General features: G+C 44.1%; 2 protein-coding genes and 1 long non-coding RNA gene across 8 annotated transcripts; all 3 read left to right on the top strand.

Moving 5' to 3' along the window:
• Window positions 1-45,271: 45,271 nt before the first annotated feature.
• PHC2 (polyhomeotic homolog 2) lies at window positions 45,272-103,271 on the top strand. Of its 4 annotated transcripts, none has more exons than XM_049878681.1 (14): window positions 45,272-45,473; window positions 48,222-48,380; window positions 49,565-49,642; window positions 50,063-50,227; window positions 52,067-52,219; window positions 53,416-53,728; window positions 73,166-73,581; window positions 73,854-74,019; window positions 93,732-93,934; window positions 95,646-95,775; window positions 96,661-96,775; window positions 98,366-98,507; window positions 99,460-99,736; window positions 101,841-103,271. In XM_049878681.1, the coding sequence occupies exons 1-14, from the start codon at window positions 45,300-45,302 to the stop codon at window positions 101,993-101,995; spliced, it is 2,646 nt and encodes an 881-aa protein (XP_049734638.1). In that variant the 5' UTR covers window positions 45,272-45,299; the 3' UTR covers window positions 101,996-103,271. The 4 variants fall into 4 exon arrangements, with proteins under 4 accessions (XP_049734638.1, XP_049734639.1, XP_049734640.1 ...); XM_049878682.1 differs by having other exon boundaries at window positions 45,274-45,473; window positions 52,133-52,219; XM_049878683.1 differs by lacking the exon at window positions 52,067-52,219 and having other exon boundaries at window positions 45,278-45,473.
• Window positions 103,272-105,826: 2,555 nt separating this feature from the next.
• Window positions 105,827-119,785, top strand: A3GALT2 (alpha 1,3-galactosyltransferase 2). Of its 3 annotated transcripts, XM_049875919.1 has the most exons (5): window positions 105,827-105,960; window positions 115,261-115,344; window positions 115,554-115,643; window positions 115,945-116,082; window positions 118,361-119,785. In XM_049875919.1, exons 1-5 carry the CDS (start codon window positions 105,938-105,940, stop codon window positions 119,046-119,048), a joined length of 1,023 nt encoding a protein of 340 aa, XP_049731876.1. In that variant the 5' UTR covers window positions 105,827-105,937; the 3' UTR covers window positions 119,049-119,785. The 3 variants fall into 3 exon arrangements, with proteins under 3 accessions (XP_049731876.1, XP_049731877.1, XP_049731878.1); XM_049875920.1 differs by lacking the exon at window positions 115,261-115,344; XM_049875921.1 differs by lacking the exon at window positions 115,945-116,082.
• A 93-nt stretch (window positions 119,786-119,878) lies between these two features.
• On the top strand, window positions 119,879-137,343 carry LOC126071693 (uncharacterized). Its single transcript, XR_007516369.1, has 3 exons — window positions 119,879-120,097; window positions 121,390-121,445; window positions 137,223-137,343. It is a non-coding gene; the product is annotated as an uncharacterized LOC126071693 (long non-coding RNA).
• The last annotated feature ends 6,836 nt before the right edge of the window (window positions 137,344-144,179 follow it).

The following is a 144,179-nucleotide window of genomic DNA, read 5'->3' as shown; positions in this document are numbered from 1 at the left end:
TATAGAAAGAAAAACAAAAAGCTATTTCCTTTCATGGAGTAATATTTTCAAGGGAAACTGGTAGTACCATTTGCTGAGAATTTTGAAAGACCCGTTTTAGTGGGAAATCATCAGTTTCATTTTTAACAGGTTAAGATTTAGATGTTTTTGGAACACCCAAGTAAAGATATTGACTAGATAGTGGGATGTATCAGCCTGGAGCTCAGAGGAAAGGTATGAGCTGGAAATCTAAACATTTGATGTATGGGTGATAGTTGAATCTATGGTCATAGATGTGAATGTCTAGAAAGAGAGAATAGAGTATAAAAATGAGGTTCCAGGGCTAAACCTTGCGGAACTCCAATATTTAATGGTTAGGTGGTAGGAGACAATCTTATTAAAGAAGATTGGGAGAAAGTGGCCAGGAAAGTACGGCTTCATGAAAGCCAAGGTAAGACACTGTTTCAAGGAGAGAGAATGGTCAGAAGTGTGGTATGCTGCTGAGATGTCAAGGAAAGTGAGGATCGAAAATGTTTATTAACCAGAAGAGAAACTAGATAACTGGGAGCTCCTAAAATTCAAACACTTATGCTCATCCAAAGACTTCACCAAAAGAGTAAAAAGACAACCTACAGACTGGGAAAAAATCTTTGGCTACAACAAATCTGAATAGCGTCTAATCTCTAAAATCTACAAGATACTGCAAAACCTCAACAACAAAGAGACAAATAACCCAATTAAAAAATGGGCAAAGGATATGAACAGGCACTTTACCAAAGAAGACATTCAGGTGGCTAACAGATATATGAGGAAATGCTCACGATCATTAGCCGTTAGCGAAATGCAAATCGAAACTACAGTGAGATATCATCTCACCCCAACAAGGCTGGCATTAAACCAAAAAATACAAAATAATAAATGTTGGAGAGGCTGTGGAGAGACTGGAACAGTTATACACTGCTGCTGGAAATGGAAAATGGTACAACCACTTTGGAAATCAATTTGGTGCTTCCTTAAAAAGCTAGAAATAGAAGTACCATATGATCCAGCAATCCCACTCCTTGGAACATATCCTAGAGAAATAAGAGCCCTCACTTGAATAGATATATGCACACCCATGTTCATTGTAGCACTGTTTACAATAGCAAAAAGATGGAAACAACCAAGGTGCCCATCAATAGATGAATGGATGAGCAAATTATGGTATATTCACACAATGGAATACTACACGATGATAAAGAACAATGATGAGTCCATGAAACATCTCATAACATGGAAGAATCTGGAAGGCATTATGCTGAGTGAAATTAGTCTTAAAAGGACGAATATTGTATGAGACTGCTTTTAAAAGAACTCAAGAAAAGGTTTAAACACAGAAGAAATCATTCTTAGGTGGTTACGAGGGTGGGGAGGGAGGGAGAGGGATATTCGCTAATCAGATAGTAGATACGAATTATTTTAGGTGAAGGGAAGGACAACACAGTACAGGAGAAGTCAGCACAACAGGACTAAACCAAAAACTAAGAAGCTTCCTGAATACAACCAAACACTTCGAGGGACAGAGTAGCAGGGCAGGGATCTAGGAACCATGGTTTCAGGGAACGTCTAGGTCAACTGGCATAACAAAGTATGCTAAGAAAACATTGTGCATCCCACTTTGTGAGTGACATCCGGGATCTTAAAAGCTAGCAAGCCACCATCTAAGATGCATCAATTGGTCTCAAACCATCTGGAGCAAAGGAAAATGAAGAACACCAAAGACACAAGGAAAATATGAGCCCAAGAGACAGAAAGGGCCACATAAACCAGAAACTCTGTCAGCTTGAGACCAGGAAAACTAGATGGTGCCCAGCTACCACCAATGACTGCCCTGACAGGGAATACAACAGCAAATCCCTGATGAAGCAGGCGAAATTCTAGTAAAAATACCAGACTTAATGGTCTGACTGAGACCGGTGGGTCCCCAGAGGTCATGGCCCCCGGACTCTCTGTTAGCGCAAAACTAAAACCATTCCCGAAGCCAACTCTTCAGACAAAGATTAGACTGGACTATAAGACATGATCGCCACATGTCTGTCAGTTTGTCGTACTGTGGGGGCTTACGTGTAGCTGTGATGCTGGAAGCTATGCCACCGGTGTTCAGATACCAGCAGGGTCACCCATGGAGGACAGGTTTCAGCCAAGCTTCCGGACTAGGAAGAAGGACCCAGCAGTCTACTTTTGAAAAGCATTAGCCAGTGAAAACCTTATGAATAGCTGCAGAACATTGTCTGATATAGTGCTGGAAGATGAGCCCCCCAGGTTGGAAGGCACTCAAAAGATGATTGGGGACGAGCTGCCACCTCAAAGTAGAGTCAAATGATAGAATTTTGCAAGACCAACAACTTCTTTATTGCAAATACCTTCTTTCACCAACATAAACCGCGACTATACACATGGACCTCGCCAAATGGAATACACAGAAATCAAATTGACTACATCTGTGGAAAGAGATGATGGAAAAGCTCAATATCATCAGTCAGAACAAGGCCAGGGGCCAGCTGTGGAACAGACAATCAATTGCTCATACGCAAGTTCAAGTTGAAACTGAAGAAAATCAGAGCAAGTCCACAAAAGCCAAAATATGACCTTGAGTATATCCCACCTGAATTTAGAGACCATCTGAAGAATAGTTTTGATGCATTGAACACTAGTGACCGAAGACCAGACGAGTTGTGGAATGACATCAAGAACATCATCCATGAAGAAAGCAAGAGGTCATTGAAAAGACAGGAAAGAAAGAAAAGACCAAGATGGAGGTCAGAGGAGTCTCTGAAACTTGTTCTTGAACATTGAGCAGCTAAAGCAAAAGGAAGAATTGATGAAGTAAAAGAACTGAACGGAAGATTTCAAAGGGTGTCTCAAGAAGACAAAGCGAAGTATTATAATGACACGTGCAAAGAGCTGGAGATGGAAAACCAAAAGCAAAGAACACGCTCGGCATTTCTCAAGCTGAAAGAACTGAAGAAAAAATTCAAGCCTCGAGTTGCAATAGTGAAGGATTCTATGGGGAAAATATTAAACGGCGCAGGAAGGATCAAAAAAAAAAAAAAATGGAAAGAATACACAGAGTCATTATACCAAAAAGGATTAGTTGATGTTCAGCCGTTTCAAGAGGTGGCATATGATCAGGAACCGAAGGTACTGAAGGAAGAAGTCCAAGCTGCTCTGAAGGCATTGAACAAACAGATGCAGTGCTGGAGGTGCTCAGTCGTCTATGCCAAGAAATATGGAAGACAGCTTCCTGACCAACTGACTGGAAGAGATCCATATTTATGCCTATTCCCAAGAAAGGTGATCCAACTCAATGTGGAAATTATAGAACAATATCATTAATATCACACGCAAGCAAAATTTTGCTGAAGATCATTCAAAAACGGCTGCAGCAGTATATCGACAGGAAGCTGCCAGAAATTCAGGCTGGTTTCAGAAGAGGACGTGGAACCAGGGATATCATTGCTGATGTCGGATGGATCCTGGCTGAAAGCAGAGAATACCAGAAGGATGTTTACCTGTGTTTTACTGACTATGCAAAGGCATTCGATTGTGTGGATCATAACAAATTATGGATAACATTGTGAAGAATGGGAATTCCAGAACACTTAATTGTGCTCATGAGGAACCTTTACATAGATCAAGAGGCAGTTGTTCAGACAGAACAAGGGGATACTGATTGGTTTAAAGCCAGGAAAGGTGTGCATCAGGGTTGTATTCTTTCACCATACCTATTCAGTCTGTATGCTGAGCAAATCAAGAAGCTGGACTATATGAAGAAGAATGGGGCATCAGGATTGGAGGAAGACTCATTAACAACCTGCATTACACAGATGACACAGCCTTGCTTGCTGAAAGTGAAGAGGACTTGAAGCACTTACTACTGAAGATCAAAGACCACAACCTTCAGTATGGATTGCACCTCAACATAAAGAAAGCAAAAATCCTCACAACTGGACCAATGAGCAACATCATGATAAACGGAGAAAAGATTGAAGTTGTCAAGGATTTCATTTTACTTGGATCCTCAACCAACAGCCAGGGAAGCAGCAGTAAGAAATCAAGACGCATTGCATTGGGTAAATCTGCTGCAAAGGACCTCTTTAAAGTGTTGAAGAGCAAAGATGTCACCCTGAATACTAAGGTGCCCCTGACCCAAGCCATGGTATTTTCAATCACATCATATGCATGTGGAAGCTGGACGATGCATAAGGAAGACCGAAGAAGAATTGACGCCTTTGAATTGTGGTGTTGGCAAAGAATATTGAATATACCATGGACTGCCAAAAGAACGGAACAAATCTGTCTTAGAAGAACTACAGCCAGAATGCTCCTTAGAAGCAAGGATGGCGAGACTGTGTCTTACATACTTTGGATGTGTTGTCAGGGGGGATCAGTCCCTGGAGAAGGACATCATGCTTGGCAGAGTACAGGGTCAGCAGAAAAAAGGAAGACCCTCAATGAGGTAGACTGACACAGTGGCTGCAACAATGAGCTCAAGCATAACAACGATTGTAACGATGGCTCAGGACCGGGCAGCGTTTCGTTCTGTTGTGCATAGGGTCGCTATGAGTTGGAACTGGCTCGACCGCACCTAACAACAACAACATAAGACATAAAATGGTACTGGTGAGGAGTGTGTGTCTTAGCTCAAGTAGACACATGAGACTATGGGCAGCTCCTGTTTGGAGGCAAGGAGGTGAGATGAGAAGGCAAGGGGGGACAGGAGCTGATGAGATGGAAACAGGAAATACAGGGTAGAGAGAGGGAATGTGTTGTCACATTGGAGGGAGAGCAGCTAGGACCACATAACAATGTGTGTATAAGTTTTTGTATGAGAAACTGACTTGAGTTGTAAACTTGCATTTAAAGCACAGTTAAAAAAAAGTTTTCTTAAAAAAATGTTTATTAGATTTAGTGACATTAAAGTATTTGGTGACCTCAGTGAAAGTAATTTCAGCAGATTAGAGGTGGGATCTGAGTCAGTCTTATCTTTGCATTGCACAGTGCCTTGGAATAGGACAGACACTTGACCTATTTTTTTATTTGATTTACTGTGGAATGTTTATGCAGAAGAATGTATTATATGTTTTTATATGTATATATACACACATATATATGTATATATATATAATTTTAATGTGATTAACATCTACCCATCACCCATATATATACACACATATATATGTATATATATATAATTTTAATGTGATTAACATCTACCCATCACCCAAGTTAAGAAATAGAACCTTTGAAGACCCATGTATGCCCTTCCCTGATTGGATCTACCTTTTTCCTCTGCCTAGAGATACCATTTTAGTGACCGTTGTGATAAGTGTTCCCTTGCTTTTCTTTATCATTTTACCACATGGGAATGATTCCCTAAACAATATATGGTGTTTTTCCCAATATACTTTTTAGTTTTTACTTTTTTTTTTTTTTTTTTGAGTTCTTTATAAATGGAATCACACTACATGCATTCTTCTGGGTCTTGCTTTTGAGATTTGTCTGTTGTTCATGTTCACTGCTGTATAGTATTCCATTAACTTTATATACTACAGTTTGCTTTTCCATTATGCTTTTGATGGACATTTGAGTCATTTCTAGTTTCTTATTGTAAAAAATAACACTTCCATGAACATCATTATGAACAGGTGCAAGAGCACTTCTAGTGTATACATAGGAATAGAGCTGCTGGGTTATAGGGTATGGGTATGTTTAACTTTTTTGTGAAACATTGAACTGTTTTCTAAAGTGGTTTATCAATTTATACTCCTACCTGCTCTGTATGAGAGTTACAGTTGCCCATATTCTCCCCAGTGTTTAATATTGAAATCAGACTCTAAAATTTTTGCCAACCTGATGTGTGTGAAATTATATCTCACTATGGCTTTTTTTTTATGGTTTTAATTTGCATTTTCCTGATTATTAATAAGGTGAACATTTTTGTATGCTTATTGTCCATGTAGTATTGACAAAAGAGAAGACCTGATTCAAGTCTGCAGTCTATTTTTTCTATTGCATCTTTTTTTTATTGATTCATAGATATTTACATATTTTGGATACAAATTTGATTTGGGCTATGTGCTGCAAATATTTTTTTTAGCATAAGGTTTGAATTTTCACTTTTTTAATGGTAACTTTCAATGCATAAAAGTTTTTAATCTTAATTAGACAAACTTTCTTGTTTAATAAAACCCTTTCCTACTCTGAAGTTATTATGAGTTTCCTCTACATTTTCTTCTAAAAATAATATTTTTGTCATTTCCATTTAAATATTTAATCTACCTAAAATTAATTTTGGGGTTTAGTATGAGTCAAGAGCTTGATAAGGCAGTTCTCCCCACATTGTTCTTTTCTCCTTCGAGTGACTTGCTTATTCTTTATCTTTTCCATATAAATTTAGAATCAGATGTCAAGCTTCCTAAAAATTTTGTTGAGATTTTATCTGTAGATTGGTTTGGGAAAAAAATGACGTCTTCATAATATGGAGTTTTTTCAAACCATGAACGTAGTATTTTTCCCCCATTTATTTAGGTCTTTTAAAATGTATTTCACTAAATTTTTATGATTTTTTTCCGTAAGTACCTGTATATCTTTTGTTCATTCTATTTCTGGATACTTTATATTTTTGTGGCTATTTTAAATAGTACATAGAAAATATAGTTGGCTTTTATTGATTTTGTAGCCAGAAATTTATAAAGCTCTTATTAATTCTAGTCATTTAGAGATTCAATTTTCTATGTACATAATCATGTAATCTGCAACTAATGGCAATTTTGTTTCTTCCTTCCCTTTGATTTTACTTTATTACATTTGAATTCTTTTTTTGCCCTACTGCGGTGGCTAAGACCGCCAGTACAATAACGATAGAAGTGGTGATAGCAGCACCCTATCAGTCTTCACAATAAAGTGTGACATTTAATACATACTTGTACAGTGAAAAGCAAGAGCAAAAGTAAAAACGAGCTTTGTGTATTGGTGGTGGAGTATGAAGGCTAAGTGATTACAGTTCCTTTTGATGAAATCAGCAAATCATCTCAGCTCAACTTTCAAAATATATCCAGAATCCAACCATTTCTTACTACCTTTACCATAAGCACCCTAGTCCAAACTACCATTACCTCTCACCCAGATCATCACAAAAGCTGCCTAATAGGTCTCAGTGCTTCACCTTATCCACCTACAATTTATTCTCCATTCAGCAACCAGAGTGATCCTTTAAAAATGTAAGTTAGATCATATCATCCCTTTACTCACAACCCTTTAATGGTTTCCCATCTTACTTAGAGTAGAAGCCAGAGTCCATGCAATAGCCTACAAGGCCATCCATCAGGGTTTCTCAACCTGAAAACTAATGATATTTTAGGCTAAATAATTCTTTGTTGTCGGGGTAGGGATACTGTACTGTGCATTGTAGGATATTTAGCAACATCCTAGGTTTCTACCCACTGGATGCCAATAGCATCTCCCATCCCGCATCTCAGTTGTGACAACCAAAAGTGTCTCCAGACATTGAAAAGTGGTCCCTGGAGGGTGAAATTACCCTCAGTTGAGAACTACTGATCCACTTGATATTATCTACACTTACCCTACTCAATCTTTCTCACCCCAGCTTGGCATCACTGAGTCTTTACTATTTTTTTTAACTCAAGAAGCATGCTCCAACCTCAGGGCATTTGCATCTGTCCTTCCCTTTGTCTGTAATGTTCTTCCCCCAGACAGATACGTGGCTTACTCCCTCATTTCTTTCAGGCCTCTGTTCAAATGTCCTTTATTAGAGAGTCCTTCTCTGGTACCTTATATAACCACAATTTCCAACCCCCCATGTCCCCTTTATAATGCTTTACTTTTTTCCAGAGCATTTAATACCATCTAATATTCATTCTTCATTTTCTATCTCCCCCAACTATAATTTTAACTCCATAATGAAGGGACTGCCTGTTTTGTTTGCTGCTGTATCCCTAGTGTCAAGAACAGTGCCTGGCACAGGGCTGCTGCTCAATATTTGTTGAATGAATGGACAGAGATGTTGGATAAAAAAACAAAGATCAGTTGCTGTCGAGTCAATTCTGACCCCATGTGTGTCAGAGTAGAACTGTGCTCCATAGGGTTTTCAGTGGCCGATGTTTCAGAAGTAGATTGGTAGGCCTTTCTTCCAAGGTGTCTCTGGATGAACTCTAACCTTCAACCTTTTGGTTAGCAGCTGAGCACTTAACCAGGGTGGTGCCAGTTAGAGGGCAGTGAATATCATACTAACCAAACCATACCCATTGCCGTCGAGTCAATTCCGACTCACAGCAACCCTATAGGACGGAGTAGAACTACCTCATAGGGTTTCCAAGGAGCAGCTGGTAGATTCAAACCACTGGCCTTTTGGTTAACATCTAAACTCTTAACCACTGCACCACCAGGAGTCTGAATATCACACTAGGTTGGATGAATTCTTTCCTAAAGGTTGACTATCAAAGTCTTTAAGGGAGTGAGCTATAAAATCAGCATTATAGAAAAGATTAAACTAGTAGAGCTGGGCATGATGAATTACAGAAGTGATACTAGAAAGAGGGAAACCTGGTAGAAGCCTTTTGCAATAATTTAGCCACATTATCATGAGGGCCTAGACGAAGGTGGTAGCAATCAGAATACAAAAGAATGGAGAGAAGAGAGACTGGGCAAGTAGCTACCAGAGGCACAAAGAGCCATGAATGACTTAAGCTTCGTTCAAATAGATTCGCATCAACTATTATGCATTTCCTAACTAATGTCTATATCCTGAAGAGTAGAACAGACTTTATTGACCTCGTGCTTTCACTGCTATTATAATCTCCTCATATGTTTTTCCTATGTCTCCTGCAGCTTTGTTCTAGCCCACGCATCGCCATTGGAACAATCTTTAAAAAAAAAAAATGTAATCATGTCCATCACTTCCTTTTATGAACAAACCTACAATGGCTCTGTGTTGCACTTTAAATCTGGACCTTACTTTGGCCCTCAAGATTCAATAATAATTCCCTTAGCACCCTCCCAGCATTCTTTCAACTCCTATTCCCTCACTACACTAAGAATATAATTTAAGAAAACTCACTATTAAATTTTATATTCACTAGCCGACCTAAACAAAATGGATATAATTTTTACATTACAAAAGAATTTATACTTTGTCTGAAGCCCTTTCATTCTCAGACAATTCACTGGTGCTTTTACTTATTTATTGTTTTTTAAGTATAGGGAAGAAAGATATAATGATCCGTTGATGTTTCCTTTTTTATTAACACAAAAGAGGTCATCCAAAGCACATTATTCCAACCTGGATCTTTTCAGTTAATAATGTATATTAGAGATCTTTCCATATCAATATATAAAATTCTAATTCTTTTTAAGTAATGCAGAACATTCCATTGTGTGTGTGTGTGTAACATATTGGTTAAGAACACGGGCTCTGGAACCAGACTGCCTGTCTCAAAATCCTGCTCTGCCACCCGCTATCTATGTGACCGTAGACAAGTTTCTTAACCTCTGTGGGCTTCATTTTCCTTCCTTATAAAATGAGCAAAGTAGTAATGCCTCTAACTCATAGAGTTAGTGTGAAGGCTAAATAAGATGATGCACATCAGGCATTTTGAACAGTGCCTGCCACATAGTAGGTGCTCAGTAAATGTTAACTGCTACTATTTTCATTATTATTATTGCTGGTATTGTTATTATTCCTATTACTATACTACTAATGAACAATTAGTTTGTTTCCAAGTTTTTGCAATGACAAGCAATGCTGGGGTAAACATTGTTGTACATATTCCCAGTTATGTTCCCACCAGCAGTATAACAACTGTGTTCACCCACCTTACATCAGCACGGCTATTATCAAATTTCTAAATGTTTGCCAATCTTACAGGTATTATTTTGATTTGCACCTCTTGAAATATGAGTGATGTTAAACGTATTTTTATAGATTTATCATTTGTAATTTTGTTTTGTTACAAATGATGGTGAACTGCTTGTCCCTATCCTTTGCCTATTTTCCTACTGAGTTACATATTTTTTTCCTACTGATTTCTATAAGGCCCCAGTACTTTAATGGCACATCATCAATTTTCAAAAGTATAGTTATTGGGAAACTTAGGTGTAACTGTAAATTTACATTTACTTGATATTATTTTGTAAATATTTTAAAGCTCACGTACACGCATACATAGCCTAAACATGCCCACCTAAAATTTCTTGGGTTCAGGAACTGTGACTTCTTTTATTCTCCACTGACCCTGTTCCCCCAGTAGTGCCAGCTTCTTTGCCAAATTCAATGAATGGTAGAGGGACCTTACTATAGAAATTTTTAAAAAGTGGACTGAGTCACAATCCCAAGACATAAATTACCTGTTGGGTCATGTTAAGTCTTGGAAAACAAGATAAGTTGTCCAACAGCTAAGCAGGCTCTTTAAGTATCTCCAAAGGTACCAGTTTCCATCAGATTCTGGCTCATGGCAACTCCATGTGTGTCAGAGTAGAACTGTGCTCCATAGAATTTTCAGTAGCTGGTTTCTCAGAAGTAGATTACCAGGCCTTCCTAATGAGGTGCCTCTTGGTGGACTTAAACTCCAGGCTTTCAGTTAGAGCTTAGACCATTATTACAGCAAATAAAAAAGATTGGCCTAGTTATGTGGCATCAGCGAAGAAAGCTTAGAGCCAATAACCCTGAGCTTTTTGGTATCTATTCACCTGTAATTTTTATAAATAGGAACAGTGACTACAGCATTACCCTCATGGCCCCTGTCAACTCATTATCCAAAGTAATAATGATTACAGCTACCTTTTGCAGAGTGCCTACTGTGTGTGAGTGCTGTTCTAGAAGTTTTACAGGTATCATTCTCTGTTCCCCCAGGAGTTCCTCACAGGGTCATTATCTCCATTTTATAGACAAGGAAAGAGCAACTCAGTGAGGTGAAATACTTTGTCCTAGGTCACATTGGTAGTGAATGACAGAACTCGGAGAGCTCCAAAACCACTGCACAACACTACTTTGCTCCACTCTTCTCTTTGTACGTCTGTGGTAGAAGTGTTCACATTTTGCCTTGCACTATAGTTCCTTGTGTATGTTCTGGAAACCCTGGTGGCGTAGTGGTTAAGTGCTACAGCTGCTAACCAAGAGGTTGGCAGTTTGAACCCTCCAGGCACTCCTTGGGAACTCTATCGGGCAGTTCTACTCTGTCCTATAGTGTCACTATGAGTCAGAATCGACTCGACAGCAGTGGGTTTGGTTTTTTGTTTTTTGGGGTTTTTTTTGGTGTATATTCTTATTATCCTTACAATACTGTAAAAATCCTTGAAGGCATAAACCATTTCTTTTTCACCTACCCTCCAAGCAGCACTAAGTGAGACTGTTGAGGTAAACTAGATTGAATGATTTGCCCCAAGAACACTTCATTGTCAATACTTGGGTCAGGAGCTGACTATAACCAAATGCACTCTCGGCTGGTAGCATGATCTTAGGAATCTGGTGCTTCCCGTCATTGTGGGCTTCTAGCTCTGAAAAATACCAGATAGTCCCTGGGATCCACTGGAATACCTATGTAGGAAACCAAGAATGCTTCCAGCCCCTGAATCCACAGGTGTCTAGACAGCGTGAGCCAATGCAGCCAGACCTGCACCACCAGCTTCTGAAAGGCTGGAGTTGTTCAGATGGAGAATGAACAAAAGGGAGGCATTCTGCATTCTTTCTCTGGGGTTTTCATTTTTCACTTATGCTTTGTGCTAAGAATACTGTGTTGTTTAAGCCCAGATACTTTAAAAATTACAGGCAATTCATGTACATGTAGAAATTGTTGAATTGGTATAAGCTCTGCTGTGTATAGTCTCAGTAACAACAACAAAGAAAAGAAAGAAGAGAATTTTGTGGAGTGCAGTTCTACTCTGAAACACATGAGGTCACCATGAGATAGAATCAACTCAGTGATGACTAATTTGGTTTGTTGTTTAAGCCCAGATACTTTAAAAATTACAGGCAATTCATGTACATGTAGAAATTGTTGAATTGGTATAAGCTCTGCTGTGTATAGTCTCAGTAACAACAACAAAGAAAAGAAAGAAGAAAATTCTATGGAGCGCAGTTCTACTCTGAAACACATGAGGTCACCATGAGATAGAATCAACTCAATGATGACTAATTTGGTTTGTTTTTTATCAATGGAGTTAGATTGATTATAATATTTTTCAATAATAAATAACCTGTTAAACCCATTGCCCTGGAGTTGATTCCAACTCATAGCAAATCTAAAGGACAGAGTAGAACTGCCCCATAGGGTCTCCAAGGCTGTAAATCTTTACAGAAGCAGATTGCCACATCTTTCCTCTGCAGAGTGGCTAATGGATTTGAACCGAATGAAACGCTGCCCAGCCCTGTGCCGTCTTCACAATCATTGTTATACTTGAAACCATTGTTGCAGCCACTGTGTCAATCCATCTCATTGAGGGACTTCCTCTTTTTCATTGACCCTCTACTCTACCAAGCAGTGAAAACCTTACGAAGAGCAGTGAAACATTGTCTGATGGACTAGTCCATCCTGATAACATGATAATATCAAGACAGATTTGTTTGTTCCTTTGGCAGTCCACAGTATATTCAGTATTCTTCGCCAACACCATAATTCAAAGGTATCAATTTTTCTTCAGTCATCTGTATTCGTTGTCTGGCTTTCACATGCATTTGAGGCAATTGAAAACACCGTGGCTTGGTTCAGGTGCACCTTAGGCCTTAAAGTGACATCTTTGCTTTTTAATATCTTGTAGATTTATTGCAGCAGATTTGCCCAGTGCAATGGGTTGTTTGATTTGACTGCTGCTTCCAAGGGTGTTGAATGTGGATCCAAGTAAAATGAAATCCTTTACAACTTCAATATTTGAAGTCCCAATATCTATATAATGTTAGCTAATATCTACCGAGCATTTGCCAGATGCCAGTCACTGTGCTAAGGACTTTATGTAGAGCATCTCAAAGAACCTTATCATGTCAGTCCTTTTATCATTACTTCTGTTTTATAAATGAGGAAATGGAGGCACAGGGAGGTTAAGTAATTTTTTTTTTTTTTTTTAATATACTAGATGGACAGGTTTCAGTGGAGCTTTCAGACTAACTAGAAGGAAGGACTGGGCTGTCTACTATTGGAAAAATTGGCCAATGAAAACCTTATGAATAGCAGTGAAACGCTGTCTGATGGAGTGCCAGAAGATGAGTCCCTCAGGTTGGAAGGCACTCAAAATATGACTGGGGAAGAGCTGCCTCCTCAAAGTAGAGTTTACCTTAATAATGAGGATGGAGTAAAGATTTCTGGACATTCATTGCTGATGTGGCAAGACTCAAAATGAAAATGAACAGCTGCAAACAACCATTAGTAATTGGAATGTGAAATGTATGACATATAAATCTAGGAAAACTGGAAATCATCAAAAATGAAATGGAAGGTATAAAGATCAATATCCTAGGCATTAGTGAGCTAAAATGGACTGGTTTTGACCATTCTGAATTGAACAGTCATATGGTCTACTATGCCAGGAGTGACAGATTAAAGAGGAATGGTATCACATTCATTATCAAAAAGGACATTTCAAGGTCTGTCCTGAAATACAACACTGTCAGTGATAAGATAATATCTACACACCTACAAGGAAGACCAGTTAATAGGACTGTTATTCAAATTTATTCACCAACCACTAATGCCAAAGATAAAGAAATTAAAGATTTTGACCAACTTGATGAGGTTGTTAAGCGCTCAGGCTGCTAACCAAAAGGTCGGCAGTTCAAATCCACCAGCCACTCCTTAGAAACCCTATTAGTTCTACGCTGTCTTATAGTGTTGCTATGAGTCAGAATCAACTCAACAGCACACAGCAACAACAACAACAATCAACTTATGCAGTCTGAAATTGATTAAACATGCAATCAAGGTGCATTGTAATTACTGGTGCTTGTAATGGGAAAGTTGAAAACAGAAGAACAATCAATAGTTGGAAAATATGGTCTTGGTGATAGAAATGATGCTGGAGAGCACATGATAGAATTTTGCAAAACCAACGATTTATTCATTTCAAATACCTTTTTTCAACAACATAAAAGGTGACTAGACACATGGCCATCACCATATGGAATACACAGAAATCAAATCAACTACATCTGTGGAAAGAGATGATGGAGAACTCAGTATCATCAGTCAGAACAAGGTCAGGGGCTGACTGCAGAACAGACCATCAATTGCTCATATGCAAGTTCAATTTGAAGCTGAAGAAAATTAGAACAAGTCCACGAGAGCCAAAGTACAACCTTGAGTACATCCCACTTGAATTTAGAGACTATCTCAAGAATAGGTTAGATGCATTGAACACTAATGATTGAAGACCAGACAAGTTTGTGGGATGACGTCAAGGATATCACACATGAAGAAAGCAAGAGGTCATTGAAAAGACAGGAAAGAAAGAAAAGACCAAAATGGATGTCATAAGAGTCTCTGAAACTTGCTCTTGAATGTAGAGTAGCTAAAGTGAATGGAAGAAATGATGAAGTAAAAGAGCTGAACAGACTATTTCTTTTTTTTTTATTTTTTTAAATTAATTTTAATTTTGCTTTAAGTGAAAGTTTACAAATCAAGCCAGTCTCTCGTACAAAAATTTATATACACCTTGCTATACACTCCTAATTGCTCTCCCTGTAGTGAGACAGCACACTCCTTCCCTCCATTCTCTCTCCTTATGTCCATTTAGACAGCTTCTGGCCCCTTCTGCCCTCTCATCTCCCCTCCAGACAGGAGATGCCGACATAATCTCATGTGTCTACTTGACCCAAGAAGCTTGTTCTTCACCAGTATCATTTTCCCTCCCGTATTCCAGTCCATTTCCTGTCTGAAGAGTTGAGTTTGAGAATGGTTCCTGTCCTGGGCTAACAGAAGGTCTGGAGACCATGACCTCTGGGGTCCTTCTAGTCCCAGTCTAACCATTAAGTCTGGTCTTTTTACGAGAACTTGGGGTCTGCATCCCACTGCTCTCCTGCTTCCTCAGAGTTTCTCTGTTTTGTTCCCTGTCAGGGCAGTCATTGGTTGTGGCCAGACACCATCTAGTTCTTCTGGTCTCAGACTGATGTAGTCTCTGGTTTATGTGGTCTTTTCTGTCTCTTAGGCTCATAATTACCTTGTGTCTTTGGTGTTCTTCATTCTTCCTTGTTCCAGGTGGGCTGAGACCAGTTGATGCATCTTAGATGGCTGCTTGCTAACGTTTAAGACCCCAGACACCACTTTCCAAAGTGGGATGCAGAATGTTTTCGTAATAGATTTTGTTATGCCAGTTGACTTAGATGTCCCCTGAAACCATGGTCTCCAAACCCCTGCCCCTGCTATGCTGGCCTTCGAAGCATTTAGTTTATTCAGGAAACTTATTTGCTTTTGGTTTAGTCCAGTTGTGTTGACCTTTCCTGTATTGTGTGTTGTCTTTCCCTTCATCTAAAATAAAACTTATCTCCTATCTAATTAGTGAAAATCCCTCTCCCTCCCTCCCTCCCCCATCTCATAACCATCAAAGAATATTTTCTTCTCTGTTTAAACTATTTCTCCAGTTCTTATAATAGTGGTCTTATACAATATTTGTCCTTTTGCAACTGACTAATTTCACTCAGCATAATGTCTTCTAGATTCCTCCATGTTATGAAATGTTTTATGGATTCATCATTGTTCTTTATCAATGTGTAGTATTCCACTGTGTGAATATACCATAATTTATCCATTCATCCTTTGATGGGCACATTGGTTCCTTCCAACTTTTTGCTATTGTAAACAGTGCTGCAGTGAACATGGGTGTGCATGTATCTGTTCGTGTAAAGGCTCTTATTTCTCTAGGGTTTATTCCAAGGAGTGAGATTGCTGGATCATATGATAGTTCTATTTCTAGTTTTTTAAGGAAGCACCAAATCGATTTCAAAAGTGGTTGTACCATTTTATATTCCCACCAGCAGTGTATAAGTGTTCCAGTCTCTCCACAACCTCTCCAACATTCATTATTTTGTGTTTTTTGGGTTAATACCAGCTTTGTTGGAGTGAGATAGAATCTCATTGTAGTTCTGATTTGTGTTTCTCTAATGGCTGATGATCATGAGCATTTTCTCACGTATCTGTTAGCAGCCTGAATGTCTTCTCTAGTGAAGTGCCTGAACAGACTATTTCAAAGAGTGGCTCAAGAAGGCGAAGTAAAGTATTACAAGGAAATGTGCAAAGACCTGAGTTAGAAAACCAAAAGGAAAGGACACGCTTGGCCGTTCTCAAGCCAAAAGGACTGAAGAAAAAATTCAAGCCTCGAGTTGCAATTTTGAAGGATCCTATGGGCAAAACACTGAATGACACAGGAAGCATCAAAAGAAGATGGAAGGAATACACAAAGTTACTGTACCAAAAAGAATTGCTCAACGTTTAACCATTTCAGGAGGCATCATATGATCAAGAACCCAATGGTATTGAAGAATATTACTTTCAAGCTGCACTGAAGGCATTGGCAAAAAACAAGTCTCCAGGAATTGGCAGAATACCAGTTGAGATGCTTCACCAAATGGATGCATTGCTGGAGGTGCTCACCGATATATGTCAAGAAATATGGAAGACAGCTTCATGGGCAACCAACTGGAAGAGATCCATATTTGTGCCCATTCCAAAGAAAGTGATCCAAGAGAATGCAGAAATTATTGAACAATATCACTAATATTACTTGCAAATAAAATTTTGCTGAAGAAAATTCAAAAATGGTTACAGCGGTACATGGACAGGGAACTGCCAGAAAGTCAAGCTATATTCGGAAGAGGTTGTAGAATGAATGATATCTTTGTTGATTTCAGATGAATCTTGGCTGAAAGCAGAGAATACCAGAAAGATGTTTACCTGTGTTTTATTGAGTATTCAAAGGCATTCAACTGTGTGGATCATAACAAATTATGGATAACATTGTGAAGATTGAGAATTCCAGAACACTTAATTTTGCTCATGCAGAACCTGTGCTTAGACCAACAGGCAGTCGTTCAAACAGAACGAGGGGATTCTGCATGCTTTAAAATCAGGAAAGGTGTGTATCAGGGTTGTATCCTTCCACCATACTAAGTCAATATGTATGCTGAGCAAATAATCCAAGAAACTAGACTATATGAAGAAGAATGTGACATCAAGATTGGAGAAAGGCTCGTTAACAACCTGCGATATGCAGATGACACAACTTTGCTTGCTAAAAGCAAAGAGGACTTGAAGCACTTACTGATGAAGATCAAAGATTACAACCTTCAGTATGGATTACACCTCAACATAAAGGAAACAAAAAACCTCACAACTGGACCAATAGGTAACATCATGATAAATAGAGAAAATATTGTAGTTGTCAAGGATTTCATTTTACTTGGATCCATAGTCAGTGCTCGTGGAAGCAGCAGTAAAGAAATCAAAGGACGTATTGCATTGAGCAAATCTGCTGCAAAAGACCTCTGTAAAGTGGTGAAAAACAAAGATGTCACTTTGAGGACTAAGGTGCGCCTGACCCAAGCCATGGTCTTTTCAGTTGCCTCATATGCATGTGAAAGCTGAACAATGAATAAGGAAGATGGAAGAAGAATTGATGCATTTCAATTTTAGTGTTGGCAAAGAATATTGAATATACCATGGACTACCAGAAAAACTAACATGTCTGTCTTGGAAGAAGTACAACCAGAGTGCTCCTTGGATCTGAGGATGGTGAGACTTTGTCTCATGTTCTTTGGACATGTTATCAGGAGGGACCAGTCTCTAGAGAAGTACATCATGCCTGGTAAAGTAGAGAGTCAGCAAAAAAGAGGAAGACTGGCAATGAAATGGATTGACACAGTGGCTGCATCAATGGGCTCAAGCATAACAACGATTGTGAGGACGGTGCAGGACTGGGCAGCGTTTTGTTCTGTTGTACATAGGGTCGCTATGAGTTGGAACCAACTCAACGATACCTAACACAACAACAACAGCATCTTTGAGTCTTTTCTTCCAAAAGGAATATAGAATAAAAAATGTCTAAAAAAAAAATTACAGACAATTTAGAAAATAAAAGCACAAATAAGAAAATAAAAATCAGCAGTAATCACACAACCCAAACCAGCCTTTATTAACATTTTGGTATATATCCCCCCAGTAAGCTATACATTTATTAATATGTACTTAACAAAAACAGGATTATATTATACACATTATGTTTGTAACATGCTAAGTCCTCTTACTGATTATTACAAACCTAGTGAAAGCCCCATTAGAGAAAAGTCCTATCTTTTCTATCACTACAATTGGACATTCAAAGCATATCTTTAAATCATAATTACACTTAGACTTCGTATCATTGAAGATTTTGTAAAGCGGTTTCACATCCTGATGAGGAAAAAATTTTAGTATTGTTTATAGTGTAGAGGCAAGACCAGAGTCCATATCTACACTTCAGCCTCAGAATCTTTCCACCACTGTTTATCCCATCTTTCCACGATGCTTTAAAGTTTCAGGTTTCACGAGGAGGTGGGAAAAGATACGTACAGTTCTAGTAGGGCTAGATGATGTAATGGCAGGGCCAGATGGGCTATTGTTTTTAATTGCATATCTATCTGAGACATTCTTTTTAAAATCATTATTTACTTATTAACTTTGGAATAAGTTTTACACACATATGGAACAAAATTTAAAAGATACAAAAGGGTATACTTTGAAAAGTATGTGTCCCTCCCACCCGTATTTCCCAGCCACCAAGTTCCTCAGCCAGCTAGTTGCCCTCTCTGGAGGCAACCATTGTTAGCAGTTTCTTGCGCAGCCTTACCTGAAACATTCTGAGTGTAAAGAACAGGATTTCTCAGAGGTCATCAAGGGTGAGAAGAATGCACTTCAGCATTTTCCTCCGTTGTATCAGTATCCTTCTCCACTGGGATAATGCCTTTCTTCTAAAGTTAGGACGGGGTCATCAAAGTAACCCAGCCTCATAACCCCCAACAGTACTCTAAACCAAAAAAACTAAACCCATTGCCATCGAGTTGATTCCAACTCACAGTGACCCTACAGGACAGAGTAGAACTGCCCCATGTGGTTTTCAAGGAGTGCCTGGTGGATTCGAACTGCCGAACTTTTGGTTAGCAGCCGTAGCTCTTAACCACCACACCACCAGGGTTTCCACAATACTCCAAAGGAAACTAAATTTCCTCCATTCAAAGCCCACTGTAGATGTATCCTGAAAAGGCAAGCTTAAAACCACCACGACGGAAACCACCCTCAAAGAAAGAGAACAGAACCCACATGCTGCTAGATTTAACAGCCTCAGGAAGGCCACAGCCAAACTGGACTAGTCTCAGAGTCAGGAGACTGAAGGGCTTCATCCGGGCTAGGCCACAGATGGCAGTAGACAAGTTACTTAACCTTTCTGAGTCTTCTCAGTGTAATATTTTAATGGAAGGGGATCACTTAAAACAGTGCTGCTCAAGCTTTAACGTGCATCTAAATCACTCAGAGCTCTTCTTACAATGCAGATTCTGAATCAGTAGGTCTGAGGTAGGGTGCAAGATTCTGCATTTTCTTCATGCCCTCCCCCCAGTGATGTGATCCTGCTGGTCAAGGGCCACAGGTAGAGTAGCAAGGACTTAGATAGCCTGATTAATAGTCTGTAACCTGTTCCCAGGGGCTAAGCACCTGGGAGTTTGGAGTAATGTCTACTTCAAAACTGAGCTGCTCGCTGTGGAGAACCTGGCTTTCAGTTTCCTAAGATTCTTGTGTGGCCTCCCTGGTGCCTGGTGGTGGTAGTACTGGAAACTAACATTCAGTGAACTCTACTGTGTGCCAGACACTGTGGTAAATGCTTCCAATATATTCTCTGTCTTCAGCCTCACAGCCACCCAGTGAAGTAGGTGCTTTGATTATCCTTGTCTTACAGGTGAGGAAACTAAGGCTTAGAGAGGTCAGCATGCTCAACATTACATAGCCTGTAAGAGAAAGGGCAGGCATTCCAACCTAGGCAGCCTGAGCCCAGACCCCTCATCTTAACATTGAACCAAAGAGCAGAATTACATTCTTAGCTCCATCCTTAGAAGTGAGCTCCATAGGGACTGGTGTTATCACTGGTTCTCCTGTTGTATGTGGGAGGGGGACACTGCTGTCTGTCAGCTCAGGATGTCTCCAAGGAAACACGTCTCAGCTTGCAAATCCATCCTCTGCTTTAGCTTACTTGATAACTCTTAAGGGGTTCTGACTGCAGCTACATCAGCCATGGAGTAGGAGGGCTTCTTCCATAAATCTGATCCTTCTTTCTTTCCTTCAGTGAGAGGGTTCCTCAGCTGCGAACAGTACTTAGATTGTGTCATAGGAAGGCCATGGGCCTTAACAGGCCACATCCATTTTCATTTACCTTCTGAAAGAAGATTAAGGAGAAAATTCAATTTTGCCTTAATGCCTCCCCCAAATGGCTAATTTCTATGCTAATTAGCAAGATAGGAATCGATGTAACTGGTAATCAATATAATATCCAAGGTACCGGTAATGAGATTCATTCTAAGATGCACTGCAAGTAGAAATGAAGCAATTATGCAGAATAAATGGGGCAGCTCAGGGAATGGGGCTCCATATTGCACTTTACTGAATCATTTCTCTGTTTTACTCCTCCCTTCACTCTTTTCCCACCCCACTGAAATCAACTGTCCATTTTGATCCGTTGAGGCACAACACACCAGCTCCTACCTTTCCAAATACCCGACTCTGCCTCATCCCTGTGAATTTGTGGTCCACCATGGAGAAGCAAAGCTAGAGGAAATTACTGAGTTTGAAAAGACTTCAAGTATAAGACCTGGAGGAGAATCAAGGGCTAGATATGAGCTCGTAAGCCATATGCTGAGTAGTGAATATACGTATTTTACTCTCACACCTACTGGGGTTGGATCAAGGTTTTTCAATTCTAGAGCCTTGACTTGATATAGTTACCATATTACCCAGATTTTCCAGAACTGCCCTGATTTCAAATATTTTGCCCATCAGACTATATGTCAAGTGATGTGTCCTATTTTTCATAGTAGCCTAACCCTGTTGTTGTTGTTAGGTGCCATCAAGCTGGTTCCGACTCATAACGACCCTATGCACAACAGAACAAAACACTGCCCAGTCCTGTGCCATCCTTACAAATCACTGTTATGCTTGAGCTCATTGTTGCAGCCACTGTGACCCTCAACTTTACCTTGTTGAGGGTCTTCCTCTTTTCCGCTGACCCTGTACTTTGCCAAGCATGATGTCCTTCTCCAGGGACTGATCCCTCCTGACAACACGTCCAAAGTATGTAAGACACAGTCTCACCATCCTTGCTTCTAAGGAGCATTCTGGTTGTACTTCCTCCAAGACAGATTTGTTCATTCTTCTGGCAGTCCATGATATATTCAGTATTCTCCAACACCACAATTCAAAGGTGTCAATTCTTCTTTGGCCTTCCTTATTCAATGTCCACCTTTCACATGCATATGATGCGATTGAAAATACCATGGCTTGGGACAGGCACACCTTAGTCTTCAAGGTAACATCTTTGCTTTTCAACACTTTAAAGAGGTCCTTTGCAGCAGATTTGCCCAGTGCAATGCGTCTTCTGATTTCTTGACTGCTGCTTCCATGACTGTTGATTGTGGATCCTTGACAACTTCAATCTTTTCTCCTTTTATCATGATGTTGCTCATTGGTCCAGTTGTGAGGATTTTTGTTTTCTTTATGTTGAGGTGCAATCCATACTGAAGGCTGTGGTCTTTGATCTTCGTTAGTAAGTACTTCAAGTCCTCTTCACTTTGAGCAAGCAAGGTTGTGTCATCTGCATAATGCAGGTTGTTAATGAGTCTACCTCCAATCCTGATGCCCCATTCTTTTTTGTGTAGTCCAGCTTCTCGGGTTATTTGCTCAGCATGCAGATTGAATAGGTATGATGAAAGGATACAGCCCTGACGCACACCTTTCCTGACTTTAAACCAATCAGTATCCCCTTGTTCTGTCTGAACAACTGCCTCTTGGTCTATGTAAAGGTTCCTCATGAGCACAATTAAGTGTTCTGGAATTCCCATTCTTCACAATGTTATCCATAATTTGTTATGATCCACACAGTCGAATGCCTTTGCATAGTCAGTAAAACACAGGTAAACATCCTTCTGGTATTCTCTGCTTTCAGCCAGGATCCATCTGACGTCAACAATGATATCCCTGGTTCCACGTCCTCTTCTGAAACCAGCCTGAATTTCTGGCAGCTTCCTGTCGATATACTGCTGCAGCCGTTTTTGAATGATCTTCAGCAAAATTTTGCTTGCGTGTGATATTAATGATATTGTTCTCTAATTTCTGCATTCAGTTGGATCACCTTTCTTGGGAACAGGCATAAATAGGGATCTCTTCCAGTCAGTTGGCCAGGAAGCTGTCTACCATATTTCTTGGCATAGACAAGTGAGCACCTCCAGCACTGCATCCATTTGATGAAACATCTCAATTGATATTCCATCAATTCCTGGAGCCTTGTTTTTCACCAATGCTTTCAGAGCAGCTTGAAATTCCTCCCTCAGTGCTGTTGGTTCCTGATCATATCCTACCTCTTGAAATGGTTGAACGTCAACTAATTCTTTTTGGTATAATGACTCTGTGTATTCCTTCCATCTTCCTTTGATGCTTCCTGTATCATTTAATATTTTCCCTATAGAATCCTTCACTATTGCAACTCGAGGCCTAACTCTAGGAAGCCTAGTTTCAACCTAGACAGTTATTTCAGGGTTTCAGATATTTTTGTTTTTGGAAGGTGATTGTAATCATCTCTGGAGGTTCGTTGTTAGGTGCTGTTGAGTCAGCTCCAACTCATAGCAAGCCTGTGTACAACAGAATGAAATACTGTCCAGCTCTATTCTATCCTCACAATTATTATTGTGTTTGAGCCCATTGTTGTAGCCACTGTGTCGATCATCCTCTTTTTTGCTGACCTACTATGTTACCTAGCATGATGTCCTTCTCTAGGACTGGTGCCTCCTGATAACATGTCCAAAGTGTGTAAGGTGAAGTCTCATCATCCTTGCTTCTAAGGAACATTCTGGCTGTACTTCTTCTAAGACAGATTTGTTTGTTCTTCTGGCAGTCCATGGTATATTCAGTATTCTTTGTCAACACCATAACTCAAATGCATCAACTTTTCTTTGGTCTTGCTTATTCATTGTCCAGCTTTTGCATGCATATGAGGCAATTGACAACATCATGACTTGGGTCACGCATACCTTAGTCCTCACATCTTTGCTTTTTAACACTTTATAGGGGTCTTTTGCAGCAGATTTGCCCAATGGAATACATCTTTTGATTTCTTGACTGCTGCTGCCAACGGGTGTTTATTGTGAATCCAAGTACAATGAAATCCTTGACAACTTCAGTATTTTCTCCATTTATCATGATACCACTTATTGGTCCAGTTGTGAGGATTTCTGTTTTCTTTATGTTGAGATGTAATCCATACTGAAGGCTGTGGTCTTTGATCTTCAGCAGTAAGTGTTTCAAGTCCTGTTCACTTTCAGCAAGCAAGGTTGTGTCATCTGCATATCACAGGTTGTTAAGAAGTCTTCCTCCAACCTTGATGCCCCGTTCTTCTTCATATAGTCCAGTTTCTTGGTTTATTTGCTCAGCATACAGATGAATAAGTATGGTGAAAGGATACAAGCCTGACACACACCTTTCCTGATTTAAACCCGCAGTATTCCCTTGTTCTCTTTGAACAGCTCTCTCTTGGTCTGTGTACCCACAGTATTCCCTTGTTCTATTTGAATGAATCCCTCTTGGTCTATGTACAAGTTCTGCATGAGCACGATTAAGTATCCCAGAATTTCCATTCTTCACAATGTTATCCATAATTTGTTATGATCCACACAGTCAAATGCTTTTGCATAGTCAGTAAAACACATGTAAACATCTTTCTGGTGTTTTCTGCTTTCAGCCAAGATCCACCTGACATCAGCAAAGATATCCCTCATTCCTCATCCTCTTCTGAATATGGCTTGGCTTTCTGGCAGTTTCTTGTCAATGTATCACTGCAACCATTTTTAAATTATCTTCAGCACAATTTCACTTGCATGTGATATTAATGATATTGTTTGATAATTTCTGCATTCTGTTGGATCACTTTCTTTTTTTAAATGATCCTGAATATGGATCTCTTCCTGTAGGTTGGCCAGGTAGCTGTCTCCCAAATTTCTTGACACAGACAAGTGAGTGCTTCCAGTGTTTCATCTGTTTGTTGAAACATCTCAATTGGTATTCCGTCAGTTCCTGAAGCCTTGTTTTTCGTCAATGTTCTCAGCGCAGCTTAGACTTCTCCCTTTAATACTATCAGTTCTTGAGCATATGCTGCCTCCTAAATGGTTGAATGTCGATCAGTTCTTTTTGGTAGAGTAACTCTGTGTATTCTTTCCATCTTCTTTTGATGCCTTCTGCGTCATTCAATATTTTGCTTGTAGAATCCTTTAGTATTGCAACTCGAGGCTTGAAATTTTTCTTCAGTTTTTTCAGCTTGAGAAATGCCAAGTTCGTTCTTCCCTTTTTTTTTTTTTAACTCCAGGTCTTTGCAGATTTCATTACCTTATTGTATCTTCTCAAGCTACCCTTTGAAATCTTCTGTTCAGCTCTTTTACTTCATCATATCTTCCTTTCGCTTTACCTACTGTACATTCAAGAGAAAGTTTCAGAGTCTCTTCAGATATCCATCTTGGTTTTTTCTTTCTTTCCTGTCTTTTTAATGATCTTTTGCTTTCTTCATGCATGATGTCCTTCATGTCGTTCCACAACTCATCTGGTCTTTGGTCATTAGTGTTCAGTGCATCAAATCTGTTCTTAAGATGGTCTGTAAATCAGGTGCTATGTACTCAAGGTTGTACTATGGCTTTTTAATTTTCTTCAGCTTCAGCTTGAACTTGCATATGAGCAATTGATGATCTGTTCTGCAGTTGTCCCTTGGCCGTGTTCCAACTGATAATATTGAGCTTTTCCATCGTATCTTTACACAGATGTAGTCTATTTGATTCCTGTGTATTTCACCTGGAGAGGTCCATGTGTAAAGTGGCCGTTTGTGTTGTTGAAAAACGTATTTCCAAAGAATAGATCTTTGGTCTTGCAAAATTCTGTCATGTGATCTCTGGTATTGTTTCTATCACCAAGGCCATCTTTTCCAACTAATGTTCCTTCGTTTCCAACTTTTACATTTCAATCGCTAATAATTATCAATTCATCTTGATTGATGTTTGATCAATTTCAGACTCCAGAAGTTTGTAAAAAATCTTTAATTTCTTCATCTTTGGCATTAATGGTTGGTGCATAATTTTGAATAATAGTCATATTAACTGGCCTTCCTTATAGGCGTATGGATATTATCCTATCACTGACAGTGTTGTACTTCAGGATAGTGCTTGAAATGTTCTTTTTGACAATGAATATGATGCCATTCTTCTTCAATTTGTCATTCCCAGAATAGTAGACCATGTGATTGTGCGATTCAAAATGGCCAATGCCAGTGCATTTCAGGTCACTAATGCCTAGGATGTAGATCTTCAAGTATTCCATTTTATTTTTGACAACCTCCGATTTTCCTAGATTCATACTTTGTGTATTGCATGTTCCAATTACTAATGGATATTTGCAGCTGTTTCTTCTCGTTTTGAGTCACACCACATCAGCAAATGAAGGTCCCAGAAGGTTTACTCCATCCATGTTATTAAGGCCGACTCTACTCTGAGGAGGCTGCTCTTCCCCAGTCGTACTTTGAGTGCCTTCCAACCTGAGGGTCTCATCTTCCTGCACTAGGTCAGACAATCTGGAGATTTAGGGAGACAATATTATTCATTTTACACATTTCAGCTAAGGTCATTGAAATTTGTCTTTTATACCAATGGCTGTGCATTAGAATTATTTTGGGTGCCTTTTCCTCAAATTTTATGATGAAAATTTTTAAACCTTTCAAAAGTTGAAAGATTAGAGGGTGAACATTCATGTATATACTACCTAGATTCTACAAGTAAAATTTTACTGTACTTGCCTTATCACATATATATCCAGTTTCCTATCCCTCTATTCATTCATCAATCCTTTTTTTTTTTTTTCAAAGTCAGTTGCAAGCATCAGTATACTTCATGCCTAAACACTTCAACAAGCACGTCATTAACTGGAATTCAATATTAGTTTATAGTTTCTCTTTTCTTTTGAGATAAAATTTACATATAGTGAAATACACAAACCTAAAGTATACCATCCTATGAGTTCTGACAGATTCATACGCCAATGTAATCTAAACCCCAATGGATATACAGAACATTGCCATTACCTCAGAAGTTCCCTCATGCCCCCTTCCTAGTCACTGTCCACCTGATCCCGCAATTCCAGAGGCAACCATCACTCTGATTTTTTCCACCAAATTAACGTTGCCTATTCCTAGAACATCATATGAGTAGAATAATCTAGTAGGCACTCTTGTGTAAGGTTACTTGCATTCAGCATAGTGTTTTTGAGATTCATCTATGTTGTTGCATGTATCAATCATTTTTCCTTGTTATTGCTAAGTAGTATTCCATTGTATGGACATACCAGTCTTTTTTTTTTTTTTTTTTTTTGCATCTTTTGAGTAAAGCTGCTATAAGCATATTTATACAAGACTTTTATGGGTGTGTATTTTCATTTTGCTTGAATAAATGCTTAGGTATGGAATTTCTGGGTTTTAGGGTAGGTGTATGTTTTGTTTTTTTTATGTTTTGTTTTATAAGAAACTGCTAGGCCACTTTCCAAAGCGGTTGTGCCATTCCTGGGAAGCTTTTCAAAAACATTGCCTACCTGCCCTCCCACCCAGAAATTCTTAGTTCGTTGCTCTGGAGTAGGGCCCAGGCATGAGCATTTCTGATACGCTCACCTGGTGTCTGTAATGTACAGCCAGAGGTAAGAGGCCCTGAAGATTTAACATTTAACTCTGGATGAAAGACCTTTGAAAAATGAAGAAAGTTGTTTTTGTTTTTACTTTGGAAAGTGGCTTTCTATTGCTGCTCCCGTTTCCCTTTACTTTTACTGCTAGAAAGATCTGGGGGTGGCCTAGGACTATTTGGACATTGCAGCACAGACTTTTGAACCAACAGATTTGTTTTTTGGTGGCAGCTTTGTCCCTTTGTAACTGTAACTTTAAGCAAGTTACTCGTCAGTTTTCTTTTCTGTAAAACTTATACTATGTATTCCAAGGTTAGGATGATAAAAATGCCTGACTAAAAACTTTTCTGAAATTTACTATAGGATCAGGGAGAGTAGAGATGTTATCCAACTCTACTAGATGAGTGAGATTCCTTAACTGTGCCTTTCTGGACAAAGGATGATTGACAGTTCTTTTCTTTGGTTCCATAATATGGCTCTGGATGGTGAAGTTGTGAATGTCAGAAGTGGGAGAGCTGTCACCACCTTACTATAATGATTAGAATATAAATATCTCTTGTCTTACGAATACGTAAAAGGTACAAATCAATATGGACTCAAACATACCAGCAATCATGAAGATGATACAAGACCAAGCAACATGTCATTCTGTTATATATATATGTGTGTGTGTGTGTGTATATATATATATGGGTACCATGATTCAGAACCAACTCAACAGCAACTAACAACAACAACAAATCATCAGGATAGATTTTGAATTGTTTTTCCATTCTCGGTGGTGACTTGGGCAGATCTATCTATTCACTGTTCCCCTGTAACCATCAACATATATTTGCAAGATGGCTGACTAGAGACTGCATTAAGAGAACAGTAAACAGCTGTCTAGAAGCTGAGGTCATAGTTTATTCTTGCCTTCATTGATTCTGGATTACTGAACATTGAGTAAAAAAAAATAAATAACATCTGAACGCTACCATCTGAAGCTTGAACCCTCTCCCTGAGGAGACAGTCTTGGAGAGTCTGTCTTCTGATTCCACTGTATATGGTACCAGACCAGATCTCACTGGACTGGCCCCCGAGCATTACAGAAAGTTGGTCAACATGGGTCCCAACAATGCTTTACATCAAATGCTCAGTCCTAGTTGGGGAAAAAAAAAAAAAAAAAAAGCTCTTTAAGGGGTTCATACGCATGATGTAAAATTCTTGGGTAATGCTAACAGTTTGTGCTCAGCTACTATCCTGAAGGTTGGTGGTTTGACTCTGCCCAGTGGCACTGTGGAAGAAAGGCACGGCAATCTGCTTCTGTAAAGATTACCAAGAAAACCCTATGAGGCAGTTCTGCTTTATAACACATGGGTCCACTGTAAGTTGGAATTGACTCACCCACAACAGGATGAATGATGTAGTGTCTCTCATTGTTCAACCATTCTTTGAATGAGGGTTTGCCAGTTAGCAACAGGAGGAATGCAGTTGTAATTAATGGATTTTCCTATGTGACATGGGCCAGAGTAGGCATAGATAAGGCTCTTAAATCAGGTTAGTAGTGCCAGGCTTAGCTACTTTCTGTGAGGAGGGCTGTGAAGGATTCTCCCTTCATGTCCACCACAGACAACTACTGAGACTATAATATTCTTTGCCTTCTTGGGAAGGTAGGCTTTTCAGTGTATCAGAGATTGCTCTGGGCTCCAGTAATCAGTACAGAGATCCAAGGTAAAAGGATGACTGCTAATGAGCCCCTTTTCAACTTTTTGGCCTCCCTGAGTGTCTGTCTGTGGAAACCCCAAGCTTTTGCAAGGGGCTCAGGGTGGAAGGGGCAGGAGAAAGGGATCAGATGGCCTGCTATGTAAAGCATGTGCCTGGCTTCAGTAGTTCCCTTTTGGGTTGGTTGTATTCTATAATGTGTCCCCTGAGAAGACAGACTAAGCAGCCTGGGTTACCCTGCAATTTCTCCAAACTATTTGCATGAAATACTGCAGGCAAAAAGCCCAGCCCCTGATTGGCTGTTGCTAGGTAACAACATAATCATCAGGAAATTAGGCTATCCTTTTTTTTTTTCCAACCCAGAGTATGTGCGTGATTTCAGCGTTGTGCAGGAAGAGAGAGGGAGTGGAACAAAGACAGATAAATGGGATGGTCTTGAAGGCGGGGACACTACAGCCACAAACCTGCATCCCACGGTAGGACAATCTGCTTTGGGTTGGGCTCCTTACTCAGTCAAGCCAGTATTGGTACATGTTCCTTTTTTATAAGAATGACAGAACTAGCAAGGTCTTGCAGACAGCAGGAACAGAAGCTATGGAAGCAACTTTGACAATTGAAGTGATTTTTAGAGGCAGGAGGCAGTATGTAATATATGGGAATGAATCCAATGAGAGGGTAATAACTGAATGCGTCTGAAGACTGTGTAGAGGCAGACAAGAGCCATTAGCATGGCTGTAGAGTGCTTGGGAGGAGCAGAATGTGAGAATGTGCATGTGAATGAGGTGTGTGGCAGGGAAAAACCAAGCATGCTCTAAAGTGTGGTAGGAAGCCCCATAAACTGAAGTTTAGAACTGTGTCTGTTATAACCCCGCCAGTGTTTAGGCATTTGGTGCTGGTATTACTTAGCCAGGCAATCCTCAGCCTGCCCTTCTGCCAGGCTAGACTTGGTAGGTGGATGAAGAGGCAGTAGTATGGAGAGAGAGAGAGAGAGAGAAAGAATGTGTGTGTGTGTGTGCGCGCGCGCGCGCGCCCGTGTGTGTGTGTGTGTGTGTGTGTGTGTGTGTGTGTGTGTGTACGCGCACATACGCATGCGCATGTGGGCACAATTGAAGCATCTATCTCATTTTCAACATTGTGTTCTGGTGTAACAGCATGTAGAGCCCTGTCAAGTGCACAGCCACACCTGGACACTTTCAGGGTAATGAGCAATGAATATTCATGGGGACCCTTAGCATTTCACTTTCCCTTCATGCTAGCCCCAGGTGGCTTCCCCACCTCTGGCATCCCTTGTCCTCCTTTTGCGCTCCCTAGCAATGACTCTGCCCTTACACTAGACCCTCCATTGCTGTACTGCATACTTCATTGGCTTGCTACAATCTTAGGCAAGCTAATTGCCTTTTGCCAATTCATTGTCTGCCAGATTAATGACTCCTCCTGTGTCTGGTTACTCACAGCCTCCTCTGAGATTCCTCTGTGTACTCTCTAGCTTGTCGTTCCCTGCTACCCCCCTCCACAGCTCAGCCTTGCTGGAGTCCACATCTGAGTTTTTAGGAGTCATTTAATTTAAATGCTAAACTAAAACCACTTTTTTTTTTTTCTGCCTGAACAGAAAAGGTAGTCCCAGGCATAATGCAGAGGGGACCATTTTATAAAAAAAAAGGAGTGATAAAATATATGCAAATTATCAGGAGCAAGACACAACGTGTGCCAATAGCCAAGACTCAGAAGAGAAGACAGATTCTCCCAACTACACAATCCCCCACAATGACTAGTAAGCTTCTAGTGGGTAAGCCTAAGGAGACTCAAAGCTCCTGCCCTGGAGGGGGAAAAAAAAAGTCATTACCAATTTCCAGTGGCTCAAAGCCCGTTTCTGAGACCCAGGGCTTTGTACCTGTTCGCCGGTTCAAACCCCTCCTGATAATTTGCATTTCTAACAAGTTTCCAGGTGATGCTAACACTGCTGGTTAGGAAACAATTCTGAGAACCACTAGTAGAGCAGTGGTTCTTGAATTTTATTATACATAAGGATCACCTGGGGATCTTGTTCAGCTATGGTTTTCTGACTCAGTAGACCTGGGGTGGAAACGAACCAGTTCAAAGCTCTGCTGAGAACACATACTAAATGGAATGAACCTGGTGCTCCACAAAGGCTGCATGCCGCAAACTACAGATCTATTTCTTCTTGTACCTCCAGCAGGGAATTTTATCACCTTTGAGTTCTCAAGTCTTCATCACAGTTTTCTCAGATGTTGAGACAGAACAATCCCTTCCAGCTCTGCTTCCCCAACATTCGCTAAGGCAGTGTTTCTCAAAGCGTGGTCCCTGAACCAGCAGCCTCAGAAACCTGGGGCTAGGGACCAGCATCTGGTTTAACAAACCTCCCAGGTGATTCTGATGCACACTAAAATCTGAGAACCACTGTGGGCCTGGAAATATGCATTTTTAATAAGTTCCCAGGTGAAACTGACCATTCATTGAAAACCTCTGCTCTAAGAGTAGAAAACGGGGGCAACATGTGATGGGAATGATCTCCTGTCACCTAGAATGCCCCTTTCCTATTTCTATAAGTCCCAATCAAACCCATCTTTAAGAAACCCACCCCAAATTAAACTCATAGCTGATTCAACTAAAAGTTATAACTTTACACCTTATTACATTTCAGGGGTTGGAAAACTGGAGCCCATAGGCCAAATCCAGCTTGCAACCTGAGCTAAGAAAGTTTTTACGTTTTTAAATAGCTGGAGGGAAAAAAATCAAAGAAAAATATGCAGCACAGACCATGTTTGGTCTACAAAGCTTAAACTGTTCACTTTTGGCCCTTTACAGAACAAGTTTGTGGACCCCTGTTGTATTTATGTACTTTTCTTATTTCTCTTAAACTGTTAACTCTCTGAGAACAGAGTCAATATCTGAATCGTTTTTGTATTCCATCCAATACCAAGCATGTAATTGTTCAATAAATATGATAAGGAGGGATGGATGGATGGACAAACAGATGGCTGGCTGGCTGTCCGGATGGATAGTGGGTGAATGGGCTAGTTGGGTCGTTGACTAGTGTTCTGGGATTCTAAGAGATCAACTATCAACAACAACCCACTGGAAACTCACTTCTTCACAAAGCAGCCCCTTCCACTTTTTTAACCCCTCCAGCTATGGCTGTTGTTAGTTGCTGTGGCATCAGTTCTGACTCCTGGTGACCCCGTGTGTGCAGAGTAGAACTGCTCCACAGGGCTTTCAAGGCTGTGACCTTTCAGAAGCAGACCACCAGGCCTGTCTTCTGAGGTGCCTGTGGGTGGGTTCACACTGCCAACCTTTCAGTAAGTAGTCAAGCACTTAACCATTTGTACCACCCAGGGACTCCTTCCAATTGTTAAGAAGTATTTTTTTTCTGTTTTGAAATCTATCACCTTACAATTTCCACCCAGTAGTGCTAGCTTGGAGCCCTGGCGACATAGTAGTTAAGAGCTTGGCTGCTAACCAAAGGATCAGCAGTTCAAATCCACTAGGTGCTCCTTGGAAACCCTTTGGCTTAGCTCTAACCTATATGGTTGCTATGAGTTGGAATCGACTCGACAGCAACAGGTTTGGGTTTTTGTTTTTTGGTTTTTTTTTTTAGTCCTAGTTCAGGAGCCCTGGTGGTGCGATTGTTAAGTGCTCAGCTGCTAGATGAAAGGTCAGGGGTTCGAACCCACCAGCCACTCTGTGGGAGAAAGATGTGGCAGTCAGCTTCTGAGAAGATTACGGCCTTGGAAACCGTATGGGGCAGTTCTACGCTATCCTGTAAGGTCTCTGTGAGTTGAAACTCAACTTGACAGCAATGGGTTAGTTTGAGTTCTAGTTCTGCCTACTTTAGCTATCAGAATTAGCTACCTAATTTTTATAAGAAAAGAAGTAGGAAAGAGTGGAAAAGTCTGGAAAGAGTGGAGGGTTGAGAAGAATCTACCCCCACTTAAATAGTTTTTCCCTGCAAATGGTAGAGAATGAACAGAAATATAAGGAGCTAAAAGCCAATAGGTATGCTCAGAGAAGAAAAGCAAACTTTTGGGTATAAAATGGAATGCAAGTGAATTTTCCAAATACAATAGGAAGAAAAAGGCTGGTGGTCACAGTGGATCGTGTGCTGACCACAGACATGCAGTATGTTCCTGCCAGAGGGAATGTTAATAGCAACTACAGGTTACTGTTTGGGACAAATGAGAGTAAGGACGCCTCAGAGCTGGGCCTGGGAGCCTCTGGAGCTGCTCTGTGATTCCAAAGCTGTGAAACAGCTGCCATGACAAGTTGCTTGGGCCTAAGCAAAAGCTTTCCAAGAGAAAGCTTCTTAGGAATGGCTGAGTCCTCTAAGTGGTGGGCTGGGCCGAAGCAGTGAGGGCCTTCAGGAAGGAACTGTCCCAGAGAAGATGTGAGGAGAGAGAGGAGAACAGAGGCTAAAATGTCAAGTTGTATGGCTCTTCACAATCTAATATAGTCTGACTATTAATGCAGACGCCTTGAGAACTGACAATTCAATCATCACATGAAAAATAGCCTCTAAGAAGAATGGTTATTGATCATTTACTCTTTGGACTTCAAAGCACCTTTACTGCACAGAGCTTGTAGTTGTGTGGGGAATTTAGTAATTACAGTTGCTAACTGGCTTCTAAAGTCTCCCAATTTCATCTACCCTTCCCACATACCTACGCACATGAGTGCACATTCGTGAACACCCTCTACACACACATATATGCTGTGGCTTATGTCTATCCTGGCTATCACTTCTTCCAATTTCACCTGTAGATGGATTTTTTTTAGGAAGAAAATTCCTGGGATTTGAGAATGGGGCTTTTTGGACCCTGGTGGTAAGCTTATATTCAAGCGGGGACTAAAAGTATGTTCAAATTAGTTTTGGTTGGATCATTGTAAAGGATTAGAAACCCAAATGTTTGAGAATCTCTCCTTTTACACACTCAAGGCACTCCCATAAAGCTCATAGGACATGAACTCTGGACTCAGACAGTTCTGGTTTATGCCACATAATAATAGCTTATGATTTTGGGAAAGCTACTCAGAACCTGTTTCCTCATCTATAATTATGACTCTGAAACAATGCTAGAAAGATTAAGGCAAACAAGGAGGTCAATAATTATTGAATGTCTTCTCTGTGCTGCCCACCATGCTCCATGTTTTGCTTGCTTTTTTCTCATGTACTTTACATGATAACTCTTAAAAATCCGTATCACTAGCACTGTTTTACAGATTAGGAAACCAAGGCCCACAGCAACTAAGTAACCTAAGGCCTCACGGCTGGAGCAAAGGCAGGAATCAGGCAGTTTTTTCTAACTACAAAGCTCCTCCTCTTTTTTCTCAATTGTGCTGCCTCCCTGAGACTGTGCCCAGCACATATAGTGGGCACTCAGGGAAGGTAGGTTTCCTTCATCCCTTTTCTCCAAAGCTCTGTGTGGCAATTGTTTTGTTTTGTATTATTTTTCTTTTGAATGATTATAAATTGTTTTCTACACAGCCTTCTGTGTAGATAATATATGTGAAAATATTTATGAACAGGAAAGCCTATAAATATTAGACATTTTTATTACCCAAGTGTGATTTCTAGGATACCAGACAGGCCCTGGGAAAGTTATGTTGACAAGCTTGCCTTGGACTGATCCTACTGTCTGAGGTAACGCTTGTGAGACAGTGTATTAAACAGGAGGCAATAGGAGACAAGCGAAATTCTAAGTACTGACTGGCCCAGAGAGGCCTAGACTGGGGTTAAAAAAAAAAACAACCATTGCTGTCGAGTTGATTTTGTGTAGTTTTTGTTTCTAAAATGCTTTCTCATATATATTTTGTCTCGTTTTTGCAAAAGCCCTGTGAGGTAGGAGGTAAAGTATTACGCTCTCCATGTGATGCTGATGAATTGCTCATGCAGCCAGGAAATGGTGTGGCTGGGTCTAGGCTTTCCCACCAGGATCTTCTCCAGCATCCACCTTTCACAGCAACCAGTGTCCCCAAGTCCATCGCTTCAGTACCTCTTATCTTTCATTTTCCTTTGGCCTCTATTCCCAAATCAAATTTTTTATGTCCTGGGCCCTTTTCCTATTTATTGAGAGTAGTAGTGGTAATCTGGACTAACAAATTTGAGTGAAGGGGTTAATAGGTCCTAATAGTTTAAAAGACTTTTCATTGTATTTTCACAGGGTGCTTCAGTATCTAGGAGTCAGTCCTCATCGGGAGGTTAAGATCTACCAGTTGAGCTTCAAGCTTCATTCATTCCTCATTTAACAAATATTTACTGTTGCTGGCAACGCAGTCTGTTAGAAATTAAAAAACCAGTTGCCGTTAAATGGACTCCGACTTATGAAGATCCCACGTGTGTCAGGGTAGAACTGTGCTCCATAGGGTTTTCAGCGGCTGATTTTTTGGGACGTAGATCACCAGGCCTTCAGAAGCAGTGCTGGATGAACTTGAACTTCCAACCTTTTGTTTAGCAGCCTAGTGTGTTAACCATTTGCACCACACAGGGTCTCTTTTTTTTTTAAGTTGTGCTTTAAGTGAAAGTTTATAACTCGAGTCAGTTTCTCATACAAAAACTTATGCACACATTGTTATGTGGCCCTAGCTGTTCTCCCTGCAATGGGGCAGCACACTCCTTCTCTCCACCCTGTATTTCCCGTGTCCATTCATCCAGCTCCTGTCCACCTCTGCCTTCTCATCTCACCTCTGGACAGGAGCTGCCCACTATGTCTCATGTGTCTACTTCAGCTAAGAAACACACTCCTCACCAATATCATTTTATGTCTTTTTCGTGTGTGTATGCGCATTAAGTAAAAGTTGACAATTCAAGTCAGTTTCTCATATACAAGCTTATACATACATTGTTACGTGACCCTAACTGCTCTCCCTACAATGTGACAGTGCATTTCTTCTCTCCACCCTGTATTTCTCTCATTTTTTGTCTTGTGATCCAGTCTTATCGTTGTCTGAAGAATTGGCTTTGGGAATGGTTTTAGTTTTGGTCTAACAGAGAGTCCAGGGGCCATGTCTTCTGGGGTACAGGGACTCTATTTTAAGTGTTGCTGTTATCATTAGCTGCCATTGAGTCAGCCCCAACCCATGGCAACCCCACGTATTACAGAGTGGAACTGCTCCATAGGGTTTTCTTGGCTATAATCTTTACGGAAGCACGTTGCCAGGCGTTTCTTCTGTGGAGCAACTTGGTAGGTTTGAACTGCCAACTTTTTGGCTAGCAGCTGATTGCAAACCACCTCTGCCACCCAGGTTCCTTGTATCAGGCATTAAGTCGATTGCCATCAAGTTGATTTCAATTCATAGCAACCCTATAGGACAGAGTGGAACTGTCCCTGTAGGGTTTCGAAGGCTGTAATCTTTACAGAAGCAGACTGCCATATCTTTCACCCATGGAGTGGCTGGTGGGTTTGAACCGCCAACCTTTTGGTTAGCAACTGAGCACTTAACCACTCCACCACCAGGACTCCCTTGTGTTAGGCACTAAAAAAAAAACAGGAAAGAAAAATCAAACCCATTACCATCAAGTCAATTCCACCTCATAGCGACCCTATAGGACAGAGCAGAACTGCTCCATAGGGTTTCCAAGGAGCGCCTGGTGGATTCAAACTGCCAATCTTTTGGCTAGTTGTTGAACTCTTAACCACTATGCCACCAGGGTTTCCATTAGGGATCTAAAAATAGAGTCACTGCCCAGTGAAGAAAATTAGCTGTCATGCTATGTTATTAACGTTCAGAAGGCACCAAATCCAGACTGGGTGCACAGGGGAAGCCTCTAAGAGGAATAGACATCATTGCTGAATTGCCTGGTAGATGGGGAAAGAAAGTGGCCCAGACAGAAGCAATGGTCTAGGCAAAGGCATGAAGACACAGAATATGACTAACTCAGGAAGCTCCTCGTAGTTCAATTTAGCTGGAGAATAGGCTGTATGTGGGGATGTGGTAAACGATGAGAATAGAGAGAGAAGCAGGAAGATCTTCAAACTGTTTGCTGCCAACGTGCCTCCATCTCGCACTGAGGTATTTTGAACAGGGAAGAAACTATTTGATAGCTTTCTGTCATCCAAACCTCTCCCTAACTTTTAGCCTCTCTTTCAGGAACCTCCTTATGACTATTATTACATCATGAATGTGACTGCCACTTTGTAATCTTATGTTACGCTTGATAATGGGGTCCCTTACAGCAGTAGTTTTCAAACTTAACCCTTTTATGCTTCTTGGGACAGAATGTGCCCACAAACATTTTTGAGTTTTCAGGTTTCCCAGGAGGTTATTTGTCCCACTAAAAGTATATGCTGCCCTCCAGTGGTGGCTTGTGAAATGGTGAAAAATGAAAGAAACATTCTTTGGTGAAAATTCATTAAGGTAGAAGCCTTAGGTATGAGGCAGTGCATCCAGGAAGTGTGATTGGGTGACACTTTTGTCTCTTTTGGCTTTTGCACAGCTATATAATGCTTGTAAGCATATTTATGGCTTCCTGTGCAATAGTTAGGGAGCCCTGGTGGGTTTGTTTGTGTGTGTGTATGTATACATGTGTGTGTGTGATATTTGGGAAATCAATGTAACAAAATGGAAGATGCCACCCTCCAAAAATCCTTGGGACAGAAAGAGACCACTAAACATTCTGCTAGACTACTGCCAACATTTTTCAGAAAAATGTATGTGAACACGAAATTTCAAGAATCCATATTACTAACCAAAAATTTGGACACAATTAGTAAGCATACATTCTGCTGCTGAAAACACTTGCTATCATCAAAAAATTCAAAACATGAAAAAATTGGAGCTTAAAAGGGTTAATGGGCATCAGAATCCCCAAAAAGTTTTGTGAAAACACAGGTTACTGAGCCCCATCACCGGAATTTCTGATTCAGTAGGTCTGAGATGGGGCCTGAGAATGCATTTTGGGCAAGTTCCTGAGGGACCACACTTTGTTTTTCTATTCTGTTTTTTTTTTTTTATTGTACTTTATATGAAGGTTTACAGAGCACACTAGTTTCTCATCAAACAATTAATATGCATGTTGTTTTGTGACTTTGGTTGCCAGCCCCACAACATGGCAGGACTCTCTCTTCTCGACCTTGAGTTCCCTATTACCAGCTTTCCTGTCCCCTCCTGCCTTCTTGTCCTTGCCCCTGGGCAGGTGTGCCCCTTCAGTCTCATTTCGTTTTATGGGCCTGTCTAATCTTTGGCTGAAGGGTGAACCTCAGGAGCAACTTTACTACTAAGCTAAAAGGGTGTCCGGGTGCCATACTCTCGGGGTTTCTTCAGTCTCTGTCAGACCAGCAAGTTTAGTCTTTGTGTGTGTGTGTGTGTGTGTATTAGAATTTTGTTCTACATTTTTCTCCAGCTCTATCCAGAACCCTGTATTGTGATCCCTGTCAGGAGGGACCATACTTTGAAAACCCCTGCCTTAGAGCATTCAAAGCTATAATGTTAACAAGGCTGCTTTTTATGTCTTTGCCCCCTTTTTAACCATCAATTTCATTTGACCTCTTAGGCTAGTCAGTTTAGTATTAGGCAGTATTTAAAGTGAGAGAAAAATGGAAATGGCAATGGCATGTGATGGCTAACTGGGAAATTAAAGAAATGGATGGCTTAAAGCTAGGCACCAACTCAGCACAATAGATCTACAATTGGATCCAGTTTATGTGTCAGTCTTCTGAAAACTAGCAGAATAAGCACCCCACTGTAAGGTTGTGGAACCTTTAACACTGTCAGTAATAATAATAATAGCTAACGTTAAGTGTTTGCTAAGTGCCAGGTGCTATTCTAACTGCTTTATGTGTATTTACTCATTTAAAACTCACAACAACCCTACAAGACGGCATTATTGCCCGAATTTTACAGTTGAGGATGTTGAAGCCTAGTGAAGTTTTATAACTTGCTCAGGGTCATATTACTAGGAAACTGAATTTAAACCCAGGCAGTCTGGCTCTAGAGCATACATTCTTTTTTTTTTAATAATTTTTATTGTGCTTTAAGTGAAAGTTTACAAATCAAGTCAGTCTCTCACACAAAAACCCATATACACCTTGCTACACACTCCCGATTACTCTCCCCCTGATGAGACACCCCGCTCTCTCCCTCCACTCTCTCTTTTCATGTCCATTTCGCCAGCTTCTAACCCCTCCACCCTCTCATCTCCCCTCCAGGCAGGAGATGCCAACATAGTTTTAAGTGTCAACCTGATCCAAGAAGCTCACTCCTCACCAGCATCCCTCTCCAACCCATTGTCCAGTCCAATCCATGTCTGAAGAGTTGGCTTCAGGAATGGTTCCTGTCCTGGGCCAACAGAAGGTCTGGGGGCCATGACCACCGGGGTCCTTCTAGTCTTAGTCAGACCATTAAGCCTGGTCTTATAAGAATTTGGGGTCTGCATCCCACTGCTCTCCTGCTCCCTCAGGGGTTCTCTGTTGTGTTCCCTGTCAGGGCAGTCATCGGTTGTAGCCAGGCACCATCTATTTCTTCTGGTCTCAGGATGATTTAGTTGCTAGAGAATATATTCTTAATCACTATATACGCTAGCTTTCTTTAAACCTTATGTTCCCAAAGAGCCTCTGGAAACACTGCCTTTAAAAAAAGAGACAAAAATTTAGGCAGGTAAAATGGGCCGTGGCTCTTTACAAAGAGGTTTTAAGTGTGATTGTGACCAATGATGAAGAATAACTTGTGTGGCCATCACTATTTACCATGGTTAAAGTAATCATTTCCCAAATCCTAATCAGACCTCAAACCCTCGCCACTTATCACATGCTTACTGTTTGTTAGGCATTGTGGGCAGTGTTTTACAGACATCTGATTTAATCCATACAATGCCCCTGGAAGGAAATGTTATCTCATTTTACTGCTGAAGAAATTGAGGCCCAAAAAGATGACATACCTTGCCCAAGGATATACAGCTAGTGTGTGGTGAGTTGGAATTTGAATCCAGGTCATTCTGACTCTCAAACCTATGCTGTTAACTAATGTGCATACTACAGCTACACTGTCAGACATGTGGCTGATATATAAAAATGGGTTTGCCATAGAACCAAACTCACCGTTGTCCTTGTCGAATCAATGCTGACTCTTGGCAAAGCCATGTGTTACAGAGTAGAGCTGCTCCGTAGGGTTTTCTTGGCTGTAATCTTTACAGAAGGAGATCACCAGGCCTTTCTTCTGTAGTACCGTTGGGTCATTTGAAGCATCAGCCTTCAAGTTAGAAGTCAAGCACAAACCATTTGCGCCACTCAAGGACCTTGCCATAGAATAGGAGTCCATAAACTACACCCCGCGGACCAAGTCCAATTCACCATCTTTTTTTGTAACTAGAGTTTTATTGGAATGCAGCCAAGCTCATTCATTTATGTCTGTCTCATCTATGGCTGCTTGCGCACTACCACAACAGAGTTGAATAGTCACAACAGAGACCATATGGCCCGCAAGGCCTGAAATATTTACTATCTGGCCCTTTCCAGAAAAAGTCTCCTAACTCTTGCCGTAGAGAATACCTCAGAGTAATGAGCCTAAAGCTGCCTGAGTCTAGACAAGTTCATCCTTGTGCCTCAGTCCCCAGACACTCAGTATTTGCAAGGCATCGCTTTACATGATCCTCCCAAAAGAGGTCAAATCCTTCTTTTCCTCCTCATGGTCTTCAACCAACCAGCACCAGCTTGTTATATAAATACTTGATATAGTCTGCCTTTTATAAATTACAAAGAAAACAATGAAGTTTCAGAAAGAGTTTATTCATTAAAAAAACCATGACGTTCTGTTTCACAATGAAACCATTCTATTTTGTTTGCCAGGATTATATGATCAGTTTTGACTTCTTGTCCTTCATTTTTGCCTGTGTTGGCCTTCATTTATTTATTTAGGTTTCTAGAGACATGAAAGGTGGCAAAAGGCAGATAATTGGGAAAGAGAGGGAACTTTTTAAGGAGGCTTGAACTTACAGTGGCCCCAGATGCAACCAGAGGGATAATTGTCAGCTGCCAAGTCAGCTCCAACTCATAGCAACCTTATGTATAACAGAAGGAAACATTGCCAGGTCCTGCGCCACCTTCAGGATCATTGGTATGTTTGGGTCCATTGTTGTGGCTGCTGTGTAGTACCTTTCACCCAGAAGGCTCATCTTCTAGCACTACAGAGGAAAATATTCAAGGCATAATTAAACTGTACGAATCAGGATACTTATATTAATCCAGCAACTCAGAGGTGTAAAGATGCCTCCTTAGGTCTAGAAAAAAAAAAGGTCTAGAGCGTCCTGATATTATTGCCTTGTGGCTCATAGAGAGGCAATGCAAGAGGAACAACTTCACTCTGCCTTTTAAAACTCTTCATACACAAGTCAGCCCTGACTCATGGCTACCCCATGTGTGTCAGAGTAGAAGTGTGCTCCATAGGGTTTTCAGTGGCTGATTTTTTTTGTGAGCAGACTTGAAACACTGGTTAGCAGCTGAGTGCATTAACTGTTTACACCACCCAGGGACTCCACACGAGTAACTATCGGAATGGTAACACCAGCAGCCTTTGTGGGACTGACTGGACCTCTCATTTCCTGTCAATCTCCAATTCCATTAGGAAGAACTCCACCCGACCCTACCCTAGGGCTTTAGGCCAGATTTAGAGAGCTCTGTTTTCAAAGCTCTGCTTCCCTGAAACCTCTGCCACAGCTGTAATCCACAGCAAATGGATTTCCCTGACCCTGGGGACAAAGGCCTAGTGTTTCCTAGACTTGGCGGCTCCTGGGAGGGCAGAACCATCAGCATTTCGGCAGCTGCTGGTCTCACGCCCTCTGGGCAGCAGAGAGCTGTAATAAGATCACTATCCAAGCCAGTTAGAGTCAGCCCATCATTGAAAGTGTTCCCTTGCCATTGGGAGGGAAGATTTGACTGAAGTAGGAATCCCAGGCCTTCAGAGCTTGGGCTCAGACAAAACCACACAGTGAGCTGGAATCCAAAGAAAAACAGACTTCTAGTTCTAGATGTTAGCTATTAATCAGATTTGGCTATGGTTCATAGTGGGAGTCCAAAAGGATGGGTGGCCTTGGGAAAGAATAAGGAACTCGTTAGAAGGAAGAGAAGAGAAGAATAAAAGTAGGAATTGAAATGAAATTGAATAGCATTGGATAAAATACTTAAAGTCTAGATACTATGAAAGTTTAACGAGGTCAGACTTTCTAATGTGGGACACCAGGAGGTAGGGCGTGATGAGAGTCCCACATACCTTCAAAGTGCATATCCTTTACTTCCCAACAGACTGGAGCTTTGAGACAGAAGGAAGGTGGGAGTAGGGAGATACTGAAAGCTTGGGTTCAAAGAAAGGAACTGTAGAGAAAAGTTTGAAAGCTACTATATTGGTCTATAAGTCCCTGGGTGGCACAACAGTTTGCACTCTACTACAAAACTAAAGGTTGGTGATTTGAACCCACCTAGTGACACTGCAGTTTAGTGACACTGCAGAAGGAAGGCCTGGCAGTCTGCTTCCATAAGAATTAAAGCCAAGAAAATCCTACGGAGCAGTTCTACCCTGTAACACATTGGATCATAATGGGTTGGAATCAACTCCATGGCAATGAGTTTGTTTTATATTAGTCTATACTTTTTAATTAAGGAGCCCTGGTGGCACAATGGTTAAACACTTGGTTGCTAACAGAAAATCAGTGGTTCAAATCCACCTAGTGGCTGTGTGGGAGAAAAGACATGGCAATCTGCTCCCATAAAGATGACAGCCTGGAAAACCCTATGGGGCTGTTCTACTCTGTCCTATAGGGTTGCTATGAGTCGAAACCGACTCAATGGCACACAACAACATACTTTTTAATTAATTCTGTTTCTTGCTGGCTCAAGTTCCCTTCCACTGGAAGACCAGTGAGAAAATAACATATGGCAGGACTCTAGCTTCTGACTTCTCAGGACAAATTCCAATCCTCTAGTTGAGTAAGTCCCCACCACCATGAGACCAGTAGGTTTCCCAGGCATGACTTCCATGTCCCTGGTGCTGTAGGAGATTCAAAGGAGCCACATCAGCTGGGGTAAGTCAGTTCCCCAAAAACTGGGCCTCAGTTTTTTCATTAAAAAAAATGAGAGGAATCATAGTAATGTTCAATTTCTTAAACTGGTTGTGGGTATACACACATATGATCCTTTATATATACATTAAACAAAACAAAACCAAACCCATTGGCATCCAGTTGATTTCAGCTCATAGCGACCCTGTAGGACAGAGTAGAACTGCCCCGTAGGATTTCCAAGGAGCAGCTGGTGGATTTGAACTGCCTACATTTTGGTTAGCAGCAATAACTGTTAACCACTGCACCACCAGGGCTCCGCAACGTTATATATATATATTATGTAGAAAGAAATATTATTTTAAAAGTATAAACTATTTAACAAAAAAAAAAACCCAAACCCACTGCCGTCGAGTCGATTCTGACTCAGCGAACCTATAGGACAGAGTCGAACTGCCCCACAGAGCTTCCAAGGAGTGCCTGGTGGATTCAAACTGACGACCTCTTGGTTAGCAGCCGTAGCACTTAACCACTATGACACCAGGGTTTCCAAACAATTTAATAGACACTAATTAATAATTTGAGATTAAATGCAGTGATCTCTGTTCCCTTCCACATTCAAAAATCTAGTATGTACTGACGTGGACTATACCCAGTGTCATTGAAATAATGACTCAAGTTGAGGTTATGTGTGAAATCTCAGATGGTGTAGTAGGAAGAGCTCTGGCTTGGGGTCAGACCTGGTTTAAAATTATACTTCTGTGATGATAAGTTACTTGGACAAGTTCCTCATTGACAAAAATGGGATAATAATACCTACCTCATATGGGAGATCATGAGTATATATAAAGCATCTACTATAGTGCTTAATGGGAACCCTGGTGGCGTTCAGCTGCTAACCAAAAGGTTGGCAGTTCGAATCCACCAGGTGCTCTTTGGAAACTCTATGGGGCAATTCTGCTCTGTCCTATAGGGTCGCTATGAGTCAAAATTGACTCGATGGCAGTGAGTCTTGTTTTTTATACTGCTTGACACTTTTTTTTTTTGACACATAGTAACCAGTTGCCATTGTGTGTGTCTATTCTGACTCATGGCAAAGCCATGTATCTCAGAATAGAACTGCCCTCGATAGGATTTTCATGGCTGTAACTTTTGGAAGCAGGTTGCCAGGCTTTTCTTCTGAGGTGCCTCTGGATGGGTTAGTAGTCCAGTGCTTAATGGTTCATGCCACCCAGGGACTCTTTGACACATAGTATGTGCTCAAAAAGTAATCACTATTATTAGTATAAGGAGCCCTGGTCGTACAGTGGTTAAATTGCTATAATCTGTAAGCAGAGGATTGAATGTTTATGATGGGGTGACAAAGATATGGTATTTTCAGAAGTAGAAAGGAAGGGGTATAAAGAAAAGCTTGAATGTAGAAATGGGGACTTTATGAGTAGCATAAAAGAAGAAAAAGAGAGCAAGTTGAACTCAGATCTGAGTATGCCCCTACCTCCCTTTCTCCCTCCTTTTTTTTCCCTCCTCCCTCCCTTTTTCCCTTTCTCCCTCCTTCTTTTCCTTCCTCCCTCTGTCCCTCCTTCTCTCTCTGCTTCCCTCACTTTCTTCCTTTCTTCCCTATCAACCCCTTCCCACTCCCAAACATATTGCCTCAAGGGAATATGCAATTTCCAGTTCTGAACCCAGATAGTAGGATGGTCCCTAAGGAAATTTCTGGCACTCCTTACTAACTGGGTTAGAAGATTCTAAAAGGCTCTGCCAAGTCTATCTTGGGAGAGAATTGCTGCTCTACTGGAACAGGACCACAGGAACCAGGCTGGGGACAATATTAATAACCACAACAATAATCAATATTTATAGAGCACTTGGCATATGCTTGACACTCTACTAAGCACTTTGCATCATTATTTTACTTAATCCTGGCAAATTGTATACTATTACTGTTTTGCAGATTAAGAAAAAGAAGTTTAGAGAAGTTGTGATTCACCAGCTAGTAAGTGGCAGAAACCTAAAACCTGAGCTTTTAACCAAATTGCCATGTAGTGCCCCGACCAGCACTAGACCCAGAGAGCACACAGCAAGTACTTAATAAAGAAAACAGAGACTTCGAACATACTCGAAGCTCTTTTGGCTTTGGAAAGAAAACAAAATAAACACTTCCGTTTATTGCCTCCTTATTTGTCTCTTTCTCACATTCTGTTTTCTCTCTGGATTTCTAATCCCATTTCTTTCAATAGCTGGTTATATAAACATGGACAAAGAACATATGTTCTCTGATGTTCAGCTTCCCCATCGCAAAGATGAAGAAGCTGATGGGGTGAGATGATCCCTAAGACCACTACAAGGAAGAGCATTATAGGAAATCTGCCTCCTTTACTGGTTTTACCTCCACTAGGCAGACCTAATTGTAAATCTCTCCTGGTAAACCAAGCCTGGCCTTGTCTTTCTGATGGCAGGTGTGTCTGGAGACCTCAGTTCAGATGTGGCCCTACATAAAAAAATTTTTTTTCTTTATGTGCTGTTTGAAAAGCTGATGCATGTGTGTGCATTCTCTGTTAAGTATTTAACATTTCAATTCTGTGTCTCCCCTCCCAGCATATATCTGCTCTCCTGCTATCTGAACGCCTGACTGTGCCACTCTATAGGCCATGGAGAATGAGCTGCCAGTCCCGCATACATCTAGCAGCCCCAGTGTCGCCAGTAGCACCACCGGGGTGACTAGCAGCAGTGGCTGCAACAGTAGCAGCAGCAGTGGCAGTGGCCGCCCCACAGGGCCACAGATATCTGTGTACAGTGGTATTCCTGACCGGCAGACCGTGCAGGTAAGATTCCAACTAAACCAGGAATTATTCTCCTTAGTACCTCCAGAGCTAGCCAGGAGAAGGTGTTGGCCTAGTCTGGAGAAATAGTCTGGGTGTTGAATCTAGAATAGGCATAAGGGAGTGGGTTAGTGGATATACATTTGTTCATCTTTAGAGAAAGAGACATGATACTAGATGTACCCAGTCAAGGAAGTTTTGGGAAAGGGGGAATACTTAGCAGATCAGAAAAACTCCTTTCTTACCTGATGATTCAGATTCCAAAGTGCTGTTTTGGGGAGAATAAGTGTGTGAAAATGTAAAGGGAATACAAGCAAACAGAAATACAAAAAAAAAAATAGCAAACAGAAAGCTGGTCAGCGGTTCTACAATGCAATCATTATCACGTATTGTCAGGCACTGCACTAAGCCTTGTGTGTACTTATCTTCTTCTCCTCCAGTTGTGGGAATGGTTATTACTAGACACATTTTATAGTTGAGAGAACTGAGGTTCATAAGCCAAAAAACCAAAGCCATTGCTGTCAAGTTGATTTCAACTGATCATGACCCCATAGGACAGAGCAGAACTGCCCGATAGGGTTTCCAAGGCTGTAGTCTTTACAGAAGCAGACTGCCACATCTTTCTCCTGCAGAGTGGCTGGTGGATTCCAACTGTTGACCTTTCAATTAGTAGCCAAGCACTTAACCACTGTGCCACCAGGGGTCTCTAATTTGTCCAAGGTAATTCAGGTAAAGACAAAAAATATTGAATCTGTATTCTTAATCACGACAGTGTCTGTGTGAGGTTCCCGGATTATACAGGCAGAATAGAGATGGCAGCCAAGAGCTATTTGCTCTCATTAACTTTGCTATTACAGCTTGGATATATTAGACAAATGATCTTATCCTGCTTTGGCCCCAGGCCCAGGTAAGAGAATGGAGAAGCCAAAGCAGGGCAATGAGAAAAGTCTAAAGAAGATACCATCAGATACTTCAGAATCTTCTCTCCCAGTTTTCCCTCCCTTGTTAATTAAACCATGTTTCCTGCACCCTTCCTCACCCCCCTCCAGCCTCTTCATGCATACATGTTTTAGTTATAGCTTCTAGCAACTGCCTCCTACCCCTCATCACAATTCTAGGCAAAGGGATTTGGGGTTTCTGCTCTGGCAAATGGAATGACCCAAGGTTGCTTTCTATACCCAAGTAGAGCCATTGGGGGCTCCCCCTATTTCCATTAATTGGTATCCTCTAGTGAGGAAGAGTCATATTATCTCAAGTACTGCTGGCTGGACTGCAGTGTAGGTTACTATTAAGTGCATAAGAAAAATAGAGAGGCCTAAGCAAAGGGGATAAGAAAAGGTAATTTCTGGGGAGAACGGATTAAAAATAACTGAGTTTGTGTTAAACAGGACCCTCGTGGGGGGAGTATACTAGAGGAGTATACTAAAGAATCTAAAGGAAACACTGAAAGTGGTGAGATGGGGTGGGGGTATCAGGGGAAATACCAGAGCCCATGGAAAATCTGTGATGTCAGCCTCTTCTCACAGAACCCAAAATCTGAACCTAGAGGTGATTTTGTCCTAGGGCTCCCAGCCCTAGGCTAGGGAGATCCAGACTGGATGCTCAATTCTAGGAGGAGGAGAGGGGCAGGATTGGGAGCAGCTCTGTGCCAAGGATTCAACAGAGCTAAGGATAAAAGAAGACCACAACTCAAACAGTGCCCAGTGTAGGGCTTCAATTGGGAAGAAATGCCCAGAGGTAAGGAGAAGGAGAAGTATCTCTGGGACTTAAGAGAAGAAAACAGAAGATCTCAGGGCTGTCCCTGGGGGTATGGGAAAGGATTTAAGGGGCTGAGGACAGAGAGTAGAGAGAATCAAAACCAAAAACCAAACCTATTACCACTGAGTCAATTCTGACTCATGGTGACACCATGTGTTACAGAGTAGAACTGCTCCATAGGGTTTTCTTGGCTGTAATCTTATGAAAGTAGTTCATCAGGTCTTTCTTCCACAGAGAGGCTGGATAAATTCAAATGGTCAACCTGTAGGTTTTGTCATTTCCTAGAGACCACAATTCAGCCAGTCCCATCAGAAAAGAGGGAAAAGCAGTAAAGCCAGAAGATAGGAAATGGCAGCTAAAAAGATGGAAACTTGGAGAGAGGCAGGGAAAGAATAAAGGAGAAATGCACCATCCCTCTGGCATTGATCGGCCTGCCCTGCAAAGCCAAGGGGTCTTTCTTCTTCAAGGACTGGCAGGACTTTCTGGGGAGCTATGGGCAGAACCTCAGAAGCAGCACCAAGTCTTCCTTGGAGCCCCACAAGAGGAGGGCTGTCGCCTTTGGATAAATTGTCGTTTGGCTGGCTATATTGCTGAATCTGGAATAGGTCCCCCTTCTGACTTGTCTCCTTCTTCCCACCCTCTTTCTTCTCTTGGCCTTATTGAGCATCTGTTCCCTCTGTCATCATCTTCTCCGTATTCCAGTCACCCTAATCTTGGGTTGAAGAATGGCTGGGGAGAGGAGTGTCATGGGAATGGCATGGGATATGATGTCATCGGAGGCTTAAAGGGCTTCTGTCTTCCTAAGCCTTCCTGCCGCCTTCCCCACCTCCCTGGAGAGTGGTAATTGGTTACAGTGGTGGCCACAGATCCCAGTGTTGTTCTGGGGGCTTTTGGGTTGACAAGGCATTATTGCAGAAGGGTTGGGTCTTCAGTGGGTCTGGTGTGTGGCCAGGTGAGAGCACCTGCTCTCCTCCTCTCCCCTGCACTTCTTAGGTGATCCAGCAGGCCCTGCACAGGCAGCCCAGCACTGCAGCCCAGTACCTGCAGCAGATGTATGCTGCCCAGCAGCAGCACCTCATGCTGCAAACCGCAGCCCTTCAGCAACAGCACCTCAGCAGCGCCCAGCTCCAGAGCCTGGCAGCTGTGCAGCAGGTAAGATTTATAGTGATGATGATGATGACAATGACAATGACCATGACGACAGCAACAATGATGATGATGACAGCAGTTTGCAGTAGTAAGAGGGAAAAGAAGAGAAGAAGCCTGTGTTCATTGAGCACTGACTGTGCCAGACACTGTACAGGCGTCTCACATGCACTCTTCTACTGAATCCTCACTGAACCCCTGTGACATAGGTACTACTGTCATCATCTCCTTTTCGCAGGTTAGGAACAGAGGCTCTGAGAAGTGAAATTCCTTGCCCAAGGTCACACAGCTAGTAAGCGGAATGGCTGGAATTCTCATCACATCTAACCTTTCTTAACCACATCACTGCACTAGTAGGGAAGGCACCGAGGAGTCCAAGGAGGTGTTCACAAGAGAAGGGCATTGCCCATTTAGCTTGTCTGTCTGGTTTTGCTCTCTCTCCTTCTAGTGGCTGAGAAGAACTCATTCATTCCTTCATTCAACGAAAATCCTTAAGCACCTACTTAAAAACACCAAAAGGTTATGTCAGGCACTGGGTATAGTGTGGACCCTGTCTTCTTGGAGCTTACAGTGGGGAGACAGGAAGTAATCAGAAACCAAAATAGAGAAGGAAATAAAATATTGAAATATCTAAGTTGTGATAAGCACTATGAAGGAAAAGAACAGATTGCTGTGACTGATTAACAGGAGGATTGTTGTAGATTGGGTGGTCAAGAGAGGCATCTCTAAGCTGACACTTGAAGGATGAGAAGACACTGACCAGGGGGAAGGAGGCAGGCTGGACATTCTAGACTATTTGTGTAAAACTCTTCAGCATGGGAGCCCGTGAACCGGGTATGATGGAGTGAGTTGGAGCAGAGGGACAGAAGAGTTGGAAACGCTGGGTAGTAATGATAGCTAACAATTTGACTGCTTACATGTAAGTGCCATACATGCATTGCCTTTTTTAATCTTCTCAGCAACCCTACAGGGTAGATACTACTATTGCCAACATTTTATGAAAGAGGAAGCTGAGGCACTTGCCCAAGGACACACAGATGTGGCACTTTGGGGATTTGATTTCAGATGGTTGGCTCCAAAGGCTGCTCTCTATATTACTGTCCTGTAGTGTTTCTTTTAGAAGATCAGCATCTGGGGAATGAGTTGGAGGAGATCTGGGAGTCTAGTGATAGGACTGTGTTCTCTTCTAGGCAAGCCTGGTGGCCAACAGACAAGGGAGCTCTTCAGGCAGCAGTGTGTCTACACAGGCACCAGCCCAGTCATCCTCGGTGAGTAAGATGCGAAAACAGCAGGCAGAGCCCACAGCTCAGGGCCAGTTCCTTCCTCCTTGCCTAAAATCCCTGTGCACTCGCAGGCCCAGTTGTGGTGAGTCCTCAGCCAGGTAGAATTATGATAGGAATCTGTTGCTTTTGCCAGAAAACAAGTACATGCCACTTTCTAGGCCTTACATCAATAACTCCTGTCACCTTTCCAGTATCAAGGCTCAAGTCTCTCCCTGTTGGATCATCCCTGCAGCTCTGCATCTAGGCCAGAGGTAAAGGCAGTGCTGGGGGAAGCTTCAAGGCCCAAAGATCAGAGATAGTCCTAAAGAAGGCTGAATCCACCAAGGGAAAGAAGAGGGGGAGAGAGAGAAATGAATGAGGAGAGCACAGCATTAACCAGCAGACCTTTTGTTCATGTCTCATCAGATCAATCTGGCAGCCTCCCCAGCAGCAGCCCAGCTCATCAACCGGGCTCAGAGCGTCAACTCAGCAACAGCCTCAGGCATTGCCCAGCAGGCTGTGCTCTTGGGCAACACATCTTCTCCAGCCCTGACTGCAAGCCAAGCACAGATGTATCTAAGGGCACAGATGGTGAGTACCCACTGCCTGAGCTATGGCTCAGGTGGGTAGGGAGAACAGAGGTAGGGAAGTTGAAAGCTGGGGGATTAGAGAGGGTGGGGGTTAGAGAAGGGTGGGAAGAAGCACTTGGGGCAGGGGGGCAGTTGGAATAAAGAAGGGTGGGCCTGGAAGGCTGAGTGGGACCTTTGATATAATCTCAAGGACTCAAGGATGGGTGGGATTCCAGGATGAAATAGAGAAAGCTACCCACGATGCCCCCTTTCCTTCCCCTCCTAGAGTGAAACAATTATCCTTTTCTCACAAGAGCCTCCCTGCCCTCCAAATTAATTAGTGTAGAAAATGCAAAGGTCCTTGCCTAGATGGTCCTGCACACTCAGAAGTGTAAGATAAGTGAACGTACAGACATCCATATGCACCATCAAAAGGGGTATTGCCCCACTGCAACAGTCTGGGACTGACCACCACTAACACAGGGGCCAAAGCTGCATCCCAGCCCAGTGGGGATAGTGACAGCCAGCTTTAGGACATGCTGCTACCTCCACTGCTCTCCAGCTGGACCCCCATACTAATCAGGGTCACCACATCACCTGTTAATCAGGTGGGCTTGTTTAGGCAGAATTATGCAAGGTGGTGTCAGCCCTGGGCACACATTGCTAGAGTCTCTCCTTTGCACCTATGCCATGGGTTCCTAAGACTTAGAAGAATTTCCTGGGAAAAGAGCAGCATACTCCCTAGGAGGCAATAATGGATGGCTCCACGTTGGCCTCAGTCACTTTAAGTCATATCTCACGCCTCCCATTCTGAAGATTTCTCCCTCAACTCCTTGATACACCTTCCTGAAGGTAATACAGTCCTCCTCCTCCCTTTGTTCCTGTGGCCAGGACTTGATACTTGGTTCCTTCCTGGTGTCACTCCCACACTTCTGTTCTTGGTTCTGAGTTTGAGGCACATCTCTACTCCCAGGGACCATCCTCTTAGACATACAGTATGGAATAGACTTCTATACCTCTAGGGAACTGGGGAAGCCGCATTGTGATACTTCCCAAACCTGCCTTTGTCTTCAGTTTACTCAGTCCCATGTCCTACCTAACTGCCCCAGTTGGGGTCCTGAAGCCCTTCTGCCTCCCTCCCCGAAGTAGGGCATGTACACAAAGCAGAACAAGCATAGGTGCATCGTCATGCAGTTCTAGAGAACGCACCCTAGGAAGACACAGCATATATACTATATACATCGACACAAAGCTAGACTCATATGGAGGTGGAAGTGTCACAAAGAGAGCCTAGAGCCCGCATTCCCCAGAAGGAAGCCAGCCACAAGTCCTGCTCCAGTTGGCTTGGTTCCTCTACTGTTGTCACCAGCACCCTGGAATCTAAATTTGACTGGAAACTGCCATGTATCTAATTTGATCCCTCTGGAGAACGGTCTTGTTCTGGCCCACACCTAGGGTCCGGAGGAGGTTAGGCCTGGAAAATGGTCCTAGAACATCTGACTCAGCCCAATGTCCTTGCTTCCCAGGATGCTGAGGAGTTAGTGACTTCAGGGTATCCTGGCAATATTAGTCCCCTCTAGGATGAGTTCCTCACAGTAGGTTCTGAAGTAAACTTGACTTTAGTGCAGTCTCAGAGTGGTCCTCCCCCACCTACCCCCTTCACTACGCAGCCTGGGTTAGGACTCCACAAGCCTCTTGAGACTTTCACTCCTTCCCTTTCTTGCCTCCCTGCTTCTACCTCCCTAAAAAAAAAAAAAAAAATTTTAGCCTTCCCCATATCTGCTCCCTGGCTAAACTGTTCTGTCCTGTGGCTGAGCCCACATTGGGCAGGTAAAAGGCACCTCATTTCCTGTGATTCCAGGCCCAGCCAGGTAACCTGGTGCAGGTAGCTAGGAGCCTAGGCGGCACTGTTCCTTTGTCCCCTCAGCTCATCTTCACGCCCACGGCCACCGTCGCTACTGTGCAGCCTGAGCTCGGCACTGGCTCCCCCGCCCGGCCCCCCACCCCTGCCCAGGTGAGGATTCCATCCTGGTGGGAGGGCCGGGGGGTGGGCACCCCTGTAGAGGGGTACTGTAGAGGGGTACTGATCTTGGGGAGGGGCAGAAGCCCTGGAGGAGCTTTGAATTGTTGGAAAGGTGGGGATCTAGAAAGGCAGGTGGGAGACAGGACATCCCAGTGCTTCCAGACTTACTGTCTAATTCCTGTTAAGAAGGCCTCAGCCCCTCTTGACTGTGTCTTATTCCCTCAAACACAGGTTAGAAGTCAGAGAGCAGCATGCTGAGGCAAGCATGATTGCCAGATTGGGGAGGGGAAGTCAATGCTAACTTTGTACCTTACAACCTCTCCGGCATAATTTAGTTTGTGGTTGCTGCTTTTTAAGTGGAAAATCCTGCTCTGATGACACATGCTAGCACAGCTAAACCCAGAACCCTAGGCTTCAGGAAAAATGACACGGAAGAAGGAGTAAAGATGAGTCCTGGGGTCCTATGTTCTACTCGGAGCACATACACATTACTAGGGCTGTAAAGATTCTATAGGCAGCAGGGGAGAGGAACACCCTCCCACAGCGGTCTCCGCCATCTACAGTTTGGGGGCTAGGAGTGGAGGGTCTTTGGTGGCAAGATTATCAGATTTGTGATTCAAATCTAGCACAACCTCCATGTGTCCAGCAGAGGGCACCAGGGACCAGGTTGAATAAGCACACTGCTCTGTGTTGGAAAGGCCGCTCTTAACCTTAGTCTGAGGACAAGTCTAGATTGCCTTGCTGGTCAGTTAACTTCCTCTTTTCCTCCGGCCTTTTCCAGCGTGGGAAGCACCAGGCCTCACCGTATCTGGGAGTTATTTCTGAGTAGTATGTATCTGATCCTGATAACTGGGGGGAGATGGGGGACAATAAAAGGGAGAAAAAGCCTGGCCTCCTTACCTGGCCAGCCCCAATCTGGGCAGTAATCCCTTCTCAGAATTCAAATTCTTCTGCTGATCAGTCCAATCACTAGCAATTTTTATGGCCTACTTTAGAATTTCCACCTACCCCTGTTCTTCTTTCAGCCCCTAACTTGTTCTCTCCCTCTTTCAGATTTTACAACCCACTATTTATTTTATCTGTTCAGCCACTCCTGGATGCACTCCTAACTCCTTCTTTGTCTTAGTTGTGTGTTGGCATTGCTTCTATGCACATTCTCTGGACTTTCATAGAACCCTCTCTTCCAGGTACAGAACTTGACCCTCCGAACACAGCAGACACCAGCTGCAGGAGCCTCGGGCCCCACCCCCACTCAGCCTGTCCTGCCCAGCTTGGCCCTGAAACCCACACCAGGTGGTAGCCAGCCTCTGCCTACCCCATCACAGGGCAGAAATTCCGCTCAGGGTTCCCCTGCAGGTGCCAAGCCTGGCGTAACGGACAGTGTGGTGGAGCCACTCAAGAAAGGAGATAGCAACAACAGTGTGCCAGGGAGCACAGAGGGCCGGGCTGGGCTCAGCCGGATGGTGCCTGCTGTGGCTTCCCACCCCCTCATTCCACCAGGTAAGGGCTCCAGGAAGGAGGACTCCTATCCCAGAAAACTCAGGAGGACTATGGGGTTGGGAGGAAACATTCAAGCTTTCCTTTTTCTCATGGACATGCTAAGTCACCAGCCACATGTCTCTCTCTCCCTTCTCCCCATCTTGAGATATTTATCAGCTCCTGATTCTATTTCATACTTCTAGCCTGAAAGAAGGAAACCGTGTAAGTGGAATAAATTAGTCCTTCTTCACAGTGAGTGCAATGATGAATCTTGGAGTACACAATGATAGCTCTTAACCTTGAGTGAATAGAGGTTGGCAGTCAGACTGTTTTGAAATTCTCAAAGAGTCAGGGAAGAGGACAGGGCCTAGCCAGAAGCATGTAAGAACCACACAGCGAGATGGGGAAGTGGGCGGTTTATCGTCTCATCATTCAACAGGCATTTGTTACTAATGTTTACCAAACACATTGCCAGTTCTGGGTGTGCAAAGGTAAATAAGACCTGGGCCCTGCCCTCCAAGGAGGGCTTAGTCTAATGGAGGAGACAGACAAGTACAATACAATATAGTGTGATAAATGCTATAATATATGTAAGCTCTGAGTACCCTACAAGCATAGAGGGGCTATCTGTAGCCTTGGGGAGCAGAGCCAAGAAAGGCTTAGTAGTGGAGATGACCCTTGAGAATAAATCTAGCAGATTAAAAAAATATGTATATATATATAGCAGATAACTTATGAGGCAAGTTCTGTGAAGACGATGAATCAGTATTCCCTGGGGCTAGACTCCTTTCCCTGCCTGCTAAAATTCTCCCCACACTGCCTGTTATAGGCAATCTTTAATAAGAAAATCTACCAAGAACCCCAGAAGCCAGACTTATCAGTCTAGGGAACAAGAACAAGCTGTTGTACTACAGAAACAAATATAATGTTGGACCACATGGCTTTGCGTTGAAGAAAGAATCACCACCGTGGTGTGTGATCCCTGATAACTACTAACCCTCTGTCTTCATTCTGACAATTTATACCATCCACTCTAACCCACATTTTTTTTTTTTTTGAGAACCTACTATATGCCTGTTACTAGGTTGACCAAGACGGCCCAAGCATGCTTTCTTACGTAGAGGAGTATGTAGTCAACAGGAGGGAGCCAGATTCATGAACAAATCCACTCAATTCCATATGTTCTATTATCAAAGTAAAGTATGAGGTACAGTGTGGGCATAGCTTGTCAACTCAGTGCCTGGCAGGATAGATTGGGGATGGTGTCACACAGAGGAAATGGCACATGAGTCTTTAGCATGAGTAGTTTACGCAGCAGACAAAATGCAGGAAGATATTCCAGATAGACAGATAAAAGCACAAGTAGAGAACATTATGGCAGTGAGTTGGAAAGAAACTGAGTTAAAGTCCTTTATTCACCTTTTTGAGGCTTCAGAACTCACCCAGGGACAAAGGGTCAGTAGTCACCACTGAGCTGAGGAGAGCAGCTCCCTGCGAGGAGGCCTCACGGCCCTGTGACTCTAGGTGCCTGTTAGTCTGTGTCCGGCATCACTTTTTCCAGAGATTAGTCCAGCCTCTTCCTTTTATGGAAAAAGAAACTGAGGTTCAGAAGGGTAAAGACTAGGGAACTTAAAAGGATGGCAGCTTGGACTAGAGCTAGGATCTCAAATCAGCATTTCTTCAACCTTCTCATTCAACCCACAAACCGTAGAACAACTTCAGGGCCTGAAGACTTACTGAGAACCCCAGTCCTGCCCGTTGCCAGAAACTCCAGGTCCTGCTTGGAGCTACTCATCACAGCCAACAAACAAGAAGCCGAGGTGTGAGATCAGAAAGGCAGCTTTATTTCATAGTGCAAGGAAAGGAATAGTCGGGGCTGTTTTGGTGCCTCCAAGACTGCTTGAGGATAGGGTTTAGGAAGGTTGCTTTTATAGAGCTTACAAGCAAGGAGATCAGGTAAATTACATCAGCAACATTTTTAATTATGTTACACAGGTGCAGTAAGGGTAACATATAGCTTGGTACATCGCATGTTCAAAAATGGTGGCCCATCTCCACCCAAAGGGTGGGGAAGTTACTATGTATGAGGTACTTAATGAGCTACAAGGTTACCCAGAGTGTCAATATGACACCTAAAGCAGTTTTAGCCGGTTTTACCTAGTTCTGGGCAACAGTTAAGGAAAGGGGAACCAGGATGTTAATATAAAGATATGGGGCGTGTCAAGCAAGCTGCTTGAGGCAGTGGAATTTTCTGCAGCCTGGGAACCTCTGTCTTATGCCCAGTCTGAAATGTAACCTCTCTCTCAATCTAAACCAGCCTCCAAAATTCTAAAGACCCTTCGAGAGAAAGACTAGTTCTCAGGTTCTTCCTAAGGCTGCTAGGCAACTCTGAGGTGTCAAGAAAACTGGACAGAAAGGGGACAAGCACTTATGGAATGTATATTGTGTACTAGATAATATGCTAGACATTTTAGTGCACACTACCTCTTTCAGTCTTCACAAGAACCCCGTACGGTGGGTGTTATCCATTTTACAGATGAGAAAACTGAAGCTCGGAGAGGTTAACCAAGAACTTACTATGTATGTGTTCACTCAAGGTCACATAAGTAGTAAGTGGCAGAGCTGGGATTCGAGCCCATGTCTGTCTGAGTCAAATCCTGTGTTCTTAATTATCGAGCCATACTGCTGTTCTCAGTCCTTAGAGTAATTTGGGGCTTCCTAGGTCTTTCTTGTTCCTGATCCAAAGCTCAAAGAGCCTGGGGTTCTAAGATTGCTCTGGGGTTAGCAGAGGTGGAGAACTCTTTTCTCTTAAGCCTTGTAAAGGTGAAAGTCAATGAGTTACAGGCCTGAGGTCCAGAGGCCTAGGTGTGGCCTGGGGCTAACTGTCAATGGCTGTAACACAGTATATAGAGACCAGTGGCTCTCAGGACTTTCTGTGGAGCAGCTGTGAGCTGCAGTACCACAAAGACCCTCTCTCCTGAGACACAGATCAGTGGGCTTTGCATTGTTCCTGCTTCCCACAGTCCCCTCCTATTCTTCCTTTCCTCTCCCACCCCCTTCCTCTCTGTAAACCCTGATTCCACTCCCCTGCCCCCACCTCCCAAATAGAAGGCAGCTGGGGGAGGTTTTGCAGGTGGCAGATCCTCTCAGGCCTCTGGAACAAAAAAGGGCTGAAATAATCCTTGTGACCTGATGAGAAGCAGCCTGGAGCAGCACCTGTCCTGGGCTCCTTAGTTCCTCAGCAGAGGTAACATCGGGCCTCCTATCCAGCCAACCCACTGTGAATGAACTGAGAGACAGGGAGCTGGAAAAAAAAGCGTGGGGGGGGGGGTTGGGGGGGTGGGGGGTGTGAGAGAGATAGAGCGCATGCACATTTTTTGTTTATTGGTGCATTTTTTTGAGCTGGCTGATTGGCTGCCCCCAGGGAAGGTAACCAGTGGAGACTTGTGGTGGGGGTGGGGGTGAGGTAGGGGGAGTATAGCAGGGAGGAATGTGTTCTCCTGAGGGCTGTTTCCTCCAGAGCAGGCAAACCTTCTAGTCCCAGCTGGGGCTGCTCCCACTGACAGCTGTTTGGGGGCAAAGCCCCTCCCCCATGGCAAGCTCCCTGCTGTTCCTGCTCCTGTCACCTTGGCAACAGGCTTCTTTAGGCCTTGCAAATAGAAAAGGTCCCTTATGCCCTGAAAAGCGATGGGGGCATGATGGGGGAGGGGAGTAAGGGGCGGAGAGCAGAGCCTAAGAGGTTGGGCTTTGGAGGGGAAGGCAAAAGGTCTGGCTTTGCCCTCCTCAGTGATATGAGGACTGAACCACGGAGGGCAGAAGAGGGGCAGGCAGTGAGTGTCCCACGGGTCCCCTTCAGGGAAGCCGAGCCCCAAGGGAGCTGCGCCACAGATAGGAGGCTGGGTTCTGGGAGTCCTCTTGAGTGCACTTTCAGGCCCAAAGGTGAGGAGAAAGTTGCTGACTGGGAGGGAGATGCTGTGATAAAAGGAAACTGTCCGGTCATTGAAAAATCCTGGGCCGTTTACTCACAAATGCAGCCTCCAGATGCCAAGTCTTTGTTTTGCCTCCTCATTCCGCCTCCAATCTCAGCTGATGATTCTCTGTTGGGAAGAAGCCCTGCTACATAGCTGCTTTGTTTTATCAAAGGTGATTTTCTATCAGGGAGTAGTGATATCTATGTGATAGGCTGAACAATTTGGTGATTGCTGATCCCAGGATTCTTGGGCACCACAGTGCCCTCCCAAACTGGGCGTAGACACACTTTTACCTAGAGAATCCAATAACAACAAAAACATACAGGTGGGTCTGTTGTCTAACAGCTTTCCATAATTTTGATGTTAAAATCGCAGAGCCAACCATGAAGGTCATTTCAACCAGCCATGATAGGACCAAATTTAGCTTACTAAGAATTGGCCCCTTTTATTAGGAAAAAGAAAAAATCTAGAGGATACAGGTCATCAGTGGAGGAGTTTTGTACTTTGCTTAATTAACATCCCTCACCCTGAGAGAGACAGAAAGAAAGAGAAGAGGGATACATAGCGCTAAGGGAATTCTTCACCTTGAACTTCTCTTACATTGTCCCTGGCTGCTGCCAGCTAGTAATAATTACCATTTAGTTAATAGCCCTGTCCCAGGTACTGTGCAGCATGTTTTCCTGCATATCTCATTTAATCCTAACAATTATTATTCCATTTCACAAGTAAGGAAGCTAAGGCTCGGAAAGAATAATTAACTGGCTGTCCCAAATAGTTCTTCTCTGTCTCCTTAATTGTTCAGTTCAACTCGCCATATATTCAGCAAGCCCCTATTATGTGCCAAACACTGTGCCAAGCACTACGAGAGATACAGAGATGAATGACAGCTTACATTTTAATTGGGATTGCAGAAGTTTCAGTTGTGCCTTGAAAAAGGAGTATGTTTCAAGACTGGAACAGAAAGAGGATTATCTCAGCTAGCACTGGGAAGCACCTAAGCCGAGAGTGGCCATGTGTGCTTGTGACCATCTGTGTGTGTGGGAGGGACCTGTTCCTCTTTTTCCATTTCCTGTGGTCCACCACCATTACCTCTGGGGCTCCCGAAGGACAGTCCTGTGCCCACTTGTTTTTTACTCCAATACTTAATCCCTAGAGGAGCTCATCTGTTCACACATTTCAGATGCCTACCACCTGTCTGCAGGTGACTTCTAATTAAGCTTCCATCCCTGTCTTCATCCCCTCTCCCCATAGAATTCCAGCTGTCTATAGGATATTCCTACTTGGATATCACCCCACCTGCACACAGAGTTTTTAGATTTGGAGCACGATTCTTAAACAAAACAAGACCCTGAACACTTCCTCTACAGAAAGCTCCCCTTCCCAGTTTCCTGACCACTGTCCACAGCCATGAGGTTTCCCTGTACCCCAGCCTCACGTTCTCCGAGTTATTCCGACCTCCCTTTCCTTCACCAGGGAGGCAGTGTGGGCTTCAGAGTTAGACCTGATTTCAAATCCCAGTTGCATTACTTGTTAGCTCTGGGACCATGATTAGTTGCTTAATCTCTATAAACCTCAATTTCCTCATCTGTACAACAGAAATGATTCTATTTACCGCAGGCTGTGAAAATGAGATGGCTTTCAAAAGTGATCAGCACAGGGTAGGCTTATGACAGATGCTAGTTCCCTTTCCTTCCTGATTCCTGCCCTCCGTCATCCCCCAGCTTATCACCGGGTTCTGATTATACTTCCTCTGTATTGGCTTCCTGCCTTTGCTCAAGGCCTGCTGACTGTATGTAAGAGGCTTAACCAAGCACTAGGACATCCTACTCACAGCTGTTAGAATCCTCTTCCTCAGAGAGTGTATTATTTCTTTCTTATTTAGAAACCTTTGCTATGTCTTCATTTTCTGCCTTATCAATTGGAATGCCTAGTCTATAGTACTAAAACCACACCCACTGCTGAAGAGTCGATTCCAACTCATAGAGACCCTATAGGACAGACTAGACTGCCCCATAGGGTTTCCAAGGCTGTAAATCTTTATGGAAGCAGACAGCCACATCTTTCTCCCATGGAGCGGTTGGTGGGTTCAAACTGCCAGCCTTTTGGTAAGCAGCCGAGTGCTTTAAGCACTGTGCTACCAGGGCTCCTTAGTCTATTGTAGGGACTCAATAAATAGCATATTAGTGGCTTCTAATAGACTGACCCTGATGAGGCCTCTGCCAGACCCTCCCCAAACTGCCCACTGAACCACTGTACTTTCTCATTGCTTCTGCACACAGACCTGCTTCAGCCAAGCGAATATGCTCTTGTATCTTCTCCCCTACTCCCACCCTTTTGTGACTTACTTGACCTATCTGTCATATACCTTTACCTTTCCACCTTCTGGCATTACACTTTCTTTTTGTTGTCCATCCCTCTAAGATTACCTCCAAAGCTCTCAGCCACCTCCAACTAACACTCCTAAACTTTCAGTATTAATTTGTGTTTGCTGACTTGTGTTATTCATTCATCCATCAGCATTTTTTGAGCATCTGTTACATACAAGTAGTCCCTGACTTATGACAGGGTTCCGTTCTGACAACTCTGTCCTTAGTTGGTTCTGACGTAAGTTGAACACCGTTTCAAATTAACAACCGATGCTTCTTATGGTAGGAAATGCCAAGTAAGAGTATGCGATAGGCCTGGTCTACAATGAAGTTGGTATCAGTGTCATAACGATGAAGTCAGGAACCTAATGGTTGTTGGGCGCATGCTCGATTCAATTGTCATACGTTGTTGAGCTGAACATTGCCCAATTTTCTACCCTTTATGACACCCAACACTGACACCAACTTCATTGTAGACCAGGCCATAGCCTGCTATGGCACTGTTTTGAACAGAAAATCATAAAATTGAACATCTATGAGTGAACATCTGAGAATAACATCAGCAAATTACATATTGCAACATTGTATGCAATACATATTACTAATGATAAGATGTACCAAAAAAAAAAAAAAAAAAGCCCTACAGTCATAAGTATAGTTCGTCGTAACGAATACATCATAAATCGGGGGCTACTTGTACAGCAATACCTGTGGGAGCCGAAACTCAACAGGACCGGCTTCTTTTTCCAGATCTTTCAAGTTTTCCATGTTTGACAGGGTGCAGTCTTACCACTTTCCTATAGCAGTCTGTTAGTGGAAAATATTTGAGTTTTCCTTTTCTGACAAGTTTCCACCTTACACAGCTTCTGGCTTTCGCAGGTTTTACTGTACAAAGCATCATGCCTCATCTGTCAAGTGAGGTTGATTTCCCCTTAATTACTGCATTGTGGAAGTCCCCTGGAAACTACTCTCAGTTCTTGTTTATAAAATAGGAACACTGCCTGATTGCCTCATAGGCTTATTGTCAGGAATAAATGGGATTCAAATTATAAAAGTGCTTTGAGATGTTCAGATTTTTTTTTTAATATTTTATTGTGTTTTTGGTGAAGGTTTACACAGCACTTTAGGTTCCCATTCAACAATTTGTGCACAAATTGTTCAGTGACATGGATTACATTCTTCACAAGGCATGAACATTCTCATTATTTCCATTCTGGTTGTCCCATTTCCATTAATCTAGTTTCCTTGCCTCCTTACATTCTCATCTTTGTTTTAAAGCAACTGGTGACCATTTGGTCTCATATAGGTAATTTTTTTTTTTTTTTAGTAAATAAAATAATATATTTAGTTGGTAGCTATAATCAGAGAATATAATTTAAGATATAACTGAAAATTTTCATGGATAGAAAAAAATGCTATAATGTATAAGCCCTAAATACAAGTCTTTTGTACTTTATTTTTGATACAAATCATGTAGTCTTTACCTTGTGCCAGGTACAATTTTGAAAATAATCTAACCACAGCATGTCACTAATTACATTATTCTAACTATCAGTACTGTATGCTCTTCATTTGACAGTATAACTCATATAGGTGATTTTTTAAAGGAGCACAGTCCTTCGAGTGATACTCATTATTTTATGGGCCAGTCCGTCATTTAGCTACAAGGTAGCCTCAGGATTTAGTTTCAGTTCAAGGATTTAAAGAGTATCTCAGGGCAATAGTCTTGGGGAGTCCTCAAGCAGTCCAGTAAGCCTGGTTTTTAGAGGCTTTTTTTTTTTTTTTAAGGAATTTGAGGCTTTTTTCCACATTTTTCTCCCATTCTGTCAGGGTCTAACTACTGTTGCCCTGATTAGAATGGTCAGTAGTATGGCTGGGCACCATCTACTTCTTCTGGTCTCAGGGTAGATGAGGCAATAGCTCATGTAGACTGTCCTGTAGACTAGTCTCTTCTCTGAGACTTTGGATTCCTTCTTTCCTTTTTGTTCTAGATGAGTAGAGACCAAAAGTTGTATCTCAGATGGCCACTCGTAAGCTTTTAAGACCCCAGACACTACTCATCAAACTAGGATGTAGAACATAACTTTACGAACTATATTATGCCAATTTACCAAGATGCCCCACAAGACTCTGGACCTAATTCTTCAAACCCAGGAAACTAATCCCACGAGGTGTTTGGTTATGTCTAAGAAGTATGCACAACTGTGCCCCCTATGCACTTTATTATGTATGGATATATATGCACACAGTCACATACATGCATGGACATATACGCATGCATTACCTATATATATACTCACATACACATACCTATAAACATATATGCCTACATACATACATATATACCCACACATATATTTCTTGGTTGTTACTATTGTTTCAAAATTATATATGCCACAGCAGTTACCAACAGATCCTTTTTTCCTATGTACATTTTAGTAACATCATTTACCTTTATCAAGCTGTGTATACTTCACCCTCATTCGGTGTTAACTTTCCCATCACCTAAAATAACAAGTGTCTATCTAGAGAGTGAGTTTCCCTCTTCTCCCCAACCCCCATCCCTGGTAACCAGTAATGAACATTAGTTTCTGTATACTTACCTGTTCATGTCATTTCATAAAAGTGTGAACATAGAATATTTGTTTGTTTTTCTGATTGACTTACTTTGCTCAACATAATGTCCTCCAGGTTCACCTATGTTCCAAAATGTTTCGGGAACTCATTTCTCTTAATTGCTGAGTGGTACCCATTGAATGTATGTACCACATTTTACTTACCCATTCATCCACATACAGCGCATAGGTTGTTTCCATCTTTTTGCTATTGTGAATAACGCTGCAGTGAACATAGGTGTGCATATGTCTTTCTGTGTCATTTCTAGTAGATCCCTAGGGTATATACCTAGGAATGGAATTGCAGGTAATATGGAAGCTCTACCTCTAGTTTGTTGAGGAACCACCAGACTGTTTTCCACAATGACTCTATCATTTTGCATTCCTACCAGCAATGCATAAGTGTTCCAATTTTTCCACATACCTTCTAACATTTGTCATTTTCTGTTTTATATGTGTGTGTGTTTTGTTGTTGTTGTTTTTATCTTAGTCATCCTAGTGGGAGTGAAATGGTATCTCATCGTGGTTTTGATTTGCATTTCTGTGATGGCTAATGACACTGAGCATCTTTTCATGTGTCTGTTGGCCACTTGAATATCCTCTTTGGTAAAGTGCCTGTTCATGTCCTTTGTCCAGTTTTTGATTGGGTTGTCTTTTTGCTGTTAAGTTGTACAAGTTTTCTCTATATTTTAGATATTAGACCCTTATCAGTTATATCATTCCCAAAGATTTTTTCCCAGTGTATGTATGTTGTCTCTTCACTCTTTAAACAAATGCTTTTAATGAACATAAATATTTAACTTTTATGAGGGACCAGTTATCTGTTTTGTTTTCCGTTTCTCATGCAGTCATTGTTGTGTTTGATAATCTATCACTGAAAAAAATTAGGTTACAAAGCTTTGCTCCTATATTTTCTTCCAAGAACTTTATGGTTTTAGATTTAACATCAAGGTCCTTGATCCATTTTGAATTAATTTTTGTATGGTAAGAGGTATGGGTCTTATTTCATTTTTCTGCATGTGAAAATCAAGTTTTTCCCACAGCATTTATCGAAGAGACTATTCCTTCCTCCATTGAATGAATTTGGCGCCCTTGTTGAAAATCAATTGACTATAGATGTTTGGATTTATTTCTGTATTTTTTATTTTATTCCATTGGTCTGTGTGTGTGTGTCATTAAACCCATACCAGGCTATTTTCATTACGGTAGGTGTGTAATATGTTTTGAAGTTGGGAAGTGTGAGGTCTCCTACTTTCTTCTTCTTCTTAGAGAGTATTTTAAGAATACCACCACCAGTTGCTGTCAAGTTAATTCCAACTCATGGCGACCCCACGTGTGTCAAAATAGAACTGTGTTCTATAGTGTTTTCAATGGCTGATTTTTCAATAGTAGGTCACCAGGCCTTTCTTCCAAGGTGCCTCTGACTGGTTTCAAACCTCCAACATTTTGGTTAGCAGCCAAGCATGTTAACTGTGTGCACCACCCAGAGACTTTATTTTTAAAAATAGCTACCATTTATTGAGTACCTGCTATGTGCCAGGCATCACGTAAAGGCAGTGAACCTATGTGTGGTTTAAACATAGATACTAACAACTACCCTATACTCTAAAAACCAAAAACTCATTGCCAACTCAGTGACCCTATAGTACAGAGTAGAACTGCCCCATAGGGTTTCCAAGGAGCAGCTCATGGATTTGAACTGCTGACCTTTTGGTTAGCATCCGAGCTCTTAACCACTGCACCACCAGGGCTTCTCCCAATATATCGTTAATTACAGAAGGAGAGGTCAAGATTCAAAGAGGTTAAGCAGTTGGCCTTAAGACTGCATAGCCTGTGTAGGTGGCAAAGTCAAGATTGAAGCACACATCTGTCTGACTTCAGCCACTTATGCTGTGCTGCCATCGCTCTGCCACAGGGAGAGGAAGGGGCAGAAATGCAGATGCCGGTTTCTTTTTTAATGCTTCAAGCTGCTTGGAAAGGAATCCTGCACACAGAGGGCATTTGGTACTTTTGCACTTTTGCAGAGCAGCTCTAAAGACATTAAGGCCAACATAGGCCTCCATAGAGTGCCCCTGTGGTTGGCAACCCTGTTTCTATCACCTAGCTCAAACGCCTCCTAACCCTAAACGGGTGGGAATACAACACAGAAAATTAATGTGACTATTAAAAACCCCAAAATTTAGGTTTTTCTAAAAGGGCTTCCATGTCAGTTTACTTGTATGTTGGGCTCTGACCTCTAGAATCAACTTCAAACTCAGTTACTCCCCGAGGCCTGATCACATGAGACGTTTTTGGAGATGAGCAACCTCTTGAGAGTACTGGCATAGTTTAGACCCAACCTAAATTTGCCTCCTGTCCTGGCTTCTCTTCCATAGCCAGATAGTTTCCTGAATGTGCCGTGCTGTTTTAGGCCTCTCAGTCTTCCCATGTGCTATTCCTTTGGTCATCTTTGCCAAGCCGAATCCCCTTTTCTATGTCCTTGTGATATTCTGTGCTTATCTTCTATTGTAACATTTACCAAATTATGCTGAAAGGATCTGTTTACCACCTGTCTCTTGTAGTAGACTATAATCTCTTCCAGGGTAGGGACCATATTTTAGCCAGCACCAAACATACTACTTGGTCTGTAGTAACCAAAAATACTCATTGCCATTGGGTCAATTCTGACTCATCACTACACTATAGGACATTAGAACTGCCCAATAGGGTTTCCAAGGTTGTAATCTTTATGGAAGCAGACTACCCCATCTTTCTCCCACAGAGCAGCTGGTGAGTTTGAACCATGGACCTTTCTGTTGGCAGCCAAGTGCTTAACCCACTATGCCATCTGGGCTCCTGGGTCTGTAGTAGATGCTTAGTAAATGTTTGTTGCATGAATGAATGGTTGAAAGCATATCTTCACTTAACTTCCTGAACCTCTAAGAGTAGTAGTTAGTAAAACATTATGCCTTTCCTCTCCCATAGATACCCTCTAGCCTCCCACAAGCCAGGTTAACTCTAAACTCTAGCCAATTATAATGGACTCCTAGGAAAATAAATGGATAAGGAGGTTTGCAACCTGCAACTGGGATGCTTGCAGTTCCCATACACTTTAGGGCAAGAGTCCCAGTGTTTCTGGGAAAATGATTTATTTCCTTTGTAACTGAAGTCTTGTTAGGTAACATCGAGTCAATTCTGACTCATAGCAACCCTATGTACAACAGAACGAAACTCTGCCTGGTCCTGCGCCAGCCTTACGATTATCGTTATGCTCAAGCCCATTGCTGCAGACACTGTGTCAATCCATCTCTTTGAGGGTCTTCCTCTTTTTCTCTGACCCCTCACTTTACCAAGCATGATGTCCTTCTCCAGGGACTGGTCCCTCCTGATAACATGTCCAAAGCATGTGAGATGTAGCCTCACCATCCTCACTTCTAAGGAGCATTCTGGTTGTACTTCTTCCAAGACAGATTTGTTCATTCTTTTGGCAGTCCATAGTATATTCAATATTTTTCACCGACACCACAATTCAAAGGCATCAGTTCTTCTTCAGTCTTCCTTATTCATCATCCAGCTTTCACATGCATAGAAGGTGATTGAAAACACCATGGCTTGGGTCAGGGGCACCTTAGTCCTCAAGGTGACATCTTTACTTTCTAACACTGTAAAGAGGTCTTTTGCAGTAGATTTGCTCAATGCAATGAATGTGTCGTTTGATTTCTAGGCTGCTGCTTCCATGGGTGTTGAATATGGATCCAAGTAAAATGAAATCCTTGACAACTTCAGTCTTTTCTCCATTCATCATGATGTTGCTTACTAATCCAGTTGTGAGGATTTTTGTTTTATGTTGAGGTGCAATCCATACTGAAGGCTGTGGTCTTGAGATCATATGAAATTTTGAGATCAACTTATTATTTATAAGTTCTGGTAGTGGACACAGTGAAGGGGGGCATGCCTGTCATCACCCATGCAGTCAGTCCTGCCACCCAGAGAAGTTAATTTACTTGTTGCTAACAAACAACTGATTTGAAAGCAGTGAATTGGCCTCTTCAAGATCTGAGGAGGCAATTCAAGGTCAGAGCACTGACTGGAAAGATGAGTCTTGCCTGGAGCCTCTTAAACTCCTTCTAACCCTCAGCCTGGTGTCATAGAACCAACCCATTGTGTTTCTTTTAGCTAGGCCCTCATTTGCAAGAGGGCCTGGGCCTGCCCCACTCCTGCTCTGTAACATAAAGGGCAGATGAGACTTTCTAGAACTTCAGTTGAGGTATCATGGGATCAACCCCTTGTGTTTCCTACGAGCAAGGAACTTTCCAGCAGTTGGGTTTATGGGGGGAGGGGGAGCTGTATAATCTGAAAGGGTAAATAAAGGTACTAGACTTTAAGAAGAAATAAGAAGAAAGGTCCAGAGATCTTTCTGTGCATTCATATTTCATATACGGATATGCCCTATCCTATTTTATCTATAGGAATGAGGGACATGGTCCCCCTCTGGTATAATTCCTGCAATGGGCAGTGCCCTCCGACCCTTCCCCTCCCCTGAGACTGAGCTGAGAGGCTATGGGAAAGGAAGACGAATTAATTTATCTTACTATGATCAGCAGCAGACATTTGCTGAGCATCTATAAACATATAAAGGATTATACTGGACGATGTGGAAGATAAAAGAAACATAAAAACCTTCTAGTTAAACTAAAGCATGTCTTTTCAATTAAAAAGAAAGAAATTATAAAAATATATATATATAAGACACATCCTTGACTCAAGAAGCATATAGTCTAGTTGAAAGGATAGGATATATACACACAAAAGAATAAAAGCATTCCCATTTCATTTAAGCTAAGATGCCATCAGTTGTAAAACATACCATTATTAATTCTAAGAAAGAAAAACTGCCAATTAAACTGACATCAACTGTAAGATATAGCCCAATTCAAAAGATGTTAAATGTGAGGGAAAAAGAAGAATCAATTTTTACGAATCAATGAAACATGCATGTAAGAGAGCACATGTTATATGCCAAATGAGTGAAACAAACAAACAAAAAAAAAGCACGCGGAAAATCTGAGGAAAAAACCATAATTGAGGGTTAAGGCAAGCAGGGAGAAAGCAGGAACTGAGCCTGGATCCGAAACCTTAGATCCCTGAAGCAGCAGGAGAGCATTCCAGAAAATGGAAGCACTGAAGTTAAAGCCAAAAAGGCACAAAGGGACGTGAAGTTTTATGAAGAAATGAGTAGATCAGTTGGGTTGGATTGAAGGTTTGTGCAGGGAGACAGTGAGCAAAGGTTGTACAGATGTGTTGTTGTTGCTAGGTGCCGTTAAGTCAGTTCCGACTCGTAGCGACCCTATGCACAACAGAACGAAACACTGCCCGGCCCTGCGCCATCCTCACAATTGTTGTTATGCTTGAGCCCATTGTTGCAGCCACTGTGTCATTCCACCTCGTTGAAGGTCTTCCTCTTTTCCACTGACCCTGTACTCTGCCTAGCATGATGTCCTTCTCCAGAGACTGAACAGATACAGGATCTTCAGTAATCCAGAATGTTGATTAGACCAAAATGGTCTACAAGGTTATACCCATCTCACCCATGTTCTGCCTCTGAAGAGGAAAGTTTTATGAGACAGACAAAGTGGAGTCCCACCATGTTGTCATTCATTCATTCACTTATTCACTCATTCACCAGTGCTGAGCATCTACTAAGTTCAAGGCCCTTTGGGGGAAACAAATGTATCACATAAATTCTGCCTATTAAGGGACAGAAGTCATTTACTTGAAATAACTGAGAGAGGTAGCAACATTATCCCCATTTTACAGATTGTATTACACAGAGGTACAGAGGGCTCAAGCAACCTGCCCGGCATCACACAGCTGGGAAGTGGCAGAGCTAGGACTCAAATCCAGACATTCTGGCTCCAGAGCCCACACTTAACTACTATGACATACTCCTTCTCTGAGGTCAGTGCAAAGCAGAGAAAACTCAGTGGCAGCTCAGAGCAAGGGAAGAGTAAGGGGAGGGCAGGGCTGGCCTTTTAAGGATGAGTAAGATGGGATTTTTGGTTTTTTTCTAGACAGTATGAGGAAAAGCATGAACTGTGCAGGAGGTAGTGAACAGTAACATTTGCTTAAATCAAAGAAATAATAAAAAGTAAAAGGTTTGTTTGTGTGGTAGAGAGACCTTGAATGCAGTAAGACATCTGTAGACAAAGGAGAGCACCCAATCAGGGATCAGAGCTGTGCTTTAGGAAGATTAATTTGCAATTTCTCAATCAGGTGGATTATAGAGGGAAGAATCTGAAATCAGGGAGACCAGTTAAACAGTTATTGCAATACTCAAAAGTATTTTTGATCCAGGATAATGCTGGAGTTAAATCATGGCTTTTGCTTTTTATTAACCTCAAAAGGTAAGGATGTACATTCCCCCCACAATATCTTGGGGTCTTTGATTTATGAATTTATCTAAACTTTCATTTGCTTTATTTCCAGTCTTGGTGTATATTAGCCTCATTTGTCCTAAAGCAGCTGCTCTCAGTTGTCAATGAGCAGCACAGCAGGGGCCCAGAGGGGGCTAAGGAGGCGAGCACAGGAACTAGAAGGGCTTGGGCTGCAGTTTCCATTCCCAGCCTTTGTTAAACAAATGGGTATTGTCCCCAACTATACTCTTATACTCCATAGAGTTAGAAACTTTTTCCTCTCTAACCTTGTCTTTCCTACCTTGTAAATCCTGAATTTTACACTATTCCCATATTGTAGCCACTCCTATCAAATTGTAGAGCTGAAAGGGACTTGAATGATCATCTAGCCCAAACTTCTTATTTCACAGATGAAAAAATGGCATCCCTGAGAAGGAAAAAGACCTTCTCAGGCCACACAGCCAGCTAGTGGTAGGACATGCCATTGATCCTCTTAGCTTCCTAGACTTGGACCATCTGCAGCTCCCACTTCAGAGGGGCAGCCCCAGGAATAAACCTGTGTTTCAGGGGCAGTAAATGGATGACTGTGTATTAACAGTTTGAGTTGAGTTTCCAGTGATGTTGCCCAGCATTCTGCAGACCTGTTTGAGTGCTGAAACATAGCAGAGCACTGCGTGGCATCTGCGGTACCTATCGGGTGCCTTCTCAACAGTCTCCTTAACAGTTCCATTTGCAACATCTTTCCTGGTTGTTAAATTTTGACCTATTCAATGTAGGATTAGAAAACAAGGCTGGAGGTTGGGCTCAGGGACAGTCTCTAATCCCCAAATGCCTGCTGGCCAGTTCCATCATCACCTCAAACCTACATAACCCATTGCCGTAGAGTCAATTCTGACTCTTAGCAACCCTATAGGACAGAGTAGAACTGCCCCATAGGGTTTCCAAGGCTGTAATCTTTACAGAAGCAGATTACCACATCTTTCTCCCAGCTGGTGTGTTCAAAACAATGACCTTTTGGTTAGTAGCTGAGCACTTAATCACTGCACCAACATGTTGTTGTTGTTAAGGTGCTGTCAAGTCAGTTCCGACCCATAGTGACCCTATGTACAACAGAATGAAACACTGTTTGGTATGGCACCATTCTCACAATCATTCCTATGCTCGAGCCCATTGTTGTAGCCACTGTGTCAATCCATCTAACTGAGGGTCTTCTTTTTCCCTGACTCTCTTCATTACCAAGCATGATGTCCTTCTCCAGGAACTGATCCCTCCTGATAACATGTCCAAAGTACATGAGACAAAGTCTTACCATCCTTGCTTCTAAGGAGTATTCTGGTTGTACTTCTTCCAAGACAGATTTGTTTGTTCTTCTGGAAGTCCATGGTATATTCAGTATTTTTCACCATAATTCAAAGGTATCAGTTCTTTGGTTCTTTTTCATCGTCCAGCTTTCACATGCATATGAGGTGATTGAAAATACCATGGCTTGGGTCAGGCACACCTTAGTCCTCAAAGTGACATCTTTGCTTTTTAACACTTTAAAACAGGTCTTTTGCAGCAGATTTGCCCGATGCAATTTCTTGACTGCTGTTCCCATGGGCATTGACTGTAGATCCAAGAAAAATGAGAAATCCTTGGCAAATTCAGCATTTTCCCTGTTTATCATGATGTTGCTTATTGGTCCACTTGTAAAGATTTTTGTTTTCTTTATGTTGAAGTGCAATGCATACTGAAGGCTGATGTCTTTATTCTTTAGTCTTTTATCTTCATCAGTAAGTGCTTCAAGTCCTCTTCACTTTCCGCAAGCAAGGCTGTGTCATCTACATATCGCAGGCTGTTAATGAGCTGTCCACCAATCCTGATGCCGTGTTCTTCTTCATATAGTCCAGCTTCTCAGTTTATTTGCTCAACATACAGATTGAATAAGTATGGTGAAAGGATACAACCCTGACACACACCTTTCCTGATTTTATACCGCACAGTATCCAGCGATTACCTCTTGGTCTATGTACAGGTTCCACGTGAGCACAATTAAGTAACCACTGCACCAACATCCCTCCCCCTAAACCAGACACCTGTCCAAGTTTTCCAGTTCTGTCTTTCACTGTCATCACATAAAAACCTTGGGGGTCATCCATATTCCCTCTTTCTCTGACTACAACAGTCACTAGGTACTGTTTTATTTACTTATTTGTTTTTGTAATGCCTCTTGTTTCTGTCCTTTCCTTCCCATTCCTATTGCAATTCTCTGAACTCTGTGTTGGGCTGTGATGGGCTAGTTAAAGACTTCCATGTAAATAGGCAACATTCAAGGAAGAAGTTACCTCTTTTAGTTTGAAATCTGTTTATTTTGCACCTGTAGTGTCACAGGGTCCTTTTAAAATGTTAGCTCAGGGACACAGAATTTGCCTTTGGTCTTGTTGATTCTGAGCCTTTGATTGTAAATCCCCATTCATGAACTTCCAGCTGTGGCCCTCTGCATTTGCATGGCCCAGCCTCTCTCTGATGGCTCTCCAGTAGTGGAAGTCTCTGTGGAGGGCAGATTTTAGGCAGGCCAGATTCAATTGAACTGCTCTCATTCTAAGCTGGCCTGGATGTCACTGGATATCCATGCTTTGCATAGGGACAATTGATCTCTGCACTGAATTTTCTGAATCCCTACTGTATACAAGGCAGGAAGCTAGATGCTGAAAACCCACTGCTGTCGAGTCGATTCCGACTCATTGTGATCCTATAGGACAGAGTAGAACTGCCCACAGAGAGTTTCCAAGGAGCAACAGGTGGTCTCGAACTGCTGACCTTTTGGTTAACAGCCAAGCTCTTAACCACTGTGCCACCAGGGCTCCTAGAGGCTGAAGGAATTACCAAAAGTATAAAAATTCTGACCTCAAAGGGTCAGCCTAGTTATAATGGAAGAAGGGAAAGCTAGTAACACCTGGCAGCAAATGAATTCCAGTTCAAGACAATATGTTTATTTACTTTATTTACTAATGTCAGGCACTATGCTAAGTTCTCAGTGAGGAAATATTGGCTAGTTCTGATTGCAAGGGGTTCTTGATCTGAAAGGGAAGTTAGATAAGAAACAATTAAAACACACCACAATAAACATTATCACGATACAGGTAAGCCCAGGATATTTTAAGAACCTAAACCAAGACTAAATTAATTTTAATTATAGCTAGAAATGATAGAGCATGGCAGTGCTGCAGGCACTGTGCTATGCCCATCATGTCGCTTTCTTTCTGTATTTTATTTTGTTGTTGAGAATAGACACAGCAGGACATACACCAATTCAACAATTTCTACACGTACAATTCAGTGACATTGATTACACTCTTCAAGTTGTGCAATTATTCCTATCCTCCTTTTCTGAGTTGTTCCTCCCCATTAACATCAACTCACTGCCCCCTAAGTTTCCTATCTAATCCATCATGTCAATTTCTCTAATTTTATGCTCACAGCTTTTTCTTATTTCATCATTACAGCAACTTTCTGGGTAGGAACTACTATGACTTTGAATTTTTAGATGAGGAAGCTGAGGCCTAGAGAGGTTAGGTAGCTAGCCCAAGGTCCCACAGTGTTTAAGAAAACGAGCTAGTAGTCCAGGCCTGGTCAGCCTGATGTCACAGTCTGAGGACCGCTGTGTAAAACTAGCTCTTCCTGAAGGAGGTCTAGCCTGTACAGAGCCGGAAGGATGAGTAAGAGCTAGACGTGTGGGCCTGGGCTTGGACGGTTGGGAGGCAGCAGGTATTGTAGACACGGAGACCAGTGAGTGAAGGGCATGGGGGAGAGAGAGAACATGCATATTGTAGAACCTAGTGTTTCTCTGAACAACTAGATGGTTAAAGATGGCTTCACAGAGGAGATGAGTTTTGAGGGGCAGCCCAAGGAGCCCAATGTTTGAGCATAGGAAGAAAGCAAGGATACAGAGAGAAGAGAGCCATGGCAATGACCAGACTATCTAGGTGAAAGATGAAAGCAAGAGACATTGAGTTTGGGAGACCTTCTTTCTTTGGGTGTGGGAAGGGGCATGGTTGGAGGAAGGTGGTGATAAGGAATGTAGCAGAAAATGAGGTCAAGCCATGCTACTTAACCTGGGTGTTTCCCCCTCCAGCCTATGCTCAACTACAGCCACACCAGCTCCTCTCACAGCCACCATCAAAGCACCTGCAGCCCCAGTTTGTGATCCAGCAGCAGCAGCAGCAACAGCCACAGCAGCAGCAGACCCAGCAATCACGGCCTGCGCTCCAACCCCAGTCCCAACCCCAGCTTGCCTCGGTCCCTCCAAGCCTGGCCCTACAGCCCAGCTCAGAAACCCATGCCATGCCACTAGGCCCAGTCACACCTACTCTGCCACTCCAGTGCCCCACTGCCAATCTGCACAAGCCTGGCAGCAGTCAGCAATGTCATCCTCCCACACCAGATGTTGGGTCTCATAATGGACATCCTGAGGGCCTGTCCCATATCCCTCAACGCAGGTTCCAGCACACATCAGCTGTCATCTTACAACTACAACCTGCTTCACCAGTGGTGAGTAAGCTGGTCTCAAGGTCCAGGGAACAAGGGGGGGCAGGGCACAGCTCAGATGATCCCACAGCCCCCATTTGGATGTGTTTCTGGGTAGGCTGAGGTTTGAGGTTCTCATTTGGGTATTCCAAGAAAGAAAAGGGGGACTCTCCCTAAGTTTGGGCTCACTGAAAAAGTCTTTATCTGCCACCCAAGCTCCATAGAAGCAGGGGAATGTCCAAGAATGTAAAGGCAATTCATGAGAAGACCCATTTCTCTGTACTCTCCCTCAACAGCCCCAGCAGTGTACCCTAGATGACTGGAAGGAGGTGGTGCCTGGGGAGAAGAGTGTGCCTGAGAATCGGTCTGGCCCATCACCACATCAGCAAGCTATCATCACTGCCATGCCTGGTGGCCTGCCTGTACCCAAGAGCCCCAACATCCAGCATTCCCCAGCTCATGGTATGAAGTGTAGTGGGGCCCTCAGGGGAGGGGAGAGAGTTGGCCTTCCTTGCCATCCCTTGGCACATTTCACTTGGCACCTATAAAGGGAGAGTAAACTATCACAGGCCCAGGAAGGCAACAAGGAGGCTGCATAGGGGAAATGAGATGAGCCAGTGATTAAAAAGGGGGGAACCTAGAAATAAGGGTAAAGGGTAGAGAGAGTTGAAAGTTCTAGAGCCAGACTCTGAGGCCTACTGTGGTTGCTGTCAGATGTATCCAACGCTGATTAGACACATGCAGAGTTGAGAGCTGAGGCAGTTATCCAGTTGTCTGAGTTCTCTGCTTCATTTAGTATGAGAAGGTGTTTTTGAAATTGAAAAAATGGCAAGATGGCTGCCATAGCTCATAGATCAAGAAAGTGCGTAGGGGGAACTAGAAGGGAATTCAGGATACCTTCAGCTCATGAAGCATCTCTAAATGAACTGGGATCACCATTGTCTGTGACTGTCCACTAACAAGTGGGTTTTTTCAGGACCTGAGTTTCAGGAGACTTTGCTGACCCCCTCTACCCTGATGGGAGAGTCGCAGTAGTACCTCCACCTGCTGCAGGGATCGATTTGTTGCAGGGATCGATTTGTTTTTCCTTCCCCTCTCTATCAGTATGCACAGCAATCTTGGCCCAGATCTCAGTGGCATTCTGAGCCATGAGGCTTGTACGAGTCAGGGAGGCAGTTCTAGCCATTGGGCTAAGTGTGATGGGAGAGGGAGTGGGGAGGGCCAAGAGAAAAAGAGATTGGAAACTGAAGAATGAGAAATGAGGAGAAAAATACTTTTGGACAAGGTTGGGGTGGGGAATGTTATAAAGATCCTGTAAGGAAGGGGGAATGGGATCAAGGGAAAGGAAAGCAAAAGAATGTGGAGAAAGAACACTAGAAAGCTGGGAAGAAGGCCATCTATTCTCTCTGTGCATACTTACAATGATACATTGTAGAATTACTAGAAAGTTGCTCTTAAAATTCAGTCAAAATATGATCTCCTGTAACTTCCACCTACCCACTGGTTGTGATGCTGTCCTGTGAATTATATGAGTCCATCTCATATATTACAGCTGCCCAGTATTTGTAGACAGTTATGTCTCTTCCCCCTCCTTCCCATTAAAAGAAAAAGAAAATCTCCAGGCTAAGTATCTGAGACTTTTTCACTTTTAACCTATGACATATCAAGACCTCCCATTCCCACCAATCTGGTCATCCTTGTCTGTCCACATTCTACCTTTTCATTAATCCGCTTAAAGTGTGATACTCATAATTAAGCACATTAATTCCATATATAAAAATCCAGTAGTTACCATAGATTGGCACCTGGGCCTCGTAAGCCCTGGAAGGAACAAGACTGTTTTCCACATCTGTATGGTATAGTAGGGAGGACGCTGACATTTGCTGAATCCCTACTATGTGCCAGGCATTGTTCTGAGTCATTTACTCACTTATGACAACCCTGAGAGAGAAGTATTATTATCCCCCTTACACGGAAGAGGAAACTACAGCTCAAAGGGGCTCCAAATGACACAGCTGTCAAACAGCAGCCCCATGACCCTGGCTCCTACTATAGTACCTTCCTTACCTTCCTTCATCAGCACTCTGCACCTGTGACCCCACATTAACTCCTCTGACCCAGTGACAACACACTGTTGATTCATACGGCACTTGTTCATCTGAATTCCAGAGCGCTTTTTAAAATGAGGTTACTCTTTACATGAACTGCTAGCATCCAAGGTCTCCTCAGTCTCAAACTTCCCCAATTTATATTTTGAAACAAAATATGATTAATTATATCTGTTAAATATCATCTTCTGAATTTGGCACGTAGTTCCAGCCTAGCAAGAAAATAGTAATTGTTATTGGCTAACAATTATTAAGCCCTCTCTACTGAGCTTAACATGTATTTACTCATTTAATCCTGAAAATAACCCTCTGAGGTAGGAACTTTTATCATCCCATTTTAAAGATGAGAAAACTGAGGCACAGAGATAGTAAGTGGTGGAGCAGGAATCTCTTATATCTGAATTCTGTTATTCATTATGCTAACTCCTCTAACTTTGCTATCCATAAATTTTTGGTATCCATAAATTATATAGCATGTTTGTCTTTAACCAATTTGCTGAAAGAAATATTGAATAGGACCTAAGGACACAAGCCCTGCCTCAAGGTTGGTGTTGATCAGCATTCTTTGTTCAAGCATTTGTTATCCAATGAACTTAAATGAACTGACATTTGCCTGCCTTTCTCCATCTTGTTCATAAAGCTCTCAAAAATCTCTGTGAAATCTAATCAAGATGATATACACATAACAAGCATCTGCTCTTGAGGTACCATCTCATGAGAGGAATACGCTTTGCACAATCGAAACAACTGTTGGCCACCCAAGACTTAAATATTTATCCATTTTTTGTATGGTTGAATGCCTGCTCCATGCAAAGCACTGTGGAATGGGAAGGAATACACAGAGAAAAGGATCTGTACCCTGCATCCAAGGAGCTTAAGGTCTGCTGGGAAAGATGAGAAATGCACAGAAAAAAATTACAATAAAAGTTAAAACATGATAAATACCATAGAAGGATTATAGATAAGTGCTTTAAACGTTATGAAGTGGGAAGCGTTACTGCCAGCAGGAGATTATCAGGATAGGTTTCAGGGAGGTAGTGGCATTGTTGTAGAGCAGAGGTTGGCAAACTACAGCCCCAGGGCCAAAGTCATTAAGTCACCAGTTTTTTACAGCCCACAAGCTAATAATGGTTTTTACATTTTTAATAATTTTTAGAAAATCAAAAGAATAATATTTCATGATATGTAAAAAGTATATGAAATTTAAATTTCAGTCTATAAATAAAGTTTTATTTATTTATACAAAATAAATAAACACAGCCACATTCATTGTGTGCTTATTGTCTTTGGTTGCTTTCGTGCTACCCGGCAAGAGAGACCGTATGGCCTGCAAAGTCTAAAATATTTGCTGCCTGGTCCTTTACACAAAAGTTTGCCAATCACTGTTCTTCAAGTTTTTAGACCTTGAAGGACCTGGGCATGCAGAGTTGGGGAAAGGGCACCCAGGAAGGACTAGTGCAAGTGAAGGCAGGAAAGTGTGGGCATGGTTGGGGAATAGAGGGAGGTCAGCTGTTCAATGACATGTGGCCTTACTTTAGGAAATAAAATGTAAGTGTCAGAATTGCAAAGGCAGAGATGGGGAGGGAATGTGAATAGTAATGAACAAAAGATTTGAGAACTTGAAACACAGGGTGGAGGGGAAAGAAAGGGAATAGAGATAATAAATCAGGGAATATAAAATGTAAAATACAGAAACACAGGAAAAGGGATGAGGCCTGAGGGGGAAAAGGAGAGAGGAAGTGGGCAGAAGGAGGGAGACAGGAAATGTTAAGAAAGGTGAGAAATGGGGAAATGTTGGGAATAGAGAGAGGTCAAGAATAGAGAAATTTGCCATTTTTCAGCACACCCCTCCCCCCACACACACACAAAGCTCCTGAGGGGGTTGAGAATTGCGTCGCATTGTACATCTTTCGTATCGCCCACACAATTTCTAGCATATTTACAGAATGAATGTGTACCACCATGACACCTCCTCTTAAACCAATGTGGTTTTGGAAGAGGGCTAACATTTATTGGGCTCCTACTGTGTGACAGGCTCTGCAGGCAATTTGTATACATTTCCTCGGTTAACCTTCACAATCAGCCTTAAGAGTAGGGATTATCCTTGTTTATGGAAGTGTAATTGGGTCATTCTGGTCATTAATTCCCCTCTCATCCTCAGTTCCCAATGGGAAGCATAATGACTTGGAGGGTTATGGTAAACAATAAGTGAGCGAGTGCCTTCCTGTAGGGCTTGACACACATTAAGCACTCAATTACTGGTAGCCGTTGTTTTTATTATTATTGTTGCCTCTAAGCGTTGTTGTTGTTATTATTATTACCTCTAAGGCTCCCAGAGAGTGAAGTGGTCGTGACGGGAGTTCACCGGTCCACCATGTCACTGGGAGACGTATGAGGGGGGGCGGGGATGGCAGGCGTCCTTGTGACGTGACCCTTGCCTCCCTAAACGGAAACCTTGACGTCCCTAACCCGCCGCCGGCCTTGCTTCTCGGCGGCATCGGCCTCCTGCGCCTTCCGGAGGGCGGGGCGGCGGGGCGGCGACGGGCGGTGCGGCGGGGCGCGGGCGGCGGAGGGCGGGGCGCGGGCGGCGGGGCGGGGCTGCACTGGCTCCTGCCGGTCCGGCTGAGGCCGGCGGCACAAAGGAAGCGCGCGGCCGGGCTTCCGCGCCTGCTCACCCGCTTTTCGGTGGTCCCGCCCCGCGCGGCCGAGGCCCCGCCCCGCGCTCTCGCCCCGCCTCTGGCGGAGGCGGCCGCGGGAGCCCGGCCCGGACGCGCCGCATTGTCTCCGCGGCGGCTGCAGCCCTCGAGCGCCCGCCGCGCGCGCGCAATCCCGGCCGCCGCCCGCGTCCCCGCGCCGGCCTTGCGCCCCTGCCCGGGCCTCGCGCCCCCCGCCGCCCTTTGTTGACGCCGGCCAGGCCGGTGCGGTCGGATGCGCCGCGGCAGCCCCGGGCCCCGGCTCGGAGGCTCCCGGCGGAGAGGAGGCGGCCCGCCCGGGCCCGGGACCCCGCGCGAGGCGGCGCCCGGCCGAGGGGCTGCGTAGGCCCCGCCCGGCCAGGCCCAGCCGGGCCCTGGACAGGTCAGTGCCCGTGGCGGGGGAGGGGTTCTCACCAGGAGGGGGGCCGGGGGCCGCGCTTGTCGCACTGGAAACCGGGCACCGCCCTCTGGTGCCATTCCCGGCCCGGGCCTAGTCGGCTGCCAGGCCGTGCCAGCCCGCGACTCGCCCTCTGCGCGCTGTGAGGTGTCCTGCTTCCCCGCCTCCCGGGCCTGGGAGGCGCAGCCTGGGTCTCCCTCCGCCCGAGACGTGACCCTGCCCGCCCCGCACTCGCCCAGGCAGGCGCCTTGTCAACCTCGGCGTGCCCAGCGCTGCAGTGTGTCCCCCATCCCTGCTCGGAATCCCCGCATGCCCCCACCCCCAGCCGTCCTGTGTGGGACGGGGTTTTCCGGGGACGGACAGTCCGCGTAGCGGCAGGACTGCTGGCTTCTGCTGTACTTCACTGGTGGTGGACTACCTATCTTGGAGGCGCCCGCGGGTTTGCTGGAGAGTTTTGTTTTTAATCTAGTTCAGTCTCAAGAGGTTTTTAATTGGATGGAAAGGGACAAGCTGTTCTGTGTCAGCCCTCTCTTCCATTTTTAGAAGAGCGTTTTCTCTCCTTCCTACGCCAAACGACGGTATACTGTATTTGTTGATCAAACTAGGGATTTGTGAGATTCTCTGTTTAAATTGAAGTCTACAGAGAGGGAAATAATTGGCCCAAGGTCAGGTTGCCCAGCACTGGTGAAGCTATATCCTGAACTCCCTGCCCCTGGCTCGCACGTACTGTTGGATACCAGTTTGTGTCACCGATATACCCCACTTCCACCCCAACCCTCACCGTCCCACCCCACCCCCACTTTTGATACCTGAACAGATTTCACTGACATACTTTCAGTTCTGATAAACTTTCTTTCCTACTCCTTATGTAGAATGTTTACCTTCTTCATGTGCTGTCTACACAGCACTCTCTTATTCTTCTTTTTCCTACTTTACAAATCAGTGACCACTTTCCCCTCAGATATCTCCAATCCTTGATACTTAATCCCCTTCCATTAGCATATTGTTCCCAGAGAATCCCTTGTTGTGAAGTAAGCCACTGACCTATATCCACCATATGTCCCCGATTTTTCTAGGACAGCCCAGTTTAAAATATTCTGTCCCATTGTCTATCAGCCCAAGTGTCTCAATTTTGGGTTTAGAAAATAATGTCGCTTTAGCTGTTCCAGACCCTACTGTCCTGGCCTTTTCCAGCCATTTGGCTCTGGGGCATAACTGGATAATCCAATTATCATTCACCTGGGATTTTTCTTCCCCTCCTGAGTCAACCCAAATGTTGGAATTGCCAGGATTTCTAGGTGAGCGTGAATATTACAGGCTAATGAGGCAAGAATACCCCTTCTTGCCTTCATATTTCTGCCCCCTGTCCTCTCCATCTTTTATTCCAGTACAGGGCAGGAGACCTGTGGCAGTGCCTCTTGATGAGGATTTAGCCTTAGGTCACAAGGGATGTAAGACTTCACATCATTTTGAGACTAGTTTAGAAAGAAGGTATCTGACTGTGTTGGTTCCAGGACAAGAGATTGTGTCTGTTGAATCAAGATATTGGCACAGCTCAGCAGTTTGGGTTTCATTCAGTTAGATTTAACACACCTTTATTGAGCTCCTGGTTTATGTAAAGCACTGTCCTAGACACCATCAGAATATAAAAGTATTTAATACATATCCCCCAAGATCTGGATCTGTAATTGGAAATATTAACACTTTTGAATCAGCTGATAAACTGTTTTCTGCTGTTGATTTCTGCACCTAAATTCCAGTCCCTGAAAGGCGGGAACCTGGGCTTCTGGTTTGGCTCATTCACAAGGGCTGGCTTGTTTCACAGAGGGTCTGGCAGATGGGTAGTGGTGCCCTTTTGGCACCTGCCCTTTCCAGGCACTCTTCATCACATGAACTCTGCCTCTCAGCCCACCCAAGATCTGTTTCCAGGCTTGTCCATGCACATTGGAATAGATGCCTTTATTTGCCCCTCTTAATCTTGAGAAAGTAGGTATTTTCTTAGTCTACTATTCTGATGTTCTTGAGTTGGTTTCTCAGTTGTCCAACTGCATCTTCTCGAGCAGTTTTCACCTGCTTTATTTTTATTTTTTATCTGTTGTTTTACTGACGTCTGGCACATAGGTGCTTAATGAATGTTGGTGTTTCATCATGTATCCACCTTCCAGCCTTTCCTACTTGTCTTCCAGGTCCTGGCTTAATTTCCAGTTTTCCTTTGTTGAGTGTGCTCCGTATTTTTTATTTCCACTCCCCTCAAAGTAAAGAGGAAACTCCAGCACCTCTTTCTCCTGACCCAGTAATGATTCTTCTGGCTGTGGGTCCTCTCAGCCATTGTCTGTATGCATCTCAGGGGAGAATGACTTCGAAGGAAGGTGCTGTTCTGCCTCAGTTCTCCAGACACACCTCCTCTGTCATTGACTTTCTAGTCTAAGTTGACTGAACCCTGAGGTTTCTCTTTTTGTCATCAAGACCCCTTCCTCTATCTCTGAACCTGCCTGTTCCTTAATTTGGCTCAGCCCCAAAATCCACTCTTTCTCAGACCACATCCTTTTTCCTGCCTTACTCATATCCTGTCTCATACTTTGAATCTTCTGGTTCTGATCTTTCAGAGGGAGAGGGAATGAACTAAGAAGAAAAATAAATGGATAGATGCTTTTATACAATTGATCTGTTCTTGCTTCTGGTCTTATCACTTCCCTAGGCTTTCTTATTTAAGCAAAAAAAATTTACTGTCTCGGAATTAGGGACCTCTCCCTGTGAGCTCTTAAATGCCTTTTAAATCTCTCTGTCTCCCCCCTCCCTCGTTTTTCTGTTGTGAATGTATGAGGAGGCTAAGTTGACAACTTGGGCTTTTCCCTCTAAGTCTCTGTCTCATCCCTTGGTCAGCTAGGCATTCGCTGATCATTTGCTGAATAAACAAAGTTTACCCACTTCCTAGCAGAGAACTTTAGGCTACCATGGATCACAATCCAAAAATAAAATCAGAAGCTTAAAATATAGGGAACGGGAGGGTTGTTCCAATTCTGGTAATACCGTGCCTCATTAGTATGATACCAAGCCCCCCGCCCCCCCCCACCACTCCCGCCTTTGAGTCAGTCCAAGTTGATTTTAAAGTTCTCCCAGCTGTTCAATGCTACTTGATCTCCAGGCAGATTTGGTCCTGCACTCAGAAAGATGAGATTAGGGAAATGAGAATGAAGGCGTCTCCATAAATGATAGTTTCTCTTTCATTCCCTTTGTTGTGTACCGTTTTGCATCTGGAAGATGAAGATGATGAATTTCTGTGGTCAAGAGGAATCTCACAAAATTGGCTGTAGAGAGAGCCTTTTGTGTGCCCCTCCAGAGACTGTCCTGAAGTGTGGCCTGGTGTCTGAGCCTGCCCACCTCCTGGTTGAAAAGCAGCCTAACTCTGATGAGGCCTTTGTGCCAGTGACAGACATGACTCTTTCTCGAGTGATTTAGCACTCGTTTGATGGAACTCAAAGCTGAACTACCCCACAGAAGTAGGGGTCTGAACATATGTAGGTTTATATTTTTAAATGTTTTTATGGCATGTTTTAACCTACAGCATGGGTCACCAGCTAAAAATACTGTTTAAGGTTGTTCTCTGTTTAAAACAACAAAAGTGCCTGTTTAAGATAACTTTAATTACGTATTCACAACTCACATAAACGTAGGTTTCATTTTAAGCAGAGTTATTTAAAATTTCAGTTGGAATTACTAGCTACATTAGAACACTGATTTGATACTTGTAAAGATATTCAGAGGCAAACTAACTTTAATTCAGCTTTACAAGGAATCATAGATATTTTGGGAATTATTAGGAATATAACCAGCCATTTGCTTACTGAAGACAGCAGTCCTGAAATTCTGGACTTTGTTCTCTTAAAATAACAAAAGTAGAATGTAATCATTGGTCAAGAAATGGTACGTTCTATAGTTAATCAAGACTTACGCAATTAAGAATTATTAGCTTTTCAAGATAAAAAGTATAAGAAACAGCATATAATAATAAATAGTTGCTGTGTGATTCATTGTAAAACCCTCTAAACCAGCATAGTAAATGGAATAGTTTTTTCCCTTCCCGTTACAAATTATTAATGGAAAAGGATGTGCTTTCCTATTCTTTCGATTTAGGTAAGTCTAAAAGAAGACAACATTCTTTATACATCTGCTAAAGAAATTGTCGCTATTAAACACTGACTTGCCTAAGATGAATCCAGATATTGAAAACAGTCCAAGTTTGCTATTATGGTTACCTTTAAAGCATCAGCAAATATCTGTACCTTGGATGGTTTTCTTCTTAGCAGTGAAATTTTTTACAGTTTCCGTTAAAAAGAAATGACTATTATGTGCCATGTCATAACCAGCTCTTCTCCAGGAATGAGGAAGGCCAGGCCTGATACTGAATATTGAAACTGTTGGCAAGGAAATAAGAGTTCGTGGTTGCTGTGAGTTATTTTTAAAGCTCTAGTTGCATGGCTTTTATGTCTCAAATACTGTATAATTATCCCTAGTTACTGATGTCTTTAGCATATTTGAAACCATCCATGTGTGGTCTAAAGCCACATGGCCTAAAAACATTTTTAATCACAGCAAATGACACTGTAAAACAATTAATGTGAAGCAAATTAAAAAAAAAAAAGTTAGGTCCACACTTCCACATTTCCATTAATCAGCATTAATTTGTTCTACTAGTTGACTGGTGGCAAAGTAAGATGAATGAAAGCTTAGAAAATAGTGACAAGAAGAAAAAGGACAATGTTTTTGAGAAGTAGAAATTATCAGTAGGATACATTTGCAAGATAAGTATTATCTTGCCCGTTACACAGATGAGACAGCTGAGGCTTAGCTCACTCTCTGGGCCATTTATCTAAGAATATTAGTGATCCCATGATTGGTAACCAAAACACACAAAAAACTAAAGGCATCATATGGGGAGCATGGTTGGCTTTCCTTGTTATTAACCTCGAAAAAATTAGGGAACTTAGTAAACATTTCTAGGTTTCTTTTGTAAACTGGTATAAATCTGTCTGCCCTGATTTTATCTTCAGCTTTTTAAATGGATTTCTTTTCACAGGCTAAACCACCTCCTGGTATTACAAATTTAATAAATTTAGTATTCTCTAGGTAAAGTGGTTCTTCCATTTATTTTTCCTGAAGTTATCTCTTTTGTGATTTTCGAGGTACTTTTTTCTGCACAGTCTACTGGATACCGTGGACTGTTTACAAAAGAACGATATAGAAAAGGATTCTGGTGATTTGCCTTGATGTGAAGGTGAATCAAGCCTTTGGTTTGTTCTAAAAGGGCAGGGGCATTTCCATTATGTTGTATTCATCGTCAAAATAGAGGCAACATTTCTTCCTGAAGCCTGACCCCAAGAGTACAAGAAGGGGGACACCCTGAGTGGACCAAGGTATCTGAGGAACACAAATGATACATGAGTTTTGGCCAAGGAAAGAATAGCTCTGCTCTGGGACTGTAGGAGACCACCAGACTTAGTGAGATGGTGAGATGGAGCAGACCATTTCCTAATCTCCTCTCTGGCCTCAGTGATGTTGGCACTTCTGGCATAGCCAAGCCTATTCCTTTATATTATAACCACATTATCTTATTTAATCCTCATGTAACTCAGATATAAATACCCCATTTTACACATGAGGAAACTGAGGCCTAGAGTAATTTGCCCAGGATTACAAATGAAGATTTAAGCCTAGGGTCTTTCTGATCTCAAAGTCTTAACTGCCATATACTACCACTTCTAAATGTATACAGTGCCAGGCATTTTATATATATAAACTGTAATATTCACTATGACCTTGCAAGATAGGCAGTATGAGCCTCATTTTTATGAATGGAGAAACTAAGGCTCAGAATGGGTACTGAGTGCTTGAAGCCATGCAGCTAAGCAACGATGGAACTGGAAAATGGCCCAGGTCCAGCCTCCCTGCCCCCAGCCAGTGCCCTTTGCCCTCTGCAAGTGATCCTTTCATCGCCTGTTATCTTCATGTCCCTGCTGTGCAGCCTCTACCATTGGTTCCAGATATTTTGCCTTTTGAAAGCATAGTAGCTCTCAGAGCACTGTGATGTGAGACTGTTTAGGAGCCCTTAACCTCAGCATTGGATACCATAGGACTGGCTTCAGTCACCAGGTTTAAGTGGAACTCCTTTTGAGAACTCTCTTCCTTGTCTCTGGCAGTCATGGTTATTCCCTGGTGTGTTAACTGGTCCTACTGGAGGTCACGCTGCAGTCCTGCCGGTGCTGCTGCAGAGTTTGATCTGGGAGTCCAGGGCTCTGTTACAGGGCTCTGCTTGTGGGCTGGGAAGCAATTCCTGCAGCTGTTTGGAAATCCCCCATTGCTCCCCTTGTCCTGAACTGCGTGGGGGAGGGTGGCTGTTCGCTCCATTGATTCCTTCCTTCATAGCTGGGGGTGGCAGCTTGGAAAACATTCAGCTGTTTACAATTCAGCTTATGTACACTGTAGCTGGGGATTGTGGGTGAGTCAGAAGGGCCGCTGTCTTTGCCTGTGTCCTGAGAGACAGCATGAAAGTCAGCTGTATGGTAATGGCTGCCAGGAGGGTGGAGGGGCCCTCCCTAACAGATGCCTTAACCAGAGCCGCTCAGACTTGCCAGGACTGCTGGGCCATCTCCCAGATGCTCAGAATACAAGAAGCATGTCTGCTCTCCAATCCTCTTAACCCAGACTCAACAAGGTCATTTTGTGGTGACACTGAGGGCAGGTCTAGGGTCACCTAGCTCAGCCTCTCTTTAATTCTGCTGGAACCTGCGCGATGCACCCAGAGCCTCACCCTCCTGTGATTGAAAAGCTCACCACTTTGCTTAGTGAAATGCCTCAGTGGGATCCTCCTGTTACTGCTGTTTCTGCCCCCCTTGGGGAGAGGTCCTCTAGAGCAGGCTGCTTTTGTTTGCAGAGCTGAGGGAGGTACCCAGAGGGGCAAAATGGTGATGGCATCTGTGCGAGAAAGCCACAGCCTACCGTGTGCCCCCAGCGCAGCAGCTTGGTACTTAACCGAATTGAAAAGCTTAGAAATGTTGGGAGGAAAGCAGTCTGCTTCACTGAGCTTTGGTTCCCTCCTACCTTCTGGTACTCAGGGGACTCTGGGGTGGAAAGGGGTCTACAACTTTTTTATCACTAAGGGCTCCTCTCATTTTTTTTGTTTATGTTTTTGTTTTTTTAATATTGTGTTTTTGGTGAAAGTTTACACGGGAAATTAGGTTCTCATTTAACATTTTCTGCACATATTGTTCAGTGATACTGGTTACATTCTTTACAGTATATCACCATTCTCCTTATTGGTTGTTCTGTTTCTTGTCATGTTTTAAAAGATACTATCTTCCAAATGGAAACCCTGGTGCCGTAGTGGTTAATTGCTATGGCTGCTAACCAAAGGGAGGGCAGTTTGAACCCGCCAGGTGCTCCTTGGAAACTCTATGGGGCAGTTCTACTCTGCCCTATAGGGTCTCTACGAGTCAGAATCGACTCGATGGCACTGGGTTTTTTTGGGTTTTGTGTGTGTGTGTCTTCCAAATAATACAGACTTTTAACACGTACAGTCTGCAGTTGAGATGGGATGTGTAAATTTAGTGTAAAGACTTTTGTGGGGAAATAGGTCATCTTAACATCTGATGGCATTTTAGAATTAGTGAGCTATGGTATTAAATAATAGCACCTTTAGCCCTATTGAAGGTGGTGGTGTTTGGTGCCATTAAGTCGATTCTGACTCACAGCGACAGTGTAAGAGAGTAGAACTGCTCCATAGGGTTTCCTAGGCTGTGGTCTTTATGGGAGCAGACTGCCACATCTGTCTCCTGCGGAGCCTCTGATGTGTTCAAACTGCCTACCTTTCAATTAGCAGCTGAGCGCTTAACCACTGTGCCACCAGGGCTCCTTTCTGTTGAAGGTATTGTGCTGTTTCCTTTTAGGCGTCTTGAGATACTGAGTCTAGCATGTGGGTTCAGATTACACTCAGGGGTCCCTTCCTTAGTATCTGGGAAACCATTTTGGGAATCACTCACCTAGATCGTCTCTCCTTTTCCAATCCAAATGCTTCAGCCACATATGACGTCTGACCTCTGCTTCAAAACATCCCTCAACGCGACCAACATTTCCTGCCCTCTTTTCCCAAGGGCCCTAATGCCGTCCTTGGCTAGTCAAAGGACACCCTCCTCCACTTGAGTGGCCCACTCAGGGAAACCTGGAGAACTGAGTTTTAGTGTTGGCTCTGCCTCTGGCCACCTTTTGTGATGTTTGGTAAGTTACCTCACCTCTTAGGCCTAGTTGCCTCATCTGGAAAATTAAGATGCTAGACTCAGGGCCCTTCTAACTCTAATCCATTGTGGTGATTCTGAGGAGCCCTGGTGGTGCAGTGGTTAAAGTGATGGTCAGCGGTTCGAAACTACCAGCAGCTCTGTGGAAGAAAGATGTGATAGTCTGTTTCCATAGAGATTTACAGCCTTGGAAACCCTGTGGGGTCACTATAAGTCGTAATCCACTTGATGGCAGTGGGTTTGGGTTTCTTTTTTTTTGATGAGCCAAAAACCACCACTCTGTCTCTACCCCAACCCTGCCTACCATACCTTCTGTTCCCTGAATTGGGAGGAAAGCAAACCCCTTATCTAAGTGATTCACAGTAAAGTGTGAATGACCCAAGAAGCATATTTGCATTTTAAAGAGGATTGTTAACCAAGTGAGACTTTGTCTAGGTCCCTCTCTTCCCCTCGTTTTCCTACCCACCCCTGGGCAGGGGGTAGAGGGAGGTCAGCACGTTGGTGCTCAGGAAACAGCTTGCCTCCCTCACTTGCCAAGTGGCATTAATTTCTTTGAGGGCCCAAATATAACTGGAGACATTGTATGGGGTGACCCACAGACCTTTCCACAAGGACTGTGTCTGCTGTCCTCAGCTCCCTGCTGCTGGGATCAAGTGCAGTATGCATCCGTGCTCACCATCACCTGGATATTGTTTTAGCCTGTGCATCACTTTGCAGGTGCTCCACTTATGGCTTTCTCTATCACATGCAATTCTTTAGGAACCCTGCTGTCCCCCATCCTGACCACATGACAGCCTGCTAAGCTGAGGCGCAGTGAGCATGACTTCAGTGCCAGGGGCCTGAAGAGAGCACTCTGTTAAATAGGTGACCTTGTTTTGCCATTTGCTGAGCAGAATTTGCTCTAGGCAAATGATCTGTGTTATCACCTACATTGCTTCCTTAAATTCTGTATTACCTTTATTAGCTCTGTCTTACTCTTAACTGCAGCCAAACAGGGGTAGTAAGAAGTTTTTTAAATTAAAATACTTCCTTCTTGTCATGTCTGTGTTGTTGTTAGCTGCCATCCCCTCAACCATGTGTTACGAAGTAGACTTGCTCCATAGGATTTTCTTGGCTGTCATCTTTACAGAAGCAGTTCATCAGGCCTTTCTTCCACGGACCTGCTGGGTGGGTTCAAACCACCATCCTTTAGGTTAGCAGCCCATCAACTGCTTGCACCACCCAGACTCTTTTTGTCAACCACTGGTCAAGCTGAGGGGGCAGAAGGAAAAGCTCTTCTTACTCTCCATTTCCTCTGAAGTCAGGTCTTCAAGGCTGCTTTTTTAGGGGCAAACAGAATGAATAGCCAGGCCATCTGAAATACCCATTGCAAATGTTAGTACTAAATCATATTCCAGTATGACTGATGATTTTTGCCTTATCTGTGCACATGAAGAATATCAGAATTGGCTCTGAAGTCCTGCTGGGACCAGTCTGATCTCTGTCTTCAGCAGGCTGGAGAGCTCAACCTCCAGAGGCCAACCCACTAGTCCCGAGGGTGGGGTCACCTTTTACAGGAGCATCCCTGCCTCTGCCTCTAGAGGTCATCATGTCCCTGCAAGTGCCTGCAGCCAGCATAAGGGCTTCCAAGGGGAATATGGAGTTCTGGATGCAGGGCTCCATTCCAGCTTCCGGGGCAGACTTAATGATCTTCCTCTCTGCTAAGGAAATCTCCGCTATCACAGGAAGAAACCAGCCAAAACCTACTTCTTACTCTTCATTATAGCCAGATACCCAGAAATTCTACTCTTGTAGGCAGGCACCAGCCTAGCAGCTCTCGAATCATTATATCCTCAGAAAGTAATTGTAAATCTCAGCCGGTGCCAAGTTCCTTGTTTTGGTACCAGAGAGACTTGTACTCTACCTCAACAGTTAAGGTTGGAGACCATGGGTTCCATACATTCTAGTTTCACAAATATTAAGCAGCTGTTACATATTGGGTGTTAGCCCCTAATGATGTAGAGATGAGTAAGACATGACCCCTTGCCTATAGAAGCCTGCCCTGCCTACCCAAAGCAAATAATTTCACAAACAGGAACATAGAAAGCGCCACTGGGTGGTCCTTCCTATTTTATCCTGCTCCTGTAAGGGTTACGTCTGCCAGACTCAGTGAATGAGGCCAGAATTGAGATGCAATGTTGAGGTTGAAACATATATAATGACTACCCCAGAACATACTGTTCATTCTGGCCTGAATACTTGGCCCTTTGTAGTCAGCATCAATTAAAGGTTAGATCTACCTCCCTCTCCCACCACCACCACCACCACCACCATCACTGATTCTTGACTCTACTCCCTCCCCAGCTTCTTATGCTTATGGTGTCCTTGTCTCTGCCTTTCAGTTGCAGGTGCCTTACTCTGGAATAAAGGCATCTGAGACCTGTGGGAATCCCCAGTAGCACTCACAGCTTTGGGACCGGTCAAGAAAACTGGGCAAAGAACAGAATTCCAAAGATAGAGTACCGCTTTGTTCTGTCTTTTATCTGGCCTCAGGGCCAGTAGGGCAGGTTTCTGCAAGTTCTACTGTTTAGCTGTCCTCTTTCCCCCAGGCAGGCTGCAAAGCAGTCTGGGAGAACTGAAAGCAGATTAAATTAATCTCAGTGTGCCCCGCTTGGCAGGGGGTGAGGTTGTGTATGGTCATTCCAGAAATAGCCCAAACTCCTTTGTTACTAAAACAGATGATGAGGTGTCAGCCTACAAGATGACTGCAAAGCAAAATAACTACAGGCCTTTATCTTTTCATAAAGCACTTTCTTCTCTCCCTTGGATTCTGTCTCTCCTGCAACCTGTGTGAATTATAACAGAGTGATGGTTTCTAATGTGGTGGTGAAAGAGTTTATTAGTTTGATCTCTCTCAATAAGATCTGTTTTTTTTCAGTCTCCAAGTTTTTGCTTCCCAGAGTTAAGTATTGGCTCTATAGCTTCCGAACTGGTGAATGTATCTATTCACTAGTGTATTTGGCATGGGGAAAGAATCTGGCCTCAAGAATTATCCTGTCTTGCAGCATAAAGTAATAGACAGAGATCTGAGGGTCAGGAGGGAAGGGGTGGAGGCAGGAAGAAGTGGAGTGGAGCAAAGGTAGCAGAAATCCCATAAAAGGAGACAAAATATCAGCAACTGTTTGGTGACATCAGTGAGCGGTGGGAGGTGGGGATGATCCCAGAATCCAGAAGAGAACAGATCCATTCCGTGGAAGTGTTATAAGCCTCACTGTTAAACACTCAAGCAAGAGAGTCACTCATCCCTTCTGCCTGTGCTCAGTCACGGTGCGACTGTGCTTAAAAGAAACAAAAAGACAGATCTTAGCCAGATGTCTTAGATGACCACACTTCATCTATTATATTTAGTATCGACGGGGTACCCAGTCTAAGTATTGTCTTTAAAAAGATGTAGGCAAGGAAAACCTAGGACGATGACAAACTTGCAACCTTTTTATGTAAGAAATAGTTGAAAGAGCAGGGGGGGCTTGGCCTAGAGGAGATGTATTGGCATCATTAGCAATGTCTTTCATGACACCAAGAACAGCATCTACCATTTCTTGAGCACTTCCTAGGTGTGCTCGCAACACACTGCTATGCATGATCTCATTTAGTCCTCACAGCAGCACTACCGGGTAAGTATTGCTAATATCCTTACTTTACAGCCAGTGAAACTGAGGCTCACAGAGGCGTGGTGAGTTGCCCAAGTTCACTGAGTGATGGAGACCAGGCTCTAAGTCAGGGCTAAGCCTGTGTTTTTGACCGTTATACCAATCTGATTAGCCTCGTCCGTGGGATCTTAGGGAACAAAACCAGGCAAGTGGGCAGAAAGTGACAGGAAGATAGATTTGTGGCTCTGTATAAGGAATAATTTTTTACTTGGGTTGTCCAGAGTGGGAATAAACTACTTCAGGAGTCGCGCGTGGTGAGTTCCTTTGTCATTAGAGGCATTCCAGCAAAGCCAGAAAAGCACTGGCTGTGGGTGTTTTAGAGAAGGTACAAGCATGGAGAAGGGAAATGAACTAGACTTTCCAAACGTGTGATTCTATAGTCCATAGTTCACTAGGTTAATCAGGAATAGCCTACTAGGTTCTAATTAGGAGGAGATAGCCATCATCTAAAAATGAAATTTGAACTTCCACAAAATTTATAATTTTAACAATATTCATTTTAAGTAAAATATATATTTGTTTGCATATTTGAAATATTTAAAAATAAAAGCAGAGAAAATATAATTGTGTAAATGCAGACTTATATATTTAAAATATTAACTCAGTCCTCCTAGTTCTTCATGGATTGTAAATGATTTTTTTTTTTTTTTCAGTTTCCAAACACCTTTACAATTTAGAAAGACTAATTCCAGAAAGGAGCCTTAGTGGTGCAGTGGTTAAGAGGTCAGGCTGCTAACCAAAAGGTCAGGGGTTCGAATCCACCAGCTGCTCCTTGGAAACCCTATGGGGCAGTTCTGCTCTGACCTGTATATAGGGTTGCTATGAGTTGGAGTCAACTGGACAGCAACGGGTATGGTATGGTAATTCCAAAGGGGGGGGCGTGGGGAGGGGCAGAATTCTCCATCTTGACAGAAAGCTAAAGCTATTTAGGAAATTTTTTTCAAATGAATATAGACACTTAAGGGAATTACGGTAACTTGCTGGCATGACTGTTTCAAACAAAAGATAAAACAACAGCAACAAAAAAATGTCATCAATCCATCTTTTGGATGACTCCTGCCTAGCCCTAAAGTTTATTACAGTTGAATTATGGAGGCCTGAGTACTGAAGGCATGTGTCATAGCCAGCTCCTTTTCATAAAAAAGACTGAACCTGGTTTACTGAACATTAGAGCTGCCAATAAGAAAAAATGGAGGGGGCCCAAGACCTGTTGTAATCTAGTTACAAACCCTAAAATGGGTCTCTACCACCTACCTGTCTGTTTGTCATATCGTCATACTGTGATGGCTTGCGCATTGCTGTGATGCTGGACAAATACAGCGGAATCACCCATGGTGGACACATTTCAGTGGAGCTTCCAGACTAAGACAGACTAGGAAGAAAGACCTGGCGATCTCATTCCATAAAGTAGTCAGTGAAAACCTTACAGATCACCGTAGAAAACTGTTCAACTCCAGTGCTTTGGACATATCATTAGGAGAGACCAACCGCTGGAAGACAACATCATGTTTGGGTGAAGTAAAGGGCTGGTGAGGGCAAGGAGACCCACAGTGAGATGGATTGGCACAATAGCCGCAATCATGGACTCAAACATGCCAGTGATTGTGAGGATGACCCAGGGCCAGGCTGCATCTTGTTCTGTTGTACATAAGGCCACCATGAGTCAGTTGAGGGCAGATGTCTATCTCAAGATGGGTGTATTCTGATTTCTCCCTGTTACATAGTTAGACAATATGAATTCCTGTTCCCGTGGTATTTTGGATCTTTAACGTGAAAGAAGAGCATATTCATGTAAAATTTGTGCAAAAGTTACTTAAATAACATATACTAAAATAGTTTTAAATAAATAAACATGTATGTATGTATATATATGTCACACTCACCACTGGGTTAATGCTTAATATTCATAGCTTGTTGCAATAAAGAAATGGCTTTTTTTTTCTTCTTTCTTTTTTAGATAGTTCCAGGTTACAGGCAACCTCAGCTCACTGGGCAGTTGGTGGTGCAAGAAAATGGCTGGGGAAAGAGGGTGGGGATAGAATCACAAAAGACAATAAGGCAACTCATGAGAGACATTGTTTGAAGCGGAGAAGAGGAGGACCACTGTGATGTGGTTCTATATGCGCACCTGGCCAGGCTTTCTGGAGCACTCTTAGATCTCTTCAGGGAAGTCTCGCAGGTCCTTGGAGAAGAAGCTAGGAAAGGTTGTCCGCAGAGGGATGGAAGGAGGGAGTCTATGAATTGCAGAGCATCAGGCTCTGGGTATGGAGCTGAGAACTGGGGAAGAGGCTTTATGGAGAGCACCTGGTCAGCAGAAAAGGCATAAAAAGCTCAGCTCTGCCCAGCACTTCCTTGGTGGAGTAGTAGAATACATGCCCATATTAATGCAGTCACTCCAAGGAACCCGTCTCTGAATAGTCAGATCTCCATTATAGTCTTTACTTCGGCTTTAACCTCCCAAATTCCCTTCGCCTTAACTTCTGATGTTCAGAGCTCTGACACTTCACCAGGCTCTTAAAAGCCAGCCCTTCTCCAGAAGCTTCATAGGAGGTTCATTTAACCTCTCTCCCTAAAGCCCATCGTACCCTAAACCCTGTACATAGTTCAGCTTTTTGTCCTGGTTTTAGATGCTACTTTGGATACATTTTCTTTCTTGAACTGAATGCCACTTTCTTTGTCCAAATCAATATTGGCCAAGGTCTTAATTCCTAGGAGATATCTGGTCTGCTTAACCTGGTTGAACTGTAGCACATTTGGGAAATTCAGAAACACTGCTAGCTGATTGGCTGCAGTGCTGGGGAACTGATTAGAGGCACACTGGGTGGTGTGTCCATTGAAACAATCACTTTTAAATAGCCCAATGAGGAGAGGGACCACTTGGTGGGCATCTGTTTGGCTCCACAGGAAAACCCAGGCCTATACTGAATCTTCGCTTTACTTCTATGGCCCAGACTCTGGTTCTGATCTCCCCTTCTTGTGTCCTCTTTCCCCTTGCACAGAGACAGGGCAGGGCATTGTTCATGCACTGACCGACCTCAGCAGCCCCGGCATGACCTCAGGGAACGGAAACTCTGCCTCCAGCATCACTGGCACTGCCCCCCAGAATGGTGAGAATAAACCACCACAGGCCATTGTGAAACCCCAAATCCTGACGCATGTTATCGAAGGGTTTGTGATCCAGGAGGGGGCGGAGCCTTTCCCGGTACGGACTACTTCTTTTCCCCTCTTTTTTTTTTTTTTAAGTGTATTTTGGATGTGTATTAGAATATTTTTACAGTTCCATGCAAAATTTCTGAAAATGTGAACAATTTGTTCTTTCCTTGCTAATTTTACCCCGAAGAATATCAGAGCAATTGTCTTTGTGGGATTGAGTATCTTCCTAAGGTCCAGAAGGAGTCAGTGATCAGGAATAATTGGCAAGACCCCTTGTTTTAGAACTTTCTTAGGGAACTTACACTGGGGTGTTTGGTGAGAGATGAAACAATTCTAGAGCTGGGATTTGATGGTCTCACTGTTAATCCCACACATGGCAAAACCTGTGAATGCCAAAACTTTTAGCCAGAGAACAAAAGGAACCTGTGTAGAACTGAATTCTCAAGCTATATCCAAATGAAGATAGGGGAACATGATTACAGCCTGAAGCTGCTTCTCTAGGGGCAGGGCCTGGGCAAGGGACTGAATGGGATTGAGAGGCACTTCGGAAAGGGCTGATCAAGTGTTTCTGATCAAAGCATAAGACCAAAGAGAAATATAAATGAATCAAGAAAATGGCTTAGTAGAACAGAGCACCCAGAGCTGACTCTGTATAGCGTGAATGGGTTCAGGACAGGTGCTACTGTTCTGTAGGTGTGGAGGAACCCAGAGCCAGGTGCTCACTGGCCTCCCTTCTGACGAAAATTATCTGGCTGGTGGAGACACATCATCTCCATGGGATGCCATCTGCCTTTTGGTTATTCTTTGGATCCATGAGAGGTCTGAATAGTCAACAGAAGGCTGAGCTTGAATAGCTGAGATGGGTGAACTGCCCTTCTAAAATGCCAAAACACGCATAGGTTCTTGCCCACTTTCCCTCTGGAAGTCGTTCAAAGCCAGTGCAGAGAAATCCACCTGGAGCACCTTGGCCGTAGTAGCTCTAGCCTCGTTACATTCCTTCTTCCCTCGTTAGATATGGTCTTCCCCTTGGCCTCCTGGAGCCAGAAACCAACAGATCTCACAAGGTGACTGCAGACTGAATAGCACTCTAGCATCTCCCTAGAGTCAGATACCACATAATCTGGCCACCAAGCAGCGTAAACAGAGAGAGGACCGAAAGAGTTTATAAGCCATTCTGGGGTCCTAGCAATCACAGAACGCATTTGCTCTGTGGCCTAGAATCAGTTCTTCTTGCTCTCCTTGGTGTCTGCCTGTACCTCTTTACTGGATGGGGCAGTGGTAAGGTGGATCGCAGCAAGAAATCAAAATGTGCATGCTGAGTCTGCCCCGTACATCCACTCACACACACAGACTCAGCCGTGTCCCTGTCTGGTGACTCATAATCATTGGGTCTCAGCACTTGATCTAGGAGTGTGCAAAACCTGATCTCTGCCTCCATCTTTGCCCCTTAGATACTTGGAAGAGTAGGTATTTTGCTAACCTTCTAAGCTATCCATTGGATTGAAGCCATTCCTATACTTGGGTGCCCACTGGCATGAAGCCATTCCTATACTTGGGTGCCCACTGGCATTTTGCCTCATGAGCTTAACAGCAAAACAGGGCCTTGAGCAGGCCCCACTTGGAAGATTATGGGGGGATGTTTGAGGAGGTCTGGCATGTGTGCACCTGGATTCTTTATACATGTAATTTTGATGAGACTGAACAGCAAAGAAACGTCTCTCACCTAACCCTCGTGACCTCCATGTCACCCTGTCCTCTAGGTGGGACGCTCGTCCCTGCTGGTGGGGAATCTCAAGAAGAAGTATGCACAGGGGTTCCTGCCTGAGAAACTTCCACAGCAGGATCATACCACCACCACTGACTCTGAGATGGAAGAGCCCTATCTGCAAGGTGGGCATCTCAGGCTTTCTGACCTGGCTGCCATTGTAGCACCTGAACGGCTAGTAGGCAAAACCAAAAGGCAGGCCATATGCAGTTCCTTTCTTGGTATCCATGGAGGAACTCTAAGCCAGGGAGTGTGTAAACATGTCAGTCTACTGAAAATTTCACCCCGGTCCCTTCTCAGCCTTGATCCCTAAAAAACAGGTTACTCGTCACCTGCCTCTCCCTCAATCTGTCCATGCTGGCCAACTACAGGATCCCTAGAGCTGCTTTTCCTACATGGATCAATGGCAAGTTTGAGGAGTGAATGTAGGAGCAGCTCCAGGCAGGTGGTGCCCTTCTTGACTGCCTCAGGAGCCTGCACTTGGGAACAGGGGCCAGCCATGAGGCCCAGCAGGGGCCAGGCAAGGGACTGCCCTTTGCAGATGAATCACTGACTAAATGGGAACTGTACAGGTTACAGATCTACTGGGTTCTGTTATCCACGTCAGCAGTCAGCTAGATGGATCCAAGGTGGGATAATTCCAGAAGATAGCTGTGACAGCATCTGGAGTATTTCCTGTGTGCCTCCTGATTCTCTCACGGTCATAAAGAGGGGTGCTGATTCTTCATTACTGTCTTCTGCCTCAGGCTCATAGCACTTTTGAAGAGAAAAATTTCAAGTACCCAAGGGGCATCACCAGACATCCTTGGGTACTTTAGGGGAAAAAGATAGCTTTCCCAAAGACAGTGACAAAAACAATCTGGCATTTTTGAAGCTAGACTGCTACTACATGTGACAGCCATGGGAATGTGAGGAAGAGGCAGAACAGCAGGGAGGCCTCTTGGCAGGGCTGTCAGCCATTTTGTGGGGATTTCTCATTCTCCACGCTTACCCATTTTCATACCTTTCAGAATCCAAAGAGGAGGGTACTCCCCTCAAACTCAAGTGTGAGCTCTGTGGTCGGGTGGACTTTGCCTACAAGTTCAAGCGTTCCAAGCGCTTCTGTTCCATGGCTTGTGCAAAGAGGTGAGTGGTCTCAGCCCCACTGCTGTGCCCAGTCCCTTCCTGTCCCTCGCAGGATTGTGTTTTTGTGTCCTGCTGCTGTGTCTCATCTCCTTCCAGTAGTAGCCTACCCCAAGAGGCTTCTTCTTTTCTTGACCTGCCTGGAAGCAACATCACGTCAGTAATTCATCAAGCACTAGAAACCAGAACCCCTAAGACCAGGTCAGAAAGAATACAGAGTCCAAGGAAAAAAGTAGCTCTGGAGTTTGACTGGTCCTCCTGTGTCCCACTGGCACCTGTTCCCTTTTTCTGCCCTTGGCAGCTGCCATCTCTTCAGGGTAAGCCCTCCACCAGCAGCTTTGCCCCAAGTCACTGCACTAGTTACATATGCTGCCTTTGTGGGTCTTCACCTCGGCTTAGAAGACCAAGCCAAGGTGATGCTAGTCTTGGGATGACAATATAAAAACGACCCTGGTGGTGCAGTGGTTAAACATTTGGCTGCTAACCAAAAGGTCCGCAGTTCAAATCTACCAGCCGCTCCTTGGAAACCCAATGGGGCAGTTCTTCTCTGTCCTGTCGGGTCACTATGAGTTGGAATCTACGCCATAGCAACAGGTTTGGTTTGGTTTGGTCATTTATTGAGAGCCTGCTGTGTGCTACACATTGTGCTAGTCAGCTGATAGCATTATCTCATCTAATCTTCAACATAACCCCAGGAGGCAGGTATTATTATTGTCCCCTTTATAGAGGAGCCCTGGTGGCACAGTGGTTAAAGCACTCAGCTGCTAACCTTTAAAAGGTCAGTGGTTCTAACCCACTAGTTGCTCCACAGGAGAAAGATGTGGCAGTCTGCTCCCGTAATGATTTACAGCCTTGGAAACCCTGTGGGGCAGTTCCTGCTCGGTCTTATAGGGTCACTGTGAGTTGGCATTGGGTTTGGTTTTGGGTTTTATACGGGTTAGGAAACTGAGGCACAAAGGATAAGTAATTGTGCCTAAGGTTACATAGCTAGTAAGTCATAGACTTAGACTAGTGGTCTTTAGATCCATATGGTCTTTCTACTGAGGCAGAAGAGACAGCTGAACTTGTAGCCCTGGGTCCTCAAAAGAAGAAATTGCTTCTCTGTGCTCTGGACCTTTCTGCCATTCCTGGTTGTTGAATGTGGAAGTCCTCTAGCGTTAGCCTTCGTTCCCTTCAGGTTGTGCTGAAGATAGCCAGGGCAGCTTTGTCAAGCTTTTCCCAAGCTCTTCTCCAGCAGAACAGTGAACAATAGTTTACTGGCACAGGTTGTAGTTATGGTAGAATAGGCCAGCCATGAGCTCCTAACCATGCTCCAAATTGTTGTATCAAGCACTTTATATGTATCAAGCATTATCTCATTTAATTGTCAGAGCATCTTACAGAAAGTTAATGGTATTATCCCCAACTCCAGATAAGGAAACTGAGGCCCAGAGGTTAAATGACTTGCCCAGAGTCACACAGCTAGTAGTAAATGATGGAGTTAGGATTTGAGCCAAGTAGATGGACTTGAATTTTGCCAGGTGGTTTGGTTGCTCTTATTCTGCATTGGGCCCACGAGCCCTACTGACTGCTCTTGTCCCCATCTCTTGACAGGTACAATGTGGGATGTACCAAACGAGTGGGACTTTTCCACTCAGACCGGAGCAAGCTGCAGAAAGCAGGAGCCACGACCCACAACCGCCGTCGGGCCAGCAAAGCCAGTCTGCCAGCACTCACCAAGGATAACAAGAAGCAGGTAAGAGGGCTGGTAGAGCCTTAAGTGCCATTCTCACAAGTCCCATCAACGTCCAGATTCTTAACACAACCCTAGACACCCATGTCCCGTTTCAACTGCTGACTTCCGTATGCCCTGTTGTGTTCTAGTTCTCATAGATCTGTCAGATCGAGCCTCCCCCGCGTGCCTTAGTAGGTCTGCTACATTTGGACTCAAGAATGCTTATGAAGTAACTTGCCCATTTCAGTGGCCTTGCCCCAGCATCGCCCCTCATGTCTCAGTTTGCCTCCATCCTTGATTTCTGGGCTCATGGAAAGGGAATCCCCCTGAATGGCCCCAGAAGAGATAGGCTGCTCAGGTCACCTCTTGTCTTACTGTGGAGGACCAGGCGAGAAGGCAACCTACACCTTTCACCTTCACACCTGTTGCCTCCTAGAACGTTACAGCAATGAGTTCTTGAAGGTCATTAAATATTTTTTAGGGCCAGTTCTGTTCCAAGAACTCTGTTAGGCACTAAGGCTCCAAGGACATAATTTTGCCCTAAAGGAACTCATAGCCTAGTGTGATGCTTCATAAACTTACGTGTTTTTGTTTTTTGCTTGGTGGAGGTGTTGGTGATGGGGATCAGCCTCTGATGAATGCTGTGGACCAAAATGTGCATACACCTGAAATTTTACTTGCTATTTCAGGTGGTTCGTAGAGTCCTGGATTAAAACCACACATCTAGAAGAAAAGACAGACATATCCAGATAATTGCAATAAAATACTGTGCATGCTATCATACTGGGAGGGACTTACTCTGCTTAGGGTTGGGGAGGAGACAGCACAGAAAATGCTTTTTGATCTGGGAGGGAACTCAGAGAGATGTAGAGTACCAAGCAGAAAAAAGAGAAATATTTGCCTTTGCCCATCACTGCTGCTGGAAGTGGCTATTTCCCCCATCCTGAAGACAACTGTTTCTCTCTGCTCCCAGCCAACAGGCACTGTACCCCTTTCAGTCACTGCTGCATTGCAGCTAACACACAGCCAGGAAGACTCCAGCCGTTGCTCAGATAACTCAAGCTATGAGGAACCCTTGTCACCCATCTCAGCCAGCTCATCTACCTCCCGCCGGCGGCAAGGCCAGCGGGACCTGGAGCTCCCTGACATGCACATGCGGGACCTGGTGGGCATGGGGCACCACTTCCTGCCAAGTGAGCCCACCAAATGGAACGTAGAAGATGTCTACGAATTCATCCGCTCTCTGCCAGGTGAGGAAGCTCAATGCCTGCCTGGAGTAACAAGGAAGGAGAGGGAATGAGAGACTTCACCTCTTACCACCAGGAAGGATTAGGTAGCTCAGTAAATGAGATATACTCAGGTTGAGGAATTTGGACGTAGAGATGACTAAAATAAGGTTCCTGCCTATGAGAGTTTACATTCTAGCACAGAACACAAGCTGTAAAGGACATTCTATAGCAGTAGTTTGATATATTTACTGATATTGTGGCACAGTGGTTTAGTGCTCAGCTGCCAACCGAAAGCTTGACAGTTCGAACCCATCCAGTGGCTTCGTGGGAGAAAGACCTGGTGATCTACTGCCATAAAGATTACAGCCTAGAAAACTTGATGGGGCAGGTTCTGCGCTGTCACACTGGGTTGCTATGAGTCAGAATCAGCTCCATGGTTCCCAGCGACAACAACCACGTGACACACAGAGATGATAATGCAGTCAGCCCTGCCTCTCAGGTGGGAGTGTGAGGTCTGCCAGGGAGATCAAAAAATAAGGAAATTTAAACTGAATGGCAGTGGACAATATAGGCCTTTAGCAGAGAGCCCAGCAGAGGGAGCAGCTTGAGGACGGCATGTGGATATAAAAGTGCGAGATCAGCTGAGAACTGCACGTCGCCCTCTGTGGAGGAGGACAGCAGGCTGGGAGGGTGGGGATTGAGAAGTGAACCTCTCAAGGCAGGTAGGGACCAATACTGAGAGCTTCCCTGCTTTGTCTTCTGCCAGCTTCCCCACCTACTGACCAGGACAGGCACCAGTGCCACCCACAGATATGTTACAGAGACTGGAGTGTGGTGCTGTTAAAACGCACAGATTTCTTAGTCAAACAGAACTGGATTCAGATTCTGACCCTGCAACTGAAATCCAGTGTATTAGTTATCTACTGCTGATGGCTTAAAATAGCACTAATTGTTTGTCTTTGCACAGTTTCTGTGGGTGAGGAATTTGGGAGCAAGTTAGCTCGTCAGTTCTGGCTCAGAGTCTCTTATAAGGTTGCAGTTAAGATGTCAGCAAGGGCTGAGGGTGTCTTTGGCTGTTGGATCCACTTAGTCTCTCCTCCAAGCACTTTAGGCATTCACAGACACTCCTCAGAGTCCTTCCAGCTTCCTCCAACTGCCTGGTTCCAAGGCCATGTGTACATTTTTAGGGTTTTGTTATGGCAGCACCCCTCTTCAAGGTACCAGAATCTGTACTAATTATCTATTGCTAGGAAGCAAATTGCCCCAGAACTTAGTGGCTTAAAACAATCATTTAGTATTGTAATAGCTCTAATATGTATATATATATATATATAGTAATAGTTCTGTGGATCAGGAATTTGGAGGGCTTGGCTGGGCAGTTCTGGCTTGGGGTCTGTTATGAGGTCTCAGGCAATACGTCAGCCAGGGCCTCAGCCATGTGGGGGTTTAGAGCTGGAGTATCCACTTCTCAGGTGGCTCACTCACATGATAAGTCGGAACTGGCTCCCTGTAGGAGACGTCAGTTCCTCTTCACGTAGGCATCTCCAGAGGCTTGAGTGTCCTCACGGCATGGTGGCTGGCTTACTTCAAAATAAATAACCCAAAAGAGCAATGTAGAAGCTGCTATGCCCATTATGACCTAGCCCTGGAAATCACGTGCTATCACTTCCACAACACCCTGTCAGTCTCCCAAAATCCCACTGCCGTCAGGTCAATTCCAACTCACAGCAAACCTGTAGGACAGAGTAGAACTGCTTCGTAGGGTTTCCCAGGCTGTAAATTTCTCCTGCAGAGCAGCTGGTGGGTTCAAACCACCAACCTTCAGTTAGCAGCCAAGAGCCTAACCACTATGCCATGAGGGCTCCTCTGTTGGTCTCCGAGGTCAGCCCAGTTCATTATGGGGAGGGGTCTATGAGAGGGCATGAGTAAAGAGACATGGATCACTGGGGCCATTTTGGAGTCTGGCTACCTCGGGTAAGTCACTTTTCTCAAACTGTAAAAAATAACAGTACGTTCCTTGAATGGCTATAAGGATGAAATGAGAATGTATCTAAAGTGCAGTGACTGCCAAGACTGAATACTGGGAGCTGTAACTGATAACTGTCATTGGTGGTGTCACCTTCAGGCTGCCAGGAGATTGCAGAGGAATTCCGTGCCCAGGAGATTGACGGACAAGCTCTGCTGCTGCTCAAGGAGGACCACCTGATGAGTGCTATGAACATCAAGCTGGGGCCCGCCCTGAAGATCTATGCTCGCATCAGCATGCTCAAGGACTCCTAGGGCTGGGCGGGACAGCCAGCATTCTGGCCCGGGGCTCCTCCTCCTGACTGAGCAGAGCCAGACAGACATTCCTGAGAGGCCCAGAAGTGGGGCCAGTTGGAGGGAAGGGGCTCTCTCTGTGGGGCGTGGCTGGTGAGGAGGTCTTGGCACTGCCTCAGTGGCTCTCAGGGGCCTTTCATTTATGTGGGAGGGGCAGAGAGGTAGGTGGCGCAGAAGATGGGGCTTTATGCTTGTAAATATTGATAGCACTGGCTTCCTCCAAAGTCCCAATACTTTAGCCGCTCTCTTCCCCTCTCTCTGTCCCCCATTTTCAAGGGGGTATATGGTCAGGGCTCCCCAACCTGAGTTGGGTTATTTCCAAGGGCAGCCAGCAGGCCTGGATAGAGGCCTTGAAAGCCCTTGCCTGCCTTCCTCCCTCTTCTTTCTCCAGGCCTGGCTAACTCTTCCGTTGCCAGCTTCTCCCCCTTTAGCCTATTTCTAAAGCAGCCAGGGTTCTTCCCTTACGCCCTCTGCAGGTGGAGAGAGAGAAGCTGGGCCCAGTTTGGCCATGCCTGCTGGCACAGACGCCTTAATGCTGTATGACTGTATGACTGTGTGGGAGCCTGGACTGACAGATAGGTGAGAGCCACCCTCTGGCATCTCCAGGTGTTTTGTAGCAAACAGCCACTTAGTGCTTTGTCCTGGACTCCACTCAGCCTCAGGGTGGGGAATAGAAAAGAAGAGCAGCCTCGGTACCGAGAGGAAAGATCAGAAAGAGGTGATGATGAGGAGCTTTTCCTTTCCAGACTTGTCAAGACATTTCTGAAGCCCCTGGCCACCCTGCTGTCACACCAGCAGCAGGAAGGAAGCTGCCATGGGCTGGGCCACAGAACCCTGAAGGTGGAGCTGGCCAAGCCTCCTGGTCTGCCTGCCTGCCCACTCTGGGAGCCCCAGGGTGGGGCCCAGAGAACCTTTTAAGGGGACGGAACAGCTGGAGCTGGCATTGCATGCAGAAGGCAGCCTCTGACCTCCCGCTCCCACACTCCTTTGCCTCTAAACTTCCTAGCAACAGTTTGCGCTACCTGAGGAGGAGGCAGGGCAGGAAGGGCAAGGGCCTGCCTCTGACTTGCCCTGTCCTTTGCAGGCTCCTGGGGAAGGAGTGGGATTCTTCCCAGGAAGGGGGTGGTGGACACCTTTCTCAGCTTGTTCTATTCCCCACCCACACCCCCAGGCAGGGTTGGAAATGAAGGACTTTTTTTAACCTTTTTGTTTTTTAAAAATAAACCTGTAAAATCTGTCTCTTCTGTGCCTTTATCCCCTTAGGATACCTATCATAATCCAGCAGGACTCCAGTCACAGAGGGGTGGGTCCCAGGGTTGGGGAGGGGCGAAGCGCCTGTGTATCCTCCACACTTGGCTGAGGCTGTGCCATCTGAGGGCGCTCCTAGCCCCAGTTCACAAGGGTAAGCAGAAATCACCTCTACTGGTTGCATAGCCGTCCCATGGCATGCCCCTCAGCTCTGAGCCGCCCTACCCACTGTCCCCCTTGGAGGAAGACATGACTGTTGGGCCAGCAGCATCTGGCACATCTGGAGCTGGCCTCTGACTCTCCCACAGCCCAGCAGGGGCCCTTGGTTGGAACTACCTAGTGTCCAGAATAGCCCCGGGAAGGCTTTGTGTCACTCAGCACTTTTGATCTATTTCTGGAGCGTGAATTAGAAATACAGTCACCACTCTCAAGGAGGTGGAACCCAATCCTTGAACAGAGGAGTGGAGGGAGCATTCCAGACCGAGGCATCACACGCCAAGGCGTGAAAGTGAACGTGGCAGTGCAGCTGAGTGGAGCGTGAGCTGGCTGGGTTAGATGAGGTGTGTGCCCTAGCAGTAGCTCCCATGGTGACCATGTGCCTCTTGTGAACCAAGCCTGGGACTAGAAAGGAGGCGTATCCTGCTAGTGTAGTTTTTAAGCTACCCTGCAGCTATCATTAAAAAAAAAAAAAAAAACGTTGCCATGGAGCCCATTGCAACTTCTAGTGACCCCACAGGACACGGCAGAACTGCTCCATAGGGTTTCCAATGCTGTAATCTTTACAGACACAGACTGCCACATCTTTCTCCCACAGAGCACTGGTGGGTTTGAACTGCCCTATCACAACTCAATGCTGTTGAGTTGATTCCGACTCATATCGACCCTGTAGGACAGAGCAGAACTGCCCCATATGGTTTCCAAGGAGCAGCTGGTGGATTCTCACTGCCAACCACTTGGTTAGCAGCCAAGCTCTTAACTGTTGCGCCATCAGGGCTCTGTGCTATCACAGGGGAGGGAAAAAGAGGCGGCTACTTGGCCTCACCGCCCTTCTCCTTCTCTAGGTTATGCCCATTAACCTAGAATGCCCAATAAAGTTTTTCCTTGAGATAATGTTTCCTCCTGTTAAAAATGCGGAACATGAGGCCCAGGCCCCAATCTATGGAATCAGAATCTCTAAAGGTGGGGCTTTGGGAGATTAAGCATGCTACTTCTGAAAAACTAATACCCACATCTTGATAACTCCTGTCTGGAAAGCCTGTTAAAATGTAACTTATGTGGAGGAGGGAAAACAGCAGGAGTGTGGAAGCCAGGCTGGAGAGTCCAGAGTGCAGGAGGTTAAGGAATGGCAGCTGCAGAAGAAGGGGTGAGGGACCCTGAGCTGAGGGAGAAGGGGGAGGACACAGGGAACCCTGGGGTGAAGTGCCTGCGTGAAAACCGAGCCCTGAGGACCCCAAGCAAGGGAGACCCGTGCGCTGCCTTTCATCTCCCTAGGGTGAGGAATGCACGCGGTGAGCCTCTGCTCACCTGTGTGACTGGGCAAGTCTCTTCATCTGGACCTCGATTTCCCCTTCATGAGAATACCAATGTGGGGCGAGGGAGTAACCAAAGCCAGGCCTTATTTGAGTTTGTATGCATGTGGCCAGGGGAAGGGAGCCAAAACTACTCCTAAATAGGAAAAGGTGAATTTGAGGGGATTGACTTAGATAAATATTGGTCTTACTTACTTTAGATATACAGCCCCAACCTATTGCCAGGGTGCTTCCTTAAATATATTTTATATTTGCTCCTGTTGTTTACCCTATACACAGAATTTCTCAAACCTTTATTGGTCACGACCCAGAGTTGAAAAAAATATTTTCCAAATTTTTCATATGCACTTGTATAACTGAAATGAAAATTTCATGAAACAATACCCACCTCAATCCACTCTGGTATTTTCTTTTCAATTTTCATCCACTTCACACTTTAAAAATCTTGGTCACAATCCACTACACGAATTTCACAGCCCTCTAATGGGTCACAACTCAGACTTCTAAAAACACCGTCAGGTGTAAACTTTACAAAGCTGTTCTGTACCCATTATCTTATCTGGGCTTCTCACTGCCCTGGGTGACTGGTGTATGCGCCCCATTTTACTGAGGAGGTAAAGAGTTCGAAGAGGTAAACTGAATTGTCCAAGGTCACACGCTAGCAACCAGCGCCCTTGAAAGCTGGCTGAGGTTCTGCAAAACAAGCTTTTCCCAGGTGACAAACACCAAGACCTGACCTCTGGCCATTCCCAGGAACCGGAAGACACCCAGGAGGGGCTCAAGGCCCCCTAGGAAGGAAGAGGAATAAGGGAAGAGGAGTCAGTACAAAATAGCTCAGAAGCTCTGGCCAACCAAAGTTGGCCTTATGCAGATCCACTGTCTTTAAGGGATTGGCCCCAAGGGGGCTCCCCAACCCTCATCCCTACCCCAGGCCAGCTTCCTGGATCAGGCCCTGCCCAGATCAGGTCTCTCCCCTGAGCAGTCCATCCCTACTTACCACTGTGGGTGTGGTTCCTGAGGCTGAGGGGCTGGAGCTGCTTTCTCCCAGTCACCGGGAACAGGTCATTTCCTCCCCGGAATCTGAGCTAAGGGGGCTCCTGGCAGCCTGTCCTACCAGCTTCTCAACATGGCTTGCAAGGAGGGACTCCGGTGAGTGGGGACACTGTCAACAGGTGGGGGAGGAGGGGACAGGGACAACTAACACAAGAAAAGTCCAGTCTGGTGGCCAAAACAGTCATGGGGGAGGCTCCAAAGCTCGTTCCTTGAGTACCGGCTGAGCCACAGGTCATGGGAGAAGGTGACTCTAGTATGGACATCACTCAAGGGGTAGTGAGACGGTCCATGGGCATGGGCAGTTGGGTGAGGGGATACTGTGCCCCAGGAAATCCTGTAGCCAGTGAAGAGCTGGGTAACTCCTCTTACTTCCCTGAACTCCGAATCCCCTTGCTGAGCCAGGGAACGAAAGCCTAGGGTGCATTCCTCATTTCCCATGGGTGCCCTTTCTATTGCCACTGCGAGTGACTGTCCAAGACTGAAAACTTGTTCTCACAACAAATGGCTGATCTTTACCCTTCTTGAAAGCAAGGAGAGTGGGGAGCAGTGTATTGTACGGGGCTTGAGAGACCACCTTCTGCAAGTGGTGGGCAGTGGGGTGGAGAGGGTTCCTTTTAAAATATCTGACCAAGGAATATGGAGTGGATAGATCAGGGAGGGCTCTCCATGGACTAGGGGCTCCCAGGCTGGTGCATGGGAGGGGGCAGGCATGGCTGGTATGTCCCTACCCCAGACCCAGGTCTCGGCACCCTCCCAGACCTGACAGTTTGAGCTCCCCTGGGCCACCTAGGGCCAGCTCTGCCTGGCTGCCCTGGCAGAGGCCCAGCTTGCTCTGCCCTGGATGGGAGGGGGCTGGCTAAGAGGGTTGGGACAGCAGCGACTGAGGGCAGAGAGAGCCCGAGGCCTGCTCCAGCCTCTTCCTCTCCCTCCAGCTCAGGCGGTACCTACCGCCGTACACTCCTGGAGCAATCTTGCCACCTGGGAGTACCGGGTCTGGCCAGGCTTCCAGGAGCTGGAGACACCCAGCTGTAGTCAGCCCTCCAGGAACTCAGCTTCGAGCTGAAGTCCAAGTGAGGAGAGGAAGCGGGGTCCCCAGAGAGCTCAGCAGCCTAAGGCCTTGGCAAAGGCTGCTTGCGGGGGGGCGGGGGGGGAGGGGACATTGATGGGCCAGAAAAGGGAGGTGCCTTGGAAGAGCCAAGCCTATGAGGAGTGATAATAACAGCAGGCTGGGGACCCTTGTGAGATGACCCTCAGGGGTGCTTCAAGGCCAGGTCATAAGGAGTCCCAAATGCCATGCTACACACTCCAGTTTGGGAGTCAGACAGACCTGGGTCCAAATTTCAGCACCAACCCTTACCGCTGTGTGACCCTAAGAAAGTACCTTTCTGAGCCTCAGTTCCGCATAAGGTAGAGATAATCACAGCATCTACATCAAGGGATCGTGGCCAGATTTAACTGATACCGGCACGTAATACACTTGGCAGAGTGGTTCAGTACATATCTGTGATTATTAATAAAGATTGTAAACAATCTCAAAGGAACTTGTGTTTTAAGCAAAGGAGTAATACCATTTGGGAAAGAGGATGAAGACAAGGAGCCCATTCATTGCCTCATTCATTTACTGAACAAGTAATTATTAATATCACCAACTATGAGGCAGCCTTGGAATCTGGCACTAAAAATACAAGGTCTAGTAAAACAGGAAGCGCACAGCCTAGTGAAGGAGACAGTCACATAGCATAGTTGGTAAGTGCCATAACAGAGGTCTGGACATGGTGGAAAGGTGCATATTGTGGAGAGAACAGTGGTAGGTGAGGAAACTGTCCCCAAGGAGGAAGCTGGGTGTTAAAAAACAAGTAGGAGCTTGCTAGGTAGATGACAGGAAAAGAGCCATCTGGGGGTGGAGAGTAGGGCAGCTTTGGGCACTAGGAAGGAGGCAGAAGTAATAGAACTTCGTTGGGGAGGGTGAAAGGGCCCCATCTGAGTAATTGGGACCAGTGTCTGAGAACACGGAAGAGATCAGGGAAAATGCAAAGTGCAGCCTGCAGACCACTGAGTCTGAGGCCTCTGTGGTACACCCAGGTGGACACAGCTGTCCAGGAGACACATGGATACCTGAGTCCAGTGCTCAGTGAGGGGGCTGGGCTGGAGACAGACTTAGGTAGGAGTCAGTGGTAGAGAGAAGCCAAGTGGTAAAAGAAGACACCCAGAGAACTGTAACTGAGATCTAAATGACAGAGATCCAGGCAAAGGTGAACAAGAAGGCCGGGTGCAGGGGAGCAGTGGGCAAGTGTGTGTGAATGGAATGGAGAAGAGGAAGATATTGCAGAGGTCAGCTAGTGCCCAGGGTGTGAATTTTATCAAAAAGCAGTGAGAAGTCTCTGGAAGAGAGGGGGGAGGCATGTTCTATTTTGTTTTTCAGAAGATCATTCTAGAGAGTGGATTGTAGGAGGGCAAGAGTAGAACCAGGGAGGTGAGTTAGTGGGAGCTAAGGTACCCAGGTGAGAGGCAGGGTGTCCAGAGTGGGATGAGCGGACGAAGGCAAGTGGGTGGATGTGGGTATGTCTGTGAAGGAACGTCCACAGGCTTTGCTGAGGGGCTGGATGTGGGCAGTGAGGGAAAGGGGGGAATCGAAGAACACTCCTAGGCCTCCAGTTTGAGAAATGGGGCAGGTAATCATGATGTCATATACCAGGATGGAGAAGGTCTGAGGGAGCAGCAGGTTTCAGAGGAAAATCAAGAGTACATTTTGGCCATCTAAGTTTGAGATAAACCAAAAACCCTGGTGGCATAGTGGTTAAGAGCCATGGCTGCTAACGAAAAGGTAGGCAGTTCGGATCCACCAGGCGCTCCTTGGAAACCCTTTGGGGCAGTTCTAATCTGCCCTATAGGGTCACTATGAGTTGGAATTGACTTGATCGCAACCAGTTTGGTGTTTTTAAGTTTGAGATGCTCCTGAGACATCCAAATGGAGAGGTCACATGGCACCATGTCTGCAGGTGCCCTCTCACTGTATCCCATGAGGCCCAGATTAGTACCACCAGAGCCTCCAAGCAATGACTGCACCCCATTTTTAGGGGATACTATAGAAGTATATCAAGCTAAAAAGTTGAAGTCCCCCCCGCCAATTCCTCCCATCTGAGCCCAGCATTAACAGCCTGGTGTGTCTCCTTCTAAATCCACGCTGTTCAGTATGGTAGCCGCCAACTCCAAACCAATCACTTGAAACAGGGCTAGTTACAATGGAGATATGCTGTAAGTGTAAAATACACACTAGATTTTGAAGATTTACTATAAATCAAGAATGTAAAATATCTCATTAATAATTTTTATAGTGACTACATGTTGAAATGATATTTTGGATATATTAGTTAAATATTCTCATTAATTTCACCTGTTTCTTTTCACCTCTTTTACTGTGGCTACTATAAAATTTTAAATTACACATGTGGCTCACATTGTATTTCTTTTGGATGATGCTGTTCTAGATCTCCTCCTACACATTTATGAAAGAACAGAGATATACATGTCTGTACCTACACAGGTGCATCGGTATAAGGGCTTCCCCCGCTCCATATAGTTCTGTTACTTCCTTTTCCATGTGGCTTAGTTTCCTAGTGCTGATGTAACAGAAACACCACAAATAGGTGGCTTTAAAAAAATGTACTTCCTCACAGTTCAGGAGGCTAGAGTCCAAATGCAGGGCGTGGATCCAGGGGAAGGCTCTCTCCTTGGCTCTGGGGAAGATCCTTGTCTCTTTCAGCATCTGTAGCCCCATTCCTCAGCTCTTTGGTGATCCCCATATGGCATCACCCCCTCTCCACCCCCATTTGTTGCTTACTTCTGTATCTAATCTGCTCTTTTTTAACTCAGGAAAGTGAGTTATATAGCCTAATCAGAAGTGGTTAGGTTTAAGACACGCCCTCCACTGATACGGTCCCTTAATGTAACAATGAAAATCCTATTTCCAAATAAGACCATATCCACAGGTATAGAGGCTAGGGTCGGAGTGGAGTCTGTATCTATGGATATAACCTTATTTGGAGATAGGGTGGCTGACACTAATGGTTAAGCTCTCGACTACAGGTAGTCCTGACTTACGACACATTCAAGTTATGACAAACCACAAACCACACTTACAATGGTCTGGTTTTCTTCTTTTTTTTTTTTTCACATCTTCTCATTAGTAATATTTACAACATGTAATGTGGGAGTGCACACTTTGCTGATGTAATCATTCTCAGATGTTCACTACCAGAGGTTCAAAGATCAAATTTATAAAGATACTGATAATAAAAGGCAATAAAAATGAAAACTGAAAAAAAAAGAACTGACTTAGGACAGAGTCATTGGAACAGAATCTCAACGTAAGTCAAGGATTAACTGTACTAACTGAAAGGTTGGTTGTTTGAGCCTACCCAGAGGTGCCTCAGAAGAAAAGCCTGGCAATCTTCTTCTGAAAGATCACAGCCTTGAAAACCCTATGGACCACAGTTCTACTCTGCCACACATGGAGCCATGAGTCAGAATGACTTGACAGCAGCTAGTCTTTTTTTTTGGCGGGGGTGGGGGGGTGGCAGGATTTCAACACTTATTTTGAGGGAACACAATTCAATCCATAACACCATGCGATAAAATAACCTACCTCATTTTTGTAGTGACCACGTTAATTTTCATTGCATGCATATGCATAATTCATTCATCCAATTCCCTACTGATGGCCACTGAGGTGGAAATCCATTTGCTTTTTCCAAACAACGCCACAGACCACCATTGTCCTGGCTACTGCGCAGTCTCAATTCCTGGAGGTGGGAAAGCTGAGTCAGAGGGTGTGAGTGCTTAAAATGCTGAGAGTTAAGAGACCAGATTCCGAAGGCTTCTTAAGGCAGGGCTAAGGGTTTTTTTTTTTTTTTTTTTTTAAGGGGTATGGATTTTATCTTGCAGTTCCTAGGAACAAATTGTTTTTCTCTTAAGTTGCTAACTCTTTGGATTTTTCCTTCATTAAGAAAGCAAATAAGCATATGATAGAGGTTGTTGTTGTACGCTGTTGAATCAATTCTGACACACAGCAACCCTACATGAAAGAGTAGAACTGCCACATAGTGTTTCCTAAGCTGTAATCTTCATTTTATAGGTAATCAGGGGTGGTGGAGGGGGAAACAAAAGAAAGGGGGAAAAACAAAACCCTACTACAATCTCACAGCTCCAACACAACCTCTTAAATTTTTCCTTTTCATCTTATTTTCTGGTGCATGCTTTTATTTTTACTAAATTGTAATCCTAGTGCTCATCAATTTTGGATCCTGCCTTTTCCATTTAACACTCCTTCATAAGCATTCTTCCATGCTTTTGCAGAGCCTTCATAATAACTTGATTTAGCCAACCCCTTCCACTGGACACCAGGGCCCTTTTCAGTTCCGTCTTATCCTCAGATGATGCCTCTCCCTGTGACTTCAAGCCTCCTTTCTCCATAGATGCCATTCAGTCAGCACTGAACCGTGCTCAGGTCTCCCTTATGTGAAAGAAAACAAATACCTCCATCAATCCCAACCCCTCGCTCCCCTGCGGTTACCATCTCTCATTCCTCCTTACAGCCAAACTTCTAAAAAGGATTGCCTGCACCGCCTGCTTCCACTTCCGCATCTCCCATCATCCCCCTGCCCACTGAGAAGTTGACTTTGCCCTTAGTCTCTTCCTAGTCCCACCATTCCCTGGGTGTCCTGGGCCCTGGGTTCCTTCCCCACTGTGCTTTCTCCCTTGAGCCCACCTACTCCCATGATACCTGTACCCTCCTGGTAAATCCAGAACCCTCTCTTGAGCCTGCCAGCCCAGACACTCAGGCATCTCCTCCTCTCCCAGCCCCCAGCCCTGGCCCTCTAATCAATGACCAATCTTGCCCATTCCACCTCCTTGGTAGTCCTTTGTTATCTGCTCCTCCCCACTGCCAATACCCTGGTTCATGCCCCCATTAGCTCCTGTGGGCTGGCAACTGGCCTCTAATTGGTCTTCCTACCTCCAACCGTGCCCTCCTCCTACCCTACCATGTCCAGTCTCACCAGTTGAGCTGCAGCACCTCTTTCAGATAAAAATATGACCATGTCATTCTCTGATGGGAAGACCTTTCACAGCTCCCCATGGCCCTCAAGATAAAGTCCAAATTCCTTAGCCTAGAATTTAAATCCTGGGTTATCTGGCCCTGGCTTGCTTCTGTAGCCTTAACTCTCACCACGTTATCTGCACATTGCTGTTTCCTTTTCACAGACCTCCTTCCTGCCACTGCCTTCTTTGCCTGGCTAATTTCCAATTGTTCAGGTCCTAGTTTAGAGGTCACCCCCTCCAGGAAGCTTTCCTGACATCCTCCTCATCTGTCAAGGCTCGGTGCCATCCTCTGATTTGCCCTCATACCATCTTGTATTTACACTAATCACAGCAGTCACGCTGTGTTTTATTCACCTGTTTTCTGCCTGTCATCTGACTCACCCTCTACTCTCCACTCCCCCCATCTTCATGACCCTATTTCCTGAAGACAGGGTCTGTATCTCATTCATCTCTAAACCCCTGCCCTAGCATAGAGCTTGACACTGAGCTTGTGTCCGGCAAGTATATGTTGAATGCACAAATGGACAGAAACTGACAGCTTTTTTGATGCATAAACATTTCCATACTGAAGTTTATCTCCTTTGAACAGATTCCCAGAAGTTGGGGTTATTGGATCAAAGGCGATGAATATTGAAAGCTTTCAATTACTATAGCTAAGTTGCTTTCCAAAAAGGCTATAGCAATTTACACTCCCACTAGCAAGCACAAGAGTGCCTGTCTCACTGTATTCTCGCAGCTTGGTTATTTTCATTTATTTGAAAAAAAAAAAAAAAAAGTACTCATTTTATAGGCAAAACATACCACCTTGCTCTCATTTGCATGTTTTTGATTACTAGTGATGGTGAACGGTTTTCCATGTTTATCTACACACATATGGATTTGTAAATGTATTTTTTCTTTGAGGACTCACCTGTCCGTGCTATGTGAAAGTTGTTAAGGCAGGTTGGTTTTTTATGAGATGACTCTGGTGGCCATGTAGGGGGTGACTGGCAGGAGCGAGGGAGCTGCTTCAATGGTCCTGATAAGAGATAAGCCATCAGCACAGTGGAGCCAAAGGGAAGAAGAAGAGGGGCAGCGAGGGGTGAGACCAAGAAGGCCAAGTCAACACAAGCCAGGAATGACAGCAGGAGCTGGGGGAGGTCAGGGTGAGGGTGCGCCCAGGCTTCTGGCTTGGCCAATCAAATAGGTGGAGGTGCCACGAGTTGAGATGGCACACATGCTGATACACACAAACAGACACACAACTGCAAGACTATTCTCAGCGCTATTTACTAGACACACTTGCCAAGGAATGGTTAAAGGAGGTGGAGGCGAGGTAGCAGAAAAGGCAGGGCAAGGAGGGTTTGATGCAAGCAGGCTTCTGAAGAAGACTGGGGCAGCCTGATTTTGGAAGGGAGTAAAGTTGGGAGGTTGGCCAGGGGATGATGAAGGTCTGTTCAAGAAGAATGGAAATCATCATCATCACCAACAACAGCTACCATGCACTGAGCTATTACCATGTGTGTGGCCTTGTTCTAAGCGCTTAGCTTGTCTTAACTTGACAAAGCTTGAAGACGGTGTCTTAGTTTCCTAGTGCTGCTGCAACAGAAATACCACAAGAGGGTAGCTTGAACAAACAGAAATTTATTTTCTCACATTTTGGGAGGCTAGAAGTCCAAATTCAAGTCCCTGGCTCTAGGGGAAGGCTTTCTCTGTTGGCTCTATGGAAAGGTCCTTGTCTCTTTTCAGCTTCTATTCCTTGGTGATCATGGTGATCTTCACATGGCATGACATCTACCTTCCCCCATCTCTGCTTGCTTCTCTGTCCTAATCTGCTCTTTTTATATTTCTAAGGTTATTGGCTTACAACACAGCCTACATTAATATGGCTTCTTACCAGTACAAAGAAAACCCATTCCCAAAAGGGATTACAGCCACAGGTATAGGGATTGGGATTTATAATACATATTTTGGGTGGATACAATTCTTATTATCCCCATTTAATAGATGAGGGGATTGAAGCACAAAGAGGTCCATAACCTTGCCCATGTCAGAAAGCTAAGAAGTGATGGACTTGGGCTTCAAACCCAGGGATCTGGTTCTGGTGTCCATGTTCATCACCATGAAGCTTCCAGGCTCTCTAGAGGCAACAGCACACCATGGGGAGTGGGGAGGGCAAGGCAAGTTCCCAGGAGGAGCTCGTTCTTAACATTCTGGGTCCTTTTGGAAAACCGTCAACCATGGACCAATCCCAAAGTCGGCCTCCTCAGAGCCGGGAATGGGGCCACTGAGCTCTGAACTCGCCCAACCTGGTTACTGGCGCCACCACAGACAGGTGGGCACTGACCACATTCAGCCCCCAAGGCAGCCCAGCAACTCAGCTCTGAGTCCCAAACAGCTCTCAACTCCAGCCACCAAGCCAAACGCTGCCTGAATCCTCTCTTGGCCTCTCCTGCTGTCCAAGGTCGGTTCCACCCTCTACCCAGGCTAAGCACCCCAACTCTTACTGTTACAGCCCCCGAGCCTGCCCTAGGTCATTCCCTGCAGTGGCGCTGGGAAAAGCAAAGGATTAGAAAGCCAAATACCCATCAGAATGGGCCTGGATAGGTAAATTACCTCGCTAGCTCCAATCAACTGCATATTAACCCACTGCCGTGGAGTCGATTCCAACTCTTAGAGACCCTATAGGACAGAGCAGAACTGCCACATAGGGTTTCCAAAGAGCGGCTAGTGAATTCGAACTGTCGAACTTTTTGGTTAGCAGCCGTAGCTCACCATAGCTCTTAACCGCTGCATCACCAGGGCTCCCAACTGCATAATAATAAAAAAAAAAAAAAACAGACCCGTTGCCATCTAGTCGATTCCGACTCATAGCGACCCTATAGGTTTAGGAAGCTCTTTAAGCTCTTTAGGTGCTGAGATGAAATAACCTTGAACACACAATGCTCAGTGAAAACCACAAGGTGCAGAACAGCATGTCTACCGTGCTACCATCTGTGTGTGTGGGGAGAGGGGAGAGAAAGGAAGATACAGTGTGTGTGTGCATGCGTACTTGCTGCTATATGTGTATTTGCCTGTATGTACACACACTGTCTCTGGAAGGACACACAAGAAACTAGTAACATTAGCTGCCTCCATGCAGAGGAACTGGGTAGCAGGGAACAGGAAAGACTTTTGTTCCTCTGAATGTCTGTACCATGTGAATAGAGTATATTCTTATTGAAAAAAGCAAATAAAAGGAAACTTTAAAATTACATAAATAATAATACGTTGTGTGTATGTGTATAAATGAGTTGCTGATGGCACCCCTCCCCCCAGGGCCTGGAAGAGAATCTTCTGGCAGCTGATCTTACTTGCACTTGGCTTCCTAGGCCTGCTCCTGTATGGGATCCCTGTAGTCAGGTACAATGCCCTCCTCAGCACTCAAGGGAGGACCACCAGGATGAGGGTTGAGACCCTAGAGATCCACTTGCTAAATGCCTCCTTGAGCGATGGCGGGTGATGGCCATTTCAGCCTGGGGCAATGGTCCTTGTGGGCTCTCCCTTCTTGTAAGGAGCAAAGCAAGAGGTCTTCTGAGGCAGGCTGGCTCACTGCGGGCCCTACCCCACAGGTACCTGGAAGTCTTCATCCCCATGGGTGTCTGCCCTTCAGCCAGAATGCCGCTGCTTAGTGACAACTTCACGGGTTTCCTGCGCCCCTGGTAAGGAGCTGTCACCCCTCTTCCCTCCCAGAATGCCCACCTACCTGCAGAGCTCTGCCCCAGCGTCTCACGTCTCCCACCCTGGCATAGCCACACAGCCCACTAACCCCAGGGGCCCCTCAGGCCACACATCTCCCAGCCCTGTGCCTGTCTGTGTCAGTTCTGTGAAGGGGCTGCTCAGGGCAGGGACTGGGTGTGATTCCTCTGTGGGTCCCCAGGGCCCAGTACCAGGGAGGTGGCAGTGGGCATACACCAAGTGGGCAGATGGATGGACCTGTCTCCCCACCCCTACCCCGGCCAGGGCCCGGCCTGAAGTCCTGACCTGCACCTCCTGGGGGGCCCCCATTATTTGGGATGGCACCTTTGACCCAGATGTGGCCCAGCAAAAAGTTAGACAACAAAACCTCACCATTGGGCTGACTGTCTTTGCTGTAGGCAGGTAAGGCCTTTGGGAGGGCAGAGGGTGCTGTCCAGGCAGGGTGCGGGGTGGGGGTATTCATGGGATGAAAGGGTGGGATGGCAGCACCCTGTTCCCCTGTGCCATGAGATCTCAAGGCGAAGGCAAAGACAGCATCCCTTGTCCCAGACTCCCAGGGTGAGGGCAACACCATTCTCCACCACCCCCTGGACACCAACACTATCAAGCCCACTTAGCGCAAGCAGCTGAGGATTCAGAACCATGTCCTAGAAGTAAGCTGCCTAGGGGCTGGAGCTGGTCTATCTGGAGCCATTGGTGGATTTGCATTGAGAAAATAAGTCTTTCAGGTGAGAGTGATGAGAGGGGAAAGTAAGTGGGCAAACAGAAGGGATGGCCTGGCTGCAGTGAGTGCCCATTGGAGGTCAGTGGCTCAGGGACAGGTGCACAGTAAATAGAGGGTACTTCATCTCTGATGAAGGGAGAGGGGCTGGGGAGCTGTGGGGTTCTGCTAGGGACTGGGGAACCCAAGCTGGGTAAAGAGGTAAGTGAAGAGCAGAAGGGTGAGGAATACTGAGAAAGTGGTAGGGTCAGCAGATCAGAGGACTCAGTGAGGTAGGAATGTGAAGGGGGTATCAGAGTAAGTGAGACGGAAGAATGGGGGTGCTCACAGATTGGGATGGGTGAGGGTACAATTTTGGAGGAAGAACAGATGCTGATGATGGCCAAGTTAAGGGAGTGGCCACGGGAGGAGGTGGCCGTGAAGAGTGGAGAACACAAATCTCTGTAGGAGTGAACAAGGAGCTGAATGGCCAGCAAAATGGGAGGGCCTCCAAGTGTGAGAAGTAACTGGGAATGGTAGGTGGAGAAAAAATAGTGGAGGCACTGACCTCCCCATTCTGGATGGGAGGGAGTGTCCAAGCTGGGTATCCACCTTCCAGAAGGGCCCCTGGGAATCAAGGGGGCAAACAAGACCAAGAGCTAGCCTATCAACCTAGTGGGCAGAACTGCTGGTCACATGGGGGCCTTGGCCTCTCCTGGGGCCTTGGTGCCCTGACTTCTCTCACGAATGCTGAAGCGTGCTTCCTGCACCAACCCTAACCACCAGAGTTTCAGAGCCCAGAAGTTTCAGAGACCTGAAGTCTAGGAGACCAAGTTTCAAGGTTTTGTAAATCCATACCCTGGGATTCTGAGGCTCCCAAGGTCTTTGATTCCAGCTTCCCACACCTCCATGAGGAAGAGAGCAAGTACAGGTAAAGGAGGAAACCCTGGTGGCGCAGTGGTTAAAAGCTACAGCTGCTAACTAAAAAGTTGGTAGTTTGAATCCACCAGGTGCTCCTTGGAAACTCCATGGGGCAGTTCTATTCTGTCCTACAGGGTTGCTGAGTTGGAATCAACTCGAGAGCAACGGGACGGGTCTGACATGTAAAGGAACAGGCTCAGATTTGAAGGTGGCAGGATTTGAAACTGAGTTTAAACCCTGGTGCTACCACTTATTAACTGAGTATACTTGTGCAAGTTACTAAAGCTCTTTGTGTCTCCGTTTCCTCATTTGAAAAATGGAAGTAAAAATAAATTGTGAGGGTAATGTACAAAGACTAGAACAGCGTCTGACATATGATACGTTTAAAAAATATTAGGCATTATTACTCTTATTTTAAAACTCTAAAAAATTCTGTTAATACAAAGTTTCCAGTATCGTAAGTGTTCTGGTAATCCATGTAAGGAATTACCCCAAACTTAATGATTTAAAACAATTTATTACTGTATCTTATGATTTTGTGGGCCAGGAATTCTGTCAAGGCCCAGCAGGAAGGGCTCCTCTCTGCTACAAGACACCTAGGTCTCAATTGGAATTACTACAACTATTGAAGATCTCGATCTCCACACAGCCTCTCTGCATGGCTAGCTTGGGCTTCCTCATGGCATGGCAGCACCACAGTTCTGGGATAGTTTAGAGCTCTAAAGAGGCACAGGTGATGTTGCCACTTCTCCTAGGAGCTGGCATAGTATCACTTCCTTGGTACTCTACTGATCAAAACAGTCACAGGAAAGCCCATATTCAAGGGAGAGGCCATGGACCCCCATCTCTCCAGGACAGGAGTGGAAATTTGCAGCTAGTATCAATCCTCCAAGCCCAAATTCAAAGGTTCGATTCTGGAGTTCTAGGGGCTAAGGTGGCAGGATTACAAGGATTGGATTCCTGGCAAAGGACTAGAGCCACGAATTTGGGGAGGGGAACAAGGGGAGTAAGGCTGAGCGGTGAGGCGCCTTCAGGCTGACTTTGGTACCCCTCCCGCAGGTATCTGGAGAAGTACCTGGCGCGCTTCCTGGAGACAGCTGAGCAGCATTTCATGGTGGGTCAGCGCGTGGTGTACTACGTCTTTACCGAGCGCCCGGCCGCCGTGCCACACATGGCGCTAGGCCAGGGCCGCCGGCTGCGTGTGGAGTACGTGGCCCGCGAACGGCGCTGGCAAGACGTGTCAATGGAGCGCATGCGCACGCTGCACGAGGCGCTGGGCGGGCGGCTGGGCCGCGAGGCGCACTTCGTGATCTGCATGGACGTGGACCAGCACTTCAGTGGCGCCTTTGGGCCTGAGGTGCTGGCCGAGTCGGTGGCGCAGCTGCACGCCTGGCACTACCACTGGCCACGGTGGCTGCTGCCCTTTGAGCGCGACGCGCGCTCGGCCGCTGCGCTGGGGCCTGGCGAGGGCGACTTCTACTACCACGCGGCGGTGTTCGGGGGCAGCGTGGCGGCGGTGCGCAGGCTGACTGCGCACTGCGCACAGGCCATGCTGCGGGACCGCGCGCGCGGCGTGGAGGCGCGCTGGCACGACGAGAGCCACCTCAACAAGTTCTTCTGGCTGCACAAGCCCGCCAAGGTGCTGTCGCCCGAGTTCTGCTGGAGCCCGGAAATCGGCTCGCGGGCCGAGATCCGCCGCCCGCGCCTGCTCTCGGCGCCCAAGGAGTACGCCGTGGTGCGCGACTAGGGAGCAGAGCCGGGGCCTGACCTCAACGCGGTGTCTGGCCTCTTTCTCTCTGGGACTCATCCAACCGTGGCCAACCCTTGCCAACTAGGGCTTGTTTGACACCTGGTCGGTGTGGCACGGGAGTAACAGGAAAGGGAGACCCAGAAGCCCATAGGGGGCACCTAAGAAAGTAGCGTGACACTTTGGGAGGTGGAGGGTGAGAGATACTGGATGAAGAGCGCCCTACCCCTTTCCATGCTAGGAGGGGCAGGGAGACAGAGGTCCTGGTCTCTGGGAGCTTCTGACTTGGAGAGGAAGATCCATTTCCCCCACTGTCAACAAAAACGGCGACAGTGCCTCGGGCTAGTATCCTTCAGACCTTTCACTTCTGATCTTGCTGAATTCATCCAAGGCTTCCTGAAGGAATGTTTTAGCCACATTTTTTGGATAAGAAGACTGAGGCGCAAAGAGGGAACATTACTGCCTAAGGACACAGAGGCTCTAACTATGACTTAGTCTGTGATGTCAGCCCTGGGGAGCCAGGACTGGCACCTCAGGCCAAATAGAGCTTCCTTTGGGCATGAGCTACAGAATCGGAAGTGGCACGGAGTCATGGCCTTGCCCTTTCACCTCCATTGCACATAAGCATAAGAAGTTAGTACTGTATTTAATATTATAGGGTCATATCATTCTGTTAACATGTATGTAAGGTTGCCCGTGAGTCAGAGCTGACACAACAACAAAATAAAATAATGTATTCCAATATTGTCCTTATGGCCTTTTCTCCTAGAGGCTCAAAGCCCACAAAATTGACATTTTCTGGCCTCGGGGCTGGTAGGGCTAAGTTTGGCCACACTCTGGGAGATAAGTTTTCTCCCCCCCGTGGCTGCTGTCTAGACTGTTCACCTACAATGTGGAAAAACACAGACTAGGAACGGGAGCATGAAGCCCTCTGGCCCTGCCGTAAGGTTTCTTCTTCCGCGGTACACAGAGCCCAGGAGATAAGGAAAGTAACCACCGGGAGCCCCTGAGATATTGTCTGACTATTGGGAAAACTGGGTCCTGAGAAGGTGAGCTTCTACTCCAGGTCTCCTGGATCCTTTATGTAGTATTCTCATTGACCTCGCATTTCTACTGTTCCCTGATATGGCAGCAATGCCAGGTATTTACCTGCCCCACCCCTGGTGATTTTGACAGTCTGATCATTTTTACAAGCAGATTCAGTTATTGTTGACATGAGATAACAATAGCAATTCAAAGTTCCCCAGTACCTCTGGGTTCTGGATTAGAGATGAGAACAAGGTATGTGTGCCTAGGAACAGGTTATTGTGTGATGACTACGGAGGTAGCACAACCTCTTCTGTGGTGGGAGAATGTCCTCCAGCTTACCCTGCAACATTCACTCTGAACTTAACCCCTGGGCCACTGGAGAACTGAACTTGGGCCAGTAAGATCCAGGTGTGAATCAGCTCCTTTTCTAACTCCGACTGTGAACAAGTTCCTTATTTTCCCTGGGCCTCAGTTTTCTCATATGTAAAGTGGGGTTTCTAATTGCCCTCCCCTCAGGAGTTGTGGTGCTCCAGAAAATGCAACTTGCCTGCTTCCTCTTCTCACCTGCCCTTTTTCCAGCAAGTTCATGGAGTGCAAGGGAGTCATGAAAGAACAGTCATTTCATTTTTCAAAGGGGAATAAATGGAATGGTTGCAGTTTTCCATGCTTGAGCTGTGGGTAGCCTGGTGCCTTTGGTGCCCTTCCTGAGGAGAATGGTTCATAGAAGCTGCAGGGTTGGGCAATGTTTGGGGAATTAAAAAAAAAAAAAATTGCCATGAAGTTGATTCTGACTCATAGTGACTCTGTGAACTGCCCCATAGAGTTTCTAAGGAACAGCTGGTGCATTTGAACTCCAACCTTTTGGTTAGCAGCCGAGCTCTTAACCACTGTGCCACCAGGGCTCCTTTTGGGAATAGTGCCCTCTTTTATCTCACCCAGGAGATGTGGTGGCGCAGTGGTTAAGGAGCTCAGCTGTTAACCAAAAAGTTGGAGTTCGAATCAACTAGTCGCTCCTTGGAAACCCTGTGGGGCAGTTCTCCATTTTATAGGGTTGCTGTGAGACTCAATGGCAATGGTTTTGTTTTCCCGTTGGTTTTATCTCACCCCACACCCCTGGGTGGTGGAAATGGTTTGCTAACTAAAAGGTTAACATGTTTGAACTATCCAGCAACTCCATGGAAGAAAGATCTGGCAATCTGCTTCCAAGAAAACCCTATGGAGCTCAGTTCTACTCTGTAACACATAGGATCGCCACAAGTCACAACTGACTCAATGGGAATGGGGTTTTTTTTGTTTGTTTTATCTCACCCAGGGAGCTCAAAGGCCTAAGGATGGAGTGATGACTGAAGCAGGAATCCAAGAAGGCAGGTAAAGGCCCTTTTACAACTATCTCTGTAGACTATGGACAGACTGTGAATAAGATCCTGTTTGAAAATAGTGTGAAGATGTCTTAGGTTGACATGAGGTCGTATTAAAGTAAACCCATTGCTATCGAGTTGATTCCGACTCATAGTGACCCTACAGGACAGAACAGAACTACCCCATAGAGTTTCCAAAGAGTAGCTGGTGTTTTTGAATTGCTGATCTTTTGGTTAGCCGCTGTAGCTCTTAACCACTGTGCCACCAGAGTTTCCATTCTGGAGTAGGATGGGTCCTAATCCTATATGACTGGTGTCCTTATAAACAAGGAGAAAATGCACAGAGACAGGGAGACAAGAATGATACTATGTGACCTGCAGCTGCAAGCCAAGGAATGCCTGGAGCTACTAGAAGCTAGGAGAGAGGCATGAAACAGTTTCTCTCTCAGAGCCCTCAGAAGGAATCAATATGGCTGATGCCCTGATTTGGACTTGTAGACTCCAGAACTATGAGACAATAAATTTCTGTTCTTATAAGCCACCCAATTTGTGGTACTGTACACATGTTAGCTGTGACTTTTGTGACCTGATGGGCACCATCACTGCTGCTTCCTGGGTCTCAGTTTCCTCATCTGTCAAATTGGAATAAAGATTGTCCTGGGGTGAAGCTTCAGAATCCACCTCTTTCTCGAGGATGGAGGGGGTAGCTGTGGGTGGTAAAGAGCACTGGCCTGAGGGGACCAGGGTCTGTCCTTGACCTGGGTGTGGCCTCAGGTGAATCACTTTCTCTCCCTGGGCCTTACTTATACTAGGCAAAGAGGATGCCCTGGATGGGAGTCTCAGGGCCTCCACTCTGAGCAAGGCGCTTCTCCTCTCCCACTGGGGGAGGTCTCTGTTTCCTCATTGGAAAATCAGGGATAATAATTCCTATCCCATAAGGTCTGGTGAGGATGAAATGAGACACAGGGTGTTTGCATGGTGGCTAAAAAGCTAGGCTGCTAACTGAAAGGTTGGAGGTTCAAACCCACAACTGCTCTGCAGGAGAAAGATACAGCAGGCTGCTTCCGTAAAGATTACAGCCTTGGCTTTCACCTAAAGCACAATAAAAATTAAAAAAAAAAAGCATAGACACTGAAGAGACAGGTGAGTAAATGAATGAATAAACTGTGGCACATCCATACCATGGAATATTATTCAGTGATAAAAAGAAATGCACTATTATGCCACAAAAAGGCATGGAAGAAACTTAAATGCCCGTTGCTAAGTGAAACTCTCAATTAGATGGGTTAACACAATGGCCACAGCAGTGGACTCAAACATACCGAGGATCATGAAGATAATGCAGGATGGGGCAACGTTTCATTCAGTTGTGCATAAGGTCACCATGAGTCGGAGCTGATTCAGTGGCAACTAACAGCAAAACAACAGTGAAAGAAGCCAGCCTGAAAAGGCTGTATACTGTATGATTCCAACGATATTATGACATTTTGAAAAAGGCAAAACTATAGAGACAGTAAAAAGATCAGTGGTTGCCAGGAGCTGGGGAAGCAGAGGTGTTACCAATCACCAATCTGACATGATATGAATACACGTGAAAGGCAAACTTTATCTTCAGCAAGCTTTATTTTGCTTGAGCCAAGCAAAAGGAGTCGGCGGGGATCTAAGCCTCTCCAAAAGGCTGACTTGAAAAGGGAGGCAAGGCTAGGGCTTATATGGGTCAGGTGGAGACGACAGAGTAATGAATATTCAGTGGGCTTCTTTCAAGGGGCAGGTACTTCTCAGAATGGTGGTACATGTTGATTAGGTTGCAGCGTGCATCTGGAATCCAAGATGGAACCCGCTGATATTCAAGATGGAGTCGTCTCGGCAGCCCTTGCCATCACTTATTATGGGATATAGCATAAGCGCACTGATCTTTGGCACTGCATCATCATCTTCAGAGTGCTAAGGAAGGTTAAACACCGGTCAGGCTTTGTTCTTCTGTGCGTGCAGGAACCTGTAAAGGGGGAAGGGACTAGAAAAAACGCTAAGAAGGAGATAGTAATTCATGGGTTGTTTCAGCCTTATATTGACAGGGTGCGGTTCCTGTTTACCCAACTTCTGAATGGTAATCCTTTAACAGCTCTTTTGTTCCACCAGCACAGTTAACCCTATCTGTCTCAGAGGGAAAGGATGAACAAGTGGAGTTTGGGGCGTTTTTAGGACAGCGAAACTATTCTGTATGATGCTGTTAACAGTGGACACATGACATTAAGCATTTGACAAAACCTATAGGACTGTTTGTGGAGCCATGGAGGCTGGATGAACACCCAAATATATTGCCCTAAGATAATCTTTAAACCTTAAACAAAAAATAGACCCTGGATTCCTCAAGACTAAACAGTGCTTCAGCTTAACTAGTAAAGAATGACTGCCTTGAGCATTGTGCCTTTTTAAGAACTATCTATATGGGAGCAAATTGACAACAGCATTTCAAAAGATTAGATAGGAATCTTAGCGGGGCAGTGAGTTTATGTTAAAGGGGGAGGAAAAACTTGGAAAAAGAGGGTAAGAATGGTCGCACAACTCAAAGAATCTAATCAGTGTCACTGCATTAGACATGTAGCAACTTGAATTGGTGTGTTTTTGCTGTGTATGTTCTCAACAACAATAAAAAAAATATTTTTAAAAAGGTTACAGCTTTGGAAACACTGTCGGGCTGTTCTACTCTGTCCTGTAGGGTCATGATGAGTCAGGGTCAGCAGCAGGTTTGACTTAGTTTTGGGTGTAGATAGATAAGTAGCTGCTATCGAGTCAGCTCCAACTCACATGCAACAGAATGAAATGTTGCCTGGTCCTGCATCATCTTCACAGTTGCTGGCATGTTCAAATTCATCATTGTGGCTATTGTGCCAATCCATCTCACCAAAGGTCTCCCTCACCCTTGTGGGCCCTCTACTTCACCAAACACAATGCCCTCTTCTAGCAATTGATCCCCCCTGATGACATCTCCAAAGCAAGCACCTTGGACAATGTTCTGTTGTGATCTGTTAGGTTTTCATTGACTAGTTTTTGGAAATAGATCACCAGGCCTTTCTTCCTAGTCTGTCTTAATCTGGATACTGTCCTGAAACCTGTTCACCATGGGCAATCCTACTGATATTTGAAATACTAGTGGCGTAGTGGGGTGTGGTGGATCATTTTTATATGGCCTTTCTTGCCATGGTCTTGTAACTCCCACCAAAAGACTGAGTGGGATTATGAAAATGAGGTGCTTGTGGCCCACTAAGGGGATAGATTGCTAATAATGCAAATAAGATGCATGGCACCGTTTTGGGGATGGGACCATGCAAATAAAGTGTATGGAACCCTAACAAGTGGATTGTTAAGTTTTGCTATCCCGCTAGGCTTAAAATGAGCCAACCCAGAGGCGGGAATGGAAGATCTCACCACCACGAAGAAAGAAGAGCCAGGAGTAGAGCATGTCATTTGGACCTAGGATCCCTGTACTGAAAACCTCCTAGGTCCAGGAGACAGAAAGAGACAGCTGTAACACTGGAGACAGCAAGAGACAGAGGTAACCAGCTGCAGAGAAAAGGTGGCAGCAGAGGCAGCAGAACCAGAAGACCGGCAGGAGACAGCGCAGTGAGCTTCCTGGCACACAGATTGAGAGAGCTGAGCACCCGCGGGCAGGAGGCTTTCTAGCAGAATAGGGTACCTCCAGGCACTTTTCAGCAGAGATAAAAGAGCTTCCTAACACTTGCCCAAGCAGGGCAGAGGCCGAAGGGGCAGAGAGAGGCGTGCCTGCTGACATGGCTGAGAAGAAGCTGCCCTGATCAAAGACCTGTGTCCATTCCTGAACCTGAGTTGTAACCTGTTACTTCCCTAATAAAACCCACAGTCGCGAATATTGTCTGTGAGCAAAGAAGGAGAGAGTGCCATGGGAGGGACGGTTGGTGTCAGAATTGATAAATAGGTTGGAGGGTGGAGGCACATCTGACCTCCGTCTCATAGGAATCAGCCTTGGACTGTTGATCTTGGTTCTCCTTCCCCCTTGTGAATTTAGAGGAGGTCAAATGCCACCCCCACACCATCTTTACATAGCTTCCAGCATTACAGCAACATGCAAGCCACCACAGTGTGACAAACTGACAGATGGGTGGTGGATGTATGAAAACACATGTATGTAAAACTGAAAACCGACTGCTAGTGCTTTCCTGGGAGGAGAAAACAAAAAAAAACTAAACCCATTTCCGTCGAGTCGATTTCAACTCATAGCGACCCCATCAGACAGAGCAGAATTACCCCATAGGGTTTCCAAGGAGTGCCTGATGGATTTGAACTGCTGACCTTTTGGTTAGCAGCCATAGTTCTTGACCACTACGCCACCAGGGTTTCTACCTGGGAGGAGAGGAGGTGGTTAAAGGGGACTTTAGGTATAGCTTTCAGATTTTCTTTTTTCCTAAGTAAATATAACATGATTACAATGATAAATTCTGGATGTTGTAAATAGGGGCATTTGTTACATTATTCTTTGTGTTTTTTCTTTTACATTTTTTTAAATTGTGCCTTAAGTGAAAGTTTCAGTTCAAGTTAGTTTCTCATACAAAAATTTATACGCACATTGTTACATGACCCTCGTTGCTCTCCCTATAATGTAACAGCACACTCCTCCTCTCCACCTCAGATTTTGTGTCCCTTCAGCCAGCTCCTGTCCCTTTCTGCCTTCTCATCTTGCCTCCAAACAGGAGCTGCCCAGTTAGTCTCATATATCTACTGGAACTAAGAAGCACACTCTTCACGAGTATCATTTTATGTCTTACTGTCCCGTCTAATCTTTGTCTGAAGAGTTGGCTTCGGGAATAGTTTCAGTTCTGGGCTAACAGAGAGTCTGGGGCCATGTCTTCTGTGGTCCCTCCAGTCTCAGTCAGACCACTAAGTCTGGTGTTTTTACTAGAATTTGAGTTCTGTGCCCCGACTTTTCTCCTGCTCCATCAGGGACGCTCTGTTGTGTTCCCTGTGAGGGTGGTCACTGGCGGTAGCCGTGTACCATCTAGTTCTTCTGGTCTCGGGCTGATGGAACCTCTGATTTCACTCAGCATAATGCTTTCCAGATTCATCCACTTTATGAGATGTTTCTCCAATTCATTGCTGTTCTTCATCCTTGCGTAGTATTCCCTTGTGTGAATATGCCATAATTTGTTTATCCATCCCTTGCTGGGCACCTAGGTTGTTTCCATCTTTTTGCTGTTGTGAACAGTGCTGCAGTGAACATGGGTGTGCATATATCTGTTCATGTGACAGCTCTTATTTCTCTAGGATATATCCCAAGGAGTGGGATTGCTGGATCATATGGTACTTCTATTTCTAGCTTTTTAAGGAAACACCAAATCGATTTCCAAAGTGGCTGTACCATTTGACATTCCCATCAGCAGTGTATAAGTGTTACAGTCTCTCCACAACCTCTCCAACAATTTATTATTTTGTGTTTTTTGCTTTAATGCTAGCCTTGTTGAGGTGAGATGTAGTTTTCATTTGCATTTCTCTAATGGCTAATGATCGTGAGCATTTCCTCATGTATCTGTTAGCCACCTGAATATCTTCTTTGGTGAAATGTCTGTTCATATCCTTTGCCCATTTTTTAGTTGGGTTATTTTTCTTTTTGTTTTTGAGGTTTTGCAATATCTTACAGATTTTAGAGATTAGACGCTGATCAGATTCGTCATAGACAAATTTTTTCCCCAGTCTCCACATTGTCTTTTTACTCTTTTGATGAAGTCTTTGGATGAACGTAAGTGTTTGATTTTTAGGAGTTCCTAGTTGTCTAGTTTCTCTTCTGGTGCTTGTGCATTGTTAGTAATGTTTTGTATTCTGTTTATGTCACGTATTAGGGCTCCTAGCATTGTCCCTATTTTTTCTTCCATTATCTTTTAGATTTTATATGTAGGTCTTTGATCCATTTTGAGTTAGTTTTTGTGCCTGGTGTGAGGCATGGGTCTTGTTTCATTTTTTTGCAGATGGATATCCAGTTATGCCAGCACCATTTGTTAAAGAGACTCTCTTTTCCCCAATTAATAGACTTTGAGCCTTTTTGTCAAATATCAGCTGCTCATAGGTGGATGAATTTATGTCTGGATTCTCAATTCTGCTCCATTGGTCTGTGTATCTGTTGTTATACCAGTACCAAGCTGTTTTGACTACCACGGCAGTATAATAGGTTCTAAAATCTGGTAGTGTGAGGCCTCCCACTTTATTCTTCTTCTTCAGTAATGCTTACTTATCCAGGGCCTCTTTCCTTTCCATATGAAGCTGGTGATTTGTTTCTCCAACCTGTTAAAAAATGCCGTTGGAATTTGGGTTGAGACTGCATTGTCTCTGTAGAACACTTTGGGTTGAACAGACATTTTCACAATGTTAAGTCTTCCTGTCCATGAGCAAGGCATGTTTTTCCACTTATGCAGGTCTCTTTTGGTTTCTTGCAGTGTCTTGTAGTTTTCTGTGTATAGGTCTTTTACATCTCTGGTTAGATTTATTCCTAAGTATTTTATCTTCTTGGGGGCTATCGTAAATGGTATTTATTTTGTGATTTCTTCTTCAAAGTTCTCTTTGTTCATGTAGAGGAATCTAAATTATTTTTATATGTTTATCTTGTATCCGATACTTCGCTGAAATCTTCTATTAGTTTCAGTAGTTTTCTTGTGGATTCTTTGAGGTTTTCTGTGTATGAGATCATATCATCTGCAAATAGAGATACTTTTACTTCTTCATTACCAGTTTGGATGCCCTTTATTTCTTTTCCTATCCTAATTGCTCTGGATAGGACCTCCAGCACAATGTTGAATATGAGTGGTGATAAAGGGCATCCTTGTCTGATTCCGATTCTCAAGGGGAATGCTTTCAGACTCTCTCCATTTAGGATAATGTTGGCTGTTGGCTTTGTGTACATGCTCTTTACTATACTGAGGAATTTTTCTTCTATTCCTATTTTGCTGAGAGTTTTTATCATGAATGCACATTGAACTTTGTCAAATGCCTTTTCTGCGTCAATTGGTGAGATCATGTGGTTCTTATCTTTTGTTTTCTTTATGTGATAGATTACATTGATTGTTTTTCCAATGTTGAACCATCCCTGCATACCTGGCATCAATCCCACTTGGTCATGGTGAATTTTTTTTTTTTTTTTTGATATGTTGTTGAATTCTACTGGCTAAGATTTTGTTGAGGATTTTTGCATCTATGTTCATGAGAGATATTAGTCTGTAAAGTTATTTTTCTGCAGTGTCTTTGCCTGGCTTTGGTATCAGGGTTATGCTGGCTTCATAGAATGAGTTCGGGAGTATTCCTTCCTATATTACGATTAAATGAAAAAACTATATAATGATAAACTGGGAGGACATGACCGTAATAAATATTTACACACCCAATGACAGGGCTCCAAAGTACATAAAACAAACTCTAACTGCATTGAAAAGAGAAATAGACAGCTCCACAATAATAGTAGGAGACTTCAAAACACTACTTTTGGTGAACACAGAATATCCAGAAAGAAGCTCAATAAAGACATGGAAGATCTAAATGCTACAATCAACCAACTTGACCTCATACATATACACAGAACACTCCACCCAAGAGCAGCCAAGTATCCTTTCCTTTCTAATGCACGTGGAACATTCTCTGGAATAGACCACATATTAGGCCATAAAGCAAACCTTAACAGAATCCAAAGCATCGATGACAATAAAGCCATAAAAGTAGAAATCAATAACAGAAAAAGCAAGGGGAAAAAAAAAATCAAACACATGGAAACTGAACACCTTGCTCAAAAACTACTGAGCTATAGAAGAAATTAAGAACAGAATAAAGAAATTCACAGAATCAAATGAGAACGAAAACACACCTACCAGAACCTTTGGGACACAGCAAAAGCAGTGCTCAGAGGTCAATTTAGACCAATAAATACACACATCCAAAAAGAAGAAAGGGTCAAAATCAACACATTAACCCTACAACTCGAACAAATAGAGAGCTGCAAAAGGAGCCCTTGGGCACCAGAAGAGAGGAAGTAATAAAAATTAGAGCAGAATTAAATGAAATAGAAAAACAATTGAAGGAGTTAACAAGACCAAAAGCTGGTTCTTTGAAAAGATCAACAAAATCCATAAACCACTGGCCAAACTGAAAAAAGAAAAACAGGAAAGAAAGCAAACAGGAAAGGAAAAAAATAACCCAAATAAGAAGTGAGATGGCCGATATCACAACAGCCCCAACTGAAAATAAAAGAACCATAACAGCACACTATGAAAATTTGTACTCTTAACAAATTTGAAAACCTAGAGGAAACAGACAAATTTCTAGAAACACTACCTACCTAAGTTAACACAAAGTCCAGGGACCTTTTATGCCTGTGCCTAGGGAAAGGAGCTGTACCCGCCGTGAGTTCCTGGTTTAGGGGAGCTGGCAGGCTATTTTTTCTATTTGTTAACTTGTTCCCTCCTCCAGGCTGGGAGAATGGCTCAGGATGAGTGACAGGCCCTACCTCCAGCCCAGGGGAAGCCGCAGTCTCTGAAGCTGGCCCAGACCCAGTGAGAGTGCGGAGGCAGCAGGGAGAAAGTTTCTTCCCAAACAGGGTGTTTTTTTTTTTTTTTTTTTAATAATTTTTATTGTGCTTTAAGTGAAAGTTTACAAATCAAGTCAGTCTCTCACACAAAAAGCCATACACACCTTGCTACACACTCCCAATTACTCTCCCCCCCTAATGAGACAGCCCGCTCTCACCCTCCACTCTCTCTTTTCATGTCCATTTCGCCAACTTCTAACCCCCTCCACCCTCTCATCTCCCCTCCAGGCAGCATAGTCTCAAGTGTCCACCTGATCCAAGAAGCTCACTCCTCACCAGAATCCTTCTCTAACCCATTGTCCAGTCCAATCCATGTCTGAACAGTTGGCTTTGGGAATGGTTCCTGTCCTGGGCCAACAGAAGGTCTGGGGGCCATGACCACTGGGGTCCCTCCAGTCTCAGACCATTAAGTCTGGTCTTTTTATGAAAATTTGGGGTCTGCATCCCACTGCTCTCCTGCTCCCTCAGGGCTTCTCTGCTGTGCTCCCTGTCAGGGCAGTCATCGGTTGTAGCCGGGCACCATCTAGTTCTTCTGGTCTCAGGCTGATGTAGTCTCTGGTTCATGTGGCCCTTTCTGTCTCTTGGGCTTGTAATCACCTTGCGTCCTTGGTATTCTTCATTCTCCTTTGCTCCAGGTGGGCTGATACCAATTGATGCATCTTAGATGGCTGCGTGCTAGCATTTAAGACCCCAGACATCACTCTTCAAAGTGGGATGCAGGATGTTTTCTTAATAGATTTTATTATGCCAATTGACTGAGATGTCCCCTGAAACCGTGGTCCCCAGACCCCTGCCCCTGCTACACTGGCCTTCAAAGCATTCAGTTTATTCAGGAAACTTCTTTGCTTTTGGTTTAGTCCAATTGTGCTGACCTCCCCTGTATTGTGTGCTGTCTTTCCCTTCACCTAAAGTAGTTCTTATCTACTATCTAATTGGTGAATGCCCCTCTCCCACCCTCCCTCCCTCCCCGCCTCGCATAACCACAAAAGAATGTTCTCTTCTCAGTTTAAACTATTTCTCAAGTTCTTATAATAGTGGTCTTATACAATATTTGTCCTTTTGCAACTGACTAATTTCACTCAGCATAATGCCTTCCAGGTTCCTCCATGTTATGAAATGTTTCACAGATTCCTCACTGTTCTTTATCGATGCGTAGTATTCCATTCTGTGAATATACCATAATTTATCCATTCATCTATTGATGGGCACCTCGGTTGCTTCCATCTTTTTGTTATTGTAAACAGTGCTGCAATAACCATGGGTGTGCATATATCTGTTCGTGTAAAGGCTCTTATTTCTATAGGATATATTCCAAGGAGTGGGATTGCTGGATAGTATGGTAGTTCTATTTCTAGCTTTTTAAGGAAGCACCAAATTGATTTCCAAAGTGGTTGTACAATTTGACATTCCCACCAGCAGTGTAGAAGTGTTCCAATCTCTCCACAGCCTCTCCAACATTTATAATTTTGTGCTTTTTGGATTAATGCCAGCTTTGTTGGAGTGAGATGAAATCTCATTGTAGTTCTGATCTGCATTTCTCTAATGGCTAATGATCGTGAACATTTCCTCATATATCTGTTAGCTACCTGAATATCTTCTTTACTGAAGTGTCTATTCATATCTTTTGCCCATTTTTTAATTGGGTTATTTGTCTTTTTGCAGTATCATGTAGATTTTAGAGATCAGGCGCTGATCAGAAACGTCATAGCTAAAAACTTTTTCCCAGTCTGTAGGTAGTCTTTTTACTCTTTTGGTGAAGTCTTTGGATGAGCATAGGTGTTTGATTTATAGGAGCTCCCAGTTATCTAGTTTTTCTTCTACGTTCTTTATAATGTTTTGTGTACTGTTTGTGCCGTGTATTAGGGCTCCTAACGTTGTCCCTATTTTTTCTCCCATGATCTTTATCGTTTTAGATTTTATATTTAGGTCTTTGATCCATTTTGAGTTAGTTTTTGTGCATGGAGTGAGGTGTGGGTCTTGTTTCATTTTTTTGCAGATGGATATCCAGCTATGCCAGCACCATTTGTTAAAAAGACTGTCTTTTCCCCATTTAACTGTTTTGGGGCCTTTGTCAAATATCAACTGCTCATATGTGGGTGGATTTACGTCTGGAACCTCAATTCTGTTCCATTGGTCCATGTATCTGTTGTTGTTCCAGTACCAGGCTGTTTTGACTACTGTGGTGGTATAAAGGTTCTAAAATCAGGTAAAGTAAGGCCTCCCACTTTGTTCTTTTTCGGTAATGCCTTATTTATCCAGGGCCTCTTTCCCTTACATATGAAATTGGTGATTTGTTTCTCCATCTCATTAAAGAATGTCCTTGGGATTTGGATCGGAATTGCATTAAATGTATAGATCACTTTTGGTAGAATAGACATTTTTATAATGTTAAGTCTTCCTATCCATGAGCAAGGTATGTTCTTCCACTTACATAAGTCTCTTTTGGTTTCTTGCAGAAGTGTACTGTAGTTTTCTTTGTGTAAGTCTTTGACATCTCTGGTAAGATTTATTCCTAAGTATTTTATCTTCTTGGGGGCTACTGTAAATGGCATTGATTTGGTGATTTCCTCTTCGATGTTCTTTTTGTTGGTGTAGAGGAATCCAACTGATTTTTGTATGTTTATCTTGTATCCAGATCCTCTGCTGAACTCTTCTATTAGTTTCAGTAGTTTTCTGGAGGATTCCTTAGGGTTTTCTGTGTATAAGATCATGTCATCTGCAAAAAGAGATACTTTTACTTCTTTCTTGCCAATCTGGATGCCCTTTATTTCTTTATCTAGCCTATAAAGGGCATCCTTGTCTGGCTCCCGATCTCCATGGGAATGTTTTCAGGCTCTCTCCATTTAGGGTGATGTTGGCTGTTGGCTTTGTATAAATGCCCTTTATTATGTTCAGAAATTTTCCTTCTATTCCTGTTTTGCTGAGAGTTTTCATCATGTATGAGTGCTGAACTTTATCAAATGCCTTTTCTGCATCAATTGATAAAATGTGATTCTTGTCTTTTGTTTTATTTATGTGGTGGATTACGTTAATTGTTTCTCTAATGTTGAACCATCTCTGCATACCTGGTATGAATCCCACTTGGTCCTGGTGAATTATTTTTTTGATATGTTGTTGAATTCTATTGGCTAGAATTTTGTTGAGGATTTTTGAATCTACATTCATGAGGGATATAGGTCTATAATTTTCTTTTCTTGTGGTGTCTTTACCTGGTTTTGGTATCAGGGATATGGTGGCTTCATAGAATGAGTTTGGTAGTATTCCATCCTTCTCTATGCTCTGAAATACCTTTAGTAGTAGTGGTGTTAACTCTTCTCTGAAAGTTTGGTAGAACTCTGCAGTGAAGCTGTCTGGACCAGGGCTTTTTTTTGTTAGAAGTTTTTTGATTACCTTTTCAATCTCTTCTTTTGTTATGGGTCTATAAGGTTGTTCTACCTCTGTTTATGTGAGTTTAGGTAGGTAGTGTGTTTCTAGGAATTCATCCATTTCTTCTAGGTTTTCAAATTTGTTTGAGTATAGTTTTTCATCGTAATCTGATATGATTCTTTTTTAACTTCAGTTGGGTCTGTTGTAATATCGCCCATCTCATTTCTTTTTCGGGTTATTTGCTTCCTCTCCTGTCTTTCGTCAGTTTGGCCAGTGATTTATCAATTTTGTTGATTTTTTAAAAAAAAACAGCTTTTGGTCTTGTTAATTCTTTCAATTGTTTTTCTGTTTTCTATTTCATTTAGTTCAGCTCTAATTTTTATTATTTGTTTTCTTCTGGTGCCTGTGGATTTCTTTGTTGCTATTTGTTCAAGTTGTAGGGATAATTTTTTGATTTTGGCCCTTTCTTCTTTTTGGATGTGTGCATTTATTGATATAAATTGGCCTCTGAGCACCGCTTTTGCTGTGTCCCAAAGGTTCTGATAGGAAGTGTTTTCATTCTCATTGGATTCTCTGAATTTCTTTATCCCATCCTTAATCTCTTCTATAATCCAGTCTTTTTTGAGCAGGGTATTGTTCAGTTCCCAAGTGTTTGATTTCTTTTCCCTACTTTTCCTGTTATTGATTTCCACTTTTATGGTCTTATGGTCAGAGAAGATGCTTTGTAATATTTCAATGTTTTGGATTCTGCTAAGGCTTGCTTTATGACCTAATATGTGGTCTATTCTAGAGAATGTTCCATGTGCACTAGAAAAGAAAGTATAGTTGGTTGCTGCTGGGTGCAGTGTTCTGTATATGTCTACGAGGTCAAGTTGGTTGATTGTGGCATTTAGATCTTACATGTCTTTACCGAGCTTCTTTCTGGATGTCCTGTCCTTCACCGAGAGTGGTGTGTTGAAGTCTCCTACTATGATTGTGGAGCTGTCTATCTCACTTTTCAATGCTAATAGAGTTTGTTTTATGTATCTTGCAGCCCTGTCATTGGGTGCATAAATATTTAATATGGTTATATCTTCTTGGTGTATTGTCTCTTTAATCATTATATAGTGTCCTTCCTTATCCTTTCTGATGGATTTAACTTTAAAGTCTATTTTGTCAGAAATTAATATTGCCACTCCTACTCTTTTTTTAATTGCTTTTTGCTTGATACATTTTTTTCCATCCTTTGAGTTTTAGTTTGTTTGTGTCTCTAAGGTGTGTCTCTTGTAGGCAGCATATAGACTGATCTTGTTTTTTAATCCATTCTGCCACTCTCTGTCTCTTTATTGGTGCATTTAGTCCATTTACATTCAGGGTAATTATGGATAGGTATGAATTTAGTGCTATCATTTTGATGTCTTTTTTTGTGTGTTGTTGACAGTTTCTTTTTCCCACTTGATTTTATGTGCTGAGTAGATTTTCTTAATATATCATCCCCTTTCCTCATATTTGTTGTTGTTGATTTTGTTTCTGCTGAGTCTGTATTTTTCCCTTGTATTTTATTTTGATGAGTAGGATAGTTTCTCTCCTTATTATTTACCCGTATTTTTCTAAATTTATAACTAACTTTTATTTCTTTGTATTGCCGTATCATCCTCTCCATATGGAAGGTGTATGGTTACATTTTTTAGTCCGTCTTTATTATTTTAATGTTGTCTTCTTTTATGTAATAACATTGCTGTTACCCTGTGTTGGGTTTTTTGTTTTTTTTTTTTTAATCTTGCTTTGTTTTTTGTGGGGGGGCGGATTTCCCTGTCTGCGTTGACTTCTGGTTGCTCTGCCCAGTGTTCTAGTCTTGGGTCGATACCTGATATTATTGATTTTCTAACCAAAGAACCCCCTTTAGTATTTCTTGTAGTTTTGGTTTGGTTTTTACAAATTCCCTCAACTTGTGTTTATCTGGAAATGCCTTAATTTCACCTTCATATTTAAGAGACAGTTTTGCTGGATATATGATTCTTGGAAGGCAATCTTTTTCCTTCAGTTTTTTAAATATGTAATCCCATTGCCTTCTTGCCTGCATGGTTTCTGCGGAGTAGTCCGAGGTTATTCTTATTGGCTGTCCTTTATAGGTGACTTTTCGTTTATCCCTCGCTGCTCTTGTAACTCTCTCTTTATCTTTGGTCTTGGCAAGTTTGTATTATATTATGTCCTGGTGACTTTCTTTTAACATCTACCTTATGTGGAGTTCGATGAGCATCTTGTATAGATATCTTTTCATCTTTCACAATATCAGGGAAGTTTTCTGCCAAGAAACCCTCAACAATTTTCTCTGTATTTTCTGTTATCCCTCCCTGTTCTGGTACTCCAATCACTCGTAGGTTACTTCTCTTGATAGAGTCCCACATGATTCTTAAGGTTTCTTCATTTTTTTTTTAATTCTTTTATCTGATTTTTCTTCAAATATATTAGTACCAAGTGATTTATCTTTGAGTTCAGAAATTCTAGCTCCTACTTGCTCAACTCTGCTCCTCTGACTTTCTATTGAGTTCTCTAAGTCTGTAATTTTATTGTTAATCTTCTGAATTTCTGATTGCTGTCTGTCTATGGATTTTTCCAGCTTATTAAACTTTTCATTATGTTCCTGAATAATCTTTCTAATTTCTTCAGTTGCTTTATCTGTGTGTTCCTTGGCTCGTTCTGCATATTGCCTTATTTCCTTCCTGATGCCTTGAAGGGTTCTGTATATTAAACTTTTGTATTCTGCATCTGGTAATTCCAGGAATGCACTTTCATCTAGAAGATCCCTGGATTCTTTGTTTTGAGAGCCTGTTGAGGTGATCATGGCCTGTTTCTTTATGTGACTTGATACTGACTGTTGTCTCCCAGCCATCTGTAAGTTATTGTATTAGTTTATGCTTGCTTACCTGTCATAGCTGCTTGCTTTGTTTTGTTTTGGTATACCCCTATGGGTTGCTTGAGTGAGCTAGCTTGATTATTTTCACCTTTGGAGCTCTGGTGTCCTGTCCCCAGCTGGCTAGAGTTGTTATCAGGTATATCAGTCTAGGAGTCCATTCAGTTTTCTTGTATGAATTCAGCTTAGGTTCCCAGGTAGCTGATCATCAAGTGTGTGGTACAGTGTCTGTCCTACAGTCTTAGAGGGGCAGGGGTGAATGGCGTATATACCAGTATCTGATTGCAGCAGGGGGTCATGCTCTGAACAAGGCAGGGGGCTGAGAATTGACCTCCAAGTGTCTCTAAGGAAAATGCATCTCTGTTCCCTAGAGCGTGCTGGTGGGTGGGTTCTGCAGAGGGACCATGGGTACCCAGAGTTTTTGGTTGTAAGGACTGGGAGGTACCAGTTATCTATGCACCCCTGTCGTGGGTGGCTGGGTGACCTGAGTGGAGCCACCAGTCCTTAGGTCCCTGTTGTGGGTAGGTGAGGACCTTGTTTAATAGGCAAAGCAATGTCAAACATCAAACACTCACCTCTCCACTGCACAGCTGAAATGCTCGGAGTTTGCCAACAAGGGCCTATTCTCCCGACATAGGCCCACACAGGTCCATGCAGAAGGGAAAGGTGCTCAAGGTCCACGATGGTTTATGCCTGGACAGGAGCCTCTTCTCTCCTGAGCTTCCCCAGTTAATGGACCTAGCAAATTATCTTTTCCCCCCAACTGCAAATTTTTTCCCTTGCCCAAGGCCGAGAGGATGGCTCTAGGTGCTCACCAGGGTCTATCTCAGGCCCAGGGATTCAGCCGCTAAAGCCAGCTTGGGAGTTGGGGGGGGGGTGTGGTAAAATATACGCAAGTACTTAGCTTTTGTAGACAGAGCCATTCTCCTCAGGTTCCAGAGGTGTGAGTAGGCTGTGTGGCTGGCTGCTTCTCCCCGAGGAAACTGTGGCCAAATGCTTGTACCAGCCCAACGCTGCTGCTGCCACTGCCACCACCACCACCGCCACCGCCGCTCCGAGAATGGTGCCTGAGAGCTCCCTGAGATTCAGGTCAGGTAATTTCTCTCCACTTCTGAAGGGTCTCTTCCTCCCCCTTCCCCTCAGTTCATTTTCCAAGCTTGCCTTTGAAGCTCAGGCCTCCCAGCTTGTCACAAATATACTTGTTTCACTTGTTTTTTTGGGTCTTTGTTGTAAAGAGGGCTCACCAGAAGCATCTGTCCATTCCGCCATCTTGGCTCTGCCTCCAAACAGGGTGTTTTTTGATCAGCTCAGTAGGTTAGACTCAGGTACTTATCCTGCTTGAAAGGCCGCTTCTCACTGGTTCTGGAGGGTTGAGCAGACTCTCCGCCGCTCAGTCTCTCCCGATGTGGAAAACAATCCCAAACGCCACTGCTCGCCTCACTGCACTTATTAGCTGATCTGACCTGCCGTGTGCAAATTCCTGCCAGGTCAGGTCTGGTAACTCCTCACTACTTCTGAACCATCTCTTCCTTCCCCTGCCACTCAGTCTAATTCCTCAGCTTTGCCTTTGACATTCAGGGCTACTAGATTGTCATATATAATCGATTCACTTGTTTTTTCGGGTCTTTATTGTAAGAGGGACCACCGGAAGCATCTGGCTACTCCACCGCCTTGGCCCTGCCTTGTCTATCTTTTACATTTATTTTTAAAAAACCCTGAAAAAAATAAGTTCACAGTAGAAAACTTCAGGCAAAAAACAGAAAAAGTATAAAAAGGAAATTAGAACAAGAGGGGGGAGGGAGGGGGAAGGGGTATTGACTAATTAGATAGTAGATAAGAACTACTTTTTTTTTTTTTTTTTAGAACTACTTTAGGTGAGGAGAAAGACAACACACAATACAGGTGAGGTCAGCACAACTGGACTAAATGAAAAGCAGTTTCCGGAATAAACTGAATGCTTCCTAGGCCAGCGTACCAGGAGTGGGGGTTTGGGGACCGTGGTTTCAGGGGACATCTAAGTCAATTGGCATAATAAAATCTATTAAAATATTCTACATCCCACCTTGGAGAGAGGCGTCTGGGATCTTAAACGCTAGCAAGTGGCCATCTAAGATGCATCAGTTGGTCTCAACCCACCTGGATCAAAGGAAAATGAAGAACACCAAGGACACAAGGTAATTACATGCCCAAGAGACAGAAAGGGCCACATGAACCAGCGACTACATCATCCTGAGACCAGAAGAACTAGATGGTGCCCAGCTACAACCAATGACTGCCCTGACAGGGAACACAACAGAGAACCCCTTAGGGAGCAGGAGAGCAGTGGGATGCAGACCCCAAATTCTCATAAGAAGACCAGACGTAGTGGTCTGACTGAGACTAGAAGGACCCCAGTGGTCATGGCCTCCAGACCTTCTGGTGGCCCAGGACAGGAACCATCCCCAAAGCCAACTCCTCAAACAGGGATTGGACTGGACAATGGTTGGAGAGGGATGCTGGTGAGGAGTGAGCTTCTTGGATCAGGTGGACACTTGAGACTATGTTGGCACCTCCTCCCTGGAAGGGATATGAGAGGGTAGAAGGGGTTAGAAGCTGACAAAATGGACACGAAAAGAGAGAGCGGAAGCAGGGAGAGGGTTGTCTCATTAGGGGGGGAGCAACTGGGAGTATGTAGCAAGATGTATATAAGTTTTTGTGTGAGATACTAACTTCATTTGTAAACTTTCACTTAAAGCACAATAAAAATTAAAAAAAAAAAGGAAATTAGAATCACCTATAATCCTTTCTAACCCCGCAGATAACCACCGTTCACGTTCTATGTGCATGTAGGATTTTCTTTGCCAAATGAACTCCTCCTCTGAGTTTTCTGCCTCCCAGCTCTACTCCTCCACCCTCCTCATCACCTTCATTGAACCCCCTCCCTGCCACTCTCCTCCATCTATCCAGGATTTGGGTTTCTGGTTCTCTGTCCAGCAGTCTATCCTAAAGTCCTGCTCATCCATGTGAACGACACTCCAGTATCCTTCCTTGTCCTTCTTGCTGTTTCCTCCACCTTCAATTCTCAGTTCCCAAATCTTCAGTGAGGTTTTCTTCATCACGTGGTCTAAATCAGCACTGTCCAATAAAACTTTCTGTAATGATGGAGAGGTTCTATATCTGCACTATTCAATACAAAAAAACGAAACCCATTACCGTTGAGTCGATTCCAACACATAGTGATCCTACAGGACAGAGTAGAACGACCTCATAGGGTTTCGAAGGAGCAACTGGTGGATTCGAACTGCCTGCCTTTTGGTTAATAGTCAAGGTCTAAAACACTGGGCCACCCAGGCTCAACTGTCCAATACAGTAGTCACTAACTTCATGTGGTTACTGAGCACTTGAAAAATGTGGCTAGTGTGACTAAGAAACTGAATTATTTTACTTAATTGATTAAAATTTAAATAGCCACTAGAGACTAGTGGATACTAGTGAATGGTGAGGGTAAGTTAGTTACTCTAAGCCACTCTCCATTAAATTACTCTGTTTTATTTTCTTCATGGCACTTTTCTGTAGCTGAAATTATCTTGTTCATTTATCTGTTAATTTTCTGCTTCTCTCTACAAGAATTTTTGGCTCTATGAGAGCAGAGGCCTTGGGTATCTAGTATACTGAATACCTGAAACAGGCCTGGGACATGGTAGGCACTTGATAAATAAGTATTTGTTGACTGATGAATAAAGCATTAGATCGGCAGCTCTCAAAGTGTGGTCTGCGGACTCCTGAGGGTCCTCAAGACTTTTCCAGGTGATCTGTGAAGTTAAAACTATTTTTGTAACAACACTAAGATGCTATCTGCCTTTTTCACTGTTGCCATTTGCACTGATGGTGCGAAAGCAATGGCGGGTAAGACAGCTGAACTCTTAGCAGGAATCAAGGCAGTGACTCCAAACTATACTAGTAGTCGTTGTAGTCTTCACTGCCAGGCACAAACAGTAAATATATAAAAAAAATAAACAAACATACCAGTTGCACTTAAATATGTATTGATGAAATAATAAAAAACTATTAATTGTGTTAAATCTCTATGCTTAAGTATGAAACTGAGCCCTGGTGGCATAGTGGTTAAGAGATATGGCTGCTAATCGAAAGGTCAGCAGTTGGAATCCACCAGCAGCTCCTTGCAAACCCTAGGGTTCTACTATGTCCTATAGGGTCATTGTGAGAATAGTACTTTGTTATGGAAGCCCTAGGAAACTAATGCATCCACCTTGTAAATTCATTATTTCCCCCATCTTATGGATGAGGAAATCAGGCACAGAAAGGTTAAGTTGCACCACTAGCAACTTAAATTCCTGGATGTCAGAATAAAACAGCAAGTTTAACCTGGCCAGAGGATGGAGACTGAAAGTCAGGAACTGAAGTTTCCGCCAGCTGTCCATCTCTGCTTCTCTCCGCCTCCTATATCATTCTGTTTATGTCTGGCCCAACACAGCCACTCCAGCCTCCAGCCTCCAGGGTTTCCCATCTCCTAACTGATTCGTTCCTAATCTGTGAAATGACCTCATGTTAACCTAACTAATAATATCTTCAAATACCCTATTTCCAAACTAGGTCACTGTCATGGATTGAATTGTGTCCCCCCCAAAATATCTGTCAACTTGGCTAGGCCATGATTCCCAGTATTGTGTGATTGTCTACCATTTTGTCATCTGATGAGATTTTCCTATGTGTGATAAATCCTATCTCTATGTTGTTAAATGAGATGGGGTTAGTGGCAGTTATGTTAACGAGGCAGGACTCAATCTACAAGATTAGATTGTATCTTAAACCAATCTTTTTTGAGACATAAAAGAGAGAAGCAAGCAGAAAGACACAGGGACCTCATACCACCAAGAAAGCAGCACTGGGAGCAGAGTGTGTCCTTTGGACCCAAGGTTCCTGCTCTGAGAAGCTCCTAGTCCAGGGGAAGATGATGACAAGGACCTTCCTCCAGAGCCGACAGAGAAGGCCTTCGCCTGGAGCTAATGCCCTGAATTTGGACTTCTAGCCTACCAGACTGAGAGAATAAACTTCTGTTTGTTGAAACCATCCACTTGTGGTATTTCTGTTATAGCAGCACTGGATAACAGTCACATTCACAAGTACAGGGATTAGGACTTCAACACATCTTTTTGGGGGACACAATTCCTTAACAGTTGATGTGAGGGTTAAATGAATCATACAAATCTAATGCTTAGGACTGACTGGTTCCTAATTTGTGGAAAGGGAGAGTCAGTTCCTTTCAGTGGTGTGCTGGTAAATGTTGAGCCAGTTGCCACTGAGTCAAGTCCAACTCCTGGTGACTCCAAATGTGTTGGAGGAGAACTGCAGCTCCACAGGGTTTTCAAGGCTGTGATCTTCTGGAAGATCGCCAGGCCTTTCTTTCAAGGTGCCTCTGGGTGGGTTCAAACTGCTACTGTTAGTAATTGAGCGTTTAACCATTTGTGTGGTAAATCAAGCAACTAGCTAACTGGCTATTTGAGGAAAAAGAAAATCCTGATTTGTAGTGTTTGCCAATTTCAGTGGTGTAGTCCCACCATGGATGATTTAGCCACTGAATGTGGAGCTGTGAAGAGATGTGTAGGATCTGCTATCAGGAGCTGCAGCCAGCTATGGCACACCACTGGCTGTCCGCAGATTGAGTCCCTCTGGGTCAGGTGTCCTGCCGTGGCCAGTCAGCTGTGGCTGGGCATAAATATGGCTGCTAGAACCCATCCCTTTATGGCACAAGGGATTACGGGAGGCCAATTTCAAAGCCAGATATAAAGGCCGGTGAGATTACTCAAAACATGCTGATTCTTGGGTACCTGATATCCATTCCCCCTTCTGATGGTAACACACCTTGGTTTTCTCTTGGAGATATACTTAAGATGAGGGCTTCACCATCTGCTCCAGGCTTAGAGCATGGGCCCTAGACCTAAGCCAATCACCTTTTCCTGCGTACAGTAATTGGTTCAATGATGGTATCTGATCCAAACAGAACCAACAAGACCCAACTTGACTTTTGCTGGGGCTTCTTCGAGGCAGAGGCTTCCCTGCTGCTGGACCTATGAGGCTGGAGCTCCACAGACGTGCAAGGATGACTCTGACTCCAAGTACAGAACCAGGTGGAGAGCTGGAGAGACATTATTTGAGTCCTGGCCTGACCCCTGCACTATCCTGTTCATGAGCCCATAAATCCCCATTTGGATTGGGCTTTCCATCACTTGCAACCAGGTCTGGACAAACAAGGACTGTGAGGATCAGAGAAGGAAGTGAACTCCCTGACGGTGAGCTCCTTGAAAATTCATCCTGAGTTATGCTGTCTCCCTCCCTCACACCTAGCACAGGGCCAGCCCTGATAGACTGTCAAATTCATTCCTGCATTTCCCGCTCAAGCAATAAAACACTGACCTGTATGGGGAAACTATGGGGCTTCTTGAGGGCCCCCAATCACTGGAATAACTTTCACAATTCAGGGTACTCATTATGGATCCCCAAGGGGGCTGGGGGTAACTGGACGTAGCTGCCCCTGGGAACAGGGGAAGCAAACCTCATTGGAGGGCCCAGCACATCTGAAAAGGTTTCAGAACCAGACAGATCAGGGTTAGATGTATGTTTCTATCACTTAATTGCAGCATGATCCCTGACAATAAACCCCCTCCTTGGTTTGCTGCCCACTTCACAGGAAAGTTGTTCAATGAGCATAAAGCACTCAACTCAGCCACAGGCCTACAATAAGGGATCATCCCCTTCCTTCCCCAAGCCTGGGGGGGCGGGGGAGGGGAGAGGAGCAGTGGAAAGGTGCCCCCCAGCCCCGCCCTCACACAGAGCACGCCACACACTACCGCCACCCGGGTGCAGGTACAGTTTATTCACAACAGAGAAATACAAAGAGCAGAGGGTTTGTAATTCCTTTGTTTCTTGCCCCCTTTAGTGTTTTCCCCCTACATTTGATTTTTATTTTGCTCCCTACCCCCTTCTTAAAATATAATGCAAACTTCTTTCCTGACGTGTCTCAGGGGCACCTGCCCTCACCTCCCTGCCACCAATATGCAGACTGAGAAGCCAACAGACTGTTTTCTCTTTTTTAATAAGGTAACTAGTTCTAAACATGGTGGCCTGGAGGTCCCATAGAAAAAAGCAAACAGGTGTTAACAGTATGTATAACAGCATATTTACAGGGTAGTAACATGCGGACGAAAAGCTACAATACTGAGTATCAGACAACGCAAGTCAAACAAAGGGGGTGGGGTGGGGGCAGAGAACCCCATGGGAAAAGAAACCCCAGGAAACGTTAAACTGGTAAATCAATGGCGAGTTAAGGCTTAAAAGTGTATAAAAATAACACAGTTAATATTCAAAACGGAACTCCAGATACAGAATATATAGATGAGTTTCTGTCTAGCTTCCTTTTTTTTTTTTTTTTTTTTTCCTGGGGCGATGTGGGGGAGCTTCTCCGGGCTCTGTACATGGTTCCTATATACATGGACACGCATGGCTTTCAGATTGGGGTGTGTCTGTGGGGGCTGGGGGTAGGGTCTGCTCCTGGGACCCTCCTTCCCGAGGATCCCTTCCCTGCCGAGGGGTCTAGGGCCTGGGCTGGGGATCTCCTCCTCCATAGCAGGGAAGACTAATAACCCCGCCCTGGGCACTGCCCCCAACTGGAGGAAATTCTGGAGGCGGGGTTCTAGCCCTAGGCCCACTCCCTCCTTGTCCCCCTGCACAATCTGGGATGGCGGGAGAGGTAGCCGATAGGTTTCCTGGCCAGCACCGAGGTAGACTGGGGTGGTCTTCAGGGCAGCGAGGGGCCAGGTCTCACCCAGCCCACCCCCACCCCACTTCCCTGGGCCTGCTGCCCAGCCCAGCCCATCACTGCACCCTTTGGT

The sequence above is a fragment of the Elephas maximus genome, chromosome 3, assembly GCF_024166365.1.
Source record: "Elephas maximus indicus isolate mEleMax1 chromosome 3, mEleMax1 primary haplotype, whole genome shotgun sequence".
Taxonomy (NCBI): Eukaryota; Metazoa; Chordata; class Mammalia; order Proboscidea; family Elephantidae; genus Elephas; species Elephas maximus.
The sequence above is the reverse complement of the archived record's forward strand: the minus strand, read 5'-3'. Positions and strand labels throughout refer to the sequence as shown.

Bases quoted from the DNA above. Each gene is read 5' to 3' on its own strand.
- A3GALT2 (XM_049875919.1), top strand. From the start codon at position 105,938: ATGGCTTGCAAGGAGGGACTCCG. The intron at 115,345-115,553 runs GTACAATGCCCT...CCTACCCCACAG, and splicing joins TATGGGATCCCTGTAGTCAG to GTACCTGGAAGTCTTCATCC. The intron at 115,644-115,944 runs GTAAGGAGCTGT...TACCCCGGCCAG, and splicing joins ACGGGTTTCCTGCGCCCCTG to GGCCCGGCCTGAAGTCCTGA.
- PHC2 (XM_049878681.1), top strand. From the start codon at position 45,300: ATGGAGAATGAGCTGCCAGTCCCGCATACATCTAGCAGCCCCAGTGTC. The intron at 50,228-52,066 runs GTGAGTACCCAC...CTGTGATTCCAG, and splicing joins TGTATCTAAGGGCACAGATG to GCCCAGCCAGGTAACCTGGT. The intron at 95,776-96,660 runs GTGGGCATCTCA...CATACCTTTCAG, and splicing joins GGAAGAGCCCTATCTGCAAG to AATCCAAAGAGGAGGGTACT.